Genomic DNA, 144,179 nt, shown 5'->3' with positions numbered 1-144,179 from the left:
ATAAAAATAATGGGGTGCAAAGGAGCAAAATTAATTAATTAATTAAATACAGTAGAGAAAGAGGTAGTTGTTTGAGCTAAAATATAGGAACTTATATGAACCGTAACTCAGTAAAATCTTTGAAAATTTTACATTTTTGTTCAGTGTAATTATCAAGGCCTGTCAACTGGATCCCCTTCTCCTAGTGTGTCTATTTCCATAACGAACATCTCTCAACAGGCAGCAGAATATATTAGTCAACACCCGTTTCAACCTAATGTTCCTCCTGATGCAGCTCACTCAAAGGGCCTCTTTCATATCTTCTGACATGAGGGGACTGAGGAGATATCTCTCCTACCTGCAGGTTTAATAACCCTGGTTCTTTCTAAGAGTGCTATGTCCAATGCGACTGGCCTAGAGGATGTGATTAATCGCATTAATTAACAGAATTTGGGATGAATCATATAGTTAATAGCATCTGTACTTGCCCAGCACAGACTTTGAAGATAGCTGCTCTATTGAGGAAACGTTTGACTGACTACGACTGTGAAATGTGGTTGTCTTTCCCAGCTACCTTAAGATGAATGTAAATATAAATGACTAACGTAAAATGTAATGTGGATTCACTCACTGCCCTCATTCTAGCTTGCTGTTTTTGCTGTTTTGAGTCACTCCACTCTCTGTTCCAATGTCACCCTGGGACGCGAAGAACCGAGTGACGCACTTCTGTTTGCTTCACAATTAGTTGTCGTTGCACCATACTGTTTGAACTGGGAGATTAAGAGGCATGACAAGTGTGGTAAGATTAGAATCATGGGTGTGCATTTTGCTGTTTAATAAAACGGCAACAGACAACAATCGAGACTAGAATGACCTTGAAAACAGGACTTCAGTAGTAACCACAAACTTCCATCCATCATGAAATGGTTTTACAACTAACTTGATGAGCTTTCCTTTTTAAATTTGATCAATGTATGTGAATGAAATGCATGAAAAATGTTATCTGACAAAGTATTTGTTAATATACTGAGAAATTGTTTATTTGATTCATGTTTAATACAGTGATCTGGTGCCTCATTGATTTTGGACCATGTCATGTATAAACCACTCAGGTCTCAGCCTCCAGTATTTATGCTTCAGTAGTTTATGTGTCGGGGGGGTAGGGTCAGTTTGTTATATCTGGAGTACTTCTCCTGTCCTATTCGGTGTCCTGTGTGAATCTAAGTGTGCGTTCTCTAATTCTCTCTTTCTTTCTCTCTCTCGGAGGACCTGAGCCCTAGGACCATGCCCCAGGACTACCTGACATGATGACCCCTAGCTGTCCCCAGTCCACCTGGCTGTGCTGCTACTCCAGTTTCAACTGTTCTGCCTTATTATTATTATTATTCGACCATGCTGGTCATTTATGAACATTTGGCCATGTTCTGTTATAATCTCCACCCGGCACAGCCAGAAGAGGACTGGCCACCCCACATAGCCTGGTTCCTCTCTAGGTTTCTTCCTAGGTTTTGGCCTTTCTAGGGAGTTTTTCCGAACCACCGTGCTTCTACACCTGCATTGCTTGCTGTTTGGGGTTTTAGGCTGGGTTTCTGTACAGCACTTTGAGATATCAGCTGATGTCGAAGGGCTATATAAATACATTTGATTTGATATATATATATATAATTACTTACATTTTCATTAAAAAGCAGCAGTTTACAAAATCCCACCAGTACCCTCTTTGCTATACTAATTCTCTGCCGGTCTGGAGAACAAAAATATTTATGTAAGAGAATGAGGAGGAGCGAATGCAATCAGCTGAATGGGCATGCTTTCATGTTTTCCTCTGATAACATAACAGGAAAAGGACACACTTCAGTGTTTGCACTGTTTATGTACAACCTTGAGTGGTAGGACCAGTTAGCGTTTCATTATATATTTTTCTGTTAGTGTGATTAGTCTGTAGCACTAGCCTGAAGACAAACTAATGTTCTCTCCCAACCCTAAGGACTTCCAGGGGGTCTAGACCAGCGATCAACCTATTTTTTTATTGAGCGGATGGTCAGGGGCCAGAACATAATACATACAATCTTTGGACTGCAAATTGACCACAAGAATCCCAAACAGCTATAATATGGGACTAAAACATAATAATTTCTAAATTTGCTTACATTTGTATAAGATCACATAGCCTATATTTCACCTTTATTTAACCAGGTAGGCTAGTTGAGAACAAGTTCTCATTTGCAACTACAACCTTGCCAAGATAAAGTAAAGTAGTTCGACACATACAGTGGGGAGATTTGATACACTGCCGATTTTGCAGATTTTCCTACTTACAAAGCATGTAGAGGTCTGTCAATTTTATCATAGGTACACTTCAACTGTGAGAGACGGAATCTAAAACAAAAATCCAGAAAATCACATTGTATGATTTTTAAGTAATTCATTTGCATTTTATTACACGACATAAGTATTTGATACATCAGAAAAGCAGAACTTAATATTTGGTACAGAAACCTTTGTTTGCAATTACAGAGATCATACGTTTCCTGTAGTTCTTGACCAGGTTTGCACACACTGCAGCGGGGATTTTGGCCCACTCCCCCATACAGACCTTCTCCAGATCCTTTAGGTTTCGGGGCTGTCGCTGGGCAATACGGACTTTCAGCTCCCTCCAAAGATTTTCTATTGGGTTCAGGTCTGGAGACTGGCTAGGCCACTCCAGGACCTTGAGATGCTTCTTACGGAGCCACTCCTTAGTTGCCCTGGCTGTGTGTTTCGGGTCGTTGTCATGCTGGAAGACCCAGCCACGACTCATCTTCAATGCTCTTACTGAGGGAAGGAGGTTGTTGGCCAAGATCTCGCGATACATGGCCCCATCCATCCTCCCCTCAATACGGCGCAGTCGTCCTGTCCCCTTTGCTGAAAAGCATCCCCAAAGAATGATGTTTCCACCTCCATGCTTCACAGTTGGTATGGTGTTCTTGGGGTTGTACTCATATTTCTTCTTCCTCCAAACACGGCGAGTGGAGTTTAGACCAAAAAGCTCTATTTTTGTCTCATCAGACCACACGATCTTCTCCCATTCCTCCTGTGGATCATCCAGGTGGTTATTGGCAAACTTCAGACGGGCCTGGACATGCGCTGGCTTGAGCAGGGAGACCTTGCGTGCGCTGCAGGATTTTAATCCATGACGGGGTAGTGTGTTACTAATGGTTTTCTTTGAGACTGTGTTCCCAGCTCTCTTCAGGTCATTGACCAGGTCATGCCGTGTAGTTCTGGGCTGATCCCTCACATTCCTCATGATCATTGATGCCCCACGAGGTGAGATCTTCCACCCCAGACCGAGGGTGATTGCCCGTCATCTTGAACTTCTTCCATTTTCTAATAATTGCGCCAACAGTTGTTGCCTTCTCACCAAGCTGCTTGCCTGTTGTCCTGTAGTCCATCCCAGCCTTGTGCAGGTCTACAATTGATCAGGGTTAACCCTGATGTCCTTACACAGCTCTCTGGTCTAGGCCATTGTGGAGAGGTTGGAGTCTGTTGATTGAGTGTGTGGACAGGTGTCTTTTATACAGGTAACAAGTTCAAACAGGTGCAGTTAATACAGGTAATGAGTGGAGAACAGGAGGGGTTCTTAAAGAAAAACTAACAGGTCTGTGAGAGCCAGAATTCTGACTGGTTGGTAGGTGATCAAATACTTATGTCATGCAATAAAATGCAAATTAATTACTTAAAAATCATACAATGTGATTTTTGTTTTAGATTCTGTCTCTCACAGTTGAAGTGTATCTATGATAAAAAATGACAGACCTCTACATGCTTTGTAAGTAGGAAAACCTGCAAAATCGGCAGTGTATCAAATACTTGTTCTCCCCACTGTACAACAACACAGAGTTACACATGGAATAAACAAACATCAATCAATAATACAGTAGAAAAGTCTATATACAGCATGTGCAAATGAGGTAGGATAAGGGATGTAAGGCAATAAATAGGCCATGGTGGCGAAGGAATTACAATATAGCAATTAAACACTGGAATGGTTAAATGTGCAGAAGATGAATCTGCAAGTAGAGATACTGGGGTGCAAAGGAGCAAGAAAAATAAATAAATACAGTATGGGGATGAGGTAGATTAGATGGGCTATTTACAGATGGGCTATGTACAGGTGCAGTGATCTGTGAGCTGCACTGAAAGCTAGTGAAGGAGATAAGAGTCTCCAGCTTTAGTGATTTTTGCAGTTCGTTCCAGTCATTGGCAACAGAGAACTGGAAGGAGAGGCAGCCAAAGGAAGAATTGGCTTTGGGGGTGACCAGTGAGATATACCTGCTATGGGTGGGAATACTTATGGGTAGGAATACTTTTGAACAGATTTCCAAAATGAAAATCACTTGGAGCTGATATGCTAGTGTTTTTACAGTCTTTTATGTTCAACAATACCATTTTAAAAAAACAGTAATTAATTAATGAGAGCCTGTGTTTACTGTTTAGCACCGAAGTGGTCGACATTTAAAAAAGTAATCTGTAAAAGAGATGGGATGAAGAAAAATTAGTCATTTTTACATAATGGTGATCTATAAATAGTTGGACATTGCCTTAATTAAATGTTAAGGCATTCTTAATAATGGACCACTAGCCTGCAGGGGTACTGCCAACTTTTCCATGATTAAACCTATCCTTGCCGGTTGAAATAAATAGGGCAAGTTGACATCTGTCTGATGCCATCTTAGCGGATATAATGTTAAACATTAGCAGAATTTGTATTGAGTATTTGTTTGACTAATGATCTTAATTACGTGATCTATGGGTAGCATTATACTACTGATTTAGAGTACAAATGTGTAAACATTTTCATATAATGCATCAGCACCACAAATATGGAATGTTTTGATGTCTGACACAGATAATCATGCCTGAAAGAAGATAAATGTCAGATTTAACACTGCATTACCAATGTTGAATATAAACACCAAATGTGTCTATCTATCTAAAGACCAATTACTGCGCTCTGTGACCTTTGCATATTTAGAGAGAATGGAGCGTGCCCAGAAATGAAATGACTGATTCCAAGAACACAGGATGAGATGTTACTATCCTTTGTGCAAGCACTTCCAATAGTTAATGAAGAGTGATCGTGGTGAAATTTGGGGAGCGCATCGTCAGTAGTGTACCTTTGGTTCCTAGGGTGTTTCGGCCTTTCACACTATACACCCTCCCCAAAGGCGGCCAGCGACAGGGTGATCAATCCTACGCTTGCGTCCCATTCCCAATTAGTCATAGGAGTTGCCTTGTTGTTGATAGCCAACATCCCATGGGACTATGCATGGCAGGGGCGTCCTCCTCCCTGAGTCAAGCATTGTTGACCGCATACCTCCTGGCCCTCTCACTTCGGGGCCCAGCTGGGGTCTTTCCTCTTCATCCAGAGCCACTGACTGCTGCCTTCTGTCGCCTCTGATACAGCTTTGATTGCCAAACGCTGGCTCTGGCCCTTAATTCCCAGGTCTCTAAGCAGTCTGGTTGTAGATGTTGCCACAAAACCTCTGCAGCCCACCTCCACTGGTCGGACTTCTGTGTTCCAGCCATGATGACGTGCTTCGGCAGCTAGATCAGCATAGCGCAGATGTTTTCGCTCATAAGCCTCATCTACTGAGTTTTCCCAGGGTACTGTGAGCTCAATGATGAAGACCTTATTGAGTGAACGGAACCAGAGCACCATGTCAGGTCTTAGGGTGGTGGTTGCGATCTCCGGAGGAAACACAAGTTGCCGGCCAATGTCAGCTAGCATTTTCCAGTCGCGGGCCAAGCGCAGCTGGTCTCGCTCTAATAGTGTAGAGCCACTCTTCTGTGGTTTAGCCCCTTCGCAGACAAAGTTTGTCCGTAAGGAGTGTGATGCTGCTGTGGGTGGTAGGGAGTTGGTGGCAGCTCGCTTGTCCTCAAGGGCGGACGCAAGGTTTTTAAGGACTTGGTTGTGACGCCAAGTGTAGCGTCCTTGGGTGAGGCTTGTTTTACACCCTGTGAGAATGTGCCTGAGGTTGGCTGGCATGGAACAGAGGGCACAGTCCGGATCTTCACCATACCATTGGTGAAGATTAACTGGTGTTGGAAGGACGTCATATGTTGCTCTGATGGAAAAGCTCAACCGCCTCGCTTCCATGGCCCACAGATCCTTCCAGCTGATCTTCCTCTTCTCCACACTGTCCCATCGAGTCCACTGTCCCTGATTGGCAAGAGAGACTGCCTTGGCCCACCTTGCAGCCTCCTCCTGATGGCGTACTTCCTGTACTACCATCTTCTGCCGCTCTGGTGCAGTGGCCTTACTCCAAGCAGCACGGCTAGTTAGCCCAAGGCCTCCTCTCCCTTGCTGAACATGACCCACAATGTCAGCATGTCTGAGGGCTGCTGTTGCCTCCTGGACTGCTTTTCCTGGCCTCCATTTGCGCCCAGTTGCCAAGGGCGGCGCGTTGTTGCTCACCACTGGGTCTCGAGATTCATTCAGTGTCATCTGGAGCCTGGTTTTTGCACACATTAATTCCTCTGTTAGACTGGTGAGGGGCAGCTTGAGGACACCATCTCCATAGAGGCCTATGGTGGTAAGGCATCGTGGAACTCCGAGCCACTTCTTTAAGTAGCCTGTGACTCCTCTTTCCATCTTCTCCACTGTTGAGATTGGAACCTCATACAGTGCTAAGGGCCACAACACCCGGGGTAGGAGACCAAACTGCAGACACCAGGCCTTTAACTTGCCAGGTAGCTGGGTGTTGTCGATGGACTGTAGGCTACTACTGATGTATTTGCTCAGCTGTTGCACCTGGTCTTTGTCCTTCAGGCTTGCATCATACCACCTTCCAAGGCTTTTTACCGGCTGCTCAGACACTGTTGGGATTTGGTCATCTCCGATGAAGAATTTCAGGTCAGAGAGTACTCCCTTCACAATCGAGATGCTGCGTGACTTGGATGGTTTAATCTTCATATGGGCCCAGCTGATGTTCTCCTCAAGTTTTCTGAGCAGTCTCCTGGTGCATGGGACAGTGGTGGTCAATGTTGTAATGTCGTCCATGTAGGCTCTGAGTGGAGGGAGGCGGAAACCAGAGTCGACTCGCTGTCCACCAGCAACCCATTTTGAGGATCTGATGATAACCTCCATTGCCATTGTGAATGCAAACGGAGAAATGGTACATCCCGCCATTAAACCTACATTCAGGCACTGCCATGAGGTGGTGAACTCTGAGGTGGTGAAGCAGAACTGCAGATCCTGGAAGTACGACTTCACCAGGTTTGTGATGGTGTCCGGTATGTGGAAAAATCTGAAGGCAGACCACAGGAGTTAATGGGGCACAGAGCCAAATGCATTGGCGAGGTCGAGGAAGACTACATGGAGGTCCCTTTTCTCCACCTTGGCCATTTGGATCTGGTGCCAGATCATGCTGGAATGTTCCAAGCAGCCAGAGAACCCTGATATTCCTGCCTTCTGTACAGATGTATCGATGTACGCATTCCTTTGCAGGTACTCGGCCATCCTCTGGGCAATGACCCTAAAGAAGATTTTACCCTCGACATTCAGTAAGGAGATTGGGCGGAATTGGCTGATGTTCACTGCATCCTTCTCCTTAGGGATCAGGACCCCGCCTGCCCTACGCCACACTTTGGGTATTATCTTCTTCTGCCAAGCTGTTCTCATAAGCCTCCAGAGGAACCTCAGGACGTCTGGTGCGTTCTTATACACTTTGTACGGGACTCCATTTGGCCCCGGGGCTGATGCTGTTCTTGCCCGTCGAGCTGTGTTTTCCACCTCTTTCCATGTCGGAGGGCTGGTCTCAATATGATGTTCCGGGGGTTCAATGGGTGGGATATCTGATGGGATGGCCAGATGTTCATGTCGCTTTGAGTCAAAGTTTGTTGTTCTCAGGTGCTCCTCTAGGTCTTTCTTTGTTGTTTTTAGAGCTCCACTTTTTTCCTTTGTGAAGAGACTTTTAAGGAACTTGAAGGGATCTTTATAGAATTGAGTTCTAGTTTGTTCTTTCTTCTGCGTTTCCGTAGGTTCTCTGCTCTACGGAGGTATGCCAACCGGGTTTTGATGTCAGCCTGAAGTGCCTCTATGCCCTCCTTTTCCACTTCCGAGGCCTTCTTCCACTGTTTCTTAAGCTGCCGTCTTTCTTGAACGAGGCGCTTGATTTCTTGTTGCCTCCTGGAAACTGGTGGGTTTGGAACCTTTCTCCTGCCTTTTGCCTCTTCCACTCCAAATCTTTCTGTCCTGTACTCATAGATGATGTCCCCCATCCTCTCCAACTTCTTCTCCACTGTGCCTCGAAGTTTCTCGAGGGTCAAGGTAAGGTCAGTATTCACTGTTTCCCACAACTTCTTGTCACTGGCGCCAGGCCACTTCACATACGGTCTGTGCCCTGGTAGTCTCCTCTCGACTGCAGGTCTGGGAGGCTGGGTGAGTTCCACTCCTGTTGTTGGTTCCACCTCAGTTGCTACTTCGGTGCTTGAGTTTACGTCCTCCATGACAGTGGTACTGATGCACTGCAAACTATGGTTTGCGTCCAGTTGCTGTGCTTCATTCGACTGATTTGATCGCTTTCGCAGAAAGTAATCAATGCGAGTTCTCTGTCTCTCTCTCAGCTCGGGGGTTTGAACTCACAACCTTCCGGTTACTAGTCCAACGCTCTAACCACTAGGCTACCCTGCCGCCCCATTACACTGACAAGGTAAAAATCTGTCGTCCTGCCCCTGAACAAGGCAGTTAACCCACTGTTCCTAGGCCGTCATTAAAAATAAGAATTAGTTCTTAACTGACTTGCCTAGTTAACTAAAAATTTAAAAAAATGTAAATAATAATATATGTGCAGTTGTGCATAAAGGGTGTGACCACTGAACAAGTTGAAGAAGCTGAACTCCTAGGTGTAGCATTGAATGATCAGTTATCATGGTCATAATGACAGTTTTTGTGAAGATGGGAAGAGGTGTATATATATGTATGTTGACACAAAGATCAACTGTACTAGTTGTTCAGGCTTTGATCTTGTCCCATCTTGATTGCTGTCTGGTAATATGGTCAGGTGCAGCAAAGAAAGACCTAGCAAAGCTGCAGCTGGATCAAAACAAAGCAGCACGCCTTGCCCTTAACTGCACACACAGAACTAACAACATCGTACATGATAGACTTTCATGGTTGAGGAGAAATTGACTGCTTCTCTTTTAGTATTTTTAAGAAACAATTGTGTGTTGAAAATGCCTAACCACTTGTACAATCTATTTGCATACACTTCAAACAGATATACAGCACATACCCCATCAGACACATCACTATGTGCTTCACGGTACCCAAACCAAAAACATATGTAATTCATCACTTAGTTATGTATAGAGCCATGTCATCATGGAATGCTCTGCCACCAGAGGTTACTCGGGCAAAAAAGCAAATTTAGCTATAAAAAAAACAGATTAAAAAAACATATTGTATCAGAGTGCCACTCCTCTTTCTAAAGATCTAATTTAACTGTACTTTATATAACAATATGAACATGTATATATGAAGTGTGTAAATAGTATTTTTGTTGTCTTTTGATGTCTTTCCTATTTTTTTTTTTTTAATTTAGTATCTTAGGTTGTTCTATTGCTGTTCTATACTTTGTCATGTATTTGTACATTTTATGTGGAACCCAGGAAGTAGCTAATGGGGTAGCTAATGGGGATCCTAATAAACTGTACTGTACTGTACAGTACACTAACTGGCCAACAGAATAGATGTTTGCTAGCAATGTGTTCCAATGGGTTTCAGCAATAGAATACCACCCAGAGGCCTTTTAGGTGCTAATAGACTACTGGATTGGCCCTGTCCATACATTTTCTGTGATAGCTCATTTATAGCAAAGGTAAAGATATAGTCTCCCATACCCCTGGGTAAAGCTGCAACCAGAGATGTAGGTGGAAAATAAGAGACCGTGGGTTACGTTGACATACTCAAACAGGTAGTTAACAGAGATTATCTCGCTCCTTATATGTATTGGTCCCACTGGGTCTCACCAATGGCATACTTTTGTTTGAGTCACCCTGAAGCCTATAAAAACAATAGCATATATGACTGTCAATGGTATTGCTGGAGAAAGACTTTGAGCATTTTGTTTCTGTGGGCATGGTGGTGACTAATAATATTACTATTAGCAGTGTGTTATTACCAGTAGTCTGGGCCATTTCATGGCAACGGTTGAACAGTCTGAATTGCTCTCATATTTTGTATTATATTTTGTCAAAGGATGACAAGGCATAATAGGAAAGCTGAGTGCAATTCAAATACTTTTTAAAATCCCCTTATCAAGGTGACTGTATTACCTCTGTCCTCAGATGGAGGCTCCCTGCCTACCTTTTGGTGCAGGGAAACAGAAAGGTGGATTTCTGAGGAGCAATGGAGGGGGAAAAGGAAGAAGAGGTTGAAGAGAATGAGGAAAGCAGAGGTTGGATTTGAATTTGAGGAAGATGGCGATTAAATGGAGATGGGTTGTCGAAGGGGATTGGTGTCAAGTGCAAACAGAGTGAGTTCTGGAGGTGAAATAGAGGTGAATGAGGGCGAGTAGGAGTAACATTTTTGGAGAAAAAATGTAGTGGATATTTGTTTGTGTTTCTTATGACCAGAGGGAACGGGCGCCCCGTGTCATGCAACTTGGTTCGAGTTCTATTTCTTGCTTTGCTCTTAGGAACAGGGCACCATTGAAAGGAAGGATTTCTGGGGTCTCATTAAGTGTGGAGGAGGAGCAATTGAAGTTGAAGATTCCCAGTGTTTGTTGCGACGCAGAACGGTGGTGAGCATGGTGAAACAGAGCAATCAATGTCAGTCCTTTTGAGTTTTGAGTCAGAGTTTACCCAACAAAGTCATGTTAGGATATATCAATTATCCTGTTAGAGATTTTGTGCCAAATCCACTGCGCTGTTTTAGTTGCACCGTTTATGGTCATGTTGCAGCAGTTTGTAGGAGGGAGATTACAAGATGTGGAAAGTGTGCAGGAGGGCATTGGATAAAGGATTGTGTAGTTTCAGTGGATAAAGTTGTGTGTGTCAACTGTAGGAGTGCCCATGTTGCTGGGGATCAGAAGTGTCCGGTGCAAGAAGGGCAGGTTGAGGTGGCTAGAGCAAGAGTAGTGCAGAAGGTGTCGTGGTTCGTCCTTTAAAAGTTTCAGCGTACTGCAGCACAGCTTGCGTGGTGCCACAGTATTCTATGGCATGTTATTTAATAAGTGCCAACGACTGGTAACATTAACCATGTGATAGTTTAACCACCAGGTGGCATCTTAGAGAAGCATTTGATAGCCTTCAATAGTTGCAGTAGTAGAGAATTTAAAACCTTTATTTGTAAGAACATAGTATATGGGACTGATTTGAAGAAATTCTACTTAATTAATTTTATTAATATTATGGTGTTTCTATTCCAAGAAAAACGAAAAACCCTCTGGGTTTCCGTTAGGATGGAGAGAGAAATAGGATACGGCACGGGTCAAAATGATTGATTGATGACCATACGTCATGATGACGTGTACATGTCTGAATATGGGCCTCCGGCCCGTCCCCCCCCTGTTCGTGTGGTCATGTGTTAGAGGGTGTTTGTTATTTTATATCTATATGTCATGCCTTGAAGTATTCAAGGTGTTTGATGAGTAGGGGGGTCTGGTTGTGTGGGGGGTGTTTGAGTGTTTGAACTTTTGGGACCCCACCCCCCCCATCTTTATCTCCATTATGTTTGTTATCTGATGAAGCAGGAATGTCTGGGGCTATAGCGCTGGGGCCTCAGCATTATAAATGTCCAGAACAAGGCTTGCGAACCCAGAACCGTAAACCCTATTTTTTAAACATGGATTTTGCGATCAGTGGCAAAGCTGTGATGACTGTAGCCTCGGAGGCAGGACCGCGTCTGAAACATCGAGAAAGGGCAAAGTATACAGCCGCAATATACGATGCACCAAAAAAGCGGTTTCTAAACGTGTATAGAACCCAGATACCTCCCGCAACTGCGCTGAAAGATGAAGTGTTGATGTCTAACGGACAGCATTGGGGGTATCTGTTTGATTACTTGGCCTGTAGCGTGAAACTCTATACGTTAGCCGAAGGAGAAGAATATACCGACCAGAAATTAGGCGTGACTTATGAGGTTGAAGACTGGACGGTTTTTCGACAGGTTTTGTGTCCCGAACTGAGCCGTATCACCAAGGGTTACAGCTTGTTCACAGGCTACGAGACCCGTTGGGAAGGTACCCCGGACACCTCAGGAAGAGTATTTCACCGGGTGAAAATACAAAGAAAAAATGGACTTCCCTGCGGCTGCGTTGAGGTTCTACGTCAGCACAGCGGAAATCCGAAACCAAAACATCCGGGATGGCGGTTCGGACGGGGATTTCCGGCTTCGAATGCTTATCCCCTTTAAAAGCTGGCCTTTAATGGAATTGAAAATGTTGGAGATGTTGGACGCTCTGTTTGTACAGAGCCAAAAGCACCAGAGCATTGTTCGGCTAAAGAAGTGCATAATATATACGAATCCGGAGGATTACGACTCAAAGCATCCCCAAGAAGATACAACGTCAGGAGATGCAGCCCCCAAAGAAACCGAGGTAAGCGGTGTTGTTAACCCCGCCCAGATAACCCGAGGGCTGGTTCAAGAATAAAAGGCTGGTTCTTAAAACCTACAGTTCTTAACCTACGCATTGACCATGGATATTCCTAACGCATACCCGAACTCCGAAACGGCCTGGGCTCCCGACACTAAGGATTGTATGCCTCGCAGCCCTCCATTCTACTCCCCCCTGGCAAGACCCTCGACACCCCCTACATGTACACAACCTGAGGACGTGTTTGATTGGGTGGTAAGTACTATTTTTGTGGACACAATCAAGGCCTCAGTAGCCACGCTTTTAGATGTGGTGATTGGAGAATATATACGAGAAAAATGCATCGGTTGTGAGATTAATCACCCCAGCCAGCGAAGGCATCCCTGCCTATATGACCCCCCAAGATACTACTTCTTCAACAATTTTGAGGCGCTGGTGAAAAGACTTTGGTCCTGCCGGTTTATACCATCGCTGGTCAGAGCCCTGGAGGCTATGGGCCTTGTGCCGTCTATCCCCAGAGTTTACGGGGTAACCGAGGCATTCACATACACGAGAAACTCAAAGAAATCCGACACACCCTGGTGGAGGATAACAAATACAGGGAGGCTGTGGTGTCTGATGTGATGACTTTCTGGCTCAATAAACCCCAAGAGCCCGAGTGACATTTTTGTTATTTAGATGTAGAGCAATGGGTAACTATGTGTATACGATGTTAGAGAGAATAAATACATTTTTTCTTTTGAGAGAACTTACAAGGGTTATGCATCAAATTATTGAAAATAAAGTGAACAATGTCTCGTTCTACACAACCCCCAATTCCGGGGCTAATGTAGAGCGTGTTTTGAAAATGGACAAAATCATGAATCATGTACGACATGCGGGCGAGGGTCTACAATGGACACAAATGGTAACCCGGCTTGGTGGTGATTCTGAAGAACTAGAAACAACCTTGTCTAAGATTTTACTTTATTTGTTTGAAACACCCTTTAATTGTAACATGTATCATATCTGTTGTTTATATACTTTTATAGCTGATGTGTCTGTTGTAAAAATTCAGCGAAACAAACCTGTTAATCTAAGCCAAATATACAAGGTTTTACATGATTCGATCATAGAGAAAGGGGGGGCATGTATCCTGCAAAGAATTATGGATTGTCTGTATACGTAATACCTAATGTTTTCATGAAAATAAAAATCCCAAAAAATTCAAATGAAATGTTGTTGTTATTTGAAAGTGGCTCATTAACGTTATTGTACCTCAGAGAGGCAAGAAGGAGAGAGCAGATTTTGAAAAACATTTATTATAATCCCTCTAACCCGGGGTCTTATGGGGGTAAGGAACGTTTACAGCGCGCTTTAGCCGAAGAAACAGGTCACAGGTTAAGCGATGCTAAAGTCAATGAGTGGCTATCCGAACAGGATGCTCACAGTCTGCATAAATCCGTAAGAAAACATTTTCCTAGAAATATAGTTTTTTCTACACACCCATTGTCCCAATTTCAGGCTGATCTATGTGACATGCAGGCCCTTGCAGATAAAAATGAAGGAAACCGCTACATGCTAACGGTCATAGATATTTTCTCTAAAATAGCTTTTGTCAGGGTCTTAAAAAATAAGAGCGGCGCTGAGGTGACCCGGGCATTTGCCTCTATCTTGAAGGAAGGAGGCGCCCCCAAGAAAGTGCAGACCGATGGCGGAAAATAATTTTTTAATAAGACCTTTCAGAAACTCATGAAAAAGCACAATATAGTACATTTTGCTACAGGATCGGATTTGAAAGCTTCTGTGGTTGAACGCTTTAACCGAACTCTGAAGGAGCAGATGTGGCGCTATTTTACAGCGCACAACACGCATAGATATATAGATATAGTTCAAGATTTAGTAATTGGGTATAACAATAGTTATCATAAAAGTATAAGGATGAAACCCTCCGAGGTCTCTTCGGAAAACTCTTTTCAAGTCTTTAAAAATCTGTATGGTTTGCTCCCTCTTCGCCGTAAGAAAAAAATACATTTTAAATTTATTGTGGGGGACTTGGTTCGTATATCCAAGTTGAGGGGTGTTTTCGATAAAAAAAATACGTGCAAGGATACAGTGATGAGCTTTTCACGGTTACAGAATGTCTGCCGCGCATACCCCCGGTCTACATATTAAAATATTATGACGGGGAACTTATAACGGGATATTTTTATGAGCAGGAATTACAGAAGGTAAAGGTTGGTAAAGACAAGGTGTTTCACGTAGAGGAGATTCTAGATCAAAAGAGAGAGAACGGTCAAAAATGGGTGCTGGTCCGCTGGAAAAACTGGCCGCTAAAATTCAACAGCTGGGTATTAGAGAAGGATGTAGTGGAGGCATCAGGGGTTAATTTAAACCCCCATGCATGATAAAATACATCCTCATTCGGGTGTACACCGGAGGGCATAATGGAACACAGCAGCTTCTACCTGACTCTCCCCAGTAATGCGTCCGCACATATATATCGTAATAATCAGAGTTCTAATTATACAACCAATTTTCCAAAGCCTATAGAGTTATCAGAGGCCTGGGAAGTAGGGCTCAGCGAGATTACATACCCCCATAGCTGGTATAATATCAAAGATAAGGACCGGGAATTTTATTTCAAAAAGTTAACGGAACCTGCTAAATTTATTAAGGTTAAAAAAGGGTTCTATAGAACCGTCGAAAGGCTCGTCTCCGAGTTGAATGAACGTCTATCGCAGAACAGTATGGAAATATTCCTGATGTACAACCCTATACATAAAAGGGTACAAATCTCAGGAGATGCTTCCGGGGGGATAAAGACCGGAGGTAATTTAGCATACATGTTGGGGATGGGGCCCAATAAATGGACGTATGTGAGAGATAAATTATTCCCATTCCCCGCGGATATACATGCAGGATTTTACAACATATTTGTGTATACCGACATCATATCCTATCAAAGGGTCGGAGACAGCTGTGTGCCACTCCTGAGAACGGTTCATATAGACCAGGGGTGTCAAAGTCAAATGGACGGAGGGCCAAATAAAAAATTTAGCTACAAGCCGAGGGCCGGACTGTTCGAATGTTCATTGAAAAATTTTTAAATGACGCATATAGTCTAGTGAACCTAATTGAACCTACTGAAAACCTAACAAATATATTCCAATATGATCAGATAAATAAAGCAATATTTTCTTATGGCTCTGTCAGTAATCTTTAATTTTCAACAGACACAAAAGACAAATTTCCTTTATATAAAAATCCCCATAACATGAACATTAAATGAAAGAAACCGGTATTCAAGGCACCATCAGTAGCCTATATTTTCTATTTTAGCAAAAGTGGGCTAAATTTACTTCAAAGAAAAAAACAATAATAGCAATTTTCTATCATCCACTCAACTGAAATATTTTTAAAATATAATTGGATTGAAATACAATAAAATAAAGTGCAAAAATCTATTAATCAAAAACAACACTTTGTTTAAGGAGAAGTAACATGCAGTGAAAACAAATATTAAACTTTAACTGAGTAAAAACTCTAAATATGTGATTGCACAGTAATGTTCACTTGTTTGAGGTTGAGGGTGATACTTGGTGGTGTCCCATCTTTTCCACAAGTTCATCAATGTTCGGGGTAAGGCTCTGAGCTGAGGAAATCCTCAGAATTGAGTGGAGGTGTTCAGCAGTAAGTCGACTTCTGTGTGATGTTTTGTTCAAGTTCATCAAAGAAAACAGTTGTTCACACAGGTATGTGCTGCCAAACATAGACAACGTTTGAGCAGCCTGGATGCGCAGCTGGGGCATTGTGTCGGGGAGGAAACGGGCGAACTCCGCAGCACCCACTGCCGCATATTTTGCCCTCAGTGCATCATTGCATTGGAGGTCAATCAACTCCATTTGGAGGTTTGGTGGTGAGCTTTCCACGTCAACAGCAAATGGGTTACCGAGCAGTTCCAACCTGCTTTTTGTGCTTCAAAGTCAGCAAATCGGCGTCGAAAGTCAGCGGCAAGCATACCTATTTTATCAGCCAACTGTGCGCTCGGGAACGCACTGGTAGAGAGCTTCTCTTTCATGGTCTGGCAGCTGGGAAAGTGGCTCAAATTTTCTTTCCGCATCTGCGTCTCCCACAGAGTCAGTTTGGTTTTAAATGCCTTCACTGTACTGTACATATCAGAGATGACACGATCCCGACCCTGCAGCTGCAAGTTCATTGCATTCAGATGACTCGTAATGTCACACAGAAAAGCCATTTCACACAGAAACATTTCGTCTCGGAGTTGTGTTGTGTCTTTCCCTTTGCTGTCCAAGAACAGACAAATCTCCTCACGAAGCTCGAAACATCTTTGAAGCACCTTTCCCTGGCTTAGCCATCGCACCTCTGTGTGATAAGGCAAATCACCATGCTCCGTTTCTAACTCCGTCAGAAATGCCTTGAACTGGCGGTGATTCAAACCTTTGGCTCTGATAAAGTTAACTGTGCGCGTGATGATGCTCATTACATGCTCCATTTTCAAGGCTTTACCGCACAACGCTTCCTGGTGTATGATACAATGATAAGCTGTCAGCTAACCTGTCGCGTTTTCCTCTTGCATCTTTTCCCGTATCTTCGCCACCAGTCCGCTCCTGTGTCCACACATCGCAGGTGCTCCGTCGGTTGTCAAACCCACGAGTTTTTCCCAAGGCAGCTCCATCTCATTTACACATCTTGACACCTCTTCATACAAATCATGCCCCGTAGTTGTGCCATGCATAGGACGTAAAGCCAAAAACTCCTCTGTCACGCTTAGGCTGGAGTCCACTCCGCGGATGAAAATTGACAACTGGGCAATGTCAGAAATGTCGGTGCTCTCATCCACAGCCAAGGAATATGCAATGAAATCTTTTCCCTTTTTCACAAGCTGCTCTTTTAGATTGATGGACAACTGGTCTACTCTCTCGGCAATGGTGTTTCTGCTCAGACTCACATTTAAAAGAGTTGCCTTTTTCTGGGCAAACTTCGTCACAAACTTTAATCATGCAGTTTTTGATGAAATCCCCCTCCGTAAATGGCCGGGCTGATTTAGCGATCTCTTCTGCCAAAATAAAACTGGCCTTGACAGCAGCCTGGCCTTGTGATTTGGCTTTTTTGAACAGAGCCTGTCGAGATTTGAGGCCTCGTTTTAATTCCTCTGCCTTTTGTAGCCTTTGTTCCATGTCCATATTCTTGTTTTTGTCCGCGTGTTTCGTTTCATAATGTCGTCTCAGATTATACTCTTTCAGTACCGCCACACTTTCTCCACACAGAAGACACACAGGTTTTCCAGCTACCTCCGTGAACAAATACTCCGACTCCCACCTTGTTTGAAACCCCGGTTCTCAGTGTCCACCTTCCGTTTTGCCATTTTTGATGGGTATCTGAAAGTTAATTTTACTGTGATGCTGACAACTGCTGTGCCAATAAATATTGAAATGAAGCAGCCTACTGCTCGGTGCGTCACCGTTGCATTGTGGGAAATGTAGTATTGGTGCGTGTAAAAGATCTGCGGGCTGCCGGCTTGCTGCGGTCTGCGGGCCGGTTCTAATAATAAATCAAGATCATCCCAGGGGCCGTAAAAAACCTTCTCGCGGGCCGGATGTGGCCCGCGGGCCTTGACTCTGACATATGTGATATAGACGGAAAGGACGGCGACATAGTCACTGTCACCTACGACAAGCCACACTACGTACCTGTAAGCAAGAAATATATTGAAAACATTATTGTTGAGCTTAAAACGGATCAGAACGAAAACATTGAATTTACTTATGGTAAAACGATTGTAAAACTCCACTTTAGACCCACCAAAACCTCTCTATATATATAATATTAGTATTATATATTTTATATACATAATACATCTAAATTAAAAATATGGAACACCGACATCTCGACCCTAACCGGTATGTCACATACTATGTGGATCAAGTGGGTAATGGGTTACCAGGATATTATGGATCGACCACAATGTATGGTTCGGGGATCGGAGGGATATTTCGTAACCTCTTTAGGATGGTTTTACCGTTTATGAAGAGAGGCTTCAGCATAGCCAAACCGCATTTAAAATCAGCAGCAAAAAATATAGTAAGTGAGGTTGTCGCCAATGCGATAACCAGAAGGGCGTCACCAGATGTCGAGAGTCAAGAAGGCTGGGGGTTGATGATGTTGTCTCGAAGACCGAAAAAGAGACCTCCCGGTATAAGGCGAAGACTTGCGCCTAAAAAACAGAGGTTAACGGTTAAAAGAAACTCAGTTAGTCAAAGACTAACTGGACCTCTCTACTGAATGTTGGGTTAAGGGGGCCGTGAAAAGATCGAGCTCTGTTTTTATAGCTTCAGAGGACATGCGGTGTAAAAGAGCCATGGTGCTTGTTCTTTTAGAAAATACTTCAGAGTATTCTTTTTACCGTTTTTGGTCCAGACCTCCTCACTTTACCCCGTCTTTGACTAACTGAGTTTCTTTTAACCGTTAACCTCCGTTTTTTACAAACAGAGCGTCCAACATCTCCAACATTTTCAATTCCATTAAAGGCCAGCTTTTAAAGGGGATAAGCATTCGAAGCCGGAAATCATCCCGGATGTTTTGGTTTCGGATTTCCGCTGTGCTGACGTAGAACTCAACGCAGCTGCAGGGAAGTCCATTTTTTCTTTGTATTTTCACCCGGTGAAATACTCTTCATGAGGTGTCCGGGGTACCTTCCCAACGGGTCTCGTAGCCTGTGAACAAGCTGTAACCCTTGGTGATACGGCTCAGTTCGGGACACAAAACCTGTCGAAAAACCGTCCAGTCTTCAACCTCATAAGTCACGCCTAATTTCTGGTCGGTATATTCTTCTCCTTCGGCTAACGTATAGAGTTTCACGCTACAGGCCAAGTAATCAAACAGATACCCCCAATGCTGTCCGTTAGACATCAACACTTCATCTTTCAGCGCAGTTGCGGGAGGTATCTGGGTTCTATACACGTTTAGAACCCGCTTTTTTGGTGCATCGTATATTGCGGCTGTATACTTTGCCCTTTCTCGATGTTTCAGACGCGGCCTGCCTCCGAGGCTACAGTCATCACAGCTTTGCCACTGATCGCAAAATCCATGTTTAAAAAATAGGGTTTACGGTTCTGAGTTCGCAAGCCTTGTTCTGGACATTTATAATGCTGAGGCCCCAGCGCTATAGCCCCAGACATTCCTGCTTCATCAGATAACAAACATAATGGAGATAAAGATGGGGGGGTGGAGTCCCAAAAGGACATGGTCCCAAAAGTTCAAACACTCAAACACCCCCCACACAACCAGACCCCCCTACTCATCAAACACCTTGAATACTTCAAGGCATGACATATAGATATAAAATAACAAACACCCTCTAACACATGACCACACGAACAGGGGGGCCGGGGCGGGGGCACATATTTAAACATGCACGCGTCATCATGACGTAGGGGGTAGTCCGGGGTATACCCCATGGAGGTGACTCTCAGAGCCATTAGATAATTTCGTCCACAGACTTGTTCTTCCAACGCATATCCTGGCAGTCTTGAAGCACTCAGGACGCGTTCCATTTGACACAAAGCTAGCCTTATTTTAAGCCATTCTCGCATCCTTAGCGCTGGTGAAAAACTCTCGGGTTCTGCACGATAAAAGGGTTGGGACACGCTGTCTGTGAATATCTTAACCGTAGATTCCTCCGGGTTGAATATGTACGAAATATGTCCCTCGCTTGTACACAAAAATCCTTTAAAACATTCGGGAGCCTCAAGCAAAATATCCTCCAGGCTTTTGGTGTTGGATTCATGACATGAGCTACAGAGCACTCCGAGAATTTCCCTTGTAGACATATTTTAGATGTTTAATATTCAGGTCTTAAAAAAAGGTTTGTTCTGGACATTTATAAAGCCTAGGCCCCAGATACATAACCCTGGACATTCCTGCTTCATAGATAACAACCATAAGGGAGATAAAACTGGGTGTACGGTCCCAAAAGTTCAAACACTCAAACACCACCCTCCCCAGTTCAACCAGCCCCCCTAGACATCAAGCAACAGGCCTACTTCAAAGCATAACATAAAGCTATAAAATAACACACACCCTCTAACACGTGAACACATGAACAGGGGGGGACGGGCCGGAGGCCCATATTCAGACATGTACACGTCATCATGACGTATGGTCATCAATCAATCATTTTGACCCGTGCCGTATCCTATTTCTCTCTGGATGGAATGGAAAATATAGCACTGTACAACGTGACTGTCGGGTGTAGGCTACAGTACTTGGCTATTTAGCTAAAGAATCCCATGTCATGTGGGCCCATGTCATATGAGATTCAGTAGAAATAACAATCTCATTGATTTATCAAGACCAGTCCCCATGCTTGTCTCAGAGCAGCGCGAAACGGTGCTAATATAATTGTAGGCTATTGCTTCAAATCCTATTGCTTCTAACTTCAATATGCTCTTTAAATAAATAAGACCTACACCACTTTTAACAGCACATTACTCAACACTAGTGAGACTCATGTTGCCTACAGTATATCGAAAAATATGACGGGACTCTCCACCAATAATTACATATTTATTTTACTAGGCAAGTCAGTTAAGAACAAATTCTTATTTACAATGACGGCCTACCCCGGAAAATGCTGGGCCAATTGTGAGCTGCCCTATGGGACTCCCAATCACGGCCAAATGTGATATAGATGCCATTATTAGTTACATTGTTTTAGTTTGAACGTGTAGACTGGCACTAAGAACAGCGGGAACGTTTCCCTAGTCAGCGCCATTATTAGTACAATGCCCCTTAAAGTGTTGCTCTGTGCTACCCAGTGTGGCGGGGTGGGTGTCCACTCCCCCTCTCCCTTCTCTCTCTTCCTCCTCCTCCTCCCTTCCCCATGGGCTAGGTCGGTCTTCTGTGTGTCTTCTGTGGGTTCTGCGGCCCATCCCGTGCCCCCTGCCCTCGCCTTGAACCTCGCACTCATTCAGTGGATACAGCTGGAGAACTGCAAGGCAATCCCATTGTGCGCCACTCGGGAGCCATGACCAATATGACCAATATATATTGTCCTGCTAATAACAGGGTTAATAATATATCTGTTAGAATATCCAAGGGGCTTTTATATATTTTATATTCTAAATTAATAATAATAATAATCAGCACATTGTTTAAAAAATAACAATATTTTGGAGATTATTTTGTTTTCAAATAACATAAAATGAGCGAGAAAAAGGCCATTCTTGAACATGGGTTGAGACATTGTTACTAATTTATAAATTATGACAGTTTGTCATTTATAATTATTTATTTATGTTTTTAGAGGGAGGGAAACCAAAAACCTACAGTCATCTCATGGGTCTCCTAGTCAAGGTCGGCATGGATATTAACCGTTGAGCCACTCAGGCACTGTACAATGTGACCGGTTGGGAGTGGGCTACACGACTACAGTAGAGCAAAATAATCCTAACAAAATAAAATAATAAAAAGCTTAGTGTAACAACAGTTTTAGTAAGTAATACTGAAGTCATGCACAATTATCAGTTTCTATGTTGGTTTATGTCACTCATTCATTGTCAGTTTGAGACACAGTAGGACCCAAAAGCAGAATCAGTGCTCTAACTCCCCCGTGTGCTGGTCTGGAGCAATGAAGTGGCGACGCAGGGTACAGTACTAAACCACAAATGACCTCTAAGTACCGCAGGATAATCGCAAAACTTTTAGTGGAGGAACCACTGTATGCTGAAGCAGTGAAGAAAGTAGAAGAGGGTGGGTGAAGAGTGATCCCTGTGAGTAGTAGATCTGTGCCAGCACAAAGGGATAGGCCAACGAGTGATATTTGCTTCAGTAAGGTTGGCTTCTTAGCATTCATAGCAATGGTTATCAACTGTACCACAGAAATGGAACGTAAATCACAGAAAATAGATGTTGTGGTGGCAGCTGCAGAAAAGTATTTGGGCATACAAGATTTGACTTCAGAATAGTTTGTGTGTTGAGTGGTGACTGGCTATTAGCATGGTGCTGGAGCGCATAGGGTCAAAGTATTGAAATGGGGTAGTGGGTTTTTAATGAGTGTAGGGTTAGTTGGAAGGGTGTTTTTTTGTATTACTTTTTATTTTTTATATTTTTGTATTTTTCTATTTTTTGGAATGTTGTCCCACTCCTCTTCAATGGCTGTGCGAAGTTGCTGGATATTGGTGGGAACTGGATCACACTGTCGTACACGTCGATCCAGAGCATCCCAAACAAGCTCAAACTCCACGCCTGTTCGCAACACTTTAATAACTAGTAGCCTTGAACGCAGCTCATCAACAAGCATCAGCTACAACTCATTGCTAATCAGCCTCCACACATGTCCTCACTCTCCTTTATCACCACTGCCACCCTACTTAAACCTGATCAAACTAACATTCCACCTGAGCAAGTTTAATATGTTGTTGCATCTTGCACCCGTCAGATCTCGTTCAGTAACCTCTACTCTATTTGTCTCTTAACCTTGCTGTTGAAATCAATTGGCGTTTTATTTAGTTTTCAAATGCTGTTTTCAGCTTCTTTTTATCCCTTGTTCCTCTCATATTTCGGACCAGCAAGCTACCTGCTTTCACAACATTCCCTCTCGGCCAAGCCGGCCAGCTCCGCAGCCCATTCTCAGCTTGCAGTCTGAAGCACATTTCCCAATTATCCACGGCCCTGTGATGGTTGGCGGACACATGCAAGCTGCATGCCCTGCTCCTCGGTGGACCCGTAAGGCTGTGCCGCCAACCATCACTTCCGAATCCCTGTTATTCAACCATCGCCCTTGCAGTATTTCATTTATTACATTCCGTACTCATTTCCATTCACGTTGAGTAGTTGATAAAAGCTGCTTGCTACTCTTCATTATGCCATTAATTTAAGCTTGTCCAGGTGATGTGTTCCACAGTCTGTGATCGCAGGCCACATAGTATCAGGTTGTTGCAAATTCGCCATATATTGGCCACATCCTATCATCCTGGAGACCGGCGTTCTCACTCTAGAAATGCCACCATTGCATGGCATCCGTCCAGCCATTATTGTTTTCTCGTTATTTTACCCTCTCCTTTGTGCCCCTTTTCTTCTTCTAAACTACTTTTCCCTCTCTCCGGTCGGTTGACTATGGCTGCCCGTCCCACCCGGACCCCCTCCCCCCTCCACCCATGTTACCTACTGCATGGTGGCACCATGCACCTGAGGGCTACTGTGACAATATCCCCTGGTGCCTTCACTGCCACATATTCATTCCAACACCAACAACTCAGCCTCCAAGTCTCAGATAAGGCCTCAAAGACTTTGACTCAGGCCTCCAAACCAGCTCGGGACCTGGCTTTTCACCTAGCCTCAGACTGAAGTTGTCCAACCCACCCTGCCTGAATCTAGTTTTATTCGACACCAGTGGTACCTGTTGCATCCCCTGATCTGCCTCTGCTTGCTGGTCCACTCTGCCCCCCTTCCTTCGGCCGGCGTCCCCGTGCTCCAGCAACCCGGTTACTACGTTTGCCTTCGACACTCAAGCGGCGGCGGCTCACGCCCTCTGTCTGCCAGTGACTACTTCTCTCTTCACCTCCGGTTCCGCTGGTCCCGTGACTGCCACCCCTACATGGTCTCATCTTCCATCCCTACCAGCAATGAACTCTCACATCCCCGTTAGCTCAGCCAACTGCTCTTGCAGGGGTTCAGCCTTACCAGTCTTACCAGCTGAGACCCTCTCCTAGATTAGTGAACCAATTGCCTCTGTTAGTCTTCAACTACTGGCCACACTCCTGTCTGCCTGCATCCAGATGCTAAGACCAGGTTATGTCTCCAGTGCAGTCTCTCCACACTGGGATTGACATAATTTTGCTTCCTGCTATGTTTGGAGTTGAAATCTTTATCTTCCAACATTTGGACCATGTTCAGACCCCTTGACTTTTTCCACATTTTGTTACGTTACAGCCATGGATTAAATAGTCCCCCCCCCCTCAATCTACACACAATACCCCATGCAAAAACAGTTGTTTTTTTTACTGCAAATTTATCACAAAACCCCCTGGAAATATCACATTTACATAAGCATTCAAACTTTTACTCAGTACTTTGAAGGACCTTTGGCAGCGATTACAGCCTTGAGTCTTTTTGGGTATGACGCTACAAGCTTGGCACACCTGTATTTGGGGTGTTCCTCCCATTCTTCTCTGCAAATCATCTCAAGCTTTGTCAGGTTGGATGGGGAGCGTCGCTGCACAGCTATTTTCAGGTCTCTCCAGAGATGTCCAAGCTCTGGCTGCGCCACTCAAGGACAATCAGAGACTTGTCGCGAAACCCCTCCTGCATTGTATTGGCTGTGTGCTTAGGGTTGTTGTCCTGTTGGAAGGTGAACCTTCACTCCAGTCTGAGGTCCTGGGCGCTCTGGAGCAAGTTTTCATGAAGGATCTCTCTGTATTTTGCTCCGTTCACCTTTCCCTCGATCCTCGATCCTGAGTCTCCCAGTCCCTGCCTCTGACAAACATCCCCACAGCATGATGCTGCCACCACACTTCACCATGGTGCCAAGGGATGGTGCCAAGTTTCCTCCAGATGTGACGCTTGGCATTCAGGCCAAAGAATTCTAACCTGGTTTCATCAGACCAGAGAATCAGGTTTCTCATGGTCTGAGAGTCCTTCAGGTGCCTTTTGGCAAACTCCAAGTGGGGTGTCATGTTCCTTTTACTAAGGATTGATTGTCTTCTGTCTGGCCATTCTACCATAAAGGCCTGATTGATGGAGTGCTGCAGAGATGGCTGTCCTTCTGGAAGATTCTCCCATTTCCACAGAGGAACTCTGGCACACTGTCCAAGTGACCATCGGGTTCTTGGTCACCTTCCTGACCAAGGCCCTTCTCCCCCGATAGGTCATTTTGGCCGAGTGGCTAGCTCTAGGAAGAGTCTTGGTGGTTCCAAATGTCTTCCATTGAAGAATGATGGAGGCCACTTTTATATAGACCAATGTGCCTTTCCAAATCATGTCCAATCAATTGAATTTATCACAGGTGTCCTCCAATCAAGTTGTAGAAACATCTCAAGGATGATCAATGGAAACAGGATGCACCTGGGCCCAATTTCAAGTCTTATAGCAAAGGGTCTGACTAATGTGAATAAGGTTTTTCAGTTTATTTGTAATAAATTTGCTAAAATTTATAAACCTATTTCCGCTTTGTCAGGTATTGAGGTATTTTGTGTAGGTTGAGGATTTTTATTTTATCCATTTTAGAATAAGGCTGTAATGTACCAAAATATGGAGAAAGTCAAGGAGTCTGAATACTTTCCGAATGCACTTGACATCCCTTGTCTCAGCATGTCAGACATTATCATCCTCGATAAAGAAACACAAACTGATCAGTTTAGCAGAATCACACCTGTTCTGGCTACCCTCAGCCTTTAACAAACCACTGACCTACTTAACATGCCTCTCCATCTGATCCACTATTCATCGCCGACTATGGTTGCCTCGCCAATGGTCCATTCCCATCTGAGACTAAAATATCCCTGTACGGCTATCCTGCTGACAAATTATCCGGACGCTCCTTCCCCATCGGCACAGCATCCATGGCATCTTGACACTGCATCCCATACCACACCAGACAACTCTTCAGATGCTGGTCCTCTGAAACCTATCATTCCTACATCCACTTTGACATCAACATGCTCATCTCTCAGAACCTGCATTAACAAAAGCAGTCTTTCAGTCCCTGCCTCATTTCACGGACACCATCTCCTACACGCACTGAATCCTACCCAACCTCGCCTGAGGTAGAGTACCTTTTGATAAGCTGTCGACCACACTATCTACCAAGAGTTCTCATCTGTATTATTCGTAGCCGTCTCTATTTACCACTGCAAAGCTGTCACTAAGACTGCTCTCAACCAACTCTATAAAGCCATAAGCAAAGAAGAAAATGCTCACCCAGAAGTGATGCTCCTAGTGTCTGGGGACTTTAATGCAGGCAAACTTAAATCAGTTTTACAATTTTTTTTACCAGCATGTCACATGTGCAACCAGGGGGAAAAAATATCCTAGACCACCTTTACTCCACACACAGATGCATACAAAGCTCTCCCCCGCCCTCCATTTGGCAAATCTGACCACAATTCTATCCTCCTGATTCCTGCTTACAAAAAAAAAAAAGCTGAAGCAGGAAGTACCAGTGCTTCGCTCAATATGTAAGTGATCAAATGACGCGGATGCTACACTACAGGAATGTTTTGCTAGCACAGACTGGAATATGTTCCAGGATTCATCCAATGGCATTGAGGAATACACCACCTCAGTCACCGGCTTCATCAATAAGGGCCTCGACGACGTTGTCCCCACAGTGACTGTACGTACAGTTGAAGTCGGAAGTTTACATACACCTTAGCCAAATACATTTCAACTCAGTTTTTCCCAATTCCTGACATTTAATCCTGGTAAAAATTAGTTAGGATCACCACTTTATTTTAAGAATGTGAAATGTTTAGCTTTTATTTATTTCATCACATTCCCAGTGGGTGAGGAATTTATTAGTATTTTGTAGCATTGCCTTTAAATTGTTTAACTTGGGTCAAACGTTTCGGGAAGCCTTCTGCAAGCTTCCCACAATAAGTTGGGCGAATTTTGGCCCATTCCTCCTGACACAGCTGGTGTAACTGAGTCAGGTTTGTAGGCCTCCTTGCTCGCACACGCTTTTTCAGTTCTGCCCACAAATATTCTGTAGGAATGAGGTCAAGGCTTCGTGATGGCCACTCCAATATCTCGACTTTGTTGTCCTTAAACCATTTTGCCACAACTTTGGAAGTATGCTTGGGGTCATTGTCCATTTGGAAGACCCATTTGCGACCAAGCTTTAACTTCCTGACTGATATCTTGAGATGTTGCATAAATATACCCACATAATATTTTCTTCCTCATGATGCCATCTATTTTGTGAAGTGCACCAGTCCCTCCTGCAACAAAGCATCCCCACAACATGATGCTGTCACCCCCGTGCTTCACGGTTGGGATGGTGTTCTTCGGCTTGCAAGCCTCACCCTTTTTCCTCTAAACATAGCGATGGTCATTATGGCCAAACAGTTCCATTTTTGTTTCATCAAACCAGAGGACATTTCTCCAAAGAGTATGATATTTGTCCCCATGTGTAGTTGCAAACCATAGTCTGGCTTTTTTATGGCGGTTTTGGAGCAGTGGCTTCTTCCTTGCTGAGTGGCCTTTCAGGTTATGTCAATATAGGACTCGTTGTACTGTGGATATAGATACTTTTGTACCTGTTTCCTCCAGCATCTTCACAAGGTCCTTTGCTGTTGTTCTGGGATTGATTTGCACTTTTCGCATCAAAGTACATTCATCTCTAGGAGATCGAACTCGTCTCTTTCCTGAGTGGTATGACGGCTGCGTGGTCCCATGGTGTTTATACTTGCGTACTATTGTTTGTACACATGAAAGTGGTACCTTCAGGCATTTGGAAATTGCTCCCAAGGATGAACCAGACTTGTGAAGGTCTACAATTTTTTTTCTTGGGTCTTGGCTGATTTCTTTTGATTTTCCCATATTGTCAAGCAAAGAGGCACTGAGTTTGAAGGCAGCCTTGAAATACATCCACAGGTACACCTCCAATTGACTCAAATGATGTCAATTAGCCTATCAGAAGCTTCTACAGCCATGACATAATTTTCTGGAATTTTCCAAGCTGTTTAAAGGCACAGTCAACTTAGTGTATGTAAACTTCTGACCCACTAGAATTGTGATACAGTGAATGATAAGTGAAATAATCTGTCTGTAAACAATTGTTGGAAAAATTACTTGTGTCATGCACAAAGTAGATGTCCTAACCGACTTGCCAAAACTATAGTTTGTTAACAAGACATTTGTGGAGTGGTTGAAATACGAGTTTTAATGACTCCAAGCTAAGTGTATGTAAACTTTTGACTTCAACTGTACATATCCTAACCAGAAACCATGGATTACAGGCAACATCTGCATTGAGCTAAAGGCTAGATCTGCCGCTTTCAAGGAGCAGGAGACTAATCTGGACGCTTATAAGATATCCCGCTATGCCCTCAGATGAACCATAAAACAAGCAAAGCGTCAATACAGGATTAAGATTGAGTCCTACTAGACCGCCTCTGAGGTTTGTAGGATGTAGCAGTGCTTGAAAACTATTACGGACTACAAATGGAAACCCAGATGTGAGCTTCCCAGTGACGCGAGCCTACCAGACGAGCTAAATGCCTTTTATGCTCGCTTCGAGGCAAGCAACACTGAAGCATGGACGAGAGCACCAGATGTTCTGGATGACTGTGTGATAACTCTCTCGGTAGCCGATGTGAACAAAACCTTTAAACCGGTCAACATTCACAAAGCCGCTGGGCCAGAGGGATTTCCAGGACGTGTACTCAAAGCATGCGTCTTCACTGGCATTTTCTCCCTGACAGAGTCTGCAATACTTACACATTTCAAGCAGACCACCATAGTCCCTGTGGCCAAGGAAGCGAAAGGTAACATGCCTAAATGATTATCGTCGGTAGCCATGAAGTGCTTTGAAAGGCTGGTCATGGCTCATTTCAACAGCATCCCCTGGACACCGTAGATCCACTCCAAATCGCATACCGCCCCAATAGATCCCCAGATGACGCAATCGCAATCGCACTCCACACTTACCTTTCTCATCTGGACAGAAGGAACACCTATGTGAGAATGCTGTTCAACTACAGCTCAGCGTTCAACACTATAGTGCCCACGAAGCTCATCACTAAGCTCAGGACTCTGGGACTAAACACCTCCCTCTGCAACTGGATCCTGGACTTCTTGACTGGCCGCCCCCAGGTGGTAAGGGTAGGCGACAACACGTCCGCCACGCTGATCCTTAACACTGGGGCCCCTCAGGGGTGTGCACTTAGTCCACTCCTGTATTCCCTGTTCACCCACGACTGTGTGGCCAAACACGGCTCCAACACCATCATTAAGTTTGCTGACAACACAACAGTGGTAGGCCTGATCACTGACAACGATGAGACGGCCTATAGGGAGGAGGTCAGGCAGTATGGTGCCAGGACAACAACCTCTCCGTCAATGTGAGCAAGACAAAGGAGCTGATCGTGGACTACAGGAAAAGGCGGGCCAAACAGGCCACTATTAACATCAACTTGGCTGTAGTGGAGCAGGTCGAGAGTTTAAAGTTCCTTGGTGTCAACATCCCCAAAGAACCATCATGGTCCAAACATACCAAGACAGTCGTGAAGAGGGCACGACAAAGCCTTTTCCCCCTCATGAGACTGAAAATATTTGACATGGGCCCCCAGATCCTCAAAAGGTTCTACAACTGCACCATCGAGAGTATCCTGACCGATTGCATCCCCGCCTGGTATGGCAACTGCTCGGCATCTGAACGTAAGGCGCTACAGAGGGTAGTGCGAACGGCCCAGTGCATAACTGGGGCCAAGCTTCCTGCAATCCAGGACCTATATAATAGGCGGTGTCAGAGGAAAGCCCATACAATTGTCAGAGACCCCAGTCACCCAAGTTATAGACTGTTTTCTCCGCTACCGCACGGTAAGCGGTCCCGGGGTGCCAAGTCAAGGACCAAAAGGCTCCTCAACAGCTTCTACCCCCAAGCCATTAGACTGCTGAACAATTCACAAAAATCACCACTGGACAATTTACATTGACAACCCTATGCATGTTACATATGCATAGTCACTTCACACCCACCTACATGTACAGATTACCTCAACTAGCCTGTACCCCTGCACACTGCCTCGGTACCGGTGCCCCCTGTATTTAGCCTCGTTATTGTTATTGTGTTACTTTTTATTACTTTTTATTTTAGCCTACTTGGTAAATATTTTCTTCTTCTTGAACTGCAATGTTGGTTAAGGGCTTGTAAGTAAGCATTTCACGGTAAAGTCTACACTTGTTGTATTCGGCGCATGTGGCAAATAAAGTTTGATTTTATTTGAACCAGTCAAAAGAGGATTGGTTCCCCAGCTAAGCCTGGTTCTTCAATTAAAAAAAATATGAAATTGTCACTCTCATTAGTACATGACACATGTACTCCCTCAACTATACTGAACAATAATATAAACACAACGTGTAAAGTGTTGGGCCCATGTTTCATTAACTGAAATAAAAGATCACAGAAATGTTCCATATGTACAAATCTTATTTCTCTCAAATTTTGTGCACAAATGTGTTTACATCCCTATTACTGAACATTACAGGATGATCACTACACAGTTGCTCCTTGTGCTGGAGACAATAAAAAGCCACTCTAAAATGTGCAGTTTTGTCACAATGCCACAGATTTCTCCAAGGTGAGGGTGCATGCAATTGGCTTGCTGACTGAAGGAATATCCACCATAGCTGTTGCCAGAGAATTTAATGTTAATTTCTCTACCATAAGCCACCTCCAATATCATTTTAGAGAACTTGGCAGTATGTCCAACTGGCCTCACAACCGCATACAACGTGTTACTGTCCCAGCCCAGGACCTCCACATACGGCGTCTTCACCTGCGGGATTATCCGAGATCAGCCACCTGGACAGCTGATGAAACGGAGGAATATTTCTGTCTGTAATTAAGGGGAAAAACAAATTTTGATTAGCTGGGCCTGGCTCCCAAGTGGGAGGGCCTATTCCCTCACAGGCCCATCCATGGCTGCGCCCCTGCCCAGTCCACTACCTGGATCTTTCATCTGCTGCCCTCTGCTTCATCCAGTCCATTCCCATTCCCCTCCTGAATCCTAATTGCCATTCCCTCAAATATTCTAAACCCAATTCAATGTCTTGTCTCGTGAATTTCCATCAGTATTTGAGTCGACCAATATTCAGTATGTGTATTGTTCTGTAAAGCCACTGCAATAATCTCATTTTGGTTCCTAGTTGATTTGCTTTTGGGTTCAAGCAGTGTGATGGTGCACTCCCTTAAGGTGATTATTTATCTATTGTGTATTTTTAAAATTCGTTTTAACTTAATATGTAAGTTCAGTGGCTAATTGTTTTGTCTTTCATCAGGACAGTTTGTTACTGTTTTTGGTCAACAACTGTGAGCAGAGTAGCTGATTTGAAGCCATTGTGTGTACTCTTACTGTATCCCTATTGCAAACCTTTAACATTAATGTAATTTTAGTTTTTTTAATCTGCCTAGAACATTCCATTTGAAATGGGCCTAGAACCTGTGACTTTAAACAGATATTACATTGAGTCAAAGTTATTTAAACAAAAGGGCACTTACATTGCATTAAATAAAATGTTCAAACACTGGTTTATGAAGGGTGCATTAGTTGGAATGTGTGATCATGTTCGTGTCTGGCAGCTGACTGAATAGGAACCACAAATTATTTTGTTTTCTTTCCACCATCCCTGTTTGACCACATGGTCAAACATTGCCATTATGATCCGTCATTGCTTTTATCAACACAAATTCGACAGATTCTCAATCTGATGGCAGGAGCTGGTACCATGACTCTTGCCTTGGGAGCTACTGCTACCTCCTGGGTAGAATATAGAACAGCATAATGGAAAGTAAATATTAACTTTTTACTGATCGGACCATAGCCCCTTTTCCAGTACACGACACACTGTCATCACACACAGATGCAAGCGACTCTTGGGGACAGTAAGAACGCCATCGCCATCAGCGCCCATTCAATTCAAGTGTTTTTTATTATGGTATAATGCAGCTGATTTGCGATGATGACACAAACATATTAAGCAGGACATTCATACGAGCCTTAAAATCGAATTATAATCCAAAAGTAGTGTGAAATGCACTCATACGAAACATGTAAATAGAGTATTTTTTTGTCTCTTATTCTGCCATCCATTTGAGCGCAACGCCCTCGTGTGGCAATGTTTGCAAACACAGAACGGGATGTATTTTCCAGACAGTTGGATAACCATTTGAACGTAAAAGGGCAGTTCTTTGTTGTATGTCATAAAACAATGTGCTTCTACATAATACAAATATATGACTAAATTATTTGAAATTAATATCCATATTAATATTTACAGAATTTGTCACTGATACATATTAGGTGATCTCTTTTGTGACTATCATCTTAATATGTGTATGTTGCATGCATTTAGATAGTAATGCATTCTAACAGAGGTGTCTGAGGTGCCTGAATGTCTTTGTAATTTATACTTTCAAGACTAATGGGAACTCTGGAGGGGGGTTAAAAGAGGTCGGTCGAATCATGACGTCGGTGATCTTCAGTTCGAAAATTGGGGCTCTAGAAAGATGCCTGATATTTCGAGTTAGAATTTCGATCTGGATGACCGTTCAAAACGATTTTTCCCAGTCGGCGCTCGTTTTTTTTCTCGAGTTCGCGGTTATTTTGAAAGCACTGAAGTCGGAGATTTCCGAGTTCTGAATTCCCTGTTGTTTTGAACGCGGCATTACTGCAAGAGGGCAGGGGTTGGCTGGTCTGTGTAAATTTGTTCGTCCCCCTCAGCAAAACTATGTCTTCCACTTCTCATTGGGAGACTCCTCCCCCGCCCTCATCGACCCCTCTACTCTGCTACCCGTATGTGTATTATGTGCTCCAAGTGGTTCCTCTGAGAGACATCCCCACTCCTCTGCCTGTAACTGCAGAGGGATTAGACTCCCTCGGTACCAAGGTCCAACGCAGCACAGCCAACAGGCCTCGGCCCCAGCCAGGGAAGGTCTGGAGTTACTGAGTCAGTCTGAGCCCAGCTGAACCAATACAAATAGTGTGTTGCTGCTCTGCCTGAGGTAAGTTGTCACAATTTTATGTCACTCTAGTAATGCTGTAGAATCCAGGGGTCCATTTGGCAGAGTCAGACAGCAGCGGTTAGTTTAGTACCAGTGTATAATGTCAATTAGTATATGTCCAGTGTACATTCTACAAGAGAACACAGAAGGGAGGATGTTACAGTGCAGAGTACATACAGGATCTCAGGCCATGTTGGACTGACACAGAAGGGAGGATGTTACAGTGCAGAGTACATACAGAATCTCAGGCCATGTTGGACTGACACAGAAGGGAGGATGTTACAGTGCAGAGTACATACAGGATCTCAGGCCATGTTGGACTGACACAGAAGGGAGGATGTTACAGTGCAGAGTACATACAGGATCTCAGGCCATGTTGGACTGACACAGAAGGGAGGATGTTACAGTGCAGAGTACATACAGAATCTCAGGCCATGTTGGACTGACACAGAAGGGGAGGGTGCAGCAGGAAATTAGTCATATGATAGTTTAGCACTGACTGGCTAATCTGCAGGAGAACAGTAGAAACATGACTGACACTGTCAATGGACTCCACATAGTCCTGCTTCTGAGAATATAAGAAGGCTGTTCTGCCGAACAATGTTCAGTATCGAAGAACAACAGTTATAATCGTATTGCTTTATAACACAAACCAAATGATAATCTCCATGGGTTCATGAGTTGCTGTGTTATGATCCAGGTTCAAAACTAAGGACAATAAAGTGCACATTATTATATATGTTGGTTTATGGCAAACTGACTGTCTGTATTCCCTTCAGTTGGCCCTCATGCACATAAACGAGATTTCCCCCCTTTAATTCTGTAAATTTCACATTTAAAATATCCACAAGTTCATAACCCTAGTAATGTTGGTTTTGTATGAATGATAATTTCTGTTGGCATTCCTATTGTGTAGCACATTGACTACTCTCCTTTCTTAACGCAGAACAAATATTTGGTGTGTCCAGGATCTTCTTGGGCCGAAGTGATCTTCACTATGTATTCCCCTCAGAGTTTACATCGCTGGGGCATCACTCATAGTGAGAGCATGGAGCGATTTTCAAACAGTCAAGGTAAACAAAAGCAGATAACCTATATTTTCTTCTCAATCACATGGTGGTTGGTACAAGACAATTGGCTACAACACAATTTATTTTAGAGACACTGGAATCCTACTAAAAGACTATATTGAATTATTTAAACTATCAATTTCAGATTATTAACTTCACAGGGACATGCATCACGTTTATCTACTGACTTAATTTTTTAATTCATGAGTAAGATTATACATTTCTGTAAACTTGTTGACAAGAAATATACATGGCTGATCATCACTTCCATTTTCTGAAAACACTGTACAGAGCTAGGCTAGTAAAATATATATTTGACTAACATTTAATTAATCATATTTAACATTTTACTCAGTTTAAAGAATTGAAACATGTATATGTATAATCAACTGGAGTTCTTCCAGCCAGCAGTAGAGGGTAGCAGAATCCCAAGTATGGCTCTCCATTACGTAGTGCTTTTGTTTTGTGAGCGTTTTTGACACCACCCTACGGACTTGAGGGATTCAGCTTCAGTAGGGTGTAAACAAATCTCTACACTACGCCGAATAAGGGATAATTTGTTATTGATGACTGTGAAAGCGGACTTCACTCGTAGAATGTAGACGAAATGTGTTGTACATTAAAGTGTTGGCATTGGATAATTTAGCAATGTTATCAAACCAAACATTTGTGCAACAATGGTCGCCAGGTGAATTGTCCATAATCATATGATATTTCGACGATGGCGACACCTGCAGAGCAAGACCTTGCATTAGCTGAAGCAGAAAGCAACAAGGAGAAGTCTCAGGTATTTGGAATCCTTAGGTTACAGGAAGAAAAATCGGCCGGTGAAAAAGCGAGCACCACGACCATGATGGCAGGGGATGGGAGATGGCAGGCGCCCATATTTGCCCTAGCCAGGAAAGCATCGGAGACCTTTTCAGGAAGCAGCAGTCACGTTCTGGCAAAGGTAGCGGAACCCACATCTTTTGTAAACGAATGGAGTGTCCCAGGTAATTTGGAGTAATGTGCTCATCATGTTGTTCTTGATTTTTGCATAAATCAACAAAGCTGTCATGTCATCGTGTGCCTGCTTCCATGTTACAGTATCAAATGCATATGTCGGTCATTGTTGATTTAGTGCAACATACAATCAATTTAGCAGCATGCATATATTTTTCCGCTTGTGCATCAGAATCAAGTCATATTCATTCATTGACTATTTGAAGAAGGGTGTAATTGCGGCACGCATTCCGGGGCGTTCCTGCATGTGGGCATTCCTTTATCTGCAGGAACCCCTCTTTATACTTATATTGGCAAATGTTTACGCAAGGACGCTGTACACAGGCGGGAGACTGAGCTGCTCCTGTACACTACTGTAGGTGCCGGTAATGCAACAAAACGCTGCTTTCTTGTAGATATGTTAACGACTGCGAAGCTAGCTAGTTAGGACTCCGGTACACAATAAGGGAAAGTCCAATGGGATGCTAGTGGGGGGTTCTGGCACAATAGTGTGTGATAGCGGACCGCAATATTGTTAAATTGTGATAACCTTCTGGTGATAATGTGGTTTTTCTACAGACCAATAGCTGGTTCGAAACCACACCCCGCCCTATGAGCAAAAGACATTGAAAGGACTTATTTTCAAGGTCTCGTGCTCTCTGGTCGGGCTCATAGCGTGATCCAGATGTGATGCTTGCTGCGGTTACTATGGGTGATGCAGGCACGCTGCATCTCGTATGAAGTTGGAATTACTGGGCCTGTAATGCAAGGATAGATCTCTCACACATGAAGTGGTGCGACAGAATGACAGCATACTGACTATGATCTGAAACAGAATAGCAACATACTCAATGCCATCATTTGCCCAATTTACATTTTGATCATTTAGCAGAGCTCTTATCCAGAGCGACATACACAGGCGTTGCAAGCGCCATGCTCTACCATGTGTCTGAATATTTGCATAAATGTTATCCTATTGTCAGTGGCTCGCTCTGTCAACATGGGGAGAGTGCTGATTTGATTGAGGATAGGTTATTGTGCAGGGGTCTTTAATCTTATCTTGCCCAGGGACCCCCTCCCAGGCAAACCTGCGACCCAAGGACTCTCATCATATGTTAGCAAAACAATTAATTAACATGTCTTATCATGATAATGGAAAGGAGAAGTACTCAATATTTTAAAGTAAATAGATTTGGTAGATAGTTTTTTATTATTTTGACCACCCCACATTATAATTGGAACAGGAAGTGTACATTCTAACAGACCTTTCTAGCAAATAGGCTAACTCCAAACACAGTTTCGCTAAGAGCAACTGGTTAAACAAAGGTTAGCCATGTGTTGGCAAAAATGTTATGTCCAATTCCAGAAAGCTTACCAGCAGCCAGCGGCATTTGTCGTAATGGTAGCCTGTTTGCGAGTGCTGTCAGATACTCCAGTGAGTATAATTTGCTCAATATTAGGAGTTGAAAAATAAAGCTCACTTCATTAGAAATATATTCTACTGCTGGTATGTTAATAAAAATACAAGTATTCTATTGTTGCGAGCAATATTCATAAAAACATCGGGGGGTACTGCATACAGATATATATATAGAGCACTAGTTCGTCACTAGACTCTGAAACTGTAGGCCTGCTGCCATATCTTGCTGGCCTTTCAAAAACGCAGAAGATACTGCCCAAAGCATGGCGCAGCGGTCTAAGGCACATCTCAGTGCAAGAGGTGTCCTACAGTCCCTGGTTCGAATCCAGGCTGTATCACATCCGGCCGTGATTGGGAGTCCTGTAGGGCGGTGCAATTGGCCCAGCGTCGTCCGGGTTTGGCCAGGGTAGGCCGTCATTGTAAATAAGAATTTGTTCTTAACTGACTTGCCTAGTGAAATAAAATGTAAAAAATACATAGAAATTACATATTAGAAGTCATATTAGAAATGTAAGAAGTCATTTAATAGGATCTCTGTGGACCCTGCATATATTTCCAGCTAGAGGCCAGTGCAAAACTGTTTCTGATCAATGTTTTTCTTCTGGTTTGATCGATCAGAAAATATTATTTATTGGCGAAGATTTCTGTGTAACACATGTTGTAGGCAATTATGAAATGTGAGATCCGTGACTGTTTGTTGAAATACTGTAAGATGGGCACTATAGATGTCAATATTTGCTGTATGTATGTGTGCACTACTATGAAAAACATAATCGCATGGCTCTTTGTTGACATACTATAGGTAGTTTGAATTGACCGCTCCCTATTGTGGGTCTGTTTCCTTCCCTCTCTAGCTCTGCGGGACCCTATGTCGATGGAGAGAACTAACCTGCTGAACATGGCCAAGCTCAGCATCAAAGGCCTGATTGAGTCGGCCCTCAGTTTTGGACGCACCCTGGACTCCGACTACCCTCCACTCCAGCAGTTCTTTGTTGTCATGGAGCACTGCCTCAAACATGGCCTCAAAGGTATTCACTCACTCATTGTTACGATGGTGCAGAACTAGTTGAATCCTATTCATAATGGTGACAGTATCAGCTTATGGACATGTTTTCATTGCATAATAATTTATGTTTGTTACATAATGAATACATACAGCTAGCTACACACAATTGCACACACAGCTAGCCACACACACAATCACACAATCTCACACATACATACATACATACATACATACATACATACATACATACATACATACATACATACATACATACATACATACATACATACAGTGGGGCAAAAAAAGTATTTAGTCAGCCACCAATTGTGCAAATTCTCCAACTTAAAAAGATGAGAGAGGCCTGTAATTTTCATCATAGGTACACTTCAACTATGACAGACAAAATGAGAAAAAAATCCAGAAAATCACATTGTAGGATTTTTAAATGAATTTATTTGCAAATTATGGTGGAAAATAAGTATTTGGTCACCTACCAACAAGCAGGATTTCTGGCTCTCACAGACCTGTAACTTCTTCTTTAAGAGACTCATCTGTTCTCCACTCGTTACCTGTATTAATGGCACCTGTTTGAACTTGTTATCAGTATAAAAAGACACCTGTCCACAACCTCAAACAGTCACACTCCAAACTCCACTATGGCCAAGACCAAAGAGCTGTCAAAGGAAACCAGAAACAAAATTGTAGACCTGCACCAGGCTGGGAAGACTGAATCTGCAATAGGTAAGCAGCTTGGTTTGAAGAAATCAACTGTGGGGCAATTATTAGGAAATGAAAGACATACAAGACCACTGATAATCTCCCTCGATCTGGGGCTCCATGCAAGCTCTCACCCCGTGGGGTCAAAATGATCACAAGAACGGTGAGCAAAAATCCCAGAACCACACGGGAGGACCCTGCAGAGAGTTGGGACCAAATTAACAAAGCCTACCATCAGTAACATACTACGCCGCCAGGGACTCAAATCCTGCAGTGCCAGACGTGTCCCCCTGCTTTAGCCAGTACATGTCCAGGCCCGTCTGAAGTTTGCTAGAGAGCATTTGGATGATCCAGAAGAAGATTGGGAGAATGTCATATGGTCAGATGAAACCAAAATATAACTTTTTGGTAAAAACTCAACTCGTTGTGTTTGGAGGACAAAGAATGCTGAGTTGCATCCAAAGAACACCATACCTACTGTGAAGCATGGGGGTGGAAACATCATGCTTTGAGGCTGTTTTTCTGCAAAGGGACCAGGATGACTGATCAGTGTAAAAGAAAGAATGAATGGGGCCATGTATCGTGAGATTTTGAGTGAAAACCCCCTTCCATCAGGAAGGGCATTGAAGATGAAACGTGGCTGGGTCTTTCAGCATGACAATGATCCCAAACACACCACCCGGGCAACGAAGGAGTGGCTTCGTAAGAAGCATTTCAGGGTCCTGAAGTCGCCTAGCCAGTCTCCAGATCTCAACCCCATAGAAAATCTTTGGAGGGAGTTGAAAGTCCGTGTTGCCCAGCAACAGCCCCAAAACATCACTGCTCTAGAGGAGATCTGCATGGAGGAATGGGCCAAAATACCAGCAACAGTGTGTGAAAACCTTGTGAAGACTTACAGAAAATGTTTGACCTCTGTCATTGCCAACAAAGGGTATATAACAAAGTATTGAGAAACTTTTGTTATTGACCAAATACTTATTTTCCACCATAATTTGCAAATAAATTCTTTAAAAATCCTACAATGTGATTTTCTGGATTTTTTTTCCTTCTCATTTTGTCTGTCATAGTTGAAGTGTACCTATGATGAAAATGTACAGGCCTCTCTCATCTTTTTAAGTGGGAGAACTTGCACAATTGGTGGCTGACTAAATACTTTTTTGCCCCACTGTACATACATACATGCATGCATACATACATACATAATCACACATAGCTAGCTACACACCATCACACACAGCTAGCTACACACACACAGAGAGATCGACCGATTTAATTAGGGCCGATTTCAAGTTTTCATAACAATCGGAAATCTGTATTTTTGGGCGCCGATTTTGACTTTTTATTTTTTTACACCTTTATTTAATCTTTATTTAAATAGGCAAGTCCGTTAAGAACACATTCTTATTTTCAATGACGGCCTAGGAACGGTGGGTTAACTGCCTCGTTCAGGGACAGAAAGACAGATTTTCACATTGTCAGCTCGGGGATCCAATCTTGCAACCTTACAGTTAAATAGTCCAACGCAATAACGACCTGCCTCTCTCTCCTTGCACTCCACAAGGAGACTGCCTTTTACGCAAATGCAGTAAGCCAAGGTAAGTTGCTAGCTAGCATTAAACTTATCTTATAAAAAACAATCAATCATAATCACTAGTTAACTACACATGATTGATGATATTACTAGATAGTATCTAGCGTGTCCTGTGTTGCATATAATCTGACTGAGCATACAAGCATACAAGTATCTAAGTATCTGACTGAGCGGTGGTAGGCAGAAGCAGGCGCGTTCATTCAAACAGCACTTTCGTGCGTTTTGCCAGCAGCTCTTCGTTGTGCGTCAAGCATTGTGCTGTTTATGACTTCAAACCTATCAACTCCCGAGATGAGGCTGGTGTGACCGAAGTGAAATGGCTGGCTAGTTAGCGTGCGCTAATAGCGTTTCAAACTTCACTCGCTCTGAGCCTTGGGATGGTTGTTTCCCTTGCTCTGCATGGGTAATGCTGCTTCGATGTGGTGGCTGTTGTCCTTGTGTTGCTGGTTCAAGTCCAGGGAGGAGCGAGGAGAGGGACGGAGGCTATACTGTTACACTATCAATACTAAAGTGCCTATAAGAACATCCAATAGTCAAAGGTTAATGAAATACAAATGGCATTGAGGGAAATAGTCCTATAATAACTACAACCTAAAACTTCTTACCTGGGGATATTGAAGACTCATATTAAAAGGAACCACCAGCTTTCATATGTTCTCATGTTCTGAGCAAGGAACTGAAACGTTAGCTTTCTTACATAGCACATATTGCACTTTTACAATCTTCTCCAACACTTTGTTTTTGCATTATTTAAACCAAATTGAACATGTTTCATTATCTACTTGAGGCTAAATTGATTTTATTGATGTATTATATTAAGTTAAAATAAGTGTTAATTTGGAATTGTTGTAATTGTCATTATTACAAATGCATTTTAAAAAAACAATCTGCCGATTTAATCGGTATCGGCTTTTTTGGTCCTCCAATAATCTGTATCGGCGTTGAAAAATCACAATCGGTCGACCTCTAATACATGCATATCTATATAATCACACATAGCTAGCTACACACACATTATCTCACATACACACACACAACGGGCTAGCTACACACACACACACACACACGCACATAATCAAACATAACTAGCTACACACACACACGCACACACATAATCACACAGCTTCTTACACACACACACATAATCACACACACACACACAGCTAGCTGTACACATACATACATACATAATCACACAAACATACATAATCACACAAACATACATAATCATACACAGCTAGCTATACACGCATAATCACAAACACACATATATGCATGATCACATCACACACACACACACACACACACACACACACACACACACACACACACACACACACACACACACACACACACACACACACACACATAATCACACATAATCACACACACACATAATCACACACACACATAATCACACACACACATAATCACACACACACACATACATACATACATACATACATACATACATACATACATACATACATACATACATACATACATACATTTCATACATAATCACACACACATACTCACACGCAGCTAACAACTGCATAATCCCCAATGCCAGCCCTTGGCGGGACCAGCTGGATATACAAATATGCAATCTCCCCTTTCCCATGCATTACCCATGGCATAAGGATCAATGTTTGTTTTTGCAACCCTAGTGAAGAAGTCCTTTCTTGGATACAACAAGTCACTGTGGGGTCCTCTGGAGATGGTGGAGAAGTTGTGTCCTGAGGCAGGAGAGATTGCAGCCAGCGTCAGGGACCTACCAGGACTAAAGTACACACACACACACACACACACACACCTTTTGATTAAGGGCTTGATTCAATCTGCCTCACCGAAGTTCAGCACTATAGCGTGTTTGAAATGTAAAGGTAATTTCCGATTGAAATGACAGATGCAGCATTTAATGTGAATGCTGACACGGGAACTCTGAATTTAAATGTCAATTGTGCTACAACGCTGATCTTCAGCCCTACGGATTGAATTGAGCCCTCTTCACTTGGAATGTAAATAGGGATATAATATGACTATGGATTGTTGGACTAATAGTTGCAGTTTGTGCTCTGTTGTTGTAGGACTCCACTGGGCAGAGCTCGGGCCTGGCTGCGTCTGGCCCTGATGCAGAAGAGGCTGGCTGATTACCTCCGCCTTCTGATCACCAGAAAGGACCTGCTGAGGTACTGGAAGTACCTCCAGTCTCAATTCACTCACACTGTTTTTCTCACACACTGTTTCACCTCCAATCACACCCCTTGGGCAGGCAGACAGGGGAGGCTCCTCAGTAGTGGTTCACCATCTGCCTCTCAGCAGGCTAGACGCTAATACCTTCAGATGGGTAAAGGAGGTGTCAAAGTCTCATGCCATTTTCTATAAAGATATACGGTTAGTATAAACAGTAATTATATTTGTTTTCACAATTTAATGTGAAATATCGTTTCTTTGTGTGTACCCACAGTGATTTCTATGACAACTCTGCTGTGATGGTAGAGGAGGAGGGTGCTGTCATCGTTGGCCTTCTGGTGGGACTCAATGTGATCGATGCCAACCTGTGTGTCAAGGGCGAGGACCTGGATACACAGGTGAGCCTTTAAATTAGGCAAGTGAGTGGACACTGTTATTCAGGGTCCTACTTGCTGAAAGAGGATTGGCGTTCCTTTCACCTCATGGAGATGTACTCGTCTCATCCCAACAGACTAGTATCTGGAAGAACTGTCACAGTGCAAACTGTTCAGCTGTTCTAATCGGCTCAGATTGTAGTTGTGGACATTTTATAGTCTAATTATCTCAGCCCAACTTGAGAAGGAATATGCTGGTCACAGTCTATGCAGACATTTCTAAATAATGGTGTTTAACATTTCTTAGGTTGGGGTCATTGATTTCTCAATGTACTTGAAAAATGACATTGATGACTACAGAAGTGGAGAAAGGTAAAGTAGATACTCTTGTTACTTTAATGCAGTGGTATTCAAACTTTTTCAATGGGGACTTCATTTTTCCCATGCAGAACATATATATATATATATAATCTCAATCACTGCTTTAATGAGATGGAATATACCCATTAAAACATCTACTACTATACTTTATTTGTCTTGAATAAGCTGAGAAGTATAATAGTATGCTTGAAACATTTGAACATAAATGTTGACTAATTTACAGATTTTCTCTTCCATGATTTGTTTTCCCAATAGAAATGGTCAAGTAGCAGCCATCCTAGACCAGAAGAACTATGTTGAAGAATTAAATAGGCAGCTTAAGTATTTTTCATTTTCTTTACCATACTGTATCATTTTTGGAGAAAAAAATGTTGGTGTGATAATTGTTCAACCATGTGTTTCAGCTCTTATTTAGGCCTAGTCATTGGCACTGGTTATGCAAGTACAGATGTCTCTTCTGTTGTATTGGCTTACGTTCCTTGCACAACCTCAAACACTACAGAACTCAAGCTCACTAGTTCAACGGCAGGAAATGTAATTGTAAAGGACAATGAAAGGACTACTCAGGTTCTTTTGTGAGGACTTTTAAGTCTGATTGAACATGCAGTGTGTTTCTACAAATGCCTGTTGGGAGAGACTAAATATGAAATGGCACTAAATTAGCAGTTGTTTTTTTGACACAGTTCTTCAGTTCACGGCTTACAAGGGAGGGTCGATAACTTGGAGAAAACAAACTCTAAACTCATTGAGGAGGTATGGTATTCTCTCTTAATAGTACTGTACTAACATTCTGAAGCATTTACCATTTTATACATCTGATTTGGTGTTCATTTGAACCTCTTTTCATTGTAGCTGGCGATTGCAAAAAATAACATAATCAAACTGCAAGAGGAGAACCATCAGCTTAGAAATGAGAACACTATTATTCTCATAAAAGCTCAGCAGCAACTTGAGGTTTGCCTTTTACAATGTCCCGCTCTCTGTCTTGGTCAGTCAGACTTCAACATGTTCCTCATTTGTTGTGTTTGTGGTCTAAGGACATGTGGGTCTGGTCTAATCCACTAATGTCTCCTCTTGTGTCACTGTCAGGTGACCCAGGTTGACGTGGATGTGGAGCTGGACACCTATAAGCAGTCGAGGCAGGGCCTTGACGAGATGTACAACGAGGCCAGGAGACAGCTCAGGGAGGAGTGTCAACTACGCCAGGTCAGTTGTCATCCAGTTGTTTCCCCTTTATACTTTTTCTAAGGGGGCACAGGCTGAGGGAAGAGCTACAGTAGAAAGTGGAGCCTGCCTCACCTATACAATAGAGGCAACACTGCCAATGTAAGCCAACTCATCATTCTGAAATGGTCATCTTTGCTTGCAAGGTGCAGTCAATAGCATTGTCTGTGTAAGGAAGGTCAGTGGTTTACAGTTAAGCAGGATTTGGGGTGACTGACAGCTGCTGTCCTTGTACCCCACTGTAGGATGTGGAAAATGAGTTGGTGGTACAGGTGAGCATGAAGCAGGAGATGGATCTGGCCATGAAACTGTTGGAAAAGGACATTCACGAAAAACAGGACACACTGATCGGCCTGCGCCACCAGCTGGATGAAGTCAAGGCCATCAATGTGGAAATGTACACAAAAATGCAGGTACTGTGGAGCTTTTTGTATGGCACATTTTGATGGTGCTTTTGTGAATAGAGTAGGCTATATTGTTTGTTACAGTGCCTTCAGAAAGTATTCATACCCCTTGACTTATTCCACACAATACCCCATCATGAAAAAGTTAACATGTTTTTAGAAATGTTAGCAAATTTATTGAAAATTAAATACAGAAATGTCTCATTTACATAAGTATTCACACTCCTGACTCAATATTTTTATAGAAGCATTTTAAGCAGTGATTACGTCTGGGAGTCTTTCTGGGTAAGTCTCTAAGAGATTTCCACACCTGGATTGTGCAACATTTGCCCATTTATTATTTTCATATTTCTTCAAGCTCTGTCTAATTAGTTGTTTATCATAGCTAGACAACAATTTTCAGGTCTTGCCATAGATTTTCAAGTAGATTTAAGTCAAAACTGTAACTCAGCCACTCTGGAAAAGTCATTGTCTTCATGGTAAGCAACTCCAGCGTAAATTTGGCCTTAGGTTATTGTCCTGCTGAAAGGTGAATTCATCTCCCAGTGTGTTGGAAAGCTGAACCAGGTTTTCCTCTAGAATTCTGCCTGTGCTTAACTCCATTATGTTCCATTTTTTGTCCTGGAAAAACTCCCCAGTCCTTAACGGTTACATGCATACCCATAACATGATGCAGCCACCACTATGGTTGAAAATATGGAGAGTAGTACTCAGTAATGTGTTATATTGTATTTGCCCCAAACACTTTATATTCAGAACAAAAAAGTTTTTGCTTTGCCACATTTTTTGCAGTATTACTTTAGTGCTTTGTTCCAAACAGGATGTATGTTTTTTAATATTTTTATTCTATACAGGCTTCCTTCTTTTCACTCTGTGTCAATTAGGTTAGTATTGTGGAGTAACTACATTGTTGATCCATCCACAGTTTTCTCCTATTGTAGCCATTAAACTCTGTAACCATTTTAAAGTTACCATTGGCCTCATGGTAAAATCCCTGAGTGGATTCCTTCCTCTTCGGCAACTGAGCATGTATATTTGTAGTGACTGGGTGTATTGATACACCATGCAAAGTGTAATTAACAACTTCACCATGCTCAAAGGGATATTCAATGTCTGCTTTTATTTTTTTTGACCGATTTACTAATAGTTGACTCAAGCAATATTGACTCAAGACATTTCAGCTATTCATTTTTAATTCATTTGTTAAATAGATTACAAATTAAAAACATATTCAAGTTTGACATGGGTTATTGTGTGTTTTAATTCAGGCTGTAACACAACAAAATGTGGAAAATGTCAAGGGGTGTGAATACTTTGACGGCAGGGTATTTTACAGTGACTATACTGATCTGAGGGCTTTCTTGTGTTGTCAACCAGACTTCTGATGATGGCATGAAACAGAAGAACGACATGATCACTCGTTTGGAGGAGAAGACCAATCAAATCACAGCAACCATGAAACAGCTGGAGCAAAGGTAAGGGTGTTGACTTAAAGATCCTCTTAAATAATTTGGAATGAATATTTAAGGCCCGGTTTCCCTGATTAAGCCTGGCCCTGAACTAAAAAGTGCTTTCAGTGGACATTAAATGCTTCATCTGAGTGCAGGAAACCGGGCCATAATGTGGCATGCAAAGTATTTCCTCTTTTTGCATGTAGGTGTATTTTTTATAAATATATGTTTCACCGTATCAATCATTTGGAACATTGACTTGGCTGTAGTCTGGTTGTGTTGTGATGCGACCATAGTTTTGTCACGTCTGTCAACACAGACCATCCTTCCCTTTGTCTTCCTTTGGTTTGCCATCTTTGTGACATCTTTATGAGATGCTTTGCTTAACAATTTCTTAAGGTTTTTGGTAAAATGTAGGTTCACTGATATTGACATCCTCTTTCCCTTTTTGCTTTCCTTCTTGCCTTTATTTCTTCCATCTTTTACCCTCATACTTTTCATTTCTACATTGATACACCTCTTTCTATCATCCTGTACCCCCCCATCATGCCTACTTGATCTCAATAGTGATAAAGATTTGCTGAGCCAGACACGCACACTCGCCATGTCATTTGTAAAATGTGCCAGCACAGACACTGAGAACCAATACAAGCTTGTTAAAGACATCTCTTTCTGAGCTTTTAAACACAACCACTAACTCTCAGCAAACACTAGGCAGGGGATTTGTTCATATGCAGTATTGTAAAGTAACAGTTCATTGGTTTTTGTATCAGTCTAATGTTAAGGTAAGCTTCTTTCACAAAAGGAAGTTTTGTAGTGCATCCCATTATTGTGGCACTATAATAACTAATACACTCAAACATATCTGTAAGAGCAAATACTATACTCATTATAGCCAATAAAAAGTATAACAATTGTTTATCACATGAAACAATAAAGTTAAATGTTTTGAAATTGTGGTTGTGGAATGATGAAATCATTGGCAGCACCATTACGTTTGTCTTTGAGTGTAGTGAACACACCATCTTTAGCCCCATGAGTGTGTTCATGGAAATGTTAAACTGGCCTGCCACTGCCTGGCCATCTTCCCTCCAAAGGGGCCTGCCTGCCTGTAGGTGTTTGGTCTTCCCTTTTTCTTCTGCCAGTTTGTCCCATTGCATCCCAACCCCCTGTACCCCCTTTTCTTTGTGATTGGAGCCTCAGTTTTACCCAGTTGGTTTGAATTACACCAGATTACAAGAGGCAGAGCGGGATCGCTGGACTGCAGAAGATGGAGCTCGCAAATTCAAGCACGACTTTGCCAACAAAGCCGACAGCCTCCAAAAGCAGATAGCCCAGAGAGAGAAACAAATGTAAGTACACATACATACGGTATATTTATAGTAGCTCTTAGCACTTATTCCTATAAACAATAAATATATTGTTTGTCTCTGCACCAAAATGAAGATTAAGGGAGAGTAATCTGGCTGTAATCCAGGATTTTGTTCCTGTTGTAGGCTGCAGCTGGAGACAGACCTAAAGATTGAGAAGGAGTGGCGGCAAACCTTACAGAACGACCTGGAGAGGGAACGAGACATCGTCGCCCAGCTCAGTGCTGAAGCCCAGCAAATAAATGGACTTAAAAAGGTTTGAGGGTTCTTCGTGGGGCTTATTGTGGCATTAAGAAGTATTATGTTCAACATATTTTCTGTTGCGTCACAGGTGTAGAGTGTATTTATACACACGGTGGATTGATGGATTTCACATGTTTTTCTCCAGGAGTTCCACAGGCTGCAGGATGAGAACAGCCAGCTGAAGGGGATTTGTGAAGAACAGGAGCAGGCCCTGGAGGAGCTAGGCTGCAAACTCAGCGAGTACTTGTCTATTTTAAACTCATTTGATGTACGTTTTTATCGAACACTGTCTCTTTCAAATAGGAATTCGGCCTCATCAATTACAGCAATCTCAACGTACCTTTTAAGATAAAAGTGGAAAGGCTGTATCAGAAGCAACATTATTTTATGTTGTGGAGGGGCTATAATCACATATATGATCCCCTTTCATTCTTCCTGGTCTTTAGTTAGTGCTCTTACTGTTTTAATGTTCCGTTAAGGATTTTTAAATTAATAATATGAGATATGAATTCAGTTAACTGATGCCTGGCTTTTCTTAATCTAGATCAAAACTTAAAATCGAAGACATAAAAGAGGCAAATAAAGCTCTTCAGGTAAGTGTCTTGAGTTCTACATCATTGTTCAAATGAAAGTTCAATCCAATCAGTACATTTTCTGATGAAAAAAACTTAATTGAAACGTCTGAATTTATTTCACTTTTAGATTGTGTGTATTGTATTGCTGCACTGTTTGAGTGAGAAACATAAGTATTTCACTGCACCTGTGATAACATCTGCAAAACTGTTATTTAATTTGAACTGAACTACCAACAAGCATGTTGAAATTTGCCAGTGCTGTTCCATGAGTGCCCTATCTAACATATTCCAGGGAGGGCAGGTCTGGTTGAAGGACAAAGATGCTACCCACTGTAAACTTTGTGAAAAGGAGTTCTCCATCTCTAGGAGAAAGGTTAGGATAAACTCATTACATTTTTCATGTGAAATTAATTAGGACAATGCTGAACCAGCAATCAACAAAGTGTAACATTAACAAGAATAGCAACTATGCAAACCATAACCCACCTTCTCCTTGGGGTGTACTTCTTGCCTAGATAAGCTGAGGTGTTTTCCATGTCTCATTTCTCTAGCACCACTGTAGAAACTGTGGGGAGATCTTCTGCAATGCCTGCTCTGACAACGAGCTGCCCCTCCCTGCCTCACCAAAACCAGTGAGGGTCTGTGATACGTGCCACGCCCTTCTCCTCCAGCGCTGCTCCTCCAATGCCACGTGAGATGCCCCCCTTCAGGCCCAGCCGCAGCTTTAACTCAATTCCCCGCAGCTCAGACTACCAGGAAACCTCTGAGCTCATGTGACTGATGTCAAGTGTGTACATTCTACAAGGTATATCGCTTTGTGTAGCATGAGATTTGAGATGTTATATCTGTGACACTAAGGTTCTTGTGATAAATGTCAACATTCCCTTACAATAGATAAACCATTTGGGCAGCTGAGCATATCATTCCAAATCTGCAGTAAGAATATCTTGATGAGACAATTTTAAAGTATGTTTCTCTGTGTGACACAGTGGCTGAGCCTGATGTGATTAGGACTGGAGTCATATTTTTTGTTTTGAGTCATGTTATTTCACTTGAACGGTCTGAAAGGACGAGTACATTTGTTGTTGTTGACCAAATCTCTTTTTTTATTTACATTTGTGTGCTTTCTCATTCCCATTATGGTGAGAACCTGGGAATGCTTGAACGCGGAAAGTATCACTCAAAGTTAACAAAATGGAATAACATTCGATAAAGTTTAATGACACTTTTGTGTACAACATCTAAAGAAATGCATCACTATACTGAGTGTTGTCGTTTCTAAAAATATATATGTTTTTGGAGCCGTTTTATCTGTGCCCTGCAACTGTAGAAAGAGCATGAGGAAATAACTTGCTGGTGGGGTTTCTCAAAACCAAGTGAAATCGCAAAAGAAGTGGCTGAACACTTCTATAGCATGTTATTTACAAAAAAAGAGATTTGGTTAAACAAAGTGAACTTCTTCTCCTATAACTGATGTAATTCACATGTGCCTCTAATAAGCCAAAATACTAAATGAGTACCTTTCAGACTTGTTTCTGCATGGTAGAATGCAGGCACATTTCAGAAGTATGTTTACCAAAAGCACTAATGTTCCCGACACTGCTTTGTGACGAAGAAGCAGAAACTACAAGAAACGGCACAGCAAATGTATGTTGTACTTTTGATTAAGTAGGCCTAAAAATTATTACCTTAAGTATTAAAATACAGTATCTAGCTAACAATTCAGTTTGGAAACATGCCAATCTTTTATTTATTTTCAGAGACTAATCAGACAAGTTAAAAAACTTGGATCACTAAGTGGCAAGGAATTTGAGATGCACTAATTTGTGTAACCACTTATATATACACTTGCTGGAATTTGTTTTGTATTCAATAAGCAAAGCAATGTTTATAATATATAATTTTACAAAACTGGAATTAATACTTTATTACAAATGGATGTGCTACATCTCACATTGATGATCAAAACATACTGCGTCCTTGTTCACTAGAAGCCAGTTACTTTGCAAAGCATTAATTCATTTTGACTATGAAATTTAAAGTGATTGAACGGGATCTTAAGCATTTACAAATATGTAACATATACGGATTGCAGGATTTTTTTTTCATAGTTTTGCTGGACATAAAATATGAAATGGATGTAGTACACATGAATAAAGATGGCGTCCCCCATCTACTTACAGAACCCTCAAAGTATGCATACCCATTTTAGTCATTTTGCAGACGCTCTTATCCAGAACGATTTACAGTAGCGAATGCATACATTTTCATATTTGTTCATACTGGTCCCCTGTGGGAATCGAACCCACAACCCTGGCATTGCAAGTGCCATGCTCTACCAACTGAGACACACTTGACTTATTCCACATTTTGTTAAAGCCTCAATTAAAAATGTATTAAAGATTTCTCTCTCACACACACACAATGTGAAAACATGTTAAAAAAATATATACATTTGCAGATTTGAAAAGGAAATACAGAAATCTAATTTACATAAGTATTCACAAACCTGAGTCAATAAATTGTAGAAACACCTTTGGTGCCAATTACAGCTTTGTGTCATCTTGGGTGTCTGTATCAGCTTTGCACATCTGGATTTGGGGATTTTCTCCCATTCTTCCTTGCAGACTTAAGTTTGATGGGGAGCAGCGGTGAACAGCAATCTTCAAGTCCTTCCACATATATTTAATGGGATTCAAGACAGAGCTTTGGCTCGGCCACTGAAGGACTTTCACATTTTTCTGAAGCCATGTCAGTATTGCTTTGAATGTATGCTTGGGGTCATTGTCCTGTTGGAATGTAAATCTTCGCCCCAGTCTGTTTGCTCTCTGAAACAGGTTGCGCATATTCGCCAAACATTTTCCCCTCTATCCTTACCAGTCTCCGCTGCTGAAAAGCATACCAATAGCATGATGCTGCCACTATGCTTCACGGTAGGGAGGGTATAAAGACGGGTGATGAGCTGTCTGTTTTTTTCAGACAGCGCTTTGCATTCTGGCCAAGGACTTGTCTCATCAGGCCAATCTTTTGCCTTATGCTGTCTTTTACGTGCCTTTTTGCAAACTCCAGGTATACGAACATGTCCCTTGTTCTCAGGAGTGGCTTCCGTCTGGTCATGCTCCCCTAAAGCCCAAATTGGTGAAGTGCTGTAGAGATTGTTGCCCTTCTGGCAGGTTCCCATCTCAGCCAAGGAACTCTGTAGTTCTGTCTGGTCATTAAGTTCTTGGTCACCTCCTTGACCAAGGTCCTTCCTTCCCGTTTGGTGTTTGGTTGGACGGCCAGCTCTAGGCAGTCTGGGTAGTTCCATATTTTTTCCCCTCCATTTCCCAATGATGGAGACCACTGTGCTTTTGGAAACTTTCGACACTCAAATTGTGTTATACCCCTCCCCAGATATGCCTCATCACAATTCTATTTCAGAGATCTACGGACAGTTCTTTGGAATTCATGGTATAGTTTCTGCTCTGAAATGCACTGTGGGACCTTAGACAGGTGTGTCCAATCAATTGAATTGGCCACAGGTGGACTCCAAGTTGTGACATCGATGATCGGTCCCACTATTTGAAGTGCATCTTATGAAGACTTCATAAGCACTGCATAAATGGGCCACAAATCTGTAACTGTATTTCATGCTCCATAAGATAAAAAAAAAAGTGAATATAAATAGATTTGTAACGTTGCATAACTGTGAATCTTTATAGAGCATGATAATACAGTTATAGATGATTTGAGAAGCATCTATGTAGTGCTTATGAAACCAAAAGATGCACTTCAAATAAAGCGGGACTGGATGATCAAAGGAAAGTTAACAAACCTGAGCTCAATTTGGAGCGTCATAGCAAAGGTGTGTGAATACTTCACAGTACCAGTCAAAAGTTTAGACATACCTACTCATTCCAGGGTTTTTATTTGTACTATTTTCTACATTGTAGAATAATACTGAAGACCAAACTATGAAAAAATGCATTTGGAATCATGCAACCAAGTGTTACACAAATCAGAAAATGTATTTTATGAGATTCTTCAAAGTAGACACCCTTTGCCTTGACAGCTTTGCACAATTTTGGCATGCTCAACAAGCTTCATGAGGTAGTCACCTGGAATGCATTAATTAACAGGTGTATGAAACTTGCTCTCATGAGGACCGCCACAGGAAAGGAAGACGAGTTACCTCTGCTGCAGAGGATAAGTTCATTAAAGTTACCAGCGTCAGAAATGCAGCCCAATTTGGTGTTACTTGATGTGTCAAGTAACAGACATCTCAACATCAACTGTTCAGAGGAGACTGCGTGAATCAGGCATTCATGGTCGAATTACTCCAAAGAAACCAAGACTAAAGGACACCAATAAGAAGAGACTTGCTTGGGCCAAGAAACGAGCAATGGACATTAGATTGGTGGAAATCTGTCCTTCAGTCTGATGAGCCCAAATTTGAGATTTTTGGTTCCAACCGCCATGTCTTTGTGAGACGCAGAGTAGGTGAACGGATGATCTCCGCATGGGTGGTTCCCACCGTGAAACTGTGGAGGTGTGATGGCGCTTTGCTGGCGACATTGTCAGTGATTTTATTTAGAATTCAAGGCACACTTAACCAGCATGGCCATCTGGTTTGCGCTTAGTGGGACTATCATTTGTTTTTCAACAGGACAATGACGCAACATACATCCAGTCTGTGTAAGGGCTATTTGACCAAGGAGAGTGACGGAGCACTGCATCAGATGACCTGGCCTCAAACAATCCCCCGACCTCAACCCAATTGAATGGTTTGGGATCAGTTGGACCGCAGAGTGAAGGAAAAGCAGTCAACAAGTGCTCAGCATATGTGAGAATTCCTTCAAGACTGTTGGAAAAGCATTCCAGGTGAAGCTCATTAAGAGAATGCCAAGAGTGGCTACTTTTAAAAAATCAAAATATATTTTAGATTCTTCAAACACTTTTGGTTATTTCATAGTTTTGATGTCTTTATTATTCTACAATGTACAAGTAGTAAAAAAAAAAAACTGAGTAGGTGTGTCCAAACTTTTGACTGGTACTGTATGTAAAATAGATTTCTGCTAATTATTTTAAATGTGCAAAAATTTCTACACATTTTTTCGCTTTATCATTATGTGGTTGATGGGTGAGAAATGTAAGCCATTTTGAATTCAGGCTGTACCACAAAGGAATAGTTTCTGAAGGCACTGTACCACAAATGCCTCATTTGCTAAGTTCACTGTATGATACAGTGCTCTCCATTACTCAGCCTGTATGATCTTTAGCACAGTAAACTTTATCCCAATTCTAGCTCCAAGACAGATGCAATTTTAAAAAACCTAGCGTGCTGATTTATTGGCACACCGAACCATGCTGCCACACCATCATTTAAAAACTGTGGGTAGTGCTAGAGGTCGTCACTAGTTACCACAGCAACTAAATCAAACCCCACAATTCATCTTAAAAATATGATTCGAACCTTAAAGGAAGACCAAAAAGCAAATGTTCAAGAATTTGTACAATATAGTCATAATTGGCTATATCTGAATACTCCAATCTTTATGCAGCATTTTCAGGGGGCCCGTTTTGGCTCATGAGCGTTACTTTCAAAACGACTGGCTGGAATTATTTAAAAAATCTCTAGCATTAATAAATGAGTTATAATTGAAATGATTTAGATATCAATAGCTGACATACCTTGTAAATTCTAGGTAGATTTTCCATGAACATACCACCATTCCAGAGCATCAGTCATCTGAATAGGGCCTGCCACATACACATATTGAGCCTGGATCCATGTTTGTAAAAAGACCAAGGCAGGGAGAGCGCTGTCTAAGTCTTCTCTTAGACTTTGGACTCTTCTCTGAACCCCCCCCCCCCTGCACTTTAACCGGGCTAGCAATGACTTTCAAGTCTAAGGGCTAAATTCAATCAGATGGTGTCAGAGGTGGTACTGTGTTCGAGCTGTCAAATCCACATGCGGCTCCTTGCGTTACCGTACCACGGACAATGCGATTGTATAATGCGCTATAAATTCATCCATCCTTGTTACATTCAAACACTATAATTAAACTGAGGCATGTTTTCGCGTTAATTTGGATGGGGGGGATTTATAGCCTAACATCAATGGTTTGACATTTTAGTCATTTCTACCATCGATAGAGCCTACACTTCTATCGCCGTTTTCAACTTCTAACATGGTAGAGATGAGGGAATTGTTTGACACGAGCAGCTGTTCACCGACTTGTCAGCTCATACCGCAGTTACACATCCAAAACCGCCACATAATCTGCTATGCAGATGTCGGCAAACACAGGTTAATGCTCGATCTGATTGAATCAAGCCGTAAAGTCAAGCGTAGAAAAATGCAGACAGAAGAGGGGAAATTACCTAACAATAGTAGTAATTAACTAAAATGTGCATTATAGCTAATGGTCTTGAAATGATCTTAAACTGAGACACAGAATTAAATATAAAATGTATTAAGTAAAATGTACAATAGTTGGTTAGCCTATGCAACTGCTCAAATATATACTTTTTATTCCACTCTTTGAGACTGGAAAATATTTTAAGTAGGTACTTTTTCTGAACATGTGAAAACATTCAAATACAAAACAAATCTTCAAGACTTGAACGTTTGGTTTAGAATGGTGATTACTCCTGTTTAGAACATCCCCCTCAGTCCACTCCGTCTCAAGCCCATGCCTCCTGAGTTACCATAGAAACCGCCGCCACGGCCTAAAACCAACCAGGAAATAAATTCAGAAATGGTATTAAACATTGATTCAACCATTGTTGTCTGAGTGTTTCCTGAAATACAGGCAGGTGAGAGAAGAAACTTACCCATTTCAGATGCTCCACTAGCAGTTGAGTTTAAGAAGAGCTCAATGTATCGATGTTCTGCAGAACAAAAATAAATAAATCCCCTTTAAAAAAGGTTATATTTTATGGTTCATTTTGAGAGTGGGGTAATCATAACGGGGTAGAACGAAGTAGGGATCCACGTACGCATGTGATTCTTGTCCTTAGACATAGCTGAAACAGCATCTTCATGAGACCTAAACTCAACATCAGCCTCGCCTGTGGATTTCCCATTTGGTCCAAAGTCGATATGAACTCGCACAGGAGTCAATGGGGAGAAGAACTAAACCAAAAAGGAACACGCATACACACCAAAGAATAAGGGGCTGCTCTGACCACCATGATTGTATAAATTCAAGTTACATAATTGGACTGTCAATATTTACTTTAAAATGTGTTGACATCATTGGAAGGAGAAATGAGAGTGATTATGGGTACTAGAGAAATTTGATTCTTACATTGGCTATGTCTCCCTCAGTGGCACGGAAAGGCAGGCCCCTCATGTGTACAAAATGGCCACTATGGAAGCCGCTGTGGGAACCGCTGTGGGAGCTATGATCACCTGCACCACCATAGCCATGGCCACCTATAGCTGCAAGCCAAGCACAGAATACATTTTCCTGAGAAGGAAATGGAGGCACACCATCAGTGTGACATTAAAAAGGAAAGAGCATATCTTACCTCTTCCTCTATCGCCCCTTATTCGGTCATCAAACATGCCATTGCCAAAACAGTAATTACTGAAGCCATTGTAGTTGTCAAACCCGCCATAGCCTACGTGAATAGACACAAAGAATAGGGAATCAATGATCATCTTTTCAGACCATTGGCCATCCTCAATCCAGTCCATTCAAACACTAAATTGACTTCACTAACCAAAACTATTGCACATACCCCCACTGTAGCCTCCTCCACGCATTTGGTCCAAAAGAGCACCCCCCCGTCCTGGACCAGGGAAGAACCCACCTCGCTCCATCATGGGCCTGTCGTAGGGACTGGGTCGCTGCCCCATCATCCTTCTGGGGAGCTCATAGTAAGCTCGGATCTCATTCCGGCTGCTCTTAAAGATTTCTATGTACCTGAATGGGTTTAAATGCAGGTGGGGTTATGACAAGAACACTACACGGGACAATAGCCATATGGAGAACATCAGCAGACAAGACATTGTGCATGATTTCATATGGGCAACTTTATCTAAGCCAAATAGTTAGGGTCAAACAGATAGCTTTATTGTACATCTAGAGGGGCAAGGAATAATACAATTTATTAATTTTAGCAATAGCAGTAACAATATGGCACAGCTTTCACATAATCTGCTAATATTACAGCAGGTTTTGACTTTGCACTTTCATCATGTATTAGAAGGCACTCTGACATAAATAGCCTAGTTCCCACAATTCAGCTATTAACAGCTCTATGGTGGTACTGTCATACAATATCTATTGTACTATCAAAGCTCTCAATTCTGCAGCACTGATCTTAATTCCCTTTTCCCCCATTGCACTGCTTGACAAATAAATTCAATGGAAGACAATGCCCAGATTAAGCATGGTAACTGTCCAAGTAACAAAAAAAAATATTCAGTGTGATTTATGAATGATCATACCATCTTTAACTTATAGGAAAGATGCATGACCCCCCGCCCCATATTAGTCATAAAATTAATACCCAGCCCAGACTTTCCGTCCCCACCTGTGCCCTATTCTTTCCTTGTGTTTCCCCAGTGCCTTTTCTGCTATCTCCTTTGAGGCAAACTGCACGAAGGCTTCCCCTGTGCTCCTCCCCTGGTAGTCCATCGGCAATGTTATCCCATTTGGCACGATTTTCAACCCTTTAACCCAAGGACAAATAACCCCACAAGGGGAGACATGTTAAAAGCTGCAACATTCCCATATGTACAAAAGAAAAACCCTTTCCGCTTTTATTTGACTATTTCAATGTGATATCTCTTAGTATTAGACACACCAAAAGACCCAAGAACATACTGCTGAACTTTATTCATGAACACATTGACTTCATGTTATTCAAAGAACAGTAACATCAGAGCAGCATCATGCCATCCAGAAGATGTGGTGACTTTGCATGTGGTTTTATAAACAGATATTTGTACATTTCTGTGCATGTATGGTATTGAACTATAAGAGATTGAATATCATGCTATACTAAGTCACCACATTCTTATAAAACCAAATACGGATTTAATTATTTTGAATTGTATTTGCTTGTCATGCACTTACTTGAATGCCTGAAAACTCTAATCCAGCAATAGGCCTGTTTTTGCATTCATAGTTTAAGACATACACTTTGTTCATAGACACCTTACTAAAGCAACGCTATGTATGTACCTGCAAAGAACTGCACTATCTCCTCCTTACTGCATCCAAAAGGAAGTCCCCGGAGACGTATCATACACCCGCTGCAGCTGTCGTAGTCAGTAGGGCCGCTGCGTTTCAACACCCAGTCCATCTCGCTACGGTTTGACTTGAAAACTACAAGACCGGACAGGAACGGCAAGGATTGACATTAAGGTCTGAAAGGTACTTGGTAGGTGGGCAAGTTTTGGGGCTTTTTTGGTTGTCCATCATGGGTATTTTTTGGTTGCTGAAGACTATGATCACTTGCCCAAAAGTATAAAATTAACTATTTGCACAAACACATTGGGGAGGAATCAGAAAGACCAGACTAGAGGTCGACCGATTAAATCGTAATGGCCGATTAATTAGGGCCGATTTCCAAGTTTTCATAACAATCGTAAATCTGTATTTTTGGACACCGATTTTTTTTTACACCTTTAATATTCTTTATTTAACTAGGCAAGTCAGTTAAGAACATTTTATTTTCAATGATGGCCTAGGAACGGTGGATTAACTGCCTCATTCAGTGGCAGAACAGATTTTCACCTTGTCAGCTCGGGGGATCCAATCTTGCAACCTTACAGTTAACTAGTCCAACGCAATAACGACCTGCCTCTCTCTCGTTGCACTCCACAAGGAGTTCCTGTTACGCGGATGCAGTAAAGCCAAGGTAAGTTGCTAGCGAGTTAAACGTATCTTATAAAAAACAATCACTAGTTAACTACACATGGTTGATGATATTACTAGATATTATCTAGCGTGTCCTGCGTTGCATATAATCTGACTGAGCATACGAACAAACATGTATCTAAGTATCTGACTGAGCGGTGGTAGGCAGAAGCTGGCGCGTAAACATTCATTCAAACAGCACTTTCGGGCATTTCGCCAGCAGCTCTTTGTTGTGCGTCAAGCATTGCGCTGTTTATGACTTCAAGCCTATCAACTCCCGAGATGAAGCTGGTGTAACTGAAGTGAAATGGCTAGCTAGTTAGCGTGCGCTAATAGCGTTTCAAACGTCACTCGCTCTCAGCCTTGGCGTGGTTGTTCCCCTTGCTCTGCATGGGTAACGCTGCTTCGAGGGTGGCTGTTGTCGTTGTGTTGCTGGTTCGAGGCCAGGGAGGTGCGAGGTGAGGGACGGAAGCTATACTGTTATACTGGCAATTCTAAAGTGCCTATAAGAACATCCAATAGTCAAAGGTTAATGAAATACAAATGGTAGAGGGAAATAGTCCTATAATAACTACAACCTAAAACTTCTTACCTGGGAATATCGAAGACTCATGTGAAAGCTGGTGGTTCCTTTTAACATGTTCTTATGTTCTGAGCAAGGAACTTAAACATTAGCTTTCTTACATAGCACATATTGCACTTTTACTTTCTTCTCCAACACTTTGTTTTTGCATTATTTAAACCAAATTGAACATGTTTCATTATTTATTTGAGGCTAAATTGATTTTCTTGATGTACTATATTAAGTTAAAAGTGTTCATTCAGTATTGTTATAATTGTCATTAATCGGTATCGGCTTTTTTTGGTCCTCCAATAAACCGGTATCGGCGTTGATTTTTTTTTTTTTATTATTATTTTTTTTATTATTATTTTTTATTTATTATTATTTTTTATTTTATTTTATTTTTTTTAAATCGGTCAACCTCTAGACCAGACTACTGAAATACTTTTTATTTTGGTTATCGGCAGTAAAATATAATAATAAATCACCTGCCCAATGGGGCAACCTCTGAGCAGGCTGAACTTGCGCAACTGCTCAGGTCACTTGTCCCGGACAACCCTTCATGTCAATCCTTGGGCAGGCAATGTCAGTCATAATATACTGAATAACAACTAGCTGACTGATTGAGAAGTCTAAATGTGACGACAGACAGATTAGAGATGTGTCAGACAAAATACCTTCAATATAGCGATGACCCATGTGTTTCCTATCCTTTGCTATGGCTTTTTTAAAATCCTCTGCTGATTTCAGCTCCACGAAAGCTTCTCCACTGGGCCTTCCTTCTTTGGAAAACGTGAAGCACACTCCATTCACTTTCCCGACGATGTTACAATCTGCAAGAGACACACAAGATTAACTTCATTTGAGCCTTCTTCATTGAGCCTTCATTCATACCAGCCAGGTGCAAACAAACGATAAAGTGACTATTGAATGCCACCACGTTCAGTTTTTTGAACGTGGCCTACTCACCAGAGAAGAACCCTGCCACCTCTTCCTGGGTGCAGGACCAAGGCAAGCCACGAATTCTCACCACATACCCATCATCATTCACAGACATAGTCTCTTCCTCTGGACCATGGTTAAAAAGGACAATACAAGTCTTCATTAACGTTAGCAATATTGTGCAAAAAATTTACAACCTTACTAAAGTACTAGCTAGGCCTACATGTGGAATTAAATTTCCTAGTAATTAACATGAGCTAGCTAACGTTAATTGTTAACTAGTTAAACCAGCTAATGTTAGTTGTTTGCCTCAAGGTCGATTGCAGCTTCTTGTGACTTTGGCGAACCTCGCAATTATTGACTAGTTTAACTTAACTAGCTACAAGGTTGCCGGTCTTTTTTTTGACTATACAACTCGAACGTTAGCTAGAATGAAATCAGAGATTCATTTCTCACTCAAGCGCTGTTAATTGGGTTCTGTCATTATAGATGTCCTTGATAGTTTACTGACTCTGTGACTAAAACACCAATTTCCATAAACTATCCAGATCGATAATGGTATGTTTTCGACAATACATTATTAGCTATCTAGCTAGCCAGTCTTGTTCCGGAGTAGACGCTAAATAACGTTAGCTAGCTAGCCAAATCATGCTAAGCTAGCTAGCTAGGACATCGCAACGGTCAAACGGTCTAGGTCAGAAAACAAAACTGTCCATCCAGTTCCGAAAATATATCCATTCCAAAGCGAACAAAAAAAGCATTATATATTTCAATAGGAAGCCACAAACATTTTGGGAATAAAATGATAAAACGCGTCTTACAATTTATTTTCCCCGGTCTTAGTTCTTCTAAGGTGACAGGGAGTTCCGCAGCAGGTAATGTCGCGAGAACATGAAACCTCTTCTACCAACAGCCGCCCTCTAAAACGCAGAGGCGCAACATCGCGAGACTTCTGGGAACGCTTACCAAATTTACCAAAGGCCCAGATTCACAAAACGTTCTTAATTGCAATTTTCCCTTAAACTATACACTTAAGAAGAAAGTTAAGCAAAGTTGCTATTCCTCAAGAAGGTTCTTGGAAATGTTCTTATGTTTCTCCTTAAACTAAAAATTAAGAAGAAATGATATTATTGAGAATAAAATGATTAATTCCAAGAAAGCTAAACCCTTGTCTTAAGCAGGGCAGTCAGAATAAAAGCTCCTGAAAGCCATTGAACATGTTTAATTCACACAAACTTTATCTGAAAATGTTACTATTGATTATTTTACACCCAAGAACATGTTTTAGAACAATAATCTCAGTAAGAAATATGCTAACATGATTGCCATTGCTAGATAAATAGCTTGCTAAAACGGTTGCCTAGCAACAACCACATAACATTTGTAAGAATATATTTGAGAAGTTCCTAAAAAAAAAAAAAATTCAATATTAAGATACTGTTGAGGAAGTGCACTTACGAACTATTTTATTAACTTGTTGTTTTCTTAATAAGCTTCTTAAGTTTTTGCGTAAGAAGTGTTTTGTGAATCTGGGCCCAGGTCGGGATTTGTAGTTTGAGAAGTCAATAAGAGAAGTGAAAAAAATATTAATTAGTTGTTACTTTTCACTAAATCTAAAGGCACAACCTAGATTCGAGCCAATGTCTTAAGTAGTTGAACATGTTATTACTCCAACCTCGTTAAAGCGACAAATTGACAAGTTTTCATTCTCGTCCAAAACAACTCTATATCGAAGGAGTGACTTTGATGATTTGCACATGCGCAGTTCGGCGCGAGACGACCGTTGGACCCGATGAAGTGTTTTAACGAATGTTATTTTTTTTTATATAAACAAAATCAATACAAAAAGTACATGGGGGAACACAAGAATATAGAAAGAATATAGCAAAAATATAGAAAGGACAATTGGGCTAGGGGATACAATATCCCATTACACAAGGACCTTAATAAGGGACATACACACACTTAGACATAACATACATAACAGCTTTTTTGTTGGTAGAATATTTAATTGTCTTAACATTTAGTTCAATTTATTTTGTAAGGTAAGAAAATGTGTTTTATTTATAAATGTACATTTGTGAATATGACATTTGGCCAAAATAATAATTAAATGAATTACCTATAATTGTTTCATATTGGCACTCCCCAGTAGGTGCAGTTCTCCATAGGAATTAATAGAATTCTACAGTATTTCAATTAGAATGTTTGAATGACAAATTTACATGTATTTAGGTATATGTTTGTTGTAATGGGGACAGTACTTTTGCATGTTTTATTTTTATGTTTAGGTCACAATATGTAAAAGTATGCATTAAGGTATCTGTAATAGAATACATGTGGCAAAAAAATGTATGTAGACATTAATAAATACATTTCTATAGCCTCCAAAATATACATATTTTTTACAGCGGTGAGGGAGTGCCAAGATGGAGGAATGGTGGCTTTAATACAGTGCCCCCTATCTATCATCTAGTGTATATAGAAATAATTAACCGCAAAGGCTGTTGAAGAATGGTGCGCACACGGTTTTGGGGAAATGTGTCTTTCAGTACAAACCTTCACATAACCTAGCAAATGTGGAATCAAACTGAACGCACCCCTGTTTAAGATGGGTTCCTCTCCTTGTGATTTTGAAAAAAAAAAAAAAACACCTGTCCGTTTCTATTAAATCAATTAAATATCTTATTCATCTGCACTACCTAAAAAGACAGACAAGAGCACTATTTCAAGGTGGGCCTATTCTATTGGGGAGATTGTCTAGCCAAGCCAGCACTATCAAGTGAGTGCAGACGAAGAAAAGGAGGAAGCAATGGACTTTAGACTTTTGGGATGATACACCCACTAGTTAAAGTCCATTTGGAGGCGTGCAGCTGTTAAACTTCTGCACTTCTCACTGTGAAATCAGCATAGGCCACTCTAATAAGTAATGGAGATTCCAGTATTCATTGTTGATGCATTTACCAATTTACCTTTCAAAGGAAATCCTGCAGCAGTTTGTCCCCTTTTACATGCAAGTATACTTTCTTTATACATAATTACATCTTATGACATATTCTCATGTATTGCTGAATAATCAACATTAGTATTTGCTTTAAGTTATCTAACCAGTAATCATGCAAAAAAATACTGTTGACTGTTCTCAACCAAACAGGAATTGCAGGATGATATGTACCAGAAAATTGCTGCTGAGATGAACCTGTCAGAGACTGCCTTCATCATAAGGCTAAATTCAAAAGATGACTTCAGCTCAGGTATCTTTTTCGAGACATTCTGAAATAGAGTTGAAACTGTACTCTATTTCTGTGCAGAAGTTTTCCAAATCTGCCATCTGGTGGTACTCTATTTTATTGCAATTAACCAAGAGGGGGTGATTGATGCCAATGAGAATATATGGGACTCAGGAAAGAAAAGGTAAATCAACTCATCATAACATCCTGAGATTACTGACATGGGAACTTGTATGTATTTTGGTATGTGTTGTATTGAAGGAGCACGCTTCCGCTTGCGTTGGTTCAGCCCCACCAATGAGGTTCCTCTGTGTGGACATGCCACCCTAGCTTCAGCTGCTGTACTGTTTTACAAAAAAAGTAAGAATGACTGTCATAATACAGTATCTCACATGTAAGCAAGTGAATGGCAACTAGTACAAACATATAGTGCAATTCAATTGTTTCTATCCCACAATTCCCTTCCTAAAGAAAATGTCAACGCAACAGTGGTATTTGAGACTTTGAGTGGAGAGCTGTATGTGCAACAACAGGGGGAATCTATAGTGATGGATTTCCCTCTGAACAAACCTACTCCGCTGGTAGGTGATGAAATCAATGTGGTACATTCATGTTGAACATATATATATATACACTGTACACGTTATAAGTTTTGCATAAAAGCCTTTGCCTTTTAAGCCTTTTAATGGAACTTCAGAATTGAAACTTCATATCCACAGGGTCTCAATGAATTTAAAGACATAGTTAATGTAAGTGCATCATCCTTCTTACCACTGTTTATATAATTTATGGTGAAGAATTAAGATCATGTCCATCAGTCTGAATATGTATGTGCAGGCTGCTGTGGGAGACCAGCCGGTTCGAGAAGTGTGCCTCTGTGGCACCACCAAAAAGCTAATGGTGCGCCTTGCTGACACTTGTGACAGGTAAAAAAAAAAAAGTAAACACTTTACTTTATACATTATCACTGGTGCTGGGAAACAGAATGGAATGGCAAACTTCACTTGAAAGGGATTGAAAAAGTGACTGTTTGGTTTTAGGTCAGTGCTCACATCCCTGCAGCCAGATCCAGCAGTTCTTCTCCGTGTAAACACTGGAGGAAGGGTTAGGGGTCTGATTGTCACCATGATTGGAGCCCCTGGCTGTCAGCCTGGATATGACTTCTACTCCAGAAACTTCTCCCCCTGGTTTGGGATTCCCGAGGACCCTGTGACTGGTAAGTACAGCAGACATTGGCAAGTCTTTTCTGTAGTCTTTTAGAAAGTTTAATTTGGTTTGTTTTTACATCATTGCAGGCTCTGCACATACTGTCCTTGCAGGCTACTGGTCTGAGAAACTAGGCAAGAAAAAGATGCTGGGTGGGTAACAGTGGAGGCTGCTAAGGGGAGGACGGCTCATGACAACAGCTGGAACCGCACAAATGGAATGGCATCAAACACGTGGAAACCATGTGATTGATACCATTCCACTTACTCCGCTCCAGCCATTACCACAAGCCTGTTCTCCCCAATTAAGGTGCCAACCAACCTTCTGCGGTGGGTAATGTAAACAGCATTGCAACATGGAGTTCAAATTCCATTGCACAGAACCCAATCAATTTACAGATATTGATGGACAGGTACATAGAGTCAAATAAATCCAATAAATAAATAAATAATGTAAACATCATTCAAAGAACTACCACACTGCATTCTCCTCCTGTGTGACAGCCTATCAGTGCTCCAGTCGTGGTGGGGAGTTGGAGCTGGAACTACGGGATGATGGCAGACTGAATATCGCTGGCCAGGCTGTAACCGTCCTGCAAGGGATTCTAACTGTGTAGAGGCTATACTGTTCACGTCGACCTAGCCAAATAATCTGTAGACCTAGCTGTGGCTACAGATTATTTTAGTTTGAGATGAACAATTTGATACAATGGAACAGCCATTTAACAGATGCTGTTATCCAGAGCGATTTACAGGTTTGGGTTAAGTGCCATGCCAAGGGCACAGGCAGACTTTTCACCAAGTTGGCTCAGGATTCAAACCAGCGACTTTTCAGTTACTGGCCCAACGGTCTTTAACCGCTAGTCTACCTCTAGTGAACACTCGGCATACAATCCTCACCATTTGTATTTGGACAGTAATCTTAATTTAAAATTTAGGCTCTATAGTCCAGCATTTTGGATTTGAGATCAAGTTGAGTAGGAGGCGAGAATACAGAATGTCACTTAATGTGAGGGTATTTTCATACATATTGGTTGCAACACTATATACACAGAGCGTTGCCATTCTTAAAATTACTTATTTTGGTGTTCAAACTTTTGTTCATGTTTTATCTAAACTCTGGCACTGCAACATAAGCATGAGGAAGTGTATTGCTGGTTAGGGTAAGATTCTGAAAACCAAGTGAAATTGCAAAAAAAGAAAGTGTCTGTAACCTCCTGTTCTCTACATGTGACCCCATGTATGGACTCAAACATGCAGATTTGGTTCCAATAAAGAAAACTTCTCATTTAATAAGACAAAAGCCCTTCATGAATCGTGTCCCCCCATTTTAAATCAGAATTAGAATTTATGCTTCATTTTCCAAATACATATGGTGAGGACTGTATTTCAACAGTCTGGAATTTTACTGACAGGGACACAAGGGAAACAAAAATGTACAACACTTAAAATGATTTATTCACATAGAAATTTTCAAAATTAACGTCAATATAACAAGTAAAAGCTTGACAATCAGCACTGGCTCAGAAACCAGACTAATGACCAATCTTAATCTAACGGAGGTCTGTGAGGCAATGTCTGAGCAATTGCTACATAGCAGATTTAGTGTAAATGGTGCCTGTACTTCAACTTTCGAATGGTCACATTCTGTTGTAATAAAAATAATTAAAACAATAACACCAAACATCGCTGCCATGGATTCTTGTTAAAAGATGAATTAAAAAAATAGAGCATACCATCAACTATTTCAAGTAATCAATATTGAGGAATCGATACATTGCTTGATTAGTCTAAAGGCTTATTTCCAGATGGTGAGTGGAGGAAAGGCAATGTTCTACCTCAGATGTCCCGTCACAGGTGCATGGTGGGTAATACCTCATGGGCTGCTGGAGGGAGCTGGAAGACGTGGGCCAGTTAAGACAAACACCCTGAGTGGTTTGAACAGTAATCATTATCAATCATCAAACAACTTAAACCTGTAAAACACTGATGTCTACTGCCATTGGCCTGGGGGATAGGTTTATGACAGTCATAAATACCTCTTCCCCCCTTTTTCCTCTCTCTACCCTACTGAGGTTACATTTGCAAAACCCTTGGTTAACAGAGATTCTGGGAACATCAGAAGGTGGGGGAAAATTAACTATATTCTGGTAATCTGACCAATGGAACATATGCAGTGGTACTTAATGAATATGATGTCAGTTCGGTTGTCATCTGAGACATTATCAATGATCAGATGACAAACTCTACAGTGGAAAGTCTACACATTTGAGTTATCTGATTCACATGGAATTGTTGTTCAATTTAAATGTTTGAATATGAAATTATTCGTGATGGGATGAAATGTGATTTTAGCTTCTAAAATGTGAGATTTGGGTTTTCATAAGATAGGGCTCTGCTCAATCAGTGGCCCGCCCCTGCGAAGGGACATGGGCTATAAAACTTTTCAAACTTGTCCTCCTCTCCCTTCCTATATAAGCCCTTGACGACAATGTAACCTCCTGTTCCGAGGATGTAGGACGACGGTCCTATGTCAGAATGGTTCAGATAATAACTACAGAACGAAGCCAGCATCAGCGTGAGCTTTGGTTGCGAATGGCATGAACTTTGAACTCTTATTCACTACAGAAGTGATACCTCCTAGCCGTTGAGATAGCAACAGCAGATGCAACGAGGGTTAGGAAGGAACAGAGTATCCTGTCTAACACCCAACAACGTTACTACAACGTATCCAATTGACAACCAGAGACATTCTTCAAAGGACTCGGTTTGGCAACACGGCCTTCCATCTCCCACCAACCTACCGAAGCGCAGCTCAGAGTGAATATTTATTGCATTTTCCTTTTCCAAATGGGCGGTAATTTAGAATGCATCAGATACTGTATTTACAATAGCACAGCTTCTCCCTGTGTCCCTCAGTCTTCCCGCTCTTTCACTCAAACCCAGCCCTTTTCCTTTGTGTAACAAGCTGTCATATCTGTTCCGCCCGCTAGGGATGTTTTCCTTTATGACGTAATTTGTAATCAAGGAAGATAACAGCTCTATAAATATTATTTTGTGGTGCCCGACTCTCTAGTTAATTACATTTACATGATTAGCTCCATCAGGTAATATTAATTACAGATTTTAAAAAATATAGAATAGCATGTCATATCACTTAATCCAGCATAGCCAAAGACAACACTATACAACAAACATTATAGCACCTCCACAGCATCCATTCACCACTGTATTTCTCTCAGCCATGGTTAAGGCCATACTGGGCAGTGTAAAGGATATCATGCTCTCCTGTGTGAGGTGGTTCAGGAGTTTTTCCAGGGGGGCGTAGCGGCGCAGGGTGGGGGCCGAGCCCACCATGAGGAGCTTATGTTTAGCTCTCGTGATGGCCACATTCAGCCTCCTCCAGTCCTTCAGCAGCTCACCCAGCTGGCAACAGACGAGGTCTCACAGATCAAAAATGTCATGACACATACAATATGTCCAATTTATATACAAATAACTCATGTTGAAATTTGCAGAGATTCTATTTGAACTATCCATCCAAAATTGAGGTACTTTGACAAAGGTCAAGATCAAGAGACATGGTCGGTTTATGGTCAACTCACATTGCCTTCTGGGTGACTCCTGACAAAGGAAACGATGATGACGCTCTTGTCGCGGCCCTGGTACTTGTCCACAGTGTTGACCTCCACAGTGCTGAAGGCTGGCCCGGCTAGTAGGCCTGAGATGGCCTTCAGTTGTTGTCTGTAGGGAGCAATGACCCCGATGTCACTGGCCCTGCACCCAGCCTAGTAGATCACAAGGGTATAATTAAGCAATAAGGCCCGGGGGGGTGTGGTATATGGCCAACGTACCACAGCTAAGGGCTGTTCTTATCCACAACATAACAGAGTGCTAGGACACAGCCCTTACTGTGGTATATTGGCCATTTATATCACAAATCCGAGGTGCCTTATTGCCATTATAAATTGGTTACCAACGTAATTAGAGCGGTAAAAATAAATGTTTGGTCATACCCATGGTATACGGTCTAATATAACATGGCTTTCAGACAATCCGTTAATAACAGGTTAGTTAGTTTAGTACTACCTCTACATCACATATGTCAGAGTCAAGGCCCGCGGGCCACATCCGGCCCGCGAGAAGGTTTTTTACGGCCCCTGGGATGATCTTGATTTATTATTAGAACCGGCCCACAGACCGCAGCAAGCCGGCAGCCCGCAGATCTTTTACACGCACCAATACTACATTTCCCACAATGCAACGGTGACGCACCGAGCAGTAGGCTGCTTCATTTCAATATTTATTGGCACAGCAGTTGTCAGCATCACAGTAAAATTAACTTTCAGATACCCATCAAAAATGGCAAAACGGAAGGTGGACACTGAGAACCGGGGGTTTCAAACAAGGTGGGAGTCGGAGTATTTGTTCACGGAGGTAGCTGGAAAACCTGTGTGTCTTCTGTGTGGAGAAAGTGTGGCGGTACTGAAAGAGTATAATCTGAGACGACATTATGAAACGAAACACGCGGACAAAAACAAGAATATGGACATGGAACAAAGGCTACAAAAGGCAGAGGAATTAAAACGAGGCCTCAAATCTCGACAGGCTCTGTTCAAAAAGCCAAATCACAAGGCCAGGCTGCTGTCAAGGCCAGTTTTATTTTGGCAGAAGAGATCGCTAAATCAGCCCGGCCATTTACGGAGGGGGATTTCATCAAAAACTGCATGATTAAAGTTTGTGACGAAGTTTGCCCAGAAAAAAGGCAACTCTTTTTAAATGTGAGTCTGAGCAGAAACACCATTGCCGAGAGAGTAGACCAGTTGTCCATCAATCTAAAAGAGCAGCTTGTGAAAAAGGAAAAGATTTCATTGCATATTCCTTGGCTGTGGATGAGAGCACCGACATTTCTGACATTGCCCAGTTGTCAATTTTCATCCGCGGAGTGGACTCCAGCCTAAGCGTGACAGAGGAGTTTTTGGCTTTACGTCCTATGCATGGCACAACTACGGGGCATGATTTGTATGAAGAGGTGTCAAGATGTGTAAATGAGATGGAGCTGCCTTGGGAAAAACTCGTGGGTTTGACAACCGACGGAGCACCTGCGATGTGTGGACACAGGAGCGGACTGGTGGCGAAGATACGGGAAAAGATGCAAGAGGAAAACGCGACAGGTGAGCTGACAGCTTATCATTGTATCATACACCAGGAAGCGTTGTGCGGTAAAGCCTTGAAAATGGAGCATGTAATGAGCATCATCACGCGCACAGTTAACTTTATCAGAGCCAAAGGTTTGAATCACCGCCAGTTCAAGGCATTTCTGACGGAGTTAGAAACGGAGCATGGTGATTTGCCTTATCACACAGAGGTGCGATGGCTAAGCCAGGGAAAGGTGCTTCAAAGATGTTTCGAGCTTCGTGAGGAGATTTGTCTGTTCTTGGACAGCAAAGGGAAAGACACAACACAACTCCGAGACGAAATGTTTCTGTGTGAAATGGCTTTTCTGTGTGACATTACGAGTCATCTGAATGCAATGAACTTGCAGCTGCAGGGTCGGGATCGTGTCATCTCTGATATGTACAGTACAGTGAAGGCATTTAAAACCAAACTGACTCTGTGGGAGACGCAGATGCGGAAAGAAAATTTGAGCCACTTTCCCAGCTGCCAGACCATGAAAGAGAAGCTCTCTACCAGTGCGTTCCCGAGCGCACAGTTGGCTGATAAAATAGGTATGCTTGCCGCTGACTTTCGACGCCGATTTGCTGACTTTGAAGCACAAAAAGCAGGTTGGAACTGCTCGGTAACCCATTTGCTGTTGACGTGGAAAGCTCACCACCAAACCTCCAAATGGAGTTGATTGACCTCCAATGCAATGATGCACTGAGGGCAAAATATGCGGCAGTGGGTGCTGCGGAGTTCGCCCGTTTCCTCCCGACACAATGCCCCAGCTGCGCATCCAGGCTGCTCAAACGTTGTCTATGTTTGGCAGCACATACCTGTGTGAACAACTGTTTTCTTTGATGAACTTGAACAAAACATCACACAGAAGTCGACTTACTGCTGAACACCTCCACTCAATTCTGAGGATTTCCTCAGCTCAGAGCCTTACCCCGAACATTGATGAAATTGTGGAAAAGATGGGACACCACCAAGTATCACCCTCAACCTCAAACAAGTGAACATTACTGTGCAATCACATATTTAGAGTTTTTACTCAGTTCAAGTTTAAAAGTTAAAGTTTAATATTTGTTTTCGCTGCATGTTACTTCTCCTTAAACAAAGTGTTGTTTTTGATTAATAGATTTTTGCACTTTATTTTATTGTATTTCAATCCAATTATATTTTAAAAATATTTCAGTTGAGTGGATGATAGAAAATTGCTATTATTGTTTTTTTCTTTGAAGTAAATTTAGCCCACTTTTGCTAAAATAGAAAATATAGGCTACTGATGGTGCCTTGAATACCGGTTTCTTTCATTTAATGTTCATGTTATGGGGATTTTTATATAAAGGAAATTTGTCTTTTGTGTCTGTTGAAAATTAAAGATTACTGACAGAGCCATAAGAAAATATTGCTTTATTTATCTGATCATATTGGAATATATTTGTTAGGTTTTCAGTAGGTTCAATTAGGTTCACTAGACTATATGCGTCATTTAAAAATGTTTCAATGAACATTCGAACAGTCCGGCCCTCGGCTTGTAGCTAAATTTTTTATTTGGCCCTCCGTCCATTTGACTTTGACACCCCTGCTCTACATGTATCAATGCAGAGCAATCAAAACAGAGCACTGAGTGACATTTTGAACCAAAGGGGTGGGGGGGAACAAAGACAGTTCTGCTGTTCTAACACAGTACATACAATCTCTGTCATTGCTGTGAGTCCAAGTAAATCGGATTAATTAATTTAAATTTGTGCATTTCATTTGACTTTTATTGAAGCTCCCACCTTCAATAGCAGACTGACTATGCCGTGCACCAGAGCAGCTTCTGTCTGGTTGCTGATTCCCCCCTGGTCAACCGTCTCCAGGGCTGGAACCTGTCAGTCAGAGCAGCAGTGAGGCACTCAAAGAAGAGGCATGCATATACAGGTCGAATAACATACAAAAGGTCCAACAACACCGTTACACACATATACACACGTCAAACAAGCCACACTTAAATGCTTATTTAAGTTTGTGGCATCATGTAAAATATAGCAATCAAAATAAAGAGTATTGTAAGAATAATATTGGCGCAAGAGACTGACCTGGGTGGTGTCCAGGAAGCAGACAGGGTTGAGAGGCTCCAGAGCTGCCTGGACCCAAGCCAGGTCCTCCGGCCGGCCCAGACTCAGCTCCCTCTGGACAGAGCCCTGGGAGGGCAGGGTCAGCATGGCGCTGGCCGTCCTCTCTGAGCCACACTCCAGCCTCCCTCCGTACATCAGAGTGTTACTTAGGGACATGATTTTACTGTGGAGGCCACCATGAAATTAGTGCAAAAACGTTGGGTGTGACGAAAGGAAACAGTAACCATTGAGAAAAATAGATAAACAATAGAAAAACAAATCGATGCTGAAATAAATGTTTGAAATAGCTGACATGATTTTGTTAGGAAGAATAACCCACCTATTCATCCTGTACTGGACGTTCAGCTGGACTACAGCCTCACTTTTACGCTCGAGACGCTTGAATAGACTCTCGTCCATACCCAACAACCTGATGACGACTTGAAACATTAGAAATGGAGAGGAAACTCTACTCGAAGAGTCCACACTCTTATTGTATGTTTGGTTTCATCGATCTGAGAGGTGGGGTCGGTGGTGGTTGTAGGGATGTGTCTACTAGGGCTGGGAATTGCCAGGGACCTCAGGATACGATATTATAACGATATGTTGCCGTTAGAATCGCTATACATATTGAAATTCGATACTGTGATTTTTTTTATGTCATGGAAATAAAACAAATTGTGCTGAAAACAAATTGTTGCCCTATTTAAAAAGATGGAGAACAAGCTATGAAGGGCAAATATTAATATTTTGGTGAAGATGGAGCAAAAATAATATTGCAATCTTGTCAAAACAATAACATCCCGGTGTAACTTTATAAATTTTTGACCCCATCACTAGAATCTACTCACCTAGCCTCTCTGTTCTGGACAATGGGGGGCAGCTGTTGGTGGTCCCCCACCAGGACAAAGCGCTGGGCATAGAACAGGGGCCCAAGGCACACTGGCTGACTGATCTGGGACGCCTCGTCCACAATGCAAAAGTCAAAACGACGACGGGAGAAAATGGGGTGCTTTACACCCATGCACGTGGTGGCCACCACCAGCTATGGAGAGATGGGAGGGGTTATTACATAAAAGTGTTTGTATGAGAACTGTAGTCTCTCAATGGTTGTGTTCTGCCATCTTGTGAGAGTCCATTTGAACAATTGTAGATCATGCGATAGGGCTGTGGCAGTCATAAAATTGTCAGCAGGTGATTGTCAAGCAAATAACTGCCTGTCTCACAGTAATTGACAGTTAATTAACAAACACATTCAGGATCTCCTGGCTTCCACCCATAGCCTACAAGCCACTGATGCAGACCTTTGGAAAATCTACATTTAAAAAGTCTAACAAATCCATGTAATAAACCATCACAATAAATCCATTATTTCTTTAAGATAGGCCTAAAGAAACATGAAGAAAATGTAGTCGATTTCAGAACAGAATACTCAGTTGTCCTTATGTTAGGCCATGATCTGGCTATGCCATATAGCTGTGGGCTACACTAGTTCATTTAACAGACAAGATTTGCTTACAATTCAGTGTCATTATTTTATTGTATGAAGAATACTAAAGGAAAAGGATAAAAGGAACACTTACGTGAGAATGCTATTCATTGACTACAGTTCAGCGTTCAACACCATAGTGCCCTCAAAGCTCACCACTAAGCTAAGGACCCTGGGACAAAACACCTCCCTCTGCAACTGGATCCTGACGGGATGCCCCCAGGTGGTAAGGGTAGGTAACAACACATCTGCCACGCTGATCCTCAACACGGGGGCCCCCTCAGGGGTGCGTGCGCAGTCCCCTCAAGTCCTCCCTGTTCACCCGTGACTGCATGGCCAGGCACGACACCATCATTAAGTTTGCCAATGACACAACAGTGGTAGGCCTGATCACTGACAACGATGAGACAGCCAATAGGGAGGTGTGAGACCTGGCCACGTGGTCCCAGGACAACAACCTCTCCCTCAACGTGATCAAGACGAAGGAGATGATTGCGGAGGACCGAGCACACCCCCATTCGCATCGACGGAGCAGGTTGAGAGCTTATAATAATATATGCCACGCTTCAAGTTCCTTGGCGTCCACATCAAACGATCTTGGTCCAAACACAACAAAACAGTTGTGAAGAGGGCCCGACAAAGCCTATTTCCCCTCAGGAGAATGAAAAGATTTGGCATGGGTCCTCAGATCCTAAAAAGGTTCTACAGCTGCAACATCGAGAGCATCCTGACTGGATGCATCACTGCCTGGTATGGCAACTGCCCGGCCTCCGACCGCAAGGCACTACAGAGGGTAGTGCGTACGGCCCAGTACATCACTTGGGCCAAGCTTCCTGCCATCCAGGACCTCTATTCCAAGCGGCATCAGAGGAAGGCCCTAAAAATTGCCAAATACTCCAGCCACCCTAGTCATTGACTGTTCTTTGCTACCGCAGAGCAGGCGGTAGCAGAGTTCGTGTGTCGGGGGGCTGGGGTCAGTCTGTTATATCTGGAGTACTTCTCCGGTGTGAATTTAAGATCTCTCTCTCTCAGGACCTGAGCCCTAGGACCATGCCTCAGGACTACCTGGCATGATGACACCTTGCTGTCCCCAGTCCACCTGGCCGTGCTGCTGCTCCAGTTTCAACTCTTCTACCTGCAGCTATGGAACCCTGACCTGTTCACCGGACTTGCTACATGTCCCAGACCTGCTCTTTTCAACTCTGTAGAGACAGCAAGAGCGGTAGAGATACTCTTAACGATCGGCTATGAAAAGCCAACTGACATTTACTCCTGAGGTGCTGACTTGTTGCACTCTCGAAACGCTGTGATTATTATTCTTTGACCATGCTGGTCATTTATGAACATTTGAACATCTTGGCCATGTTCTGTTATAATCTCCACCCGGCACAGCCAGAAGAGGATTGGCCACCCCTCATAGCCTGGTTCCGTTCTAGGTTTCTTCCTAGGTTTTGGCCTTTCTAGGGAGTTTTTCCTAGCCACCGTGCTTCTACACCTGCATTGCTTGCCGTTTGGGGTTTTAGGCTGGGTTTCTGTACAGCACTTTGAGATATCAGCTGATGTAAGAAGGGCAATATAAATACATTTGATTTTAAATAAAAATAGATAAAAATGCAGCAGAGCTTGGAGAAGCCTAATTACCATGACAAAACGGATCAAGCGGAATTTGACTGCAGTCATAACTCGTGACCGCCAGTGTGGCGGTAATACGGTCACTATAACAGCCCTAATGGAATTGCTCTTCCTTAGCCTGGGTTAAGTGCAGCATAGTTGGGTGGCAGAGCATCGCTCTAGGTTGCCTCTTTCCCTCAGTTTAGCCCACTCACCTCCTTGTTGTAAAGATTCTCCAGCTCAGGGAGTGTGTGGATGCCGTTGGTCCGACACCTCTCCTCTGTGTAGGCCAGGATGTCTGGGTGGACCTTCTGAGCCCGGCCCAGACGCAGGAAGCCCACCTTGAACCTCCGGAGCTTTAGCAGGATGTTGTCCACAGCAGAGTGGGTGTAGCTGGTCAGCAGCACACTGAAGCCACATGCATGGAGAATACGCACCTGAGTAAGGACAGAGGAAGGAGACAACAACCATTCCAATGTTGATCACATTCACACATACATTGCACGAACAAGGGTCACAGTTTGTAAATTGTGCAGAATGTACAGAAAAACTGATTCATTTACGAAGCTCAACACCCCTTGAATATGGCGGTGTCATTAAACGTTGGCAAAGAAATAGTAATTAAATTGTTGCCAGCAGCACAGTTAATGCCACCAATGCTCTGGATAACATGAACAGCCTAACCAGCTCGTCTAGGGTGAGTAAAATGGTCAGTGAGGTGTTCCCTCATTTGTGTCTGGAATTAGCTAGCAAGCTATCCAAAGTTAGCCAGTTACCTTGGGTGCTTGACTACCGTGAGGTCAGAACGCTCGAGTCAACCATACGCACTGTGTGGTTGACTCGCACTGAACGCTCCGAGCTTAACGCTCTGAATTTACAAACGGACAATGTGACAACACTGAGCACTCTGGCACTCCAGATTGAATTTACAAAATACACCCAGAGTATCGAAATACAACAGGGAAATGACAAACACTGCTCTTACCAGTGTACATATAGTGGTGGTTTTCCCAGTGCCAGGCATCCCAACTATGAGCGTATAATCTTTGGAGAGCAAAACCTTCTTCATGGCCTGTTTCTGAGGTTTGTTGAGCCCTGAGACAGAGATGAAACACCAAGTTAGTGTTACAGTTCACTGGGGAGCTTTGAAATTAAGTTAGCAAATAAATAAAATGTTAATATAAAAATATAATAACTAAAGTGAGACAAAGGAGAGCGGGGAACAGGGGTGACCAATCAGGGGGGACACCTTTCAGGATGTTGGCGACTGTGTCCTTAGCTTCCCTGGGCAACACACTGCTGAGGTTGTCAATGAACTGAGGAGGGTGGAAATCCACTATCAGCTCCCTTAGTCTTTCACTGCAAAGGGGGAGTTGGAGCCATGAGTTAATACCTACTATTAGAGGTATGAGGTAAGTTACTTCCATTTCAGGCAGTAGTACTGAACAGACCTTGAAGGAGACCTATTCATCATCTTGGAGAGGTTGACCAGATGGGTGCTCAATCCCATTACCCCTTCGTCTTGGTCCAGTCGGAACACAACATCAGAGGAACACTTCGAAAGGTCCCTATGGAGATGAGGGGAACAGCTTCAACTTCAGAAGAATACACATACAAATAGCAACAAAAAAACAGGCTAAAACATACATATGTATGTACACACACACACACACACACACACACACACACACACACACACAGTCAAAAGTTTGGACACCTACCCATTCAAGGGGTTTTCATTATTTTTTTTACATAGAATAATAGTGAAGACATCGAAACTATGAACGTGTATGGAATCATGTAGCAACGAAAAAAAGTGTTAAAAGTGTTTTAGATTGAGGTTCTTCAGAGTAGCCACCCTTTGCCTTGGATGACAGCTTTGTACACTTGTCATTATCTCAACCAGCTTCACCTGGAATGCTTTTCTAACAGTCTTGAAGGAGTTCCCACACACACTGAGCACCTGTTGGCTTCTTTTCCTTAACTCTGCAGTCCAACTCATCGCAAACCATCTCAATTGGGTTGAAGTCAGGTGATTGTGGAGGCCAGGTCATCTGATGCAGCACTCATCACTTTTCTCCTTGATCAAATAGCCCGGAGGTGTGTTTTGGGTCATTGTCCTGTTGAAAAACAAATGATAGCCCCACTAAGCGCAAACCAGATGGGATGGTGTATCGCTGTGGTTAACCATGCTGGTTAAGTGTGCCTTGAATTCTAAATAAAATCACTGACAATGTCACCAGCAAAGCGCCATCACACCTCCACAGTTTCACGGTGGGAACCACCCATGCAGAGAACATCTGTTCACCTACTCTGCGTCTCACAAAGACACGGCGGTTGGAACCAAAAATCTCAAATTTGGACTCATCAGACCAAAGGACAGATTTCCACCGGTCTAATGTTCATTGCTTGTGTTTCTTGACCCAAGCAAGTCTCTTCTTATTGGTGTCCTTTAGTCGTGGTTTCTTTGGAGTAATTTGACCATCAAGGCCTGATTCACACAAGTTCTTAATTTTCTGATTTGACTTGACCCTCCATGTCTTAAAGTAAGGATGGACTGTAATTTCTCTTTGCTTATTTGAGCGGTTCTTGACATAATATGGACTTGGTCTTTTACCAAATAGGGCCATCTTCTGTATACCACCCCTACGAAGACGTGGATGTCGATTAGGGCGGCCCCCCGCACCTCTGATTCAGAGGGGTTGGGTTAAATGCGTAAGACATATTTCAGTTGAATACATTGTTGGACAACTGACCAGGTATCCCCCTTTCCCTTACCCTGTCACAACAAAGCTGATTGGCTCAAACGCAGTAAGTAAATAAATTCCACAAATAAAGGCACACCTGTTAATTGAAATGCATTCCAGGTGACTGGTTGAGAACACCAGTGTGCAAAGCTGTCATCAAAGCATGGCTACTTTGAAGAACCTAAAATATAAATATATTTGATTTGTTTAACACTTTTGGTTACTACATGATTCCATACGTGTAATTTTATAGTTTTGATGTCTTTATTGATGTATCCCTTTATTGATGTCTTTATCTATTAGTCTACAATGTAGAAAATAGTAAAAAGAAGAACCCTGGAATGAGTAGGTGTCTAAACTTTTGACTGGTTCTGTATATAGAAACTCACAAAACCTCCCATTCCCAGATTACTATAGTGTTTTGAAAGACATTGATACTGCAATCTTACCGATCCAGGGAGCAGCTTACTGCAGTGCTGCTCACATCTGTGACGTATCCAGCTGCCACACCAATTAGCTGCAAATCATGGTCGCTCACCACAACTCTGTCGCCAACAATCAAGCCCGTCACACCCTGTTCCCCACCACGACGGCGCTCAAAACGGTGGATATACACACCGTCTGACTGGTTCTTCACTGGGCCAATCAGCTGCATGTTTCCCATACACCCCCCACTCTTCTCCCTGGACACCAAAAATAAATTAGACCACCAAATCACCGGCAAAAAAAGGACCACCATTAGGAGAGTTGGAATCTTCTAGCATGAAATGTCTTTGCATTCAAATTTAGAGTACATTTTGTCAGTGAATGTAACCGATTGAAGACCTATTATTACAGATAAATTGTTGAACAAACATCCATTGTGAAAACTCATGTAATTTTTTTCAAACAATTATAGCCCCCTCCCCCCCCCCCAACACTAGATCAGCTCACATATGTCACTGTTCACAGTTCTGTAAGTCACATTATGTAAACCACATCTGATTATAGATTATCCGATACATAGATTTCTTCCGGACCTCTCTTGGGCAGACTGCAGCCAGATGTTGTGCCGGCCTCCCTTCCTCTCCATGGTGTGGGTCTCCAGGGCACAGAGGAGCAGCCAGTGGCTGAAGTAGAGCAGGTGTGCCTCTGTCAGGTGCTCACTCTCCTGTTGCACCAACAACTGCTGTGACTCACTGGAGTAGTAGTCTGGAGCCCTGCTCTCAATGGCCCTGTGCGCACACACACACACCAGCTGATTTTTAAGGGCATGAAGTTGCTGTTGTCCTGAATCTCCTATCAGCATATAAGCAGTTAACTCTGGAAGGAAAGCAGTTGTACCTGTCATAGAGAGCACAGTTCCTGATCTGGGGACACCACTTGCAGGCCTGTCTGTCTGTGATGATCCCTGGTAGAGGTGCCATCCGTGTCTTGCCTTCCTTCTCCACACTATTGCCAACGTGATGCGCCAGGGTGTTCCTTAATTTCAACAGCTCTGAAAGAGAGATAGAACATGAGTCAACTATGAGGTCCTGTCTCAAAATAAATTAATAAAAACTAAGTTCCCCATGGAAAATAAAATTCCAAACACATATTTGTGTGGTCAGGGCTTACCTCTTCTGTCCATGTGGTTCCCGACTATAGGATGCAGGTTGCCAGTCTTCAGGTAGAGCAGGAATCCTGCCTCTGCATCACTGCGTCTCTCTAAGCTCATCAGAGTGTAAAGGATGACCTGGACAATAACAAGAGTTTTTATTGGTTTGAGCACTGTTGCAGTCATAACGCATGGATGGTTCATAGATCTCAATATTTGCTATCTGACTGCCAGACTGTGCATGTTCGTTCCACTGGTGTAGTACCTGGCTGCGGTGTTCAATGGAGTTGGACTCTTTGCCAGTCTTCAGCTCCAAAGGCATTACCCTGTTGAGTGGAGGCCTGCCCTTGCGATGAATACGCACCCCTGCTGTCACGTCAATTTTACCCTTCAGGCCGAAACGTGGCGACCAAATGTTTTCCTCAATGTCCACAAAATCTGTGACAGCAATGCTGCATGCGGAGTCCTGCCAGCTCAGTGCCCCATCACTTGGCCTGTGGGTGGGGAGGACCAACATTTTTTAAACTGACAGTCTTAAAAGATTTAAGATATAGAATGGGGAATCAAATTAGTTAGGGGTGGGGTGAGTTGGTACTACTCACAATTTGAGAGTTAACAGTTTCTTGCCTGCCTGTGGAGAGGTGTGAAGGTAATCTCTGGCCCATTCTGTCACTGCAGGCAGGTACTCCCAAATCTCCTGCTTCATGTCCTCCTGAGTCAGTTTCAGGGTGTACCTATGAGGAGGGTTGAGAAGAATTAAAATAAAACCCAGACTTAAAGCTGCAAAATGTAACTTTTTGGGTCACCCACAATTCAATGTGAATTTGGTAGGATTATAGATCTGTCATCCTCATTGAAAGCAAGACTAACATGTGGTAAATCTGTTCAATGAGCGCTATATGTATGCATCCCATGCTTAAGTTTTTATGCGTTTTACTTTCGGTTTTTGGTCACCAGCTTCAAAACAGGAGAAAATACAATATTTTTCACAGCAGTTTAGATGGTACAATGATTCTCTACACTGTACTTGCTTGTTTAGAATTTTAACAACCAAAGCGATTTCTGCATATTGCACCTTTAAAGGGATACTTTGCATTTTGAAGCCCTTTTTCTACTTCCCCAGAGTCAGATGAAATCATGGAGACCATTTATCTGACTTTGTGTGCAGTTTGAAGGAAGTTGCTAACTAGTGTTAGCGCAATGACTACAAGTCTATACTATCTACTAGCATGCTAACAAAAATATAAAAAAAAAAAAAAATATATATATATATATATATATATATATAACACCAGTTAGCAACATCCTTCAAACTACGCAGAGTCAGATCAATGGTCTACACGAGTTCATCTGACTCAGGGGAAGTAGATAAAGGGCTTCATTGGCAAAATCCTGAAGTATCCCTTTAACATTTCCTAAGAAACTCCCAATGTCAATGTATGATGGCATTGTATGAGATAGTATAATGACGCTTACATGTCTCCCAGGTAGTTGGGGCTGAGCAGGGCTTGGTTGGCCAGCAGTTGCAGCCTTTCCATAGAGAAGTCTCCAGACATTGCAGCTTTCTGGAAGATGTCATGAACTATCGTACCGTTCAGCATCTGTTTGGAGCCTCCGTCGAAACACTAAGGCAAAGGTGAGGATTACATATCATTACAATAAGGTTGTCAATCAATTCATAAACAGATAGGATAACTGAGCCTGGTATTTCATGGTCATACCTTGAACATTTCTCCCAGCACGGCCCGTCTCATACAGCGGATCCCGCTGGCGATGCTAGTGCCAGATATGAGCACGTCAGGGAGAAGCACCAAGAATCCTGACTCCCTGTCTATCAGCCAGGTACCTGAGACACATTGGCCCTCCAGGTGAACCACATCACCCATGGACACTGGTGTCGACTCCCTAGAGAAGGCAAGACGTACTATTATTTTCACATGAACTATATTGTTTGTCTGAAAGTAAACTTGAGCAATATTACCCAGAATCACGGTCTAAAAATGTGCAAAAATATTTTGAGTTCGATACACTGTGTGTATCTTTAAGCACACCTTCCTAATATTTGGTTCTGCCATCAGAACAGCCTAAATTAGTCAGGGCATGGACTCTACAAGGTGTCGAACATGTTCCACAGGGCTGCTGGACCATGTCGACTCCAATGCTTCCCACAGTTGTTAATTTGTCTGGATGCTCCAAGGCAAGCAACACTGAAGCATGCATAAGAGCACCAGCTGTTCCGGACGACTGTGTGATCACGATCTCCGCAGGCCATGCAAGACCTTTAAAAAGGTCAACATTAACAAGGCCGCAGCACCAGAAGGATTACAAGGACATTTACTCCGAGCATGCGCTGACCAACTGGCAACTGTCTTTACTGACATTATCAACCTGTCCAAGTCTAACAAACATGTTTCAAGCAGCCCACCATAGTCTCTGTGCCCAAGAACACAAAGGTAACCTGCCTAAATAACTACCGACCCATGGCACTCACGTCTGTAGCCATGAAGTGCTTTGAAAGGTTGGTCAAGGCTCACAAACACCATCCCAGAAACCCTAGACCCACCCCATTTGCATATCGCCCCAATAGATGACGCAATCTCTATTGCGTTCAATACTGCCCTTCCCCACCTGGACAAAAGGAACACCTACGTGATAATGCTATTCATTGACTACAGTTCAGCGTTCAACACCATAGTGCCCTCAAAGCTCATCACTAAGCTAAGGACCCTGGGACTAAACACCTCCCTCTGCAACTGGATCCTGGACTTCCTGACAGGCCACCTCTAGCTGGTAAGGGTAGGTAACAACACATCTGCCACGCTGATCTGCAACACAAGGGCCTCTCAGGGGTGCATGCTTAGTCCCCTCCTGTAATCCCTGTTCACCCATGATCGCATGGCCAAGCATGACTCAAACACCATCATTAAGTTTGCCGACGACAACTGTGGTAGGCCTGATCACCAACAATGATACAGCCTATAGGGATGAGGTCAGAGACCTGGAAGTGTGGTGCCAGGATAACATCCGCTCCCTCAACGTGATCAAGACTAAGGAGATAATCGTGGACTACAGGAAAAGGAGGACAGGTTGATACCCTGAGGCCGCATTTATTGTAGCTGGGGTTATGTAGTTTGAAGTTTGCATGAAGTCCAGTGAAGTTCCTTGAGGGCCATCTTGGTATCGGCTTGAGGGGGAATATACACGGCTGTGACTGAGGTATTCTAGGTTGGTGAACAAAATTACTTGATTCTGTATGTAATCACAATCCCACCATGAGTAGTTAATCATGAAACATGTAGTGGAGCAGGTTGATAACTGAATTCCTTGGTGTCCACATCACCAACAAACTATCATGGATCAAACAGACCAAGACAGTCGTGAGGGCAGAAGAATAAAATGATTTGGCACGTGATCTCAGATCATCAAAGAAGTTCTACAGCTACACCATCGAGCGCATCCTGACTGGTTGCATCACCGCCTGATATGGCAACTGCTCAGCCGCTGACCACAAGGCACTACAAAGGGTAGTGCGTATGGCCCAGTACATCACTGGGGCCAAGCTTCCTGCCATCCAGGACCTCTATACCAGGCGGTGCCAGAGGAAGGCCCTAAAAATGTCAAAAAACTCCAGCCACCCTAGTCATAGACTCTCTCTGTTACCGCATGGCAAGCGATACGCTAAACTGCACTGTTGGTTAAGGGCTTGTAAGTAAGCATTTCACTGTAAGATCCACACCCGTTGTATTTGGAGCATGTGACACAAAATCAAATGTCATGTCCTTTGGGTGGTGGACCATTCTTGATACACGTGGGAAACTGTTGAGCGTGAGAAACCCAGCACCGTTGCAGTTCTTGACAAAAACCGGTGCGCCTAGCACCTACTACCATACCCTGTTCAAAGGCACTTAAATTATTTGTCTTGCCCATTTGTCTTGCCCATGCGCCAACAGACATGGAAGCTCTGCTTCTAGCTCCTAAGCAACATTGCAGGATTTTGTTTTTTTATGAGTTATTTCTTACATTATTACCCCAGTTTTTTTATTTATATTACATACAGCCCGAAACAACTTTTGGAAATCAGAGCAGCGGTAACTCACCAGCATTATGACCAGGTATACAACTTTCCCGAATTGGATCCTTTGTTTGTACTCCCCAGGACAATCAAACTTATCCCAGAGGCTGTTCCAAGACACCGCCGGCGGAGAAGAGGTATTCGGAGTGGACTTCTAGTCTGACTCAGGAGGGGTGCACACCATCCACCACTTCAGAGAATATTACTCGCTAATGTTCAATCTCTGGACAATAAAGTAGACAAGCTCAGGGCGAGGATCTCCTTCAAGAGAGACATCAGGGACCGTGACACACTTTTTCACAGAATCATGGCTCTTTCCAGATATACTGTCCCAGTCCATACAGCCAGCTGTGTTCTCAGTACATTGCGCAGACAGAAATAAAGAACTCTCCGGGAAGAAGAAAGACAGGGGTGTATGTTTCATGATTAACTACTCATGGTGGGATCGTGATACCATACAGAATCAAGTCATTTTGTTCACCAACCAACGAAAGGTAACTGAACGGAATTGAGGAATTTTCTATAACTTGGCTGAAATAGATTTTATTTTTTTAAATCAAAAGTAGGCCTAATATATTGTAGTAACCTAAATGACAACTGTAAAATTACAGACAAGTAGGCATAGAGAAATACTTAGTTTTCGATTGGCGTGTTTTGAGAGGGGGTCGGTCAGGTTTAGGACCCTTACGTCACCTCACAACTTGGCTGTCACTGAGAAACTTGTAGAAGAGGCCGTCTATGACGGCCAAGAAGTAAACTATGAGTCGGTCAGGTTTAGGACCCTTACGTCACCTCACAACTCACAACAATAAGCTGTTTTGAAAATTCCGCCAACGTACTATTGATTGGACCCGTAAAAATGTGACGATCACTTAAAATCTAAAGCCCATGTGAAGAACAAGGAAAAGCACTGTGTTAGCCAGAGCATGCCTCTTCAAACTACCATTACTAGTGCAAGCGCATTAGCAGATTTAAGACAATTTATTTCAGGACTTTGTGGCTGTGTGCACCGAGTATGACATCCCCTTAGAAAAGAGAAGAAAGCTACAGCTGTTTCTAATGAAGCATTGCAAACAGGGAGGAGCGTTACCCGAAAATGAGAGCAGCCTCGGTCAAACTCACCTGCCCTGTGTGTTCGACCAACATATGACTGTCGTTCTACAAAAGAGCCGTAGGAAGAGGTTTGGGGTGGTTGTTGACAAGACAGATGCAAGGGTATGCAGCGGTCTAAACAGTCATTGATGAGTTAATTTAACAGCATATTGATATACCGTTGCATTAGCCTACATTTACATTCTGCAATGTGAATTGTCCGCAAGAAAATTGTGATATTCCAAACAACGAGCTATTGTGGTGAAATAGAGATGTACATCAGCTAAATGGAGAGGCAGACAGCTAAAAGCTATCGCTGTATCTATATTGTGTTTACACTTGAAATGACTTATTTTGTCACTTATTTTAGGTTAAAACAGTTTTTCCTTATCTTTCATTGCAGGTGTTGAAAACCAGTACTTTCTGGTGGATGTAATTTTCATGGATAGAAGCAACTACTCAACGTTTTCCCAAGCTATACTAGCCTCCCTCCACAGCAACGATCTGAACCTGAATGATGCCTGGGCAGTCACAGATAAAGCTGCTACTGCCTGAAGGCATACAAGGAGGTTCTGAAAGGAGTGATGACCAACAGTGTCCATGTAACCGGTCTCTGCCATGTCATCAATCTGGTGGGTGAGACCTGGCAGCACTACAAATACCTCGGAAGTTGCATCACTTGTGACATGGATGAGAGGTCTTCTTCAAGAAGCCTGCCAGAAAGAAGATGGGTGAGCCTCGTCATTATGAAGGAGTTTGTGCAGGCCAAGACTCCTCCTAAAGCAGTGATCTTCAGGTGAAATAGCTCCAGGTGAAGTACCATGCACAGCATGTTCATCTGTACAGAGTTTTTGTTGGCAGAAAAGTCATCATCCCAGGCAGTCACAAACATCCTCAGCCAGCTGGAAACAGAGGAGAAGGTGAAGGCCTTCACTGTTAAGCTAACCTTCATCTCAGAGGGCTGCTCCAAACTGATGACAGCTCTATCAATCCTGGAAGGAACCAGTGTCTGCATACAATGTCATGGAGGATCTGGGCTCTTATCTAGTGAATGGAACGGCAAAAACATGTGGGTATGGTGCCAAAACAGATGAGCTATTGAGAAGGATGGGGATTGGAGAGAGGGAGGTGCTTGACCATCTCCATGATGCATTCCACTTGGCCTTCAAAGTTCTCAAAGCACTGGGACACACATCAAGCCAGAGAGGTCTACAGGCTGGCTAGGGTGTTCAATCCTAGGCAGGCTCCAGCCATGGAAAAGCAGATTGAAGCCTACACACAACTGAAACCCATAGCAAGCCCACCAACAGAGCTCAGTGAAGAATGGATTGCCTATCACCACTGTGTGTCCAGGGAGCCCTCACCTGCTTTGGAGCTTGCTGATTACTAGAGGGGCCTGAGTGCAAGATTCCCAAGAGTTGCTGAAGTGGCAGTGCCCTACATCTACTTCCCAGTCAGTTCAGTCAACAGAGGAGTTTCAGCAAATACAAGACTCTACTCACAAACAAGCGAGAGGCACTCACCGAGCTAAACACAGAGGCTGACAATCATGTACCTCAATGGAGATATCTGTGATAGATAGAAAACTTACAATGGACAGACATAGGACCTCATAAGGTAGTTCCATAGGTTTTGCCTATTGATGCATTATTGCCTAGATTCTTGCATTCATCTTTTTTTCCATTTATAAGTTCAAATAAAGTGCTTCACAAGTGTTACAAAAAACAAAAACGTATTTTCTTTACATAAGTATAACTCTAGGTTTTGCCTATTGCCTAGATTCTTGCATTACTTTTTAAAAATGTATAATGAAAAACTTAGTAGAACTCTGTATTGAAGCACTTGCCTTAATAAAACAAATTGTGCAATGACGTATTGCATCATTACAAATTTACTGTTACACATCTTATTAAAATGTATGTCTTATTCATTTACATGATTAGAAACTCTTTGATGATAAAATTAGCATAACATTTACATTTAAGTCATTTAGCAGACGCTCTTATCCAGAGCGACTTACAAATTGGTGCATACACCTTATGACAACCAGTGGAACAGCCACAACAGAATTTTGGGATTTTAAAAAATTGCGTATGAGTTAAGGCCCTAAATACCCCACAAGACATGCCACAAAAGGTCTCTTCACAGTCCCCAAGTACAGAACAGACTATCGGAGGCACACAGTACTACATAGAGCCATGACTACATGGAACTCTATTCCACATCAAGTAACTGATGCAAGCAGAAATATTTTATATATATATAAAATATAAATACACAAATTATGGAACAGCAGGGACTGTGAAGCAACAAACATAGGCACAGACAGGCATTCACACACAATAACATACGCACTACAAACACACGTGCACATGGATTTTGTACTGTAGATATGTGGTAGTGGTAGCTACCAAAACTCAAACCAGCCACACACAAATCATATTCAAGTCAATAGAACACCTAACATCACACACATTGTATAGAGGCACTGTACAGCTAAACCCCCAAAAAACAAGAATCAACATTGTCTAGGTCATTGATCATATAAAAAAAAAAAAACTCTACTCGCAACTACAAGGAGAAACACACTAGATTGTATTGGGAATGTACATAGTGTGTTGTGAAATTTGTGAATGTATTGTAATGTTTTTAAAATTGTATAAACTGCCTTAATTTTGCTCAACCCCAGGAAGAGTTGCTTCTGCCTTGGCAGCAGCGAATGGGGATCCATAATAAATACATCTGATAAATGTGTATGTGACAAATAACATTTGATATAAGCCATGTCTCAAGGCTTACAAATAATTTGTTAACCTGTCTCCTCCCATTCATCTCCACTGATTGAAGTGGATTAAACGAGTGACATTAATAAGGGAACATAGCTTTCACCTCAATTCACTTGGTCAGAATGTGTCATGGAAAGAGCGGGTGTTAATGTTTTGTCCACTCATTTGGGTATGTAAAATAATGTATTGTGCAGAAAATTACCATCCATCCTTCAGAATACAAATCTCAGTAGGGTGGGAGGTCTTGGAGGCAGTGATGGACAGATGTTTCTCCACAGAGCCATGAGCACCATGGATCTCCTGCACATCTAGTATCCAGTAGCGGTTGTGCAGCCCAGTGGTCAGAATAACGTGGTCTGGGATGCCTTTCTTTTTACTGGTTAGTGAAAAACAACAAAAGGGTCATTTCATATGCACAAATATCACGCCATAACAGAAAAAAGGCATTTCAGGCATATAAATAAAAATCCATTCAATTTTTTTTTGAGACTATGCCTAGTAAGTTAGATGTGCTCATCATACCCAACATTGGATTTCTCCTCAGTGTTACTGAAGATCTCCTCCATTTTCTCATCAAACCAGTTGTCCTCCAGCCCCTCCAGGTGGTTTTCTGATGTTACTCCTTTCCCATCAGTGCCACGGTCTCTGACAGCACTGTTTTCAACTTCCATTAAGCTCTTATTGGGATTGGGTGGACACGGAAGGATAGTTTTTACACTACTAGGCTTCTCAAAGCTAGTAGAGATCACATGCCCACCGCTTGTATTCAAGTCTGTAGGGCAGCCATTATATTCTGTGGCATCTTTCTGTTCTGTAATGACCGTAAAAGCACATTCCTCTTCACATTCACTCAAGCTGCTGGGGAGAGAGCTCTCATTAGAGGACAAGGACGAAGCTCTTTTGACAGACAGTGGCTTTAATGATGGCATGACGTTTCTAATCTTCTCCTTGGCACCTGATGTCAATACACTGTAATCTAAGTGTATCTGACCAGCCTTGGATGGCTTTCTGCCATTCACAGCTTTGACAACTAGGCCTGTGCCCTGCTGGAATTTAGTACCTTTGGAGTTTTGAGTGTCACCAATGACCTGCAAGCATTCGCTCAGGAATTCCTCTCCATGAAGGAGAGGCTTCCGCAAAGGGCTAATAGAGGGCCTCTTTACTGGCATGGTTTTGGGACGCTTGGCAACCTGCAAGTCATCGGGACTGAACAGTCTTTTCACAGAGCAATGTTGCATGTTACTGTTCTTGGTGCTCGTCTGTACCTGAGGTGGGGGACTGATCTTACTCCTCAGGGAGAACATAGCTGCCTTGGGAGAATTTTCCCTTATTAAGCTGACCCCTCTGGAGCACGGTCTGCGGCAGATAGGAGAGAGATGCCCATCTTCAGGCTTTCTGGCAGGGTGAGAGGTTCTTATCTGGCTGTCGGGGGTCTCTGGGACAGATAAGAGGTCAAAAGACAGGGGAGAATTTTCAATGCCTCCCAGGACACTGCGCTGGTTAGAGGTGACATTTGACGAGTCAATCTCAGTTATGCTGCATATAGTTCTCTTTGAGGGAGGCGTTGACTCCTGAAACCAACACAAGGTAAGACTTAAGTTTGTCAACAATTGTACACAGAGTGAGGATAATTCAATAAGAAACAGTAAAGGCGTCAGCATGCTTCAGTTCAGTTGGTGCCTAGCCAACTCTGCTAAACGAACGAGTGTGTTCACATGCTCCCTTAAAAATACCTATGCTTGAAAAATTCGAGAAAAAAGCAGCATTAGTAACATCCATTGAGACGCCATAGCCAGTATACACTTCTAAATAGTCAGAATTAATCTAACTCAATAAATCTGTCATTCATAGTTGAATGTAAAATTGCGCGACTAAGATGTTTGGTGCAGTTATGATTTTTTGTTGTTGCATAAAACGAGTTGTCTCTCATTGAATGACAAAGACAATTAAAGAATCCCTACTGTTGAGCAATCGCCGAGGAAGGGGAGTAGGCTTTCCCTGAAATTCTGCTTGCCTCCAGAAAAAAATGTGCGCCCAAACAGCGGAATAAACTCACCAAAAGTCCAAAAGAAGTCCAAAAGAAAAATATCATAGTATATGCCAAACTCTACCGGCTGTGAAGCATGTGGACGCCTTAACTCAAAGGACAATGCAATGGGGGGGTGTCACCTTGAGTTTGTTTGGGTAGAAAAATGAAGAGAGTGTCTTCTGATGGCCTCCAATTACCTATCATTGGGACAAAGTACAGCAAATTAGCATAGAGCCTTTGTGATGTTAGGGTAAAGGGGGATACCTAGTCAGTTGTACAACAATGCACGTCTTTCGCATTTAACCCTCTGAATCAGTTATCATATCGTAACGAGACCAAAATATCCACAGGAAAGTATTAAACTGATTTGGTAAAAAAGCTGGTACTAGTGCGCTCAGACTTCTGTCACATAAAGCATGTGTAAAATCATGTAACATATGCATGAGCTGCTAGTATTTATGAATTTCATGCATGTATTTACATTGTGTGCGCATGCTTCAGGTGAAATCTAAATGCACTACCAGCATTTTAAAAAGTATGTTTGGTAATACTTTTCTTGTGGATATTTCGCCTCAAATTTCCAGCAGCACCCCCGCCCCTACACATTTATTTAACCTTTTTGGGATAGGGGAAAGCATTTTCACATTTGGATGAATAGCGTGCCCAGAGTGAACTGCCTCCTACTCTGTCCCAAATGCTAATATATGCATATTATTAGTAGTATTGGATAGAAAACACTGAAGTTTCTAGAACTGTTTGAATGATGTCTGTGTATAACAGAACTCATATGGCAGCTGAAAACATGAGACAAATCCAACCAGGAAGTGGGACATCGGAGGTTTGTAGTCCTTCAAAGCTTGGCCTACCGAATACACAGTGTCTATGGAGTCAAGTTGCACTTCCTACGGCTTCCACTAGATGTCAACCATCTTTAGAAACTTGAATGAGGATTATACTATAAAGGAGGGGCTCATGAGACCTCCGAGTCAGTGGTCTGGCAGAGTGCCTTGGTCTCATGACGTGCGCTCCCGACAGAGTTACCTCTCGTTCCAGTGCTTTTCTTCAGACAAAGGAATTCTCCAGTTGGAACATTATTGATGTTTTATGTTAAACATTCTAAAGATTGATTCCATACATCGTTTGACATGTTTCTAAAGGACTAACGGAACTTTTCGAGTTAGTGTCTGGACGAAGTGCATGCGCCTCATGAAGATGGATTACCGGGCTGAACACTTGTTGTTAGCATGGCTATTTGGACATAAGGAGACTTTATGGAACAAATCAGTCATTTATTGTCGAACTGGGATTCCTGGGAGTGCCTTTGATGAAGATCAAAGGTAAGTGAATATTTATGGTATTATTTCTAACTTTGTTGAGTCCAAAATGGCAGATATTCCTCTGGCTGTTTTGGGTTCTGAGCTCAGTTCTCAGATTATGCTTTTCCGTCAAGTTTATTTGAAATCTGACACAGCGGTTGCATTAAGGAGAAGTATATATTTTATTCTGTGAATAACAATTGTATCTTTTATCAATGTTTATTATGAGTATTTCTGCAAAATCACCAGATGTTTTGGAATCAAAACATTACTGCACGTAACACGCCAATATAAACAGATTTTTGGATATAAATATGCACACTATCGATCAAAACATACATGTATTATGTAACATGATGTCCTATGAGTGTCATCTGATGAAGATCAAAGGTTAATGATTAATTTAAACTATATTTCAGTTTTGTGACTCCTATCTTTGGCTGGAAAAATGGCTGTTTTTCTGACTTGGCTATAACCTAACATAATCATATGCTGTGCTTTCGCTGTAAAGCATTTTTAAATCGGACACTATGGGTAGATTAACAAGATGTTCATCTTTCATTTGCTGTATTGGACATGTTAATGTGTGAAAGTTACATATTTCCCCAAAAATATTTTTGAATTTCGTAAGCTGCCTTTTCAGCGGAATGTTGTCGAGGGGTTCCGCTACCTAGAAAGGTTAAACAGGTAGGCTAGCTGAGAACAAGTTCTCATTTACAACTGCGACCTGGCCAAGAAAAAGCAAAGCAGTGCGACAGAGTTACACATGGAATAAACAGTATCAATAACACAATAGAGAAAGTATATATACAGTGTGTGCAAATGAGAGGGCAAATGAGGGGGCTGAGGCAATAAATAGACCATAGTGGCAAAATTATTACAGTATGGCAAATTAAACACTGGGGTGATAGAGGGGCAGAAGATGAGTGTGCAAGTAGCGGTACTGAGGTGCAAAGGAGCCAAATAAATAATATGATGAGGTAGTTGGATGGGCTATTTAAAGGTGCAGTGATCTGCTCTGACAGCTGGTGATTAAAGCTAGTGAGGGAGAGATGAGTCTCCAGCTTCAGTGATAATTGCAGTTCATTCCAGTCATTGGAAGCAGAGAACTGGAAGGAAAGGCGGATGAAGGAAAAATTGGCTTTCGGAGTGGCTAGTGAAATACACCTGCTGGAGCCCGTGCTGCGAGTGGGTGCTGCTATGGTGACCAGTGAGCTGAGATAAGTTGGGCCTTTACCTAGCATTGACTTATAGATGACCTGGAGCCAGTTGGTTTGGCAACGGATATGAAGCAAGGGCCAGCCAACGAGAGCATACAGGTCGCAGTGGTGGGTAATATATGGGGCTTTGGGGACAAAACGGATTGCACTGTGATAGACTGCATCCAATTTGCTGAGTAGTGTTGGAGGCTATTTTGTAAATGACATCGCCGAAGTATAGGATTGGTACGATAGTCCGCTTTACAAGGGTATGTTTAGCAGCATGAGTGAAGGATGCTTTGTTGCGAAATCGGAAGCTGATGCTAGATTTAATTTTGGAATTGGAGATGCTTAATGTGAGTCTGGAAGGAGAGTTCACAGTCTAACCAGACACCTTGATATTTGTAGTTGTCCACATATTATAAGTCAGAACCATCCAGAATAGTGATGCTGGATGGGTGGGTAGGTGTGGGCAGCAATCCGTTGAAGAGCACACGTTTAGTTTTGCTTGCATTTAAGCGCAGTTGGAGGCCACGGAAGGAGAGTTGTATGGCATTGAAGCTCGTCTGGAAGTTAGTGTCCAAAGTAGAGGTCGACCGATTATGATTTTTCAATGCCGACACCGATTATTGGAGGATCGAAAAAGCCGATACCGATTAAATCGGCCGATTTCTTTACAATTGTTTTTGCTTGTAATAATGACACTTACAACATTTCATCATAGGTACACTTCAACTATGACTGACAAAATTAGGGGGGAAAACCCAGAAAATCACATTGTAGGATTTTTTTATGAACTTGTTATCGGTATAAAAGACACCTGTCCACAACCTCAAACAGTCACACTCCAAACTCCACTATGGCCAAGATCAAAGAGCTGTCAAAGGACACCTGAAACAGAATTGTAGACCTGCACCAGGCTGGGAAGACTGAATCTGCAATAGGTAAGCAGCTTGGTTTGAAGAAATCAACTGTGGAAGCAATTATTAGGAAATGGAAGACATACAAGACCACCTCGATCTGGGGCTCCACGCAAGATCTCACCCCGTAGGGTCACAATGATCACAAGAACTGTGAGCAAAAATCCCAGAACCACACGGGGGGACCTAGTAAATGACCTGCAGAGAGCTGGGACCAAAGTAACAAAGCCTACCATCAGTAACACAACACACCGCCAGGGACTCAAATCCTGCAGTGCCAGACGTGTCCCCCTGCTTAAGCCAGTACATGTCCAGGCCCGTCTGAAGTTTGCTAGAAAGCATTTGGATGAGCCAGAAGAAGGTTGGGAGAATGTCATATGGTCAGATGAAACCAAAATATAACTTTTTGGTAATATCTCAACTCGTCGTGTTTGGAGGACAAAGAATGCTGAGTTGCATACAAAGAACACCATACCTACTGTGAAGCATGGGGGTGGAAACATCATGCTTTGGGGCTGTTTTTAAACAAAGGGACCAGGACGACTGATCTGTGTAAAGGAAAGAATGAATGGGGCCATGTATCGTGAGATTGAGTGAAAACCTCCTTCCACCAGCAAGGGCATTGAAGATGAAACGTGGCTGGGTCTTTCAGCATGACAATGATCCCAAACACACCGCCCAGGCAACGAAGGAGTGGCGTCGTAAGAAGCATTTCAAGATCCTGGAGTGGCCTAGCCAGTCTCCAGATCTCAACCCCATAGAAAATCTTTGGAGGGAGTTGAAAGTCTGTGTTGCCCAGCAACAGCTCCAAAACATCACTGCTCTAGAGGAGATCTGCATGGAGGAATGGGCCAAAATACCAGCAACAGTGTGTAAAAACCTTGTGAAGACTTACAGAAAACATTTGACCTCTGTCATTGCCAACAAAGGGTATATAACAAAGTATTGAGATAAACTTTTGTTATTGACCAAATACTTATTTTCCACAATTCCATAATTTGCAAATAAATTCATTAAAAATCCTACAATGTGATTTTCTGGATTTTTTTCTCATTTTGTCTGTCATAGTTGAAGTGTACCCATGATGAAAATTACAGGTCTCTCATATTTTTAAGTGGGAAAACTTGCACAATTGGTGGCTGACTAAATACCTTTTTGCCCCTCTGTATAATACATCAATAAAATCAATTTAGCGTCAAATAAATAATGAAACGTGTTCAATTTGGTTTAAATAATGCAAAAACAGTGTTGAAGAAGTAAAGGTGCAGTATGTGCTATGTAAGAAAGCTAACGTTTCAGTTCCTTGCGCAGAACATGAGAACATGTGAAAGCTGGTGGTTCCTTTTAACATGAGTCTTCAATATTCCCAGGTAAGACGTTTTAGGTTGTAGTTATTATAGGACAATTTCCCTCTATACCATTTGTATTTCATTAACCTTTGGCTATTGGATGTTCTTATAGGCACTTTAGTATTGATAGTGTAACAGTATAGCTTCCGTCCCTCTCCTCGCTCCTCCCTGGGCTCGAACCAGCAACACAACGACAACAGCCACCCTCGAAGCAGCGTTATCCATGCAGAGCAAGGGGAGCAACCACTCCAAGGCTCAGAGCGAGTGACGTATGAAACGCTATTAGCGCACGCTAACTAGCTAGCCATTTAACTTCAGTCACACCAGCCTCATCTCAGGAGTTGATAGGCTTGAAGTCATAAACAGCACAATGCTTGATGCACAACGAAGAGCTGCTGGCAAAACGCCCAAAAGTGCTGTTCGAATGAATGTTTACGCGCCTGCTTCTGCCTACCACCGCTCAGTCAGATACTTGCATGCTCAGTCAGATTATATGCAACGCAGGACACGCTAGATAATATCTAGTAATATCATCAACCATGTGTAGTTAACGAGTGATTATGATTGATTGTTTTTTATAAGAAGTTTAACTAGCTAGCAAATTACCTTGGCTTACTGCATTCGCGTAACACTCCTTGTGGAGTGCAACGAGAGAGGCAGGTTGTTATTGCGTTGGACTAGTTCACTGTAAGGTTGCAAGATTGGATCCCCGAGCTGACAAGGTCAAAATCATTTTCACTTTTGGATAAATAGCGTGCCCAATTTCAAATTTCTGCTACTCATGCCAAGAATATAAGATATGCATATCATTAGTAGATTTGGATCGAAAACCCTGAAGTTTCTAAAACTGTTTGAATCATGTCTGTGACTATAACAGAACTTATGTAGCAGGCAAAACACAGAGGACTAAACTTTCTGATTTTTTTTTTTTAAGTCTCCGTCTGCTCAGTGAATTCTCGTTGGCAAACAATATTTCTTAGGAACTGGTTTTCAGTTCCTACCGCTTCCACTGGATGTCACCAGTCTTTGGAATTTGGTTGAGGTTATTCATTTGTGCAATGAAGAAGTAGGCCATCTAGGAACTGCGTAACACTGTTGAGAGTTGCGCAAGACTTGAAAAGTAGCATGGTTTGTTGTCTTCCTGTATTTAACACAGATAAACCCGTCTACAATTCAATCGATTATTAACATTTAAAAATACCTAAAGTTGTATTACAAAAGTAGTTTGAAATATTTTGGCAAAGTTTATAGGCAACTTTTGAAATATTTTGTAGTGAACGTTGCGCATTTTGGAAGCAGTTTTTTTCTGAATCAAACGCACTTTATAAATTAACATTTTGATATATGGACGGAATTAATCGAACAAAAGTACCAATTGTGATGTTTATGGGACATATTGGAGTGCCAACAAAAGAAGCTCGTCAAAGGTAATACATGTTTTATATTTTATTTCTGCGTTTTGTGTAGCGCCTGCAGGGCTGAAATATGCTACCCTCTTTGTTTACTGTTGTGCTATCATCAGATAATAGCTTCTTATGATTTTGCCAAAAAGCCTTTTTAAAATCTGACATGTTGGCTGGATTCACAACGAGTGTAGCTTTAATTGAGTATCTTACATGTGTGATTTAATGAAAGTTTAATTTTTATATAATTTTTTAAAATTTGCCCAGCTGCATTTTCCCTGTTTTTTGCCCAAGTGGCACGCAACCATCCCCTATACCATAAGAAGTTAACCTCTTCAATCTATGGGTGAGCTATGTCATTATTGTATAAAAAGACGTGCCCGTTTTAAGCGCGATATTTTGTCACGAAAAGATGCTCGACTATGCATGGAATTGACAGCCTTGGAAAGACAAAACTCTGACGTCTCCAAAACTGCAAAGATATTATCTGTGCGTACCCCAGAATTAATGCAACAGGCGAAACCAAGATGAAGTTTCATGCAGGAAATGCCCCAGATTCCGAAGGCGCTGTGTTCCAATGTCTCCTTATATGGCTGTGAATGCGCCAGGAATGAGCCTGCGGTTTCTGTCTATTCCCCGAGGTGTCTGCAGCATTGTGACGTGTTTGTAGGCAGATCATTGGAAGATTGACCATAAGAGACTACATTTACCTGGTGTCCCGCCCGGTGTCCTGTGTGCGTAATCTGTAGGTCCATGCGCGTTCCATTTCTTCAAAAGAGAAAGTAAACTGCCACGATGGATTTTATCGTCGATAGATATATGAAAAACACCTTGAGGATTGATTCTAAACATCGGTTTGCCACGTTTCTGTCGATATTATGGAGTTAATTTGGAAAAGGTTTGCGTTTTAATGACTTAATATATATATATATTTCTTCCCCCTCCCCAAATGTGATGAACAAAACGGAGCGATTAGTCGGCACAAGTAATATTTTTTGTAAAAACGGAACATTTGATAACTAACAGTCTCCTCATTGAAAACATCTGAAGTTCTTCAAAGGTAAATGATTTTATTTGAATGCTTTTATGGTTTTTGTGGAAAATGTTGCATGCTGAATGCTAACGCTAAATGGTACGTTAGCCAGCAATACTGTTACACAAATGCTTGTTTTGTAATGGTTGAGAAGCATATTTTGAAAATCTGAGATGACAGTGTTGTTAACAAAAAGCTAAGCTTGAGAGCAAATAGATTAATTTCATTTCATTTGCGATTTTCATGAATAGTTAACGTTGTGTTATGCTAATGAGCTTGCGGATAGATTTACACAATCCTGGATATAGGTTTTTTTTCGTAGCTAAACGTGACGCAGAAAACAGAGCGATTTGTCCTAAACAAATAATCTTTCAGGAAAAACTGAACATTTGCTATCTGAGTCTCCTCATTGAAAACATCTGAAGTTCTTCAAAGGTAAATTATTTTATTTGAATGCTTTTCTGTTTTTTTGTGTAAATGTTGCCTGCTGAATGCTAACGCTAAATGCTACGCTAAATGCTACGCTAAATGCTACGTTAGCTATCAATACTGTTACACAAATGCTTGTTTTGCAATGGTTGAGAAGCATATTTTGAAAATCTGAGATGACAGTGTTGTTAACAAAAGGCTAATTTTGAGAGCAAATAGATTCATTTCATTTCATTTGCAATTTTCATTTCATTTGCAATTTTCATGAATAGTTAACGTTGCGTTATGGTAATGAGCTTGAGGCTGTAGTCACGATACCGGATCCGGGATGACTCGACGCAAGAAGTTAACCCACCGTTCCTAGGCCGTCATTGAAAATAAGAATGTGTTCTTAACTGACTAGCCTAGTTAAATAAAGAACAAAGGTGTAAAAAAATGATAATAAGTGTCCAAAAATACCTATTTCCGATTGTTATGAAAACACGAAATCGGCCCTAATTTAATCGGCCATTCCGATTCATCGGTCGACCTTTAGTCCAAAGCATAAGGACCAACCACCCAGACAACCAGTAGAGGAAGTAATTAAATGTACAACTAAGTCAGAAAATTACATACACTTAGGTTTGAGTCATTAAAACTCATTTTTCAACCACCCGTAATTTTTCCATCAATTGTTTACACAGATTATTTCACTTATTGCCTAGATATCATAGGCCTGCAGTAGCTAAAGTTGAATAATAGACATTTATAAACTTTATTAGGGTAATGTCAGAAGTCAGTCAAGCAATTGTTTATAAGTACATTATAAACTGGGTGGTTCGAGGCCTGAATGCTGAAAGCCGTGGTATATCAGACCGTATACCACGGGTATGACCCCAAAAATATTTATGTTGGTTACCAGTTTATAAAAGCAAAAAAGGCACATCGGTGGTTTGTGGTATTTAGCCAATATACCATGGCTAAGGGCTGTGTCCAGGCACTCTGCGTTGCGCATAAGAACAGCCCTTAGCTGTGGTATATTAGCCATATGCCACACCCCCTCGGGCCTTATTGCTTAAATAATGCCCAGTTTACATTGTGACACATTTCATTAAGCCATACAGCATCTAAACCTCCTCTGGCCTTTTTGCTTAAATACAATCAGAAGAGAATATGTAAACAAGGTAAACACACACATTACCCTGAGCCCAATAGAAAAAAAACAACCCTCCCCAAAGCAAAAACAATACATTTGACAACCCTTGGATCACCCCTCTCCCAATTTTGATATTTCACTTACCTGTTGCAGTTTAGCACAGATCCATACATTTATGAGTTCCTCTATTGACAAAACTACACTTTCTGAGTTAGGCTTATACACGGGTGTTCGGGGAATGCAAGCCGTTTAGCATCCTAGACCTTGATGTCTATCTCCGACATTTGCTTATACACAGGTGTTCGGGGAATGCAAGCCGTTTAGCATCCTAGACCCTGCTGTCTATCTCCGACATTTGCAACATTGTTTAAATATTCAAATTCGATCTCTAGCTGTCCCATAGTAATGAACATGGTTGGGAGGAGAGCGAGAGGAAGGCAGCGTTTCTCAGCTAGTTGAAATCATGAATCAGCTGCCATCATTTTTATGGATGTATCCAAATAAATGTCACTAGAGAACAGCTTATGCAAATGTAGCTACTGTTGTTACGTGACTGTAAGTTAGCTGTAGTTGGCTAGCTAGCAAGCAAGCGATAAGAACGTTGCCAGTCTGGATGGCAATGGAACATTTAGAATGAATGACTGGGTCGCGTCCATAGATACAGAACAAAAAGACTGAACGACTGGGTTGTGTCTGGCAACCGAACCGATAGAACGAACGACCAGGGTAGCAACCCTATATTTGGTTTGGGACTATATCTTGTGGAAGGACGAAAAAGTATGAATACATATCAAAATAAAGTTTAATGAAAATATGGCAATCGTTATTTGAATATGTTGGTAACCAGTTGTATAAAAGTGATAATGCCGTCAAAGCCGGCGTTTGGAAGATATATTGGCACTGTTTGCAACACTCTCAGGCATTATCACTTAATTGTGTACGTCTGTAAGTTGTTTGTATGTATGTATGTATGTATGTATGTATGTACACACAAATTCAATCAAAATAATTGATACACAGCTTGTTAGGGTGAGTGTACCCAAAAGGCCATATATCGATTTTACAGCACGTTTATGGAAAACAGACGGAAGTTGAGGTGACCATCTGATGTTAAAATGCCTGCAGTAACTTGTGGAATAGACAACGGCTGGAATGCACTTTTAACCAATCAGCATTCATGATCATACCCCCGTTGTATAACTCAATAAATCATTCGATTTTTCCATCGTGTTAATGATGGCGGATTAATTTACTTTAATGTAATTTTTTTTCAAGATGAGAAGAGAATCGTCCACCCCATGTTTTAGAATATGCACACGGTGTCTCAATTCAACCGTTAGTTTTTTGAAAATCATTTCTTGCTGATATGAAAGGTCCTTATGTTTACAAAACCATACCAAGTGACGCGTGTTAATGTTCAGACTGAACTTCTGGGATTTTAACAAATCTCCCCCATACAGAAGACGACTTAGTCCAATGGCTGATTGAGAGATGTGTAATTTAATGGAACTTACCGAGTCATGAAGAGCTACGGGAAACCCTGCGAGCTAGCGAGCTAACGTTACGTATTCATGTGACAAACTATTACTTTTAAATGCATCATAAAAATGTGCAAATACTCACAGAGTTCTTCTTTAACTTGGTCCTCTGCATTGTAACGTTAGAGATCTGACGAAGTGCATGTGTGTTTGGAGGATAGCTAACTTAGATGACTAGCTTTAGATAGCTGCAGCTAACCTGAGTGGCTAAATTACTTTAGTTAACTTGATTGGTTTTAGTCAACGCAAGCTTACATATTTCGTTAGCTAGTTCCTAGCTGGAAACGTATTACTTCACTAATCACACATACATCTCAAATGCCTACCGGTTACATATATAAAGGTAGCCAACCTCGTCAAAAGACTTGGCTAGCCAGCTATTTCAGGTTATTTCATTCAATGCGTTCCTTCTTATTTTTCGCGCTAAAAGCAGTTAGAATCAAGACACTCCCACTCCATAATATTTTCTTCTTCTTCTGTGAGTTCTATGGCAGACTACAAACCAAAATGCTGTATTACCGCCGCTAACTGGACGGGGTTGAAAAAAAACAAGGTAAAAATAAAACCAATACGTGATAGGGAAAATGTACTTAACCAACCCAAAATAAAACAATAAAACAAATACATTGACAAAACCAAAACCCCCAAAGCTCCCACTTCTTCCTTACCTCAAATCTTCATATCTCCCTTAACAGACTCTATGACCTGCGAAGGTGGTACAGCTTGCGAAAATATTCTATGGAACTCCACTGCTGAGAAGTCTTTCAGTCCCAGGAACCGTTCTGCCACATCCACAATGATACTGTATATATTTTCCTGGACTTCCTCTCCATCTTGGCAGTGCCATTAATCACCATAGCTATAAAGGCCACAATGTCCACATTCTTAACTGTACTCCTAACATATATTTCAGTGGTTCCCCAACCGTGACACAACTTGATGGGATAAAAGATTATGTGGCACACCAGAACTTTTCCGAATAATTTATTTAGTGGTAATAACCTCCATCTCATCTGATCCATAGAGCAAACCATCCATTTCCGGCAATTTTTTTCCCAGAGATTAAATAGGGGTTATTTTCAAGTATTTTCATAGTTCCTTAGGCCTACTCATGATGGTTAATTGTGTGTACAGTGCCTTCAGAAAGTATTCACACCCCTTTACTTTTTTCACATTTTGTCATGTTACAGCCTGAATTTAATTAACTGTAAGGTCCCTCAATCGAGCAGTGAATTTGAAGCACAGATTCAACTACAAAGACAAGGGAGGTTTTCCAATGCCTTTTAAAGAAGAGCGTCTATTGGTAGATGGGTAAAAAAAAAAAATAATTAAAGCAGACATTTAATATCCCTTTGAGCATGGTGAAATTATTATTACACATTGGATGGTGTATCAATACACCCAGTCGCTACAAATATACAGGCGTCCTTTCTAACTCAGTTGACGGGGAGGAAGGAAACGTCTCAGGGATTTCACCATAAGGCCAAAGGTGATTTTAAACCAGTTACAGAGTTAAATGGCTGTGACAGGAGAAAACTGAGGATGGATCAACAACATTGTAGTTACTCCACAATACTACTGTAAATTACAGAATGAAAGGAAGGAAGGCTGTAGAGAAAAAAACAATTTCTCTAAAATGCATCCAAAACAAAGCACTAAAGTAATACTGCAAATACTTTATTTATTAATGTAAATGTATTTAGTTAACATAAATCTCAGCTTTTATGGTGTCATATTACTTATATGTGTTCTCTTCCCTTTCAGAAATGGAGTCAATTTAGCCGACCAGCTCACAGGAAGGACAGGAAGAGGCATTGTCTGGTTGTTGTTTTGACCTCCCTCATTGTACCTTTCTTTTCACACACGTCAGGTCTGTTTCAATTCATAAAGTCATTTGTTTATAAAGTCTTAGGATAGCATTCATTATTAGTGTTAAATAGATTTCTGAATTGAAACTCATACAGTTTTCACAGATGCTCTTCGTCTCTTACGAGATTAAAGGTCAATATATTTTTTTTAATTTAAAACCACTTGAAAACCAGGGTGTTGAAACTTTTTGTGAAGTTATGTTCCATCGACTGGTCCGTGACGTCCAGGGGCCATTTGTTTGTTTAGCTGTGTTATGGCTACATATTATTTCATTTTTTTCAGACAGACACACACACACACACCTCTTCGTACCTCTCCAGTGCCCTGCCCTCTCTCTCTTTATGGCCATGTCTGAAGTAGAGGTCAACCGATTATGATTTGTCAACGCCGATACCGATTTATTGGAGGACCAAAAAGGCTGATACCGATTTAAATCGGACGATTTAAAAAAATATATTAAAAAAATTAAATGAAAAAATAAAATAAAAACATGTATTTGTAATAATGACAATTACAACCATACTGAATTAACACTTATTTTAACTTAATATAATACATCAATAAAATCAATTTAGCCTCAAGTAGATAATGAAACATGTTCAATTTGGTTTAAATAATGCAAAAACAAAGTGTTGGAGAAGAACGTAGAAGTGCAATATGTGCTATGTAAGAAAGCTAACGTTTCAGGTCCTTGCTCAGAACATGAGAACATATGAAAGCTGGTGGTTCATTTTAACATGAGTCTTCAATATTCCCAGGTAAGAAGTTTTAGGTTGTAGTTATTATAGGACTATTTCCTTCTCTATCATTTGTATTTCATTAAACTTTGACTATTGGATGTTCTTATAGGCACCTCGCTCCTCCCTGGGCTCGAACCAGCAACACAACAGCCACCACATCGAAGCAGCGTTACCCATGCAGAGCAAGGGAAACAACCACCACAAGGCTCAGAGCTAGTGAAGTGTGAAACGCTATTAGCGCGCTAACTAGCTAGCCATTTCACTTCGGTCACACCAGCCTCATCTCGGGAGTTGATAGGTTTGAAGTCATAAACAGCGCAATGCTTGACGCACAACGAAGAGCTGCTGGCAAAACGTCACCCCGCTCCTCCGCTCTCTCCACTGGCTTCCAGTTGAAGCTCGCATCCGCTACAAGACCATGGTGCTTGCCTACGGAGCTGTGAGGGGAACGGCACCTCAGTACCTCCAGGCTCTGATCAGGCCCTACACCCAAACAAGGGCACTGCGTTCATCCACCTCTGGCCTGCTCGCCTCCCTACCACTGAGGAAGTACAGTTCCCGCTCAGCCCAGTCAAAACTGTTCGCTGCTCTGGCCCCCCAATGGTGGAACAAACTCCCTCACGACGCCAGGACAGCGGAGTCAATCACCACCTTCCGGAGACACCTGAAACCCCACCTCTTTAAGGAATACCTAGGATAGGATAAGTAATCCTTCTCACCCCCCTAAAAGATTTAGATGCACTATTGTAAAGTGGCTGTTCCACTGGATGTCATAAGGTGTATGCACCAATTTGTAAGTCGCTCTGGATAAGAGCGTCTGCTAAATGACTTAAATGTAAATGTAAAACGCACAAAAGTCCCACACAGGACACGCTAGATAATATCTAGTAATATCATCAACCATGTGTAGTTAACTAGTGATTATGATTGATTGTTTTTTATAGGATAAGTTTAATGCTAGCTAGCAATTTACCTTTGCTTACTGCATTTGCGTAACAGGCAGTCTCCTTGTGGAGTGCAAGGAGAGAGTCAGGTCGTTATTGCGTTGGACTAGTTAACTTTAAGGTTGCAAGATTGTATCCCCCGAGCTGACAAGGTGAAAATCTGTCTTTCTGCCCCTGAACGAGGCAGTTAACCCACCGTTCCTAGGCAGTCATTGAAAATATGAATGTGTTCTTAACTGACTTGCCTAGTTCAATAAAGTTAAAATAAAGGTGTAAAAAAAATCTAAAAGAAAATCTTTAAATCGGCGCCCAAAAATACCGATTTCCGATTATGAAAACTTGAAATCGGCCCTAATTAATCGGCCATTGCGATTAATCGGTTGACCTCTAGTCTGAAGTTTCCCCTACCATGTCTAGGCTTTATGAGTAGTCCCTGTATCGGTCTGCAGTTGTGCCAAAAATACAAACTCTTGTTGTTCTCTTACAGATTACAGGCTACACATTCATTTCTTTTCCCATTTTTTTTTTACACGCACGCACACACCTCTTTCAATAGTATTCTTTTTTAAAAACATTTTTACAACACATATACCTGTCATGTTCTTTCCTGTACTTGAATACTTATTAAATGATAGTGTTTTCATGGTCAGTTGTTTATTAATATCTAATTGAGACGTAATCTGCTTATTTCTTCCCTACACCTTTGCTGATCTAAAACAAGATGAAAGTAAAAACACATCCTCTTCCTAATTAGTTTTTTTTCCACCTGGTGGTAAACTGTACTATTTGTATGGACCCTTTGTTATCATACTAACTGTATGTTGTATAACCCTAATTAGTGCTCCCGCTCACCTGATGTACCATGCCAGGTGTGTATAATACTGACGTTAATGGGAGAGGGAAGGGATTAAGGTGTGGTCTTTACTCCCAAATTTCACTTAAATATAGCTTCCAAATGAGAGACAATGATACATAAAGTAATCTGGGGGAAAATGCAATTTTATGGACAACAGTGGAGGGTTCTTAAAAGAACCTTTGTGTTATGGGGCTCTTAAAAGAGCCGTTTCACTCCACGGCATACTGCCATGGGACTTCACGTGCTGGCGATGAGAAGTAGGTGGTCAGCTTCTCCCTCACCTGGAGTGCCTGTCTGGGGGCGTTGTTGGCACCTGCCCTGGTGACATCAGGAAGGTGACCATTTGGCGTGTCCATCTCCATCCGGAGCGGCTCCTGGAATGGCCTCCGCAGATAGTTGTGGAGAACACATGTGGCCTTCACACAGGCATCGACATTTGAGGTGCTGAGACCAAGCACTCTCCAATACATTCTCCATCGGGCTGCCAGAATCCCAAAGGCGCATTCAATGACTAACCTTGCCCTGGACAGTCGTTTGTTAAAGATCCTTACAGGCTTTGGCAATGGCAGCTGGCGTCCAGCGTAGGGCCTCACGAGGTTGGGTCTTAAAGGGAAGGCCTTATTGCTGACGAAGACGCGGGGAACAGGTCCTAGGTCTTCAGCCCTAGGGAGTGATGCAGGTGGTGGAATATCCAGGGTGCCATCCTGAAGTGCCTGGCCAAAGGCAGTCTCAGAGGCTCACGCCATCACTTCCCTTGCCGTAAGCACCAACATCGACAACACGGAAACAGTAGATGGCATCTACTACAGCCAAGAGTACAACTGAATATTTACCCTTGTAGTTGTAGAATTGCAAACCTGAGCACGGTGGAGCCTGGATTACTACATGTTTCCCATCAATGGAGCCAAGACAGTTGGGGTAATTCCACCTCTCCAGGAACTTGGCAGCGATGGCCCTCCAGTCTTCCTCCTTGGGGACAGGCATGTATTCACCAACCAGACAGTCCCAAATGGCTTGTGCCACAGAGGGGACAATGCCTGCCACCGTGGACCGTCCAACTCGGAAGCTGAATCCTATGGTCCTGTAGGAGTCCCCTGTCGCCAAGAATCTAAAATATAATTCAAAATAATGATCAATATTGTGCATAACTTGAATTCCACCCACATATTATATCTACTCATATAGCTACCTCATTACTGTTTATTATGCTTTACTAATTATATTGTAATACTCATCAACCATCATTAACAATGCCTTGAAACAGTACAATTCAGTCTATGACTATATCAATAAACTGTAGTCCAGGCCAACTCTACTCTTAGAAAGAATGGTACTATCTACTTAAAAGGGTTCCCTGGCTGTCCCCATAGGAGATCTCTTTTAGGTTCCAGGTAGTACCCCTTTTGGTTCCAAGTAGAACCCTATTGGGTTCCATGTATTAAGTATTATACCTGGAACCAAAAATGGTTATCCTATGGGGAAAGCAGAAGGACACTTTTGGAACCTTTTTCTCTGAGTGTATGTGAGTCCAATAAGAATGTAATGAATGACTGTAACTGTCTTGAGCAACAATGGGTCCTGGAGAAAACTAGCCTACCTTCATCAGGGCAGAAGGCACCTTTCTTTTCATTTGGTAACATTGCATAATTTAAAAAAGGATTATAAACCAACTTTGGGAAACGTTATAGTCCCAATGAACATTCTGTCAAAGTACATCTGATGTCAAATAGGGACTATTAACCAGAGCCCTTTAGCTAGCTAGGTTGCACATAAAAACAATATATCAAATATCAATCGATTATGGTATCAAAGGCTTTAAAATTTTACTAGAATGTAGCTTACCGGAGACAAATCGCCAGGTGTTCAACTGGGCTGATGGACTCCCGGTAGTTGGTATCCATCCGGGTGATCCTGGCTCCAACCATCTGGAGCAGGTGATCGAACTGGCTTCGGTCCAGACGAAAGTAACTTCGGAATTCCTCTCCAAACAGTCGAAGCTCTTTAATAAGACGGTGGAACTCCCCTGCCTGCTTTCGGGACTTTAACCATCTCTGGACCCACACAGACCTGCGCTTTCGGAGGGGCTGGTCCCGGGCCAACAACACGATCAAGACCACCTTCTTCAACGTTGGTCTCATTGTTGAAAGAGCCTACTCTGCTATCTTGACTATTTATTATTGCATTTCGCTCCAAAACTACATTTTGGAGGGAAATTATATTATAGGCTCTCACAATTAATTTGTGGATATTATCGAATAAATAATATACTTGGCAAATAAATTAATAAAAAATGTGAAGAAATTATGCAATCAAACTGTTTTTATGCACATTTTTACTGAATATGTGTGCAAAAAAAATCTACATTCATATTTTGCTACTTTCTGTCAAGTCTACGCATACAATTTGATGCATGAACGTATGCACCACACAGAATGTACTGCAACTGCCTCTGCAACGCAATGTTGCAAGGCAAATTCAGCGTTCCATTGGAAATTAATGTATCGAAACGCAAAAACACAGTCGGTGTGTTCGAAGCGTAAAATAGAACTCATTCCTATTTCTAACGCAGATCGCACTGAAAGTCCTGCCTCTCCCATCTCCTCATTGGTTTATAGAAGCAGGTACCCACGTGCCATCTCCTCATTGGTTATACCCATGTGGGTGAATGAAAGACAGACTGTTTTGCCAGTAGTCGTAGTAATACAATGAAACGATGAAAACGCCTGGAAGGAGGAGAGATGACTAGAAACGATTCGGTTGGCAGTGTTATGTGTGGCTTAATTGTCGAAGTAGAGGTCCTTGTGCATTTCAGGTTAAATAACCACTCAATGTTTATATCCCAGGACAAATTAGCTAGCAGCAACAAGCTAGCTAAATAGGACAAATTAACGTTAGCTTGCAGGTGCAAGCTAACTAGCTAAATTGCCATGCATGTTTAATGCTTTTCGACCTGTCCCCAAAATAATGTAATTGGTTCAGAGTTTGTTTTTATATTTTAACCTGCGTGTCGTGATGGCGTTTGGTGTGGGAGGACAAAATAAACTTATGCACGATAGCGCACGTGCGCAGCCACTGGTCTGTCCATTAAGTTAAGGTACATTGTAAGCATGTTCTCTGCTATCCACTTTGTTTTAATTATTATTTGGGGTACAGGGTAGGGTTTGGGTCAAATATATTTTGCTGAATGAGGGCCATCCATTTTCACTTCAGAGAGGTATAAATAACATTCACTCTCTTACGAATCCCCACATGGTAGTTTCTTGTCATTGTTGGTAGCTATCTGGCCATCCAGAATCGCAACAACTTCGACATCTGCCCCATTGAAGCGTGCACATTGTTTTCGGGAAGTTCTGCGCTAACTCATCTATCTACAGTATATCAACTGCAATGTCTCTCTCTCCCTCCCCCTCTGGTTTTGGAGGAGAGAGGTATTCATTCAAATGTTCTATTCATTCAAGTGTGTAAAGAGCCGTTAAATTCTACAACCACCTAAAAGGAAGCAATTCCCAAACCTTACATAACAAAGCCATCACCTACATAGAGATGAACCTGGAGAAGAGTCCCCTAAGCAAGCTGGTCCTGGGGCTCTGTTCACAAACACACCCCACAGAGTCCCAGGACAGCAACACAATTTGACCCATCCAAATCATAAGAAAACGAGAAGAAACAGGAGAAAATATAATTACTTGACACATTGGAAAGAATTAACAAAAAAACAGCAAACTAGAATGCTATTTGGCCCTAAACAGAGAGTTCACAGTGGCAGAATACCCGACCACTGACACAAACTTAAGGAAAGCTTTGACTATGTACAGACTCAGTGAGCATAGCCTTGCTATTGATAAAGGCCACCATAGGCAGACCTGGCTCTCAAGAGAAGACAGGCTATGTGCACACTGCCCACAAAATGAGGTGGAAACTGAGCTGCACTTCCTAACCTCCTGCCCAATTTATGACCATATTAGAGACACATATATCCCTCAGATTACACAGATCCACAAAGAATTTGAAAACAAACCAGATTTTGATAAACTCCCATACCTACCGGGTGAAATACCAGTGTGCCATCACTGCAGCAAGATTTGTGACCTGTTGCCACAAGAAAAGGTCAACCAGTGAAGAACAAACACCAATGTAAATACAACCCATATTTATGCCTATTTATTTTCCCTTTTGTACTTTAACCATTTGTACAGTGTTACAACACAGTATATATACATAACATGACATTTGTAATGTCTTTATTCTTTTGGAACTTCTGTGAGTGTAATGTCTACTGTTAAATTGTATTGTTTATTTCACTTTTGTATATTATCTACCTCACTTGCTTTGGCAATGCTAAAATATGTTTCCCATGCCAATAAAGCCCCTTGCATTGAATTGACTTCTGCAGAGGCCATCTCAGGGTAGCCTAGTGGTTAGAGTGTTGGACTAGTAACCAAGAAGGTTGTGAGATTGAATCCCTGAGCTGACAAGGTAAAAATCTGTTGTTAACCCACTGTTCCTAGGTTGTTATTGAAAATAATAAAATATTCTTGTTCTTAACTGACTTGCCTAGTTAAATAAAGACAAAATAATCCCTCAATAAATTCCTCTGATAAATCTAATTTATGCACCACACAATGCACTGTGTTAGATTGGGCTGAACAAGAGGCAAATCTATCACAGGGCCTTACCCCCAGCAGAAAAGCATTGCGCCCCACTTTTATTTGGTATGAATGGGCCAGGGATCAAAAGCCCAAACCTCCAATCTCAGGGCGGACACTAACCACAAGGCCACTGAGTAGGCCTACACAGCACAGCCATTGGTTAGGGAGCACATTTAAAAAAAAAAAAACGTATTTGATCAGCAAGGCCAGGGCTCAGGGTTGGAATATCCATTGCAGTGTGAAATGCAGCCTAGTTGTATTTACACCATCCCAGCAGCTATCTTAGAAATATAACTTTGCTCTGTGCTTCTCCTTGCATGCACTTTGTAGCTTGTAGTCTATAGGCTATATATCATTTGATTGAGACCACACTAAATAGCCTATAGGCGCACTTGATATTGTACGCTACGCAGCGGAGAATCAGAGATGAGGGGCAGTATCGGGCACACATTGATATACAGTGTAGCCTAATAAGGAACACTTTAAAACACTGAGAAATATAGAAATTTCATCAAATACAAATTACATGACCCTCCCCAGTACTATATTTAAAAATAATAAACCCTTCCCTTGACTGAAATTTTAAAAGCATGACACTCCCCCATTTTCCTAACCATTCTGTAAATTTCAATCCATCCCTAAGCACAAACTATTTAACAATCCAAGCAACCTTTCTTCTAAAACATATTACACTATTGAATAATTCTACCAAACTATATTACACTCTTGAATAATGCAACAATTCACAAGCATTTGCAGACAATTAAAGGGTTTATTTTCTCATCCGTACACGTTAAATTAGTTGACAATCCACAGCTAACTCCTGTTAGCTATCTAGCTAACTGACAACATGCTTCTTGATCAAGTAACTACCCACTGTGAACACACATCAGTTCAACGTCTAGTTTTCATTTACATATTGGTTGAGATGTCAACTAATGTAAATTCAATGTGAAATCAACCAAAAAAAATCACTATCATTGACTTTAGACTAAAAGTTTTGGGGTTGAAATTATGCAGAAACATTGATTCAACCAGTTTTTGCCCAGTGGGTAGGTGGCAGGCCAAAGCCGAAAAACATAAAGTTTATCAATTTCCATTAAGGGAGGAGCATATTTATTTGAATAAGAGAGTAAAACATTCTTATGATGACTATGACATTTGTTGGCACCTTAAATTCTTGCACATTTTCTCATTAAAAGTATATTTCAACACTGTCTGCTCAGGCAACTTTGCTGAATTGCTAAACTTGGAACCAATCAGAACCCTCAGAACCCAGAACCAATCAGAACCCAGAACACTAATTGTATTGATTGTATGAAGAGGTAATTCCATTGACCACTTACCCAGTGTATTGAAAGCTAGCCAATGTTACAGTTTGACTAGCCTAGCCAGCTACTGTAAATGTCAATTTGCCTGCTCAGGAAGCTAGTGTTTCCTTATCTCTCGCTCTGTCGGTGAATTACATTTTTGAATCATGTTTTGTCATGGTCAAGTAACTAGCTTCAGGCTTAAAGAGACATTCAATCATATAATTGACATAGAAACCCAAATAAAATCATGTAGATAGAAAAGTGTGCGTGTGTCATATATGCTAGAATGGAGGTTGAAAAACTACAGCTGCATATGCATATTAGAAGACATGACATATCCTACACATACCTTGCAATATAATCATCACTAAAAACAGCTGGGCAAAATGAATATAAGGTGTTGGTTTATACAAGGTGACCAGAGTTTGATTTCTAAACCAGATGAGTTCTCAAATGTCAGCACTTGCCCAATACCAAACATACCCTTGTAAAACTGACCATACTACCAATCCTCGACTTTGGCGATGTCATTTACAAAATAGCCTCCAATACCCTACTCAACAAATTGGATGCAGTCTATCACAGTGCAATCCGTTTTGTCACCAAAGCCCCATATACTACCCACCATTGTGACCTGTACGCTCTCGTTGGCTGGCCCTCGCTTCATACCCGTCGCCAAACCCACTGGCTCCATGTCATCTACAAGACCCTGCTAGGTAAAGTCCCCCCTTATCTCAGCTCGCTGGTCACCATAGCATCTCCCACCTGTAGCACACGCTCCAGCAGGTATATCTCTCTAGTCACCCCCAAAACCAATTCTTTCTTTGGCCACCTCTCCTTCCAGTTCTCTGCTGCCAATGACTGGAACGAACTACAAAAATCTCTGAAACTGGAAACACTTATCTCCCTCACTAGCTTTAAGCACCAACTGTCAGAGCATCTTACAGATTACTGCACCTGTACATAGCCCACCTATAATTTAGCCCAAATGTAACGGATGTGAAACGGCTAGCTTAGTTAGCGGTGTGCGCTAAATAGCGTTTCAATCGGTTACGTCACTTGCTCTGAGACCTTGAAGTAGTAGTTCCCCTTGCTCTGCAAGGGCCGCGGCTTTTGTGGAGCAATGGGTAACGATGCTTCGAGGGTGACTGTTGTCGTTGTGTGCAGAAGGTCCCTGGTTCGCGCCCGGGTATGGACGGTTTAAAATTATACTGTTACACAAACAACTACCTCTTTCCCAACTGTATTTAATTTATTTATTTATTTTGCTCCTTTGCACCCCATTATTTTCATTTCTACTTTGCACATTCTTCCATTGCAAAACTACCATTCCAGTGTTTTACTTGCTATATTGTATTTACTTTGCCACCATGGCCTTTTTGCCTTTACCTCCCTTCTCACCTAATTTGCTCACATTGTATATAGACTTGTTTATACTGTATTATTGACTGTATGTTTGTTTTACTCCATGTGTAACTCTGTGTCGTTGTATCTGTCGAACTGCTTTGCTTTATCTTGGCCAGGTCGCAATTGTAAATGAGAACTTGTTCTCAACTTGCCTAACTGGTTAAATAAAGGTGAAATAAATAAATAAAAACCACGGTGGGCATGCAAATGTTGAATACATTGGAATAAGGTATGGAGAATGACAAATAGTCAGTAAGAATATAGAAAAAGCAGTTTGAAAATAGTAAATGTTCTGTGAATGTGAATACAGTGCATTCGGAAAGTATTTATACTTTTTCCAGTTTGTTACGTTACAGTCTTATTGTAGAATTTATTACATATTTTTTTCCCCTTCATTAATCGACACACAATACCCCATAATGACAAAGCAAAAACAGGTTTATAGAAAGTTTGCAAGTGTTTAAAAAAACAACAGAAATATTATATTTATTTAAGTATTCAGACCCTTTACTCAGTACTCTGTTGAAGCATATTTGGCAGCAATTACAGCCTCGGGTCTTCTTGGTTATGACGCTACAAGCTTGGCACACCTGTATTTGGGGAGTTTCTTCCATTCTTCTATGCAGATCCTCTCAAGCTCTGTCAGGTTGGATGGGGAGCGTAGCTGCACAGCTGTTTTCAGGTCTCTCCAGAAATGTTAGAGAGAGATAGGATACGGCATGTGTCAAAATGATTGATTGCTGACCTTATGTCCTGATGACGTGTACATGTCTGAATATGGGCCTCCGGCCCGCCCCCCCTGTTCCTGTGTTCACGTGTTAGAGGGTGTGTGTTATTTTATAGCTTTATGTTATGCTTTGAAGTAGGCCTGTTGTTTGATGTCTAGGGGGGCTGGTTGAACTGGGGAGGGTGGTGTTTGAGTGTTTGAACTTTTGGGACAGGGTATGTCCCCCCACCCCCCCAGTTTTATCTCCCTTATGGTTGTTATCTATGAAGCAGGAATGTCCAGGCTTATGTATCTGGGGCCTAGGCTTTATAGATGTCCAGAACAAGCCATTTTTTAAGACCTGAATATTAAACATCTCAAATATGTCTACAAGGGGAATTCTCGGAGTGCTCTGTAGCTCATGTCACGAACCCAACGTCAAAAGCTTGGAGGATATTTTGGTAGAGGCTCCCGAATGTTTTAAACGATTTCTGTGTACAAGCGAGGGCCATATTTCGTACATATTCAACCCAGAGGAATCTACGGTTAAGATATTCACAGACAGCGGGTCCCAAACCTTTTATCGTGCAGAACCCAAGCCTTTTTCTCCAGCGCTAAGGATGCGAGAATGGCTTAAAATAAGGCTAGCTTTGTGTCAAATGGAACGTGCCCTGAGTGCTTCAAGGCTGCCAGGATATGCGTTGGAAGAACAAGTCTGTGGACGCCAGGATCTAATGGCTCTGAGAGTCACTTCCATGGGGTATACCCCGGACTCCAGAGTGACAATTTTAGCATGTGAACAATTTGACAGGTTAAATGCTACGAAAACGGTCAGTTCATATGTATCCTCCAAAGCATGCAAGGATGTACATTTTTTTCAAATAATGTTCAGTTTTAAATGGCGCGATTACCACATTTTCCGAACCCTGATGAATAAGCTGGACAGTCTTTTCGAAAATCGTGAACAATTACGGCGATGGCCGAGGTTATCGTTGAGACATACCCCGGAACAACAACAAGTTCGAAGGCGGATCTTTCCCTTGCAGGAAAGTGGACAGAGCTTCGACGGAGCGCGGAAAAGACTTTGCGATTGGGGAATTGGAAACGGATCATGTTCAGGGCTAACAGGACCCCTATATCTGTAAGAAATAGTTTTTAAAAAAAATGTTGAATTATAACGTGTGTTAATTTTTGAAAATGTATAGCCCCCATTTAACTTCTGTAGCTCAGTTGGTAGAGCATGGCGCTTGTAACGCCAGGGTAGTGGGTTCGATCCCCGGGACCACCCATACGTAGAATGTATGCACACATGACTGTAAGTCGCTTTGGATAAAAGCGTCTGCTAAATGGCATATATTATTATTATTATTATTATAACTAAGGGGCAGCGCTCTTTTCTCTCACGCTAGGGTCTGGCACAGACAACTGTAAGATCTGAAAAAAAACATGTATTATTTTATAGTCTATTCCTACATGGGTATGTTATGAACATTACGTTTTATTAAAGTTTGTAATAATGTACAAAGACCGGCATCCAAGTTTTTTTATTTTTTACATAAAACACGTGTGCTGCATGTTTAAAGATTATTCAAATGTGTTACTTAATTCAAACATGTCTTAAAGGTTGTACGAAATATTTTGGAATTCAATAAAAAGGAATAAATAAAAGGAATTTTTAAAAACGGTATCTCACCCTTTAACTATGGGAAAAGCCTATTTAACAACGTCTTCCAGCTCTGTCGCGAAGTAAAATAGAATCAGAGTGTTTGTGTGTGGGAGGGGTCTTGAGGCGTAGCAAAAGGCGTGTGTGTGTGTGTGTTACATAAATCCTAAGGTGGGGGGTTCCAACCAGGGGTCGCAGAGCTCTGTAGAGCTGTAGATCTGTAGAGAATCGTTTGAAACCAAGGTTTACATTATCCGTCATATGGCCTGTCAAGATAAAGGCCTACAGCCCGGGTTAAACACTGATATCTAATCAACACACAGGGATTCTAGCAAACCCAATGCAGACAGAACGGTACTTTGAATTCAAAGCCTTTTGGGGGGTTCTAAAACAGACATACAGGGAGGGGGTGGGGTGTAGCATACATCTCTCAAAAACTCATTCCGTACTTTTAGATAGTTAGGGACAGAACTATTTTAAACGTTGTTAGCATTGCTTTAGCGCAAACATAAAGGCCCGAATATTGAGCTGCACGGACAGATTAAAATAATAATAATATTCTGAATAAGGGAATCTCGCATAATGGATATTTCTGGAGGTGAGTAAATGAAAAACATATTTTAAGATTTGTTTGAATATTATTGGAATATTAACCCCTAGTTATTTGGGTATTTCAGGCCAAAAGGCCAATATAGGTTAAAAAAGTGTAGATATAGCGTATAACCGTTAATAATGTCTAATGGTATCTAGGCTCCCCGACATTTACGCAGCTTTTATGCGATTTACCTGATCTGGAACAACATGAGGGTGGTTCACAGGCTCAAAAGTCTGGCAGGCAATCACCAACAGCCTTTTTTCGTTGTAAGTCCTTATAATTAAACACATACCCAATAACATTTATATATATAAACATTTTAAAAATAGGTTGTACTATTTTTAAAAACTATTTTATGTATTTACAGCCGACATACAGCCAGGTATGATAAAGGATGCGTTCTGGACATCTGACACGCAGGACTTTGATGCAATTCTACCGTTCTGTACAAGCGGTTTTTCAAACTCACCACGAATCCAGGGAACATCTACCCCCTCCCGAAATATTCCAGACCTCGGAATCAAGCCCACCCGAAAACTACTGTTGGGCCGGGAACTTGCTGCTTCACGAGCAGGCGCTCCAGGGACACGGTATGAGACCATTATACAGTTTGGTTATTAGTTATAAGTCTTTTTATTAGTTATAGATCTGTTGATAGCCTATGTTAAAACAAGGACAAATAATGTTTTTTCAGACTGCCCGGAGACAGGCCCAGCAAAATCTGGAACGCTAGAGGGGAAAAGTCACACACCCCCGGTTTCGGCGATTCGTCACAACAAGCGCCAAAAAAGCTGAGGTATTTTAACTATGTATTGTTAATATATATATTATAACGGAAAGGTATTTGACATTTGTATGTAGCTAACATATATATTTTTTTATATCTAATAACGTAATTATGTATGTATTATTTTAATTCAGACTCCGCCCCGGCGAAAAACGGCACAGACGACAACATACATCTAGAGCTGGGGGCTTCCGGCGCCCCGAGCATTCCCAATGAAACACCAGAGAGACCTGTTTTTAATGACATGTCAATGTTGATGACCAGCTATTCTGTGATGCGGCCAACCTTATAGACCCAGTCAATTCTACGGCCTCAGTACCTGCACCCGAACAAGAAAGGTTTTTCACATTATTTTCCAGGGCTTTGAAATCGAGGAATGTTTTGCTATACAAACGATTGGGGGATTTAATTGAGAGACAGTACAGAGACGATATGTTATTCTGGCATAGAACAATTCCACGCATGTTAAACAGCAACCCCATTAAAAAACGCAAATACAGACGCTAAAATCATACATGTAACACCAACCATTACAGAAAGACCCCCCCAAAAAACGAACACCCTTAATTATCCAAAAATGGCAGAACTAACGCAACACAGTTGAAAGCCTCTTATCCCAGATTCCATCCGAACTCCTAGAAGTTATTAAACGTATGAACGAGTCAGGAATGTTAGATGAAAGCATATTAACACAGATTCCAGCCAAACTCTTAGAAATGATTAATCGTATGAACGAGTCAGGCGCGTCTGAGGAAAACATGTTATCCCAGATTCCCGAAGCCCTCATAACCTTAATTAATCGGATGAACGAGAGTCAGACAATTTCGGCCCCGACCACCCCAACAGCGATAGAACAACCAGTAACGCCTAGGTCCGTAGAGTCTGAAACGCCACAAGATGTTTTTGGGGAATTGGACAATTGTCTAATAAATCTGGCGGCAGATGTTCATGATAGACGTGTCAGGGTTGTGTACAGGAATAAATTCAACAATACAGAGATTCGACAGTTTTTCAATTTCCTATGTGTGAATCAGAATCTTGACTATGCTGTATTTTACATGATGATAATGGACACTCTGAATGACCTGTTAGAAACAGCAAGAGATTATGGCGAACCTCGTGATGTCTTACAGTTGGAAATATGTGGAGATAGCCTGCATAATACAGTATCTCTTATTTTACCCAATGGCGAAGCAGATCTTGAACAATTTACAGCGCTGGTAGAACGCCTTGTTCAGTCAAATTTAGCCATCATAGCCGATCGGACCCTCAAGCTTGTAGTGCAAATAATACGTCAACCGCAGGGGGGTGGTGGGCAGAGAAGGAAGCTTGATAGCCTAATGCAGTCAGAAATCATAAGCAATAAAAGGGCCTACCTCATAAACGTTCACAATCCCGATAATAAGCTATGTTTTGCAATAGGCCTAGTGCATTTACTTAACCCTGGATGTACTGATCTGACGGCATTGCAAAAGGCTAGAGAGATCCAAACGGCGGTGGGTCTCGGGATCCATGAAGGGGTGGCATTCTCAGACATTGTCAAATTTGAAAACCTTCTGAATATCAAGATTGTGGTTTTGTACCACAGTAGAGCTAATGCAGCTCTTTTGAAGTTCCAAAACACCCCCCCAACCGCACCCTCAGATTCTGTACTTTTATGTGCAAAACGAACATTACTATGCCGTTACAAACATCACGGCGTTCATAGGGGCAACCTATGTGTGTACATCCTGCCATACCGGCTACACCCGAAAGGGGGGGCACTCGTGCCGTTATAACTGTTCTGTATGTCAGGATGCAGAGTGCCCTAGGCAAACCTTAAACTTGACACCATGTGCGGATTGCCATCGCACATGTCGTTCGACCTACTGTTACGATAAACACAAAATTGAAACATGGCACCCTAAGGTGCCATGAACCTTTCCGGTTCCGGTTGGAGCGAGCGGTCGCATTCGCACTTCGCTCTGCAGGTTGTATAACTTTTTCATTACATTTCATTATAGTACAACGGTTGATTTGTCTAATCTTAGCAATTCTTCTTAGCTAGCTACATAGCCGTCCTTGTATCAGAGATAATTGCATAATTATCGTATTTCGTCGCCCTAACGTAGCCTTCACTGCTATTCGCCCAGGAGCTAGCTAACGCTAGCTAACGCACACAGATTAGCATCACTGTAGTGCTATTCACTCAACTGTACGACTTGATTAGTTTACTGTTAGCTAGCTACATAATCTTAGCCATTCTTCTTAGCTAGCTACATAGCCGTCCTTGTATCAGAGATAATTGCATAATTATCGTATTTCGTATTTCGTCGCCCTAACGTAGCCTTCACTGCTATTCGCCCAGGAGCTAGCAACGCTAGCTAACGCACACAGATTAGCATCACTGTAGTGCTATTCACTCAACTGTACGACTTGATTAGTTCAGTGTTAGCTAGCTACATAGCTGTCTTTGTTTCCAAGATAATTGTGTAGTTTAGTGTGTGTAGCCTTGGAGTGATTATCTTAATTCACTGAGGTTCGCTAGCCAGCTATTTGTCGTCCTTAACGTAGGAGACTCTGCTAGCTAGCCAACAGCTAACAGCTAACAGCTAGCCAACGTCTACTGAATAGAACCCAACAACCCGGTCGCATTCACAGGTAGTATCACATTTTGTTTCGAATTCAATCACCGGTCAGGGAGTATCACATTTTCATTTCATTACAGTACAACGGTTTGATTTGTTTGATCGTAGCTAGCTACATAGCTAGCTACATAGCCGTCTTTGTTTCAAAGATAATTGTGTAGTCTAGACCGATTTCCTAGGTTAGCTAGCCAGCTATTGTCGTTCTTTTAACTCAACGTAACGTAAACAACACTGCTAGCTAGCCAGCTAGCCCCCGAATAGCAGCACTGTAGAATTATTACACTCAACGGAACGACTTGATTAGTGTAGTGTCAACAACGCAGCTACTGCCAGCTAGCCTACTTTAGCAGTACTGTATCATTTTAATCATTTTAGTCAATAAGATTCTTGCTACGTAAGCTTAACTTTCTGAACATTCGAGACGTGTAGTCCGCTTGTCATTCAATTTCCTTGCATTAGCGTAGCCTTTTCTGTAGCCTGTCAACTATGTGTCTGTCTATCCCTGTTCTCTCCTCTCTGCACAGACCATACAAACGCTCCACACCGCGTGGCCGCGACCACCCTAACCTGGTGGTCCCAGCGCGTACGACCCACGTGGAGTTCCAGGTCTCTGGTAGCCTCTGGAACTGCCAATCTGCGGCCAACAAGGCAGAGTTCATCTCAGCCTATGCCTCCCTCCAGTCCCTTGATTTCTTGGCACTGACGGAAACATGGATCACCACAGATAACACTGCTACTCCTACTGCTCTCTCCTCGTCCGCCCACGTGTTCTCGCACACCCCGAGAGCTTCTGGTCAGCGGGGTGGTGGCACCGGGATCCTCATCTCTCCCAAGTGGTCTTTCTCTCTTTCTCCCCTTACCCATCTGTCTATTGCCTCCTTTGAATTCCATGCTGTCACAGTTACCAGCCCTTTCAAGCTTAACATCCTTATCATTTATCGCCCTCCAGGTTCCCTCGGAGAGTTCATCAATGAGCTTGATGCCTTGATAAGCTCCTTTCCTGAGGACGGCTCACCTCTCACAGTTCTGGGCGACTTTAACCTCCCCACGTCTACCTTTGACTCATTCCTCTCTGCCTCCTTCTTTCCACTCCTCTCCTCTTTTGACCTCACCCTCTCACCTTCCCCCTACTCACAAGGCAGGCAATACGCTTGACCTCATCTTTACTAGATGCTGTTCTTCCACTAACCTCATTGCAACTCCCCTCCAAGTCTCCGACCACTACCTTGTATCCTTTTCCCTCTCGCTCTCATCCAACACTTCCCACACTGCCCCTACTCGGATGGTATCGCGCCGTCCCAACCTTCGCTCTCTCTCCCCGCTACTCTCTCCTCTTCCATCCTATCTTCTCTTCCCTCTGCTCAAACTTTCTCCAACCTATCTCCTGATTCTGCCTCCTCAACCCTCCTCTCCTCCCTTACTGCATCCTTTGACTCCCTATGTCCCCTATCCTCCAGGCCGGCTCGGTCCTCCCCTCCCGCTCCGTGGCTCGACGACTCATTGCGAGCTCACAGAACAGGGCTCCGGGCAGCCGAGCGGAAATGGAGGAAAACTCGCCTCCCTGCGGACCTGGCATCCTTTCACTCCCTCCTCTCTACATTTTCCTCCTCTGTCTCTGCTGCTAAAGCCACTTTCTACCATTCTAAATTCCAAGCATCTGCCTCTAACCCTAGGAAGCTCTTTGCCACCTTCTCCTCCCTCCTGAATCCCCCCCTCCCTCCTCCCTCTCTGCAGATGACTTCGTCAACCATTTTGAAAAGAAGGTCGATGACATCCGATCCTCGTTTGCTAAGTCAAACGACACCGCTGGTTCTGCTCACACTGCCCTACCCTATGCTCTGACCTCTTTCTCCCCTCTCTCTCCAGATGAAATCTCGCTGCGTCTTGTGACGGCCGGCCGCCCAACAACCTGCCCGCTTGACCCTATCCCCTCCTCTCTTCTCCAGACCATTTCCGGAGACCTTCTCCCCTTACCTCACCTCGCTCATCAACTCATCCCTGACCGCTGGCTACGTCCCTCCCGTCTTCAAGAGAGCGAGAGTTGCACCCCTTCTGAAAAAACCTACACTCGATCCCTCCGATGTCAACAACTACAGACCAGTATCCCTTCTCTCTTTTCTCTCCAAAACTCTTGAGCGTGCCGTCCTTGGCCAGCTCTACCGCTATCTCTCTCAGAATGACCTTCTTGATCCAAATCAGTCAGGTTTCAAGACTAGTCATTCAACTGAGACTGCTCTTCTCTGTATCACGGAGGCGCTCCGCACTGCTAAAGCTAACTCTCTCTCCTCTGCTCTCATCCTTCTAGACCTATCGGCTGCCTTCGATACTGTGAACCATCAGATCCTCCTCTCCACCCTCTCCGAGTTGGGCATCTCCGGCGCGGCCCACGCTTGGATTGCGTCCTACCTGACAGGTCGCTCCTACCAGGTGGCGTGGCGAGAATCTGTCTCCTCACCACGCGCTCTCACCACTGGTGTCCCCCAGGGCTCTGTTCTAGGCCCTCTCTTATTCTCGCTATACACCAAGTCACTTGGCTCTGTCATAACCTCACATGGTCTCTCCTATCATTGCTATGCAGACGACACACAATTAATCTTCTCCTTTCCCCCTTCTGATGACCAGGTGGCGAATCGCATCTCTGCATGTCTGGCAGACATATCAGTGTGGATGACGGATCACCACCTCAAGCTGAACCTCAGCAAGACGGAGCTCCTCTTCCTCCCGGGGAAGGACTGCCCGTTCCATGATCTCGCCATCACGGTTGACAACTCCATTGTGTCCTCCTCCCAGAGCGCTAAGAACCTTGGCGTGATCCTGGACAACACCCTGACGTTCTCAACTAACATCAAGGCGGTGTCCCGTTCCTGTAGGTTCATGCTCTACAACATCCGCAGAGTACGACCCTGCCTCACACAGGAAGCGGCGCAGGTCCTAATCCAGGCACTTGTCATCTCCCGTCTTGATTACTGCAACTCGCTGTTGGCTGGGCTCCCTGCCTGTGCCATTAAACCCCTACAACTCATCCAGAACGCCGCAGCCCGTCTGGTGTTCAACCTTCCCAAGTTCTCTCACGTCACCCCGCTCCTCCGCTCTCTCCACTGGCTTCCAGTTGAAGCTCGCATCCGCTACAAGACCATGGTGCTCGCCACGGAGCTGTGAGGGGAACGGCACCTCAGTACCTCCAGGCTCTGATCAGGCCCTACACCCAAACAAGGGCACTGCGTTCATCCACCTCTGGCCTGCTCGCCTCCCTACCACTGAGGAAGTACAGTTCCCGCTCAGCCCAGTCAAAACTGTTCGCTGCTCTGGCCCCCAATGGTGGAACAAACTCCCTCACGACGCCAGGACAGCGGAGTCAATCACCACCTTCCGGAGACACCTGAAACCCCACCTCTTCAAGGAATACCTAGGATAGGGTAAGTAAGGGTAAGTAATCCTTCTCACCCCCCCCAACAAGATTTAGATGCAAGTGGCTGTTCCACTGGTTGTCATAAGGTGTATGCACCAATTTGTAAGTCGCTCTGGATAAGAGCGTCTGCTAAATGACTTAAATGTAAATGTAAATGTAAGGCCTGTAAATCTGTAAGCATTTGTGCCATTAACAAGAAATGCCCAAAATGTCATTGCAATTACAGCCTTAAAATAGATAGCCCTAAACCACATATTTGTGGAATCCTACATTGTCCAATCTGTAAAGGGGCTCTGAAAAGCAGAAATGCTGAAGTGGTTCAAGAAGTGGCTCTTACCTTCTTCTGAACCCCTTGATACAGCAAGGCGTAGCCCCCAGGGTCATATCGCAAGGTAGTAAAATCATGTGTTTTGTAGATCCCGCCTTCAACCAGAGATACATTGACAGTTTAAGCTTCTTACCCATGAGATTGGCTCAAATGCCAGAGGCCTTGGGTTTTCAAAACTCTGTGAAAGGCTGGTTCCCCCACTTCTTCACATCTGAGGATACATTATATCGGATCATATCCCCGCCCAGAAATGTACGGGTGTGATCAAATGTCTCCCAAAGAGCGTGAGAGATTCATGATTTGGTATGAGACAGTAAGACATGGCACCTTTGATTTCCATAAAGAGATGGAATCATACTGTGACAATGATGTGGTTATACTTCGTGAAGGATGCCTCAGATTCAGAGAAGAGGTCATCAAAGATGCAGGTATTGACCCTTGGAGTTGTACAACGATTGCATCGGCATGCATGAAAACATACCGTACACACTATCTGCCTACAGCCTCTATAGCTATCCCCTCGCCTGACAACTACCGACGCCAGTTCAAGGCATACTCTAGTGGGTCCATTCAATGGCTAGAGTATATGGCCCAGGATAAAGACATTTTTATTCAACATGCTTTGAATCGTGGGGAGAAGGCATTTGGCTCTTACCATGTAGATGGCTACACCTAGATTGACGGGGTTGAGATCGTGTATGAGTACAACGGTTGTTTCTTCCATGGTTGCAAATCTTGCTTTGTGCCCCAGAACATATGTGTCCTAACCCAAAAGACTTTTGGGGAAATGTACCAAGAGTTTCAAGACAAAGTTGATTCGTTACAGGCTACTTACGGTCTAAAAGTGGTTGTTTTGTGGGAGCACGAATGGACAGCCCTCAAAAAGTCTGATCCTCATGTTCAAGCATTCCTTTCCAGCTTTGACACCCCAGAACCTCTGGAGCCAAGACAGGCCTTGTATGGCGGCCGTACCAATGCTTTGACATTGAGGTATGTAGCGCAACCCGACGAGACAATAGGCTATGTGGATTTTACATCCCTTTATCCGCATGTAATGAGTTCCTCATGCTATCCTATAGGTCATCCTGAAATTATTCATCGTGATTTTGACTTACCTCAAAACTATTTTGGTCTGATCAAAGCAACAGTCTACCCTCCAAGGGTTTTGTTTATACCTGTGTTGCCTTACAGGGGCCCTCAAGGAAAACTTTTCTTTCCCCTTTGTCGCACCTGCAGTGAAAACATACAACAAACCCCATGTGATCACACCGATCAAGAAAGAGCACTGACAGGTGTATGGGTCACAGCTGAATTCTCTAAGGCTTTAGAGATGGGGTATCGTGTGGCCAAAATCTTTGAAGTATGGAACTTTTCAAAGAAATCAGACACTCTTTTTAAAGAGTACATCAAGACCTTCTTGAGATGTAAGCAAATGGCTTCAGGCTATCCTGCATCGGTCACAGATCAAGAAAGTAAAGACAGGTACATTCAAGACTATCATGACAGAGAAGGCATCCTTCTTGACCCTGACAGAATAGAGGTCAACAAAACCAAACGAAATGTGTCGAAATTGTACCTAAATTCGCTTTGGGGCAAATTAGCGCAGAGGTGTAATATGCTGACAACATCGATTATTAACCTGTTAGTCCTATAGGGGCAGTATTTCATTTTTGGATAAAAAGACGTGCCCGTTTTAAGCCCAATATTTTGTCACGAAAAGATGCTCGACTATGCTTGGAATTGATAGTTTTGGAAAGAAGACACTCTTACGTTTCCAGAACTGCAAAGATTTTCACTGTGAGTGCCCTAGAACAAATGCTTCAGGCAAAACCAAGATGTTTGACCGACCAGGAAATGAACAGGATTTCTGAGGCTACGTTTTCCATGATCGCCTTATATGGCTGTGAATGCGACAGGAATGAACGGACACTTTCTCTTGTTTCCCCAAGGTGTCTGCAGCATTGTGACGTATTTGTAGGCATATCATTGGAAGATTGACCATAAGAGACTACAATTGCCAAGTGTCCCGCACGGTGTCTGCGTGGAAATTGGTGCGCAAAAGTCAGCTACCAGTATTTTTCCATCCGAATCAGAGAAGAATGCAGGCTTCCAGGGACGGCATTTCAATGAAGAGATATATGACAAAACACCTTGAGGATTGATTCAAACAACGTTTTCCATGTTTCAGTCGATATTATGGAGTTAATTCGGAAAAAAGTTCGACGTGTAGGTGACTGAATTTTCGGTTAGTTTCGGTAGCCAAATGCATAGTAACAAAACGTTGTGTCCTACACAAGAATCTTTCAGGAAAAACTGGACATCTGCTATGTAACTGAGAGTCTCCTCATTGAAACATCTGAAGTTCTTCAAAGGTAAATTATTTTATTTGATCCCTTTGCTGGTTTTTGTGAATATGTTGCGTGCTAAATGCTAACGCTAAATGCTAAGCTAGCTATCACCACTCTTACACAAATTATTGATTTTCTCTGGTTCTAAAGCATATTTTGAAAATCTGAGACGACAGGATTGTTAAGAAAATGATAAGCTTGAGAGCAGGCATATTTATTTCATTTCATTTGCGATTTTTAGAAATCGCTAACGTTGCGTTATGGTAATGAGCTTGAGGCTGTAGTGGTGGGGCGTGCGGGGTGGGGCGGACTATGCGGTTAAAGACCCTGAAGAATTTTTGGAATTCATTTTTTCGGACCAATACGAAATTTCACATTTTTCATTCTTGAGTCAAGACATTGCCTTGGTGCAATGGCGACGTAACAAGAAGTGGGTTCTACCCCCGGGTAATGTAAATGTGTTTCTTGCAGCATTTACCACGGCCTATGGCCGACTTGAACTGTACAAGCTCATGGAGCAGCTTCAGAGGCGGGTACTTTACCACGACACAGACTCTGCTCTGGCCCCCCAATGGTGGAACAAACTCCCTCACGACGCCAGGACAGCGGAGTCAATCACCACCTTCCGGAGACACCTGAAACCCCACCTCTTCAAGGAATACCTAGGATAGGGTAAGTAAGGGTAGGTAATCCTTCTCCCCCCCCAACAAGATTTAGATGCAAGTGGCTGTTCCACTGGTTGTCATAAGGTGTATGCACCAATTTGTAAGTCGCTCTGGATAAGAGCGTCTGCTAAATGACTTAAATGTAATGACTTAAATGTAAATGTAAGCAAACCAGGGGATTGGAGCCCCCCACTCAGCAACTATCTGGGTGGCTTAACGAGCGAACTTGCAGAGGGTGACCATATCACAGAATGGTCATCCTGTGGGCCCAAAAGCTATGCTTTTAGAACGCTAAAGAATCACGTGGTATTGAAAGCCAAAGGAGTGACTCAAAACTATGAAAATTCCCAGCGTGTAAACTTGGAATCAATCACACGCTTGGTCGAGGGGTTCCTAAATGACAGGAATAGTGACTTGGAGATTTTGAGCTCCTACAAAAAGATTGTTAGGGATAAAAAGGGCTTCCATCTGAGGAATGCCCCACTCATTAAAAGATTCAGGGTTGTCTATGTCAAGAGAGTGCTTTTGCCTGACGGGACTACATTGCCCTATGGCTACTGACTTATGCTACAGGTGTGTCAGGCGTGTCAGGCGTGACTCAAAAACTATGAAAAAAATACCCCTCGTGTAAAAACTAGGAATCAATCACACGTTTGTTTGAGGGGGTTCCTAAATGACAGGAATAGTGACTTTGAGATTTAGGAGCTCCTACAAAAAGATTGTTGTGTATAATAAAGGGCTTCCATCTGAGGAAGGCCCCACTTACTAAAAGATTCAGGGTTGTCTATGACAAGAGACTGCTTTTGCCTGACTGGACCACATTACCCCTTTGGGTGTTGACTTATGCTACAAGCTACAGAGGTCTTAAAGCTTAAGATATAATGACTGCTGTAGAAGGTTTTCACCCCCGGTTGCAACTACCATTTTCGGCCTTAATCGCAGGGCCTTCGAATAGTGGTAAAACTTGTTTTGTAAAAAGTATTTTAGAGAATTCTGAACATGTGTTATCTCAAAAGCCTGATAATGTTGTGTGGTGTTATTCATGTTATCAACCTCTGTATGATGAATTGTTGAAGACAATAAAAATCAAGTTTGTTGAAGGAATACCTGATACCTTGTCTGATGATGAACTTTTACCTCCTCATAAAAACAATCTGTTGGTTTTGGACGACATGCTATTTGCAGGTAGCGAACATCCCGAAATTGCCCGAGCGTTTACCCAATATACTCATCATAGAAACCTGTCCGTGCTTTACTTGGTGCAGAATGTGTTTCACCAAGGTAAAAATAGCCGCACCATCAGTTTGAACGCCAATTACATGGTTTTGTTCAAAAATCCTAGAGACAAACTACAAATTAACACTCTAGCTCAGCAGATGTACCCGGGAAGGAAATCCTACTTTATGGAGAGCTACGAGGACGCAACCCAAGCGCCATTTTCTTATTTAATCGTGGATTTAAAAGCAAATACTCCAGAACACCTGAGGCTACGAACCGGTCTGTTCCCGTGGGAGTGGCCGGCTGCGTACATTCCTAAAAAAAAGTAGCCGCTATGTCTCTGCGTTTAAAAAGAAACTTGCCCCTCTTGAGAAGCCTAGTTGGGGCTACATCTAATGAACGGAAGGCCATCTTGGGTCACTGTTCTTCAGATCTCATATTATCCCTATGTGAGATTGCTTTGAATCTTCTCAAAGGACGCATTCCACTCACCCTGACACAATTGAAAAAATTAAAGAGACAAAAGACCTCGATCAAGCTCTTTGCCAAAAAAAGGGTCAGTCTTCAAAAGAAACGACATAGCATACAACAGTCTGGCGGTTTTATTCTACCTTTACTAAGTATAGCCGTGCCCTTCATCACCAGCCTTACTGCAGCCCGACGTGATGGTTGAACACATAGGGTGATGGCCAATAAAATGTATCTGGTGCCACAACAAGAGTTGGATAGACTTAAAAAACAAATGCAGGGGCCCCCGAAAATATCAGACAAACAGCGGAAAATGATTTGGATACGGCCATGAAGGATATTTTGAATCAAAAAGGATTGAACCCCTATGATAAGGTCCAAAAATACACAAACCTCTTGCAAAGGTATTTGTCCTTGGTGAAACAAGGGGAGAGAGAGACAGGCCATTTAACTATTTCCCTACAGGACCCTTTAAAAGATGACGAGCCTCGCGAGAGCCACACCCCTGTAATGCCTGTACCTGTGAGCTTACCATCTGAAGATCAAATGCCTGTTGAAGATAAAGTTATGCATGGCTTGTTAACCCATGTTCCGGCACGTAACAGGAAAAATGTTAGCTACATTATGAACAAGCTAAAAGACTCAAATGGGGCAGCTACTTGGAATGACAAAGGAGAGTTTATCCTTCAGGGTGCTGTTGTCAAGGGTTCACATATACTTGACTTGCTTAAAAGTACCACATCTGCCCACAAGGTGGCTGATGACAGAAGACCTCCAGGGTGGCTTCAGTTTCTTAAGGCCCTGGCCATCCTCAACATACCCCTCTCGGGTGTACCCAACTATAAGATTCGGCAACAGATTCACTCTTTAAAACACAAACCGTCACCAAGATACAGCACCCCTAAAGATGCCCCAAAACCCTCGCATCCTTATGAAATGAATGACGATAACCCATTTACCCCCTTGAACGCCTCTGGACCTTTCCCTAATCCCGATCTCTCTGGGTGGTTAGCCTTTTGAATGACTTTTGAATGACTATGATTAAATTCAATACATTTTATTTGAAAAATAAGCAATTTAACATTTGTGGCATTCTTGAAACATTTGGCGTGAGCATACGCCTTGATTACACGTTCTTAGAGGATCCACATTTGAACACTTTTGATATTTTCTAACAAAACAAGCTACAGCTTTATCATTACTTCTTAAATCATCCTTATAAAGAGACATAACATCTTCAAAAGAAACTCCCCGGGCTCTTTGGCATAGGTAGAATACACAGTGTTGACCGCATGTCGTTGAAAGGGTATCTTGCACCTGTTTGATATTGTAGTATATCTTTGAGCCATTTTTGGTCAGAAAATCTTTAATAGATTTGGGGAAATGTGAAAAACCGGGGGGAAAGCCATAGGAATCAAAAAAAGTTGAGATTTTTCTTCCTCCTTCCTCTTCTAAGGTCACAGCTAGCCAATGTTCACCCGGCATGTTTTTAGGATGGGTATTGACAATAACCATTGCAGGCCGCACCTTCCATTTCTACATAGGTAATTCATCACAAGCCAACACTCCGCAAAATTGTTTTCCAATCAGTCGGCTCATCAGCCCTTCCAACTCTTGGGTATTCATGTCTTTTGCTCAACGATCCTTAATAATAATCTACTAAAACCTGTCTTCGGCTATTCACCTCCAAGATTGAATCAGAGCAGGCATAAACAATCATGCTAACGGTACAGGCTAAAGGTGTACGGAAACGCATTTCCAGCCTGAGGTTACCTTGGGACACCACAGAAAGATTTCCTGAGGTGTCATCATCTGGGGATAAATTGAAAGCATACATTGTGTAACCCTCTGCAAAATCATTTCTGTCAATAGGTAAAGAGAGATCTTTTAGATGCCTCCCGGTAGCCAGGAATAGATTGTAAAATTCTCGCACAGATATGTTGTTATTAAATTGCGATTGGAAAGCCTTAGCAGGGACCTGACGTCCGTCCTGACACAGAGCGACATACTCTGCATTGAAGTGTTGAAAATTAAAGGGTTTTTTATTTAAGCTGCCCGTATTGGAGGCGTAATCAACCAAACCTATAACTACGTATCGCGGTAAAGGGCCTAGAAATAGGTTTTCTTGACTGCAGATTCTGCTGCCCACAGGTATGCTAAAGGTTTTCATGGTAATTCTTTGGAGAGGGTAAAGGGCATTTCCTTTCAGCAAAGCCTGTGAGTGACCCAGACGAACTGCCGGAGATACCGGTACTTTTTTAATAAAAAGCGTGGCCCCCAACACTTTTAAGCTAAAGTCCCCATCCGTTGCAGACATTAGGCAAAACTCATCCTTGGCCCTGGTTAATTTTAGTCTTAAATCAACCGCATTTAAGAGTAAACGTTCTTGAAAGAAAATGTCAGAGTGTATAGGGCCTAGCAGATGAAACTCTCGAGATTCTGCACAGTAGCGAGCCCGGGCGGCCAGGCCTTTATTTGCACCTGTGGATGGGTCTGTCGATTCCATAGAGCCTCCTGCAGTATCCTTGCTAAAAAGCCCTGCGCTGAATTGGGTCTTGAGAGTGTCTTCAGAGTAGTTGAGTAAGCATTCCATGATGGCACGGTAGGGATATGTGGCACTGCTTTGACTGATTAGCCGTTCCTCCAAAGTCACATCCACTTGGGAGAAGATGGTGGCCACTGGGTAATTAATGAGACTCACTTTGGCATCGTTTGCAATATCAGTACCATCTCTTTTGGTCACTTTTAGACGCAAATGCACCAAGGTGTTGTTGAGGTCCAGATAGTTGTCACCGTGGCCTGGTATGAAAAACTCTATGGGGCCGGCTATCTCCACATAACTGGACCTCTCTACAGAATGTTGGGTTAAGGGGGCCGTGAAAAGATCGAGCTCTGTTTTTATAGCTTCAGAGGACATGCGGTGTAAAAGAGCCATGGTACTTGTTCTTTTAGAAAATACTTCAGAGTATTCTTTTTACCGTTTTTGGTCCAGAACTCCTCACTTTACCCCGTCTTTGACTAACTGAGTTTCTTTTAACCGTTAACCTCCGTTTTTTAGGCGCAAGTCTTCGTCTTATACCGGGCGGTCTCTTTTTCGGTCTTCGAGACAACATCATCAACCCCGACATCTGGTGACGCCCTTCTGGTTATCGCATTGGCGACAACCTCACTTACTATATTTGTTGCTGCTGATTTTAAATGTGGTTTGTTTGGCTATGCTGAAGCCTCTCTTCATAAACGGTAAAACCATCCTAAAGAGGTTACGAAATATCCCTCCGATCCCCGAACCATACATTGTGGGCGATCCATAATATCCTGGTAACCCATTACCCACTTGATCCACATAGTATGTGACATACCGGTTAGGGTCGAGATGTCGGTGTTCCATAATTTTAATTTAGATGTATTATGTATATAAAATATATAATACTAATATTATATATGTAGAGAGGTTTTGGTGGGTCTAAAGTGGAGTTTTACAATAGTTTTACCATAAGTAAATTCAATGTTTTCGTTCTGATCCGTTTTAAGCTCAACAAGAATGTTTTCAATATATTTCTTGCTTACAGGTACATAGTGTGGCTTGTCATAGGTGACAGTGATTATGTCCCCATCCTTTCAGTCTATATGAACCGTTCTCAGGAGTGGCACACAGCTGTCTCCGACCCTTTGATAGGATATGATGTCGGTATACACAAATATGTTGTAAAATCCTGCATGTATATCCGCGGGGAATGGGAATAATTTATCTCTCACATACGTCCATTTATTGGGCCCCATCCCTAACATGTATGCTAAATTACCTCCGGTCTTTATCCCCCCGGACGCATCTCCTGAGATTTGGACCCTTTTATGTATAGGGTTGTACATCAGGAATATTTCCATACTGTTCTGCGATAGACGTTCATTCAACTCGGAGACGAGCCTTTCGACGGTTCTATAGAACCCTTTTTTAACCTTAATAAATTTAGCAGGTTCCGTTAACTTTTTGAAATAAAATTCCCGGTCCTTATCTTTGATATTATACCAGCTATGGGGGTATGTAATCTCGCTGAGCCCTACTTCCCAGGCCTCTGATAACTCTATAGGCTTTGGAAAATTGGTTGTATAATTAGAACTCTGATTATTACGATATATATGTGCGGACGCATTACTGGGGAGAGTCAGGTAGAAGCCGCTGTGTTCCATTATGCCCTCCGGTGTACACCCGAATGAGGATGTATTTTATCATGCATGGGGGTTTAAATTAACCCCTGATGCCTCCACTACATCCTTCTCTAATACCCAGCTGTTGAATTTTAGCGGCCAGTTTTTCCAGCGGACCAGCACCCATTTTTGACCTTTCTCTCTCTTTTGATCTAGAATCTCCTCTACGTGAAACACCTTGTCTTTATCAACCTTTACCTTCTGTAATTCCTGCTCATAAAAAGATCCCGTTATAAGTTCCCCGTCATAATCTTTTAATATGTAGACCGGGGGTATGCGCGGCAGACATTCTGTAACCGTGAAAAGCTCATCACTGTATCCTTGCATTTTTTATCGAAAACACCCCTCAATTTGGATATACGAAAGTCCCCCACAATAAATTTAAAATGTATTTTTTTCTTACGGCGAAGAGGGAGCAAACCATACAGATTTTTAAAGACTTGAAAAGAGTTTTCCGAAGAGACTTCGGAGGGTTTCATCCTTATACTTTTATGATAACTATTGTTATACGCAATTACTAAATCTTGAACTATATCTATATATCTCTGCGTGTTGTGAGCTGTAAAATAGCGCCACATCTGCTCCTTCAGAGTCCGGTTAAAGCGTTCAACCACAGAAGCTTTCAAATCCGATCCTGTAGCAAAATGTACTATATTGTGCTTTTTCATCAGTTTCTGAAAGGTCTTATTAAAAAAAAATGTCCGCCATCGGTCTGCACTTTCTTGGGGCGCCTCCTTCCTTCAAGATAGAGGCAAATGCCCTGGTCACCTCAGCGCCGCTCTTATTCTTTAAGACCCGGACAAAAGCTATTTTAGAGAAAATATCTATGACCGTTAGCATGTAGCGGTTTCCTTCATTTTTATCTGCAAGGGCCTGCATATCACATAGATCAGCCTGAAATTGGGACAATGGGTGTGTAGAAAAAACTCTATTTCTAGGAAAATGTTTTCTCACGGGTTTATGCAGAGTGTGCGCATCTTGTTCGGATAGCCACTCATTGACTTTAGCATCGCTTAACCTGTGACCTGTTTCTTCAGCTAAAGCGCGCTGTAAACGCTCCTTACCACCATAAGACCCCGGGTTAGAGGGATTATAATAAATGTTTTTCAAAATCTGCTCTGCCATCCTTCTTGCCTCTCTGCGGTACAATAATGTTAATGAGCCACTTTCAAATAACAACATTTCATTTTTGGGATTTTTATTTTCATGAAAACATTAGGTATTACATATACAGACAATCCCTAATTCGTTGCAGGATACATGCCCCCCCTTTTTCTACCCCCCAGGGTGCGGATTCCGGCCGCAAAACCTGAACCTATTGGGGAGGGTCTGGGTGGGCATCTGTCCGCGGTGGCGGCTCTGGTGCTGGACATGTCCCCCACTTCACCATAGTCTTAGTCCGCCACCTTGTCCGCTTCCGTGGCCTCCTAACCACGGCGACCCTACTAAATGACCCCACTGGACTGAGGGGCAGCTCGGGACAGAGGGGCGGAAGCTCGGGACAGAGGGGCGGAAGCTCTGGACTGAGGGGCTCTGGCGCCTCTGGGCTGAGGGGCTCTGGCGCCTCTGGGCTGAGGGGCTCTGGCGCCTCCGGGCTGACTGGCGGCACTGGCGGCCCCAGGCTGACTGGCGGCCCCTGGCTGACTGGCGGCACTGGCGGCCCCTTGCAGACTGGCGGCACTGGCGGCCCCTTGCAGACTGGCGGCACTGGCGGCCCCTTGCAGACTGGCGGCACTGGCGGCTCCTTGCAGACTGGCGGCACTGGCGGCTCCTTGCAGACTGGCGGCACTGGCGGCTCCTTGCAGACTTGCGGCACTGGCGGCTCCTTGCAGACTGAGGGGCTCTGGCGCCTCTGGGCTGAGGGGCTCTGGCGCCTCTGGGCTGAGGGGCTCTGGCGCCTCTGGGCTGAGGGGCTCTGGCACCTCTGGGCTGAGGGGCTCTGGCGCCTCTGGGCTGAGGGGCTCTGGCGCCTCCGGGCTGACTGGCGGCACTGGCGGCCCCGGGCTAACTGGCGGCACTGGCGGCCCCTTGCAGACTGGCGGCACTGGCGGCCCCTTGCAGACTGGCGGCACTGGCGGCGCTGGGCAGACTGGCGGCGCTGGGCAGACGGGTGGCTCAGGCGGCGCTGGGCAGACTGGCGACTCTGATGGCGCTGGGCAGACGGGTAGCTCAGATGGCGCTGGGCAGACGGGAAGCTCCGGCAATGCTGGAGAGGAAGGCTCTGGCAGCGCTGGACTGAGTAGCTCTGGCGCCTCTGGAATGAGGGGCTAATATCAGGCCATACATAGAAATAGACAAACTAGACATTTAACATAGAATGCCCACTCAGATCACACCCTGACCAAACAAAACATAGAAACATACAAAGCAAACTATGGTCAGGGTGTGACAGGTCCGGTATGAAAACAGGTATGAAAACTTAGGACACTAAAGAGGCCTTTCTACTGATTCTGAAAAACACAAAAGAAAGATGCCCATGGTCCCTGTTCATCTGTGTGAACGTGCCTTAGGTATGCTGCAAGGAGGCATGAGAACTGCAGATGTGGCCAGGGCAATAAATTGCTATGTCCGTGCTGTGAGACGCATAAGACAGCGCTACAGGGAGACATGATGGAAAGCTGATCGTCCTCGCAGTGTCAGACCACGTGTAATAACACCTGCACAGACTCAGTATATCCGAACATCACAACTGCGGGACAGGTACAGGATGGCAACAAAAACTGCCTGAGTTACACCAAGAAAGCACAATCCTTCATCTGTGCTCAGACTGTCCACAATAGGCTGAGAGAGGCTGGACTGAGGGCTTGTAGGCCTGCTGTAAGACAGGTCCTCACCAGACATCACCGGAAACAGCGTCCCCTATGGGCACAAACCCACCGTCGCTGGACCAGACAGGACTGACAAAAAGTGCTCTTAACTGACGAGTCGTGGTTTTGTCTCACCAGGGGTGATGGTCGGGTTCGCATTTCTCGTTGAAGGAATGAGCGTTACACCGAGGCCTGTACTCTGGAGCGGGATCGATTTGGAGGTGGAGGTCTGGGGCAGTGTGTCACAGCATCATCATACTGAGCTTATTGTCATTGCAGGCAAACTCAACGCTGTGCGCTACAGGGAAGACATCCTCCTCCCTCATGTGGTACCCTTCCTGCAGGCTCATCATGACATGACCCTCCAGCATGACAATGCCACCAGCCATACTGCTCGTTCTGTGCGTGATTTCCTGCAAGACAGGGATGTCAGTGTTCTGCCATGGCCAGCGAAGAGCCCGGATCTCAATCCCATTGAGCATGTCTGGGACCTGTTGGATCGGAGGGTGAGGGCTAGGGCCAATCCCCCCAGAAATGTACAGAAATTTGCTGCTGCCTTGGTGGAAGAGTGAGTAACATCTCACAGCAAATCTGGTGCAGTCCATGAGGAAGAGACTTAATGCAGCTGGTGGCCACACCAGATACTGACTGTTGCTTTGATTTTGACCCCCCCTCTTTGTTCAGGGACACATTATTCCATTTCTGTTAGTCATATGTCTGTGGAACTTGTTCAGTTTATGTCTCAGTTGTTGAATCTTCTTATGTTCATACAAATATTTGCACATGTTAAGTTTACTGAAAATAAACGCAGTTGACAGTGAGAGGACGTTTCATTTTTTGCTGAGCATATACAGTGCCTTGCGAAAGTATTCGGCCCCCTTGAACTTTGCGACCTTTTGCCACATTTCAGGCTTCAAACATAAAGATATAAAACTGTATTTTTTTGTGAAGAATCAACAACAAGTGGGACACAATCATGAAGTGGAAAGACATTTATTGGATATTTCAAACTTTTTTAACAAATCAAAAACGGAAAAATTGGGCGTGCAAAATTATTCAGCCCCTTTACTTTCAGTGCAGCAAACTCTCTCCAGAAGTTCAGTGAGGATCTCTGAATGATCCAATGTTGACCTAAATGACAAATTATGATAAATACAATCCACCTGTGTGTAATCAAGTCTCCGTATAAATGCACCTGCACTGTGATAGTCTCAGAGGTCCGTTAAAAGCGCAGAGAGCATCATGAAGAACAAGGAACACACCAGGCAGGTCCGAGATACTGTTGTGAAGAAGTTTAAAGCCGGATTTGGATACAAAAAGATTTCCCAAGCTTTAAATATCCCAAGGAGCACTGTGCAAGCGATAATATTGAAATGGAAGGAGTATCAGACCACTGCAAATCTACCAAGACCTGGCCGTCCCTCTAAACTTTCAGCTCATACAAGGAGAAGACTGATCAGAGATGCAGCCAAGAGGCCCATGATCACTCTGGATGAACTGCAGAGATCTACAGCTGAGGTGGGAGACTCTGTCCATAGGACAACAATCAGTTGTATATTGCACAAATCTGGCCTTTATGGAAGAGTGGCAAGAAGAAAGCCATTTCTTAAACATATCCATAAAAAGTGTCGTTTAAAGTTTGCCTGCCACAAGCCACCTGGGAGACACACCAAACATGTGGAAGAAGGTGCTCTTGTCAGATGAAACCAAAATTGAACTTTTTGGCAACAATGCAAAACGTTATGTTTGGCGTAAAAGCAACACATCTCATCACCCTGAACACACCATCCCCATTGTCAAACATGGTGGTGGCAGCATCATGGTTTGGGCCTGCTTTTCTTCAGCAGGGACAGGGAAGATGGTTAAAATTGATGGGAAGATGGATGGAGCCAAATACAGGACCATTCTGGAAGAAAGCCTGATGGAGTCTGCAAAAGACCTGAGACTGGGACGGAGATTTGTCTTCCAACAAGACAATGATCCAAAACATAAAGCAAAATCTACAATGGAATGGTTCAAAAATAAACATATCCAGGTGTTAGAATGGCCAAGTCAAAGTCCAGACCTGAATCCAATCGAGAATCTGTGGAGAGAACTGAAAACTGCTGTTCACAAATGCTCTCCATCCAACCTCACTGAGCTCGAGCTGTTTTGAAATTTCAGTCTCTCGATGTGCAAAACTGATAAAGACATACCCCAAGCGACTTACAGCTGTAATCGCAGCAAAAGGTGGCGCTACAAAGTATTAGCTTTAGGGGGCTGAATAATTTTGCACGCCCAATTTTTCAGTTTTTGATTTGTTAAAAAAGTTTGAAATATCCAATAAATGTCGTTCCACTTCATGATTGTGTCCCACTTGTTGTATATTCTTCACTAAAAAATTGTCTGTGCCTCTTGGGAAGTTTAAGGGGCAGAGATGATATAGCTTTTCAGACAAAATAAGAATGTTTGGGTTATGTTCCAGATAAGAATGTTTGGATTATGTTCCATTAGTGGGAGAAAAGTATATCTTTTAGACAGATTGGAATGTCTGGTTTATAAGGGGAGTAGAAAGCATCTCCGGACCTAAAAACGGGGCTATCGTGGGAAACTGATGATGTCATTTTCAGTTTATAACCTGTGGAAATCTGTGTATGTGGTTAGTACTCTCTGGAATTAAACGCTCTTACCTGGCTTTTAAGACTGGTCTCGATCTACTTCATGCATAATTAATGAACTTACACCTCATTAATGAATTAGAAACGAGTGCGAATTTGGTTTTGGCTATAAAACATACAGGAATTTAGAATTCCTCTATCAGTTCATCTGTACAAAAAATAGTGCGCAAGTACAAACACCATGGACCACGCAGCCGTCAGACTGCTCAGGAACGAGACGAGTTCTGTCTCCTAGGGATGAATGTATCTTGGTGCAAAAAGTGTAAATCAATCCCAGAACAACAGCAAAGGACCTTGTGAAGATGTTGGAGGAAACAGGTACAAAAGTATCTATATCCACAGTAAAACGAGTCCTATGTCAACATAACCTGAAAGGCCTCTCAGCAAGGAAGAAGCCACTGCTCCAAAACCGCTATAAAAAAGCCAGACTACGGTTTGCAACTGCACATGGGTAAAAATATTGTACTTTTTGGAGAAATATCCTTTGGTCTGATGAAACAAAAATAGAACTGTTTGGCCATAATGACCATCGTTATGTTTCTAGAAAAAGAGGGAGGCTTGCAAGCTGAAGAACAACATCCCAACCGTGAAGCACGGGGGTGGCAGCATCATGTTGTGGCGGTGCTTTGCTGCAGGAGGGACTGGTGCACTTCACAAAATAGATGGCATGGAAAATGATGTGGATATATTGAAGCAACATCTCAAGACATCAGTCAGGAAGCTAAAGCTTGGTCACAAATGGGTCATCCAAATGAACAATGACCCCAAGCATACTTCCAAAGTGGTGGCAAAATGATTTAAAAAGAACAAAGTCATGGTCTTGGAGTAGCCATCACAAAGCCCTGACCTCAATCCTGTAGAACATTTGTGGGCAGAACTGAAAAAGCGTGTGTGAGCGAGGAGGCCTACAAACCTGACTCAGTTACACCAGCTGTGTCAGGAGGAATTGGCCAAAATTCACCCAACTTATTGTGGGAAGCTTTTGGAAGGCTACCCGAAATGTTTGACCTAAGTTAAACAATTTAAAGGCAATGCTACCAAATACTAATTGAGTGTATGTAAACTTCTGACCCACTGGGAATGTGATGAAAGAAATAAAATCTGAAATAAATCATTATCTCTACTATTATTCTTACATGTGATATTCTTAAAATAAAGTGATGATCCTAACTGACCTAAAACAGGGAATTTTTATTTGGATTATGTCACGAATCCCGCTTCCTGAGTATGTGTTTGCCTGTGTTTCTGTCCTGGAGTGTGTTTCCGGTGTCCTGGAACGCACCCTGTCTGGTTGCCGGGCGAATTAGCTTGCTGGGAGATCGATGTTCACCCGCACCTGTATCCCATCAGTAATCTGCACACCTGTCCTGATCATCACCTCTCCCCTTCAAAAGCTCTGACCTGACATCCATTCCCTGCCGGATCGTTAGCCATGAACATTACTCATCCGGATCATTTACCCCATTCCCACCTGGTCGTCGGAGGATTCCGCTACCCCATTGGATCCACCTATTTACTCCCATCAACTCACCACCGCTGCCTGCTACGCCACCTGGATATATCTACCCATTCACATTCACTTGTAAATAAATACTCACCTTCTTCCTACTCTCCTTGTCCTGGTCTGCTTCTGGGTTCGATTTTGAAAGAACGTGACAGATTAAATGTCAGGAATTGTGAAAAACTGAGTTTAAATGTATTTGGCTAATGTGTATGTACACTTCCGACTTCAACTGTATGTATGTGAGTGTGTATATGTGTATACGTGTATGTGTGTGTGTGTATAAATATGTTTGTATGTATATATATATATATATGTATATGTCTGTCTGTCTGTCAAATCAAATTGTATTTGTCACATACACATGGTTAGCAGATGATAATGAGAGTGTAGTGAAATGCTTGTGCTTCTACTTCCGACAATGCAGTAATAACCAACGAGTAATCTAACCTAACAATTTCACAACTACTACCTTATACACACAAGTGTAAAGGGATAACAAATATGTACATAAAGATATTTGAATGAGTGATGGTACAGAACGGCATAGGCAAGATGCAGTAGATGGTATCGAGTACAGTATGTACATATGAGATGAGTAATGTAGTGTATGTAAACAAAGTGGCATAGTTTAAAGTGGCTAGTGATACATGTATTACATAAAGATGCAGTAGATGATATAGAGTGCAGTATATACATATGAGATGAGTAATGTAGGGTATGTAAACATTATATTATGTGGCATTGTTTAAAGTGGCTAGTGATACATTTTTTACATCAATTTTTCCATTATTAAAGTGGCTGGAGTTGAGTCAGTATGTTTGCAGCAGCATCTCAATGTTTGTGGTGGCTGTTTAACAGTCTGATGGCCTTGAGATAGAAGCTGTTTTTCAGTCTCTCGGTCCCTGCTTTGATGCACTTGTACTGACCACGCCTTCTGGATGATAGCGGGGTGAACAGGCAGTGGCTCGGGTGGTTGTTGTCCTTGATGATCTTTATGGCCTTCCTGTGACATCGGGTGGTGTAGGTGTCCTGGAGGGCAGGTAGTTTGCCCCCGGTGATGCGTTGTGCAGACCTCACTACCCTCTGGAGAGCCTTACGGTTTTGGGCGGAGCAGTTGCCGTACCAGGCAGTGATACAGCCCGACAGGATGCTCTCGATTGTGCATCTGTAGAGGTTTGTGAGTGCTTTAGGTGACAAGCCGAATTTCTTCAGCCTCCTGAGGTTGAAGAGGCGCTGCTGCGCCTTCTTCACAATGCTGTCTGTGTGGGTGGACCAATTCAGTTTGTCCGTGATGTGTACGCTGAGGAACTTAAAACTTACTACCCTCTCCACTACTGTCCCGTCGATGTGGATATGGGGGTGCTCCCTCTGCTGTTTCCTGAAGTCCACAATCATCTCCTTTGTTTTGTGACGTTGAGTGTGAGGTTATTTTCCTGACACCAACTCCGAGGGCCGTCTCGTCGTTGTAGGCCGTCTCGTCGTTGTTGGTAATCAAGCCTACCACTGTAGTGTCGTCTGCAAACTTGATGATTGAGTTGGAGGCGTGCATGGCCACGCAGTCGTGGGTGAACAGGGAGTACAGGAGAGGGCTCAGAACACACCCTTGTGGGACCTCAGTTTTGAGGATCAGTGGGGTGGAGATGTTTTTACCTACCCTCAAACACCTGGGGATAGCCCGTCAGGAAGTCCAGTACCCAGTTGCACAAGGCGGGGTCGAGACCCAGGGTCTCGAGCTTGATGACGAGTTTGGAGGGTACTATGGTGTTAAATGCTGAGCTGTCGTCGATGAACAGCTTTCTCACATAGGTATTCCTCTTGTCCAGATGGGATAGGACAGTGTGCAGTGTGGTTGTGATTGCATCGTCTGTGGACCTATTGGGGCGGTAAGCAAATTGGAGTGGGTCTAGGGTGTCAGGTAATATGGTCCTTGATGTATGTGTGTGTGTGTATGTACAGTACCTGTTAAATATTGGGGTCTTCCTGTGAGCTGTGATGTGCTATTGTATGTAAGATCGAGTTCGCTAGCATGCTCTAATTGTAATGGTTGCATCAGCTCCTTGCTAATTCACAGTAATTTCCATGCTAACACACAAATCAACAAATCAACGGACTTCTATCCTGCATATTTAATGGGCTTCCTTTGTGTCTATTGTCAAGTAGTTACACATATTGTATTTCGACTAATTGTGTCATTGCTATGATCTTTGATTACAAATGCCCAGTCTGATAATTATATGCAAGCAACGAATCACGCGTCTACAGCCATCAACATATTGTTGTCCTGCACATATAATGTGTTTCCTGGGACCGCTGGCTGGGAATTCGTTAATTACAACACAACACTGAGAAATACCGTCCCATTTGTTACATTTGTTAAGTGCGTGCGTGTGTACTGATCAAAGCCTGTTGTCATCTAATGGCATGGCAGTGAATTTAAAGGGTTCTAATCTTCAGGTCACTTTGGCTGAGATAGACTGACATGCATTACCTTCCCCTATCAATCACTCACTGTCCATCACAGGGAATTAGTTGTTTTTCCCTGTATTAGCTTTATCTTCACTTTAACCCCCATCACTGAGTCAACAAGATTAAGGCTAAGAATAAAACAATCAAATAAGTCATATAAAGCCAAAGCCAGCTCCATTAGAGTCCTTCTGTAGCATCATAGAATACTGATGATTTTAACCATAAATACAGAACACTGTTTTACCTCTATGGTTTTACCCCTTTCCACATTGCCTATCATTAGACAGGGCACAAGCTGTGGCCAAAGACAGACTCCGAATGGCAGAAGACTGTTGCGGCCTTATGTCCCACCCAGGATGAAGAGGACGACGTAAGTACGTACATGGTGTCCACTTGCCTCTCTGTTACCCAGATGATACAGAATGTCTTGCGTCATGTGAGTTTCCCTCAAGGTTCTGTAATGACGTCAAACTTCTAGAATTTAACTACATGTCTATCTGAGATCAGTGATAATGGCCAATAACAGCTGAGAAATGTGGAAAACAGATCGAGTTGCATTTCTGTTTTTTATTTAAATTCTGTACTGTACTATATATAGATTTACAAAAGGAAAGGATAATATAATTATGTTTTAGCCTAGCTAGGAGATTAAAACCACTTCTATGAAAAGGGAAGATTGTTTCAATCATTACAGGGATAAAAGAGTGAAAGAGGGTAGTTATCTGTTTTTATCTCTGGTTGATCATTTATAGCCTATGTAACATTCCACATTATGTCTGTGGGTGTATTGTACTATGTGATTCAGGATCTGGGTTGTGATCTTACAGTATTGACTTCCTGTAGATCTGGACCCATATTCATAAAGCACCTCAGAAGTGCTGATCTAGGATCAGGTCCTATATAATGTCAATATAATCCTATTCATTATGATCTAAATGGCAAAACTTCTCATTGATCAGCACTCCTACTCTGATCCCAGTGCCCAGGGGGTTAGACAGAAGGACGTTGGAGGCAAAAGGTCCTGTGTGTGGGGCAGACATTTGAAAGTAGACGTAGGTAATGGCAGTACTGACATGGTGTCAGTTGGTAATGGCAGGCACCAGACGGGGTGACAGGTGGGGGTTTTGTGTTTGAGAGACTGACAAGTGCCAAGGCCCTGTTTTACCTCACTCCCTCTATCCCTCCTTCCGTCCCTCGCTCCTCTCCCTGCGAGTGTTGAGTAATTCACATCATCCATTACTCTGGGCCTGTGCTTTGTTATTAGATTGACCACCATTGCTTGCTCGCACATGCACATCCATACACTTACACTTACACACACACACACACACACACACACACACACACACACACACACACACACACACACACACACACACACACACACACACACACATACACACATACACACACACACACACACACACACACACACACACACACACACACACACACACACACACACACACACACACACACAGAGTTAGAGTGAGGGAAAGAGTGAGTGAGGGAAAGAGTAAATGCTTGGGTGAGTGAGTGAGTGAAATGTCCTAAAAGCATTCACGGTCTCACGTCAGAATTAGATGCTCATCCATGTTTCAGAAATGTCACATTTCGAAATGATTCCAAATGTCAAATTTTGTGTTTAAGGGAAAGTTTAGGCATTAACACAAAATGGTTTGGTAAGGGTTAAGGTTTGGGATAGGGTTTAAAAAATAATATTTATTGATTGATTTAATGCTGCATTCAAACATGCAACCTTTGGCACCATAGGCAGATGCTTACACCCCTCTGCCGTCCTTGTCCACAATGCCCTAGCAAAACCGAAACTTACTTGAAGGTAACAGCGCTCACTGTTGCCCCTAGTGGTCGGGTTCCACATCATCTCTGGACGTCCTCAGACATGGATGGACGTTGAATACTGACTGATATTCTATCACGGGTGACCTGCCTGGAATGTCAGCCGGTGACAAGTAACAGAGGGGTGAATGAGTGATTGAATGGGTGAAAGAATTAGAAATGAGTCTGAAGTATATTGAAGTCTTGCAACTTCATTGTTTATGCACTTTATTTAGTATTACTTTTTTATTTATCAATACATTTGAATTACTTTGAATATTACATTTATTTTGAAATGTTAGTGTATTTGTAACAAACTGTTACTCTTTGTACCTACTGTTAATTTCCTCCCTTCCGTTTTCAATGTAATGCATGGAAAAGATCATGTTTAACAAAGTTCAGGTAACATTAGCGAAATTAGCTAATTATCAAGGTCAATGTTTTTATTTTAAAAGTAACTCAATTACTTTTACTGAATATTATTTTTTAAACCTATAGTTTAATTTCTACTTGAGGACAATTTTATTAAAGTAACAGCACTTCTGCTTTAGTGGGATATTTAAGTACTCTTTCCACCCCTGAAAACAATGTTGTCCCTCACATACACAGTCACATAGCTTCTCTTACTGGTATGCAAAAACGAACATCACATAGAATCACACACAATCACAATTCCACTCATGCCTGCAATTATTTTTCAGGTCATTCTGTCAGGACTTCGGCCGAAGTCGGTCCCTCTCCTTGTTCGGGCGGTGTTCAGTGGTCGACGTCGCCGGTCTTCTAGCCATCGCCGCTCCACTTTTCATTTTCCATTTGTTTTTTTCTTGGTTTTCCACACACCTGGTTCACATTCCCTCATCTGACTAAATGTATATTACCCTCTGTTCCTCCCATGTCTGTGTGTGTGTAATGAATTTCCTCCTCTTCTTCCGAAGAGGAGAGGCGAAACGGATCAGAGGACCAATACGCGGCGTGGTAATTGTCCATGGTTCTTTTTAATACGTTAAGGTACACATGAACAACTGACTACAAAAAACAAGAAATGTGAAAACTCAAAACAGTCCTATCTGGTGCAAAGACAGAGACAGGAACAATCACCCACAAACACACAGTGAAACCCAGGCTACCTAAGTATGATTCTTAATCAGAGACAACTAATGACACCTGCCTCTGATTGAGAACCATACTAGGCCGAAACATAGAAATACCCAAATCATAGAAAAACAAACATAGACTGCCCACCCAACTCACGCCCTGACCATACTAACTAAATATAAAAAAACAGGAAATAAAGGTCAGAACGTGACAGTACCCCCCCAAAGGTGCGGACTCCGGCCGCAAAACCTTGACCTATAGGGGAGGGTCTGGGTGGGCGTCTGTCCGCGGTGGCGGTTCTGGCGCGGGACGCGGACCCCACTTCACAATTGTCTTAGTCCGCCTTATTGTCCGCCTCCGTGGCTTTCTCACCATGGCCACCCTTATCAATGACCCCATTGGACAGAGGGGCAGCTCTGGGCAGAGGGGGACTGGCGCCTCAGACTCCGGCAGCGGCGCCGGACAGGCGGGACAGTCCGGCAGCGGCGCCGGACAGGCGGGACGCTCCGGCAGCGGCGCCGGACAGGCGGGACGCTCCGGCAGCGGCGCCGGACAGGCGGGACGCTCCGGCAGCGGCGCCGGACAGGCGGGACGCTCCGGCAGCGGCGCCGGACAGGCGGGACCACCTGCAGGGAGGAGACAGAGAGACAGCCTGGTGCGTGGGGCTGCCACAGGAACCACCAGTTTTTGCATTCTAGATGGTTGTATTTCTGAGAGCTTCGTAAATCAATGCTTTTGTTTCTTTAGCAGTTTCTATTTCAATGTAAACAACCTTGGAATTTAAACTTACTCAGCCAAACATTTCTCTGACAGCTCTCTCTTTGTACACAAACATTCAGATCAGCCAGGTCGAAAGCCGTCGACTGCGTTTGGAGAAATGTTGATGAGGCTGAGATCCTGTTTCTCAAAACACCCACCCACTCTTTATAATATTCCAGGTCATCTCCAGTGGACAACAAATGGGACAAACTCCCATAATGTTCCTGTTTCCTCATTACTTACTGTGTACAGGTCCCCTAGTAATTTTCTCAGTAATACTATATGTCTGGTAATGCATGATACAGGGCTCCCTTATAAAATAAATACAGTGCATTCGGAAAGTATTCAGACCACTACTTTTTCTACATTATTCTAAAATTGATTACATTTATATTTTTCCTAATCAATCTACAGACAAAACCCCATAATGATGAAGCAAATACAGGTTTTCAGAAATTTAAGCAAGAAATAATGACCGTTATTCAGACTCTTTGCTATGAAATTCTACATTTTGCTCAGGTGCATCCTATTTCCATTGATCATCTTTGAGATGTTTTGACAACTTGATTGGAGTACACCTGTGGTAAGTTCAATTGATTGGACATAATTTGGAAAGGCACACACCTGTCTATGTAAGGTTCCACAGTTGACAATACATGTTAGAGCAAAAACCAAATCATGAGGTCGAAAGGAACTGTCCGTAGAGCTCCGAGATGGGGATTGTGTCGAGTCACAGATCTGGGGAAGGGTACCAAAACATTTCTGCAGCATTGAAGGTACCCAAGAACACAGTGGCCTTCATAATTCTTAAATAGAAGAAGTTTGGAACCACCAAGACCTTTCCAAGAGCTGGCCACGGATCATGGAGGTGATCAAGAACCCGATCGTCACTCTGAACGAGCTCCAGAGTTCATCTGTGGAGATGGGAGAGCCACTCCACCATTTATGCCTTTATGTTTGACTGGTCAGACAGAAGCCACTCCCCAGTAAAGGCACACAGAGTTTGCCAAAGGCACCTAAAGGACTCTCAGACCATGAGAAGAATGGGAGAAACGACCCAAATACAGGTGTGCCAAGCCTGTAGAGTATGGTGGCAAAATTGCATGATGATGTTATAATACTTTTATTGCATCATGGTTGTTTTATTCAACAGAATAGAGAATTTTGTTAACTATTGTGTGTGT

General features: G+C 42.6%; 5 protein-coding genes across 10 annotated transcripts; 2 read left to right on the top strand and 3 right to left on the bottom strand.

The window, feature by feature from the left end:
• Window positions 1-33,063: 33,063 nt before the first annotated feature.
• rufy2 (RUN and FYVE domain containing 2) lies at window positions 33,064-50,836 on the top strand. 5 transcript variants are annotated; one of them, XM_052473778.1, is made up of 19 exons: window positions 33,064-33,282; window positions 34,229-34,355; window positions 37,608-37,781; window positions 41,738-41,855; window positions 42,158-42,259; window positions 42,538-42,661; window positions 42,945-43,009; window positions 43,274-43,339; window positions 43,702-43,771; window positions 43,871-43,972; window positions 44,108-44,224; window positions 44,488-44,655; window positions 46,024-46,121; window positions 47,330-47,449; window positions 47,594-47,723; window positions 47,856-47,950; window positions 48,255-48,303; window positions 48,578-48,658; window positions 48,837-50,836. In XM_052473778.1, the coding sequence occupies exons 2-19, from the start codon at window positions 34,280-34,282 to the stop codon at window positions 48,978-48,980; spliced, it is 1,899 nt and encodes a 632-aa protein (XP_052329738.1). In that variant the 5' UTR covers window positions 33,064-33,282; window positions 34,229-34,279; the 3' UTR covers window positions 48,981-50,836. The 5 variants fall into 5 exon arrangements, 4 of the variants coding, with proteins under 4 accessions (XP_052329738.1, XP_052329733.1, XP_052329746.1 ...); XM_052473773.1 differs by lacking the exon at window positions 33,064-33,282 and adding an exon at window positions 35,157-35,344; XR_008074495.1 differs by lacking the exons at window positions 33,064-33,282; window positions 34,229-34,355 and adding an exon at window positions 34,752-35,344 and having other exon boundaries at window positions 47,856-47,978; window positions 48,837-48,905.
• A 3,888-nt stretch (window positions 50,837-54,724) lies between these two features.
• On the bottom strand, window positions 54,725-60,625 carry hnrnph3 (heterogeneous nuclear ribonucleoprotein H3 (2H9)). Its single transcript, XM_035793170.2, has 11 exons — window positions 60,468-60,625; window positions 59,674-59,772; window positions 59,382-59,537; window positions 57,465-57,608; window positions 56,812-56,950; window positions 56,014-56,198; window positions 55,801-55,893; window positions 55,578-55,711; window positions 55,267-55,402; window positions 55,102-55,158; window positions 54,725-54,996 (listed from the first exon to the last, which is right to left on the bottom strand). Exons 2-11 carry the CDS (start codon window positions 59,759-59,761, stop codon window positions 54,923-54,925), a joined length of 1,206 nt encoding a protein of 401 aa, XP_035649063.1. The 5' UTR covers window positions 59,762-59,772; window positions 60,468-60,625; the 3' UTR covers window positions 54,725-54,922.
• Window positions 60,626-62,502: 1,877 nt separating this feature from the next.
• LOC118398115 (phenazine biosynthesis-like domain-containing protein) lies at window positions 62,503-65,384 on the top strand. Of its 2 annotated transcripts, none has more exons than XR_008074484.1 (9): window positions 62,503-62,659; window positions 62,801-62,900; window positions 63,138-63,236; window positions 63,348-63,457; window positions 63,596-63,625; window positions 63,714-63,802; window positions 63,917-64,092; window positions 64,172-64,411; window positions 64,586-64,734. XR_008074484.1 is itself a non-coding variant. In XM_035793159.2 (9 exons), the coding sequence occupies exons 1-9, from the start codon at window positions 62,576-62,578 to the stop codon at window positions 64,696-64,698; spliced, it is 864 nt and encodes a 287-aa protein (XP_035649052.1). In that variant the 5' UTR covers window positions 62,506-62,575; the 3' UTR covers window positions 64,699-65,384. The 2 variants fall into 2 exon arrangements, 1 of the variants encoding a protein (XP_035649052.1); XM_035793159.2 differs by having other exon boundaries at window positions 62,506-62,659; window positions 64,172-64,234; window positions 64,586-65,384.
• A 134-nt stretch (window positions 65,385-65,518) lies between these two features.
• Window positions 65,519-99,506, bottom strand: dna2 (DNA replication helicase/nuclease 2). Its single transcript, XM_035793147.2, has 23 exons — window positions 99,156-99,506; window positions 88,889-88,945; window positions 87,242-88,290; window positions 86,922-87,095; window positions 80,491-80,674; window positions 80,246-80,394; window positions 79,372-79,503; window positions 79,035-79,263; window positions 78,790-78,907; window positions 78,517-78,670; window positions 78,213-78,407; window positions 77,643-77,876; window positions 75,898-76,014; window positions 75,696-75,805; window positions 75,432-75,541; window positions 74,662-74,883; window positions 72,198-72,391; window positions 71,687-71,776; window positions 71,329-71,530; window positions 71,029-71,118; window positions 67,687-67,869; window positions 67,361-67,507; window positions 65,519-65,986 (listed from the first exon to the last, which is right to left on the bottom strand). The coding sequence occupies exons 1-23, from the start codon at window positions 99,183-99,185 to the stop codon at window positions 65,933-65,935; spliced, it is 4,224 nt and encodes a 1,407-aa protein (XP_035649040.1). The 5' UTR covers window positions 99,186-99,506; the 3' UTR covers window positions 65,519-65,932.
• Window positions 99,507-103,542: 4,036 nt separating this feature from the next.
• On the bottom strand, window positions 103,543-105,965 carry LOC118361534 (uncharacterized). Its single transcript, XM_035741547.2, has 2 exons — window positions 105,322-105,965; window positions 103,543-104,587 (listed from the first exon to the last, which is right to left on the bottom strand). Exons 1-2 carry the CDS (start codon window positions 105,615-105,617, stop codon window positions 104,209-104,211), a joined length of 675 nt encoding a protein of 224 aa, XP_035597440.1. The 5' UTR covers window positions 105,618-105,965; the 3' UTR covers window positions 103,543-104,208.
• Window positions 105,966-144,179: the final 38,214 nt, after the last annotated feature.

This window comes from Oncorhynchus keta, chromosome 2 (assembly GCF_023373465.1).
Source record: "Oncorhynchus keta strain PuntledgeMale-10-30-2019 chromosome 2, Oket_V2, whole genome shotgun sequence".
Classification (NCBI taxonomy): Eukaryota; Metazoa; Chordata; class Actinopteri; order Salmoniformes; family Salmonidae; genus Oncorhynchus; species Oncorhynchus keta.
The sequence above is the reverse complement of the archived record's forward strand: the minus strand, read 5'-3'. Positions and strand labels throughout refer to the sequence as shown.

Bases quoted from the DNA above. Each gene is read 5' to 3' on its own strand.
- LOC118398115 (XM_035793159.2), top strand. From the start codon at position 62,576: ATGGAGATTCCAGTATTCATTGTTGATGCATTTACCAATTTACCTTTC. The intron at 62,901-63,137 runs GTATCTTTTTCG...GTTGTATTGAAG, and splicing joins AAAAGATGACTTCAGCTCAG to GAGCACGCTTCCGCTTGCGT. The intron at 63,626-63,713 runs GTAAGTGCATCA...ATGTATGTGCAG, and splicing joins AATTTAAAGACATAGTTAAT to GCTGCTGTGGGAGACCAGCC.
- dna2 (XM_035793147.2), bottom strand. From the start codon at position 99,185: ATGCAGAGGACCAAGTTAAAGAAGAACTCT. The intron at 80,675-86,921 runs GTAATTTTCTGC...TGCCTTCTCTAG, and splicing joins TGTATTCTGAAGGATGGATG to GGAGTCGACACCAGTGTCCA. The intron at 71,531-71,686 runs GTGGGTTATTCT...TGGCCTCCACAG, and splicing joins GTCCAGTACAGGATGAATAG to TAAAATCATGTCCCTAAGTA.
- hnrnph3 (XM_035793170.2), bottom strand. From the start codon at position 59,761: ATGTCTGTGAATGATGATGGGTATGTGGTGAGAATTCGTGGCTTGCCT. The intron at 55,894-56,013 runs GTATGTGCAATA...CTATTCACGTAG, and splicing joins TGGAGGAGGCTACAGTGGGG to GCTATGGCGGGTTTGACAAC. The intron at 55,403-55,577 runs GTAAGAATCAAA...TTTTTGGTTTAG, and splicing joins CTGAGGGAGACATAGCCAAT to TTCTTCTCCCCATTGACTCC.
- rufy2 (XM_052473767.1), top strand. From the start codon at position 35,074: ATGGCGACACCTGCAGAGCAAGACCTTGCATTAGCTGAAGCAGAAAGC. The intron at 42,662-42,944 runs GTGAGCCTTTAA...AACATTTCTTAG, and splicing joins GCGAGGACCTGGATACACAG to GTTGGGGTCATTGATTTCTC. The intron at 43,772-43,870 runs GTATGGTATTCT...TTTTCATTGTAG, and splicing joins ACTCTAAACTCATTGAGGAG to CTGGCGATTGCAAAAAATAA.
- LOC118361534 (XM_035741547.2), bottom strand. From the start codon at position 105,617: ATGAGACCAACGTTGAAGAAGGTGGTCTTGATCGTGTTGTTGGCCCGG. The intron at 104,588-105,321 runs GTAAGCTACATT...ATTATATTTTAG, and splicing joins CACCTGGCGATTTGTCTCCG to ATTCTTGGCGACAGGGGACT.